The 144,179-nt window shown below is 43.0% G+C and overlaps 2 protein-coding genes across 4 annotated transcripts; both read right to left on the bottom strand.

Moving 5' to 3' along the window:
* Positions 1-19,127: 19,127 nt before the first annotated feature.
* EDEM1 (ER degradation enhancing alpha-mannosidase like protein 1) lies at positions 19,128-51,477 on the bottom strand. Of its 3 annotated transcripts, XM_019023784.4 has the most exons (13): positions 51,354-51,477; positions 50,724-50,857; positions 43,760-43,832; positions 39,373-39,476; positions 37,138-37,309; positions 35,913-36,096; positions 33,820-33,994; positions 31,794-31,914; positions 30,804-30,974; positions 28,850-28,923; positions 27,887-27,983; positions 25,573-25,776; positions 19,128-23,273 (listed from the first exon to the last, which is right to left on the bottom strand). In XM_019023784.4, exons 2-13 carry the CDS (start codon positions 50,843-50,845, stop codon positions 23,184-23,186), a joined length of 1,587 nt encoding a protein of 528 aa, XP_018879329.1. In that variant the 5' UTR covers positions 50,846-50,857; positions 51,354-51,477; the 3' UTR covers positions 19,128-23,183. The 3 variants fall into 3 exon arrangements, with proteins under 3 accessions (XP_018879329.1, XP_004033576.2, XP_063559637.1); XM_004033528.5 differs by lacking the exon at positions 51,354-51,477 and having other exon boundaries at positions 50,724-51,339; XM_063703567.1 differs by lacking the exons at positions 19,128-23,273; positions 51,354-51,477 and having other exon boundaries at positions 25,634-25,776; positions 27,913-27,983; positions 50,724-51,339.
* A 6,668-nt stretch (positions 51,478-58,145) lies between these two features.
* On the bottom strand, positions 58,146-115,969 carry ARL8B (ARF like GTPase 8B). The gene is given in 8 exon segments (XM_004033526.5): positions 58,146-60,411; positions 64,777-64,847; positions 65,106-65,173; positions 66,448-66,541; positions 66,966-67,039; positions 68,610-68,690; positions 115,634-115,810; positions 115,812-115,969. Coding segments are annotated over 8 exon segments (732 nt in total). The 5' UTR covers positions 115,929-115,969; the 3' UTR covers positions 58,146-60,361.
* Between the last annotated feature and the right edge of the window lie 28,210 nt (positions 115,970-144,179).

Genomic DNA, 144,179 nt, shown 5'->3' with positions numbered 1-144,179 from the left:
ATTTTACAGTTTGGTGATTATTGTATGATTATTGTATTTGCAGTACATCTCTCTCTCTCTCTCTCTCTCTGCTACAAACTCCATGAGAGCAGGGACTCTCTGCTTTCTGAGTCACCATTGTATCCCAACACTTAATCCTAGCATGATGTCTGGCAATAAATATTTAACAACTAAATAAATAAACAAACATAAGGAAGGAGCGGACCAGTGAGATTTTCCATAGGATAAGAAAGTTAATTATGAAAAAAAATGCTGGGAGGAGGAAGAGCTGATTATTTAAGGGGTAGAGGGAAGTGGCACAAAACAGAGACCATGCTGCTTGACTATCAAGTGTGTTTCTGGCTACAGAGACTCTCAAAACCCAGAGTTGCTTGGCCTTCTGTCTTCAGCATCCACAGCTGCCTATCTCCATCCCTCGCTCTCTCTTCCTGGTTATCTACACCCCCACAGTATCCCCCTCCCACCTCGCCCCTTCCTGTATCAAAACCTTAGATTGATTACATCCCATCCATCCCCATAAACCAATGTCACGATAGCCTTTCTCCCAGAGGCTTCTTCCTCTGTGGCTTCATTTCCTTTTGGAGAAGCAAAGGATTTTCCCCGAATAAAGGGACCTCAGGCTGCCTCTTTCCCCAGCCTCAAGTAAGCAGAGGATCATTCCATAGACCTGCACTAGACCTCTCCTGTGTGTACAAGTACTCCTTGAGCAAGCCTGAGGCAGAGAACTGGGCTGATGACACTTCTGGCCATCTGCAGAGATCTCTGCTGACAGGCATCCAAGCGGTGAAAGGCCTTACAAGCAATCTTGCAGTCCTTCCCGTGCTAGAGGGTTTGCTTGTTGGTCTCATCACCTGTGCTGGCAGATTATAGTTAGAGTCCCCACGAGTTTATAGAGAGACATCTATGAGTGCATTGATGCCAGTGTGCATATTCGCATCCTCCAGGTCACAGGAATCCTGAATTAGGCCTATTCCCTTTGTAAAAGACAGAAACTCAACTCAAACGAGCTTAAGCAAAAGACAAGAGTCTCGGTGCCCATTTCTAGGAATTCCATGGATGACTAGATCTGGGGCTGAAACTCGTCCAGTGGAGACTGTTTCTCCATTTCCCTGGCTTTGTTAACTTCGTTCTCAGCCATCTCTGGGCTTATTTGATCCTGTCTATTCTCAAGCTCCAAAGGGAAATTTTCTTTATCATTCTGTATCTACCTTAATCCCTCCAAATACACTCTGAATGTCCCTACCCAAGTTATATGCTGACCTGTGCACCACTCACCGGTTTTCTGACCCACCTGAGATCTATTTCCACCACTGTGCAGCAGTGTTTGGGCACCCTTGGTTGGCAGCCCCACCCAGACTACAGAGGGTGAGGAGGAGGCAGTGCTCCAAGAGAATGAAGAAGAAAAGACCAAAGAGTGGCAGATGTCCACTGCTCTGGTGTTTCCACAGTGTGGCCTAAAGACCAGGAGCAATGGCATCCTTAGGGTGCTCATTAGAAATGAAGACTCCCAGTCCCCACCCCAGACCTGCTGATTCTGAATCCCTGGGAATGGAGTCCAGAATCTGCATTTGAACAAGGCTCCCACGTGATTCAGATGCATGCTGAGGTCTGAGTGCGCATTTCTACTCACTGTTCAGAAGTCACAGGCTGAAAAGGAGTAGTTGTCCAATGGGCAGTCGCTCCTGGAAGCACACATAAGAAGTCTTGAAACAAGGCCCATCCAGCATTTCCACAGGCTTTTCCATCATCTAGTAATCACTAAATGGGCACGACTACGTGTCAGGCCCTGAGTTAGAGTCTGCAGATCCAGAGACAGATATGAACCCATCTTAGTGATCTAGAACCAAAGGTTTTCAGTCTAGAACGAGCTGTCTTTTGTTTTTTCTTTTTGAGATGGAGTCTCCCTCTGTCACCCAGGCTGGAGTGCAGTGGTATAATCTCAGCTCACTGCAACATCTGCCTCCTAGGCTCAAGTGAGTCTCCTGCCTCAGCCTCTTAAGTAGCTGGGATTACAGGCATGTGCCACCATGCCCGGCTAATTTTTATATTTTTAGTAGAGACACAGTTTCACCATATTAGCCAGGCTGATCTCAAATGCCTGACCTCAAGCCATCCACCTGTCTCAGCCACCCAAAGTGCTGGAATCACAGGCATGAGCCACCATGCCTGGCCTAGCATGAGCTTCCTTTATTAATTAATTTTTTTTTTTTTGAGACGGAGTCTCCGTCTGTCACCCAGGCTGGAGTGCAGTGGCATGATCACTGCTCACTGCAGCCTCCGCCTCCCGGGTTCACGCCATTCTCCTGCCTCAGCCTCCCAAGTAGCTGGGAATACAGGTGCTCACCACCACACCTGGCTAATTTTTTATATTTTTAGTAGAGACGGGGTTTCACCATGTTAGACAGGATGGTCTCAATCTCCTGACCTCGTGATCTGCCTGCCTCGGCCTCCTAAAGTGCTGGGATTACAGGCGTGAGCCACCGTACCCGGCCTGGATCAGTTTATATACACATCTTGGTAGCATTATTCATCACAGAAAATAAAGACGGCAATCAGGATAGCCAATCATAGGAGAATAGCTAAATAAATTATGATTCATTCATGAAAAATCATATTTATGACTAGTTTTTAATGGCCTGGGAAAATGATTTCCTTATAATAGTAAATTTTATAGAAGCACAATACAGGCTTTGTCTGTTTCCACCTCCCAGAACTCTTTGTGCTAGTTACCCACTGCAGGGCAGCAAATTACCCACGAACTTCGCAGCTTAGAACAGCACCACTGATTATGTCACACTTGCCGTGTGTTAGGAACTCAGGAGCAACTTGTTTGGATCCCCTGGCTGCGGTTCTCTGACAAGCTTGCAATCATCTTAAGAATCAACTAGGCTGAGGTGGATGAATCACTTCAGGTCAGGAGTTTGAGAACAGCCTGGCCAACATGGTGAAATCCCGTTTTTACTAAAAACACAAAAATTAGCCAGCCATGGTGGTGTGCGCCTGTAGTCCCAGCTATTCAGGAGGCTGAGGCAGGAGAATCACTTGAGCCCAGAAAGCAGAGGCTGCAGTGAGCTGAGATCACACCACTGCACTCCAGCTCTGTCTCAAAAAAAAAAAAATCAACTAGGGCAGGATCAGCTTCCAGGCTCATGCTGGTGGTTGATGGCAGGATGCAGGTACTCACCAGAGACCTCCTTCCATTCCTCACCACGTGGACCTCTCCACAGGACAGTTCACATCATGACAGCTTGCATCATCACAGCAAGCAAGCAAGAGGGCAAGCAAGAGTGTCAGCAAGACAGAAGTCACAGTCTTGGATCCTAAACTTGGAAGGGACATGCCATCACTCCTGCCAAATTCTGTTCACTAGAAGCACGTGCTCATAAGGGTTCATCCTGTAAAAGTCCTTGCAGGCAGCATCGCAGTTCCTTCCTGTGCTTCTGGGTTACCCATTGACCTCAGGAGTCACGCTAGCAGTTTTGTACTTAGGGTCCACATGAGCTTACAGAGAGCCCCTGAGATCCAGCCCACACGCCAGAAGAGGGGATTCTACAAGGTCGTGAATACCAGTAAAAGGAATCGCTGGAGCTATTGCAGAAACAGCCTGCTTCACCTTCAACTGCCAGCCAGAGGCCGCCACCAGCAGGAAGCTCTCCTGGTCTTTCCCATGACCTTTGGTAATGCTTAGAGAACAAAGCAAGTTTTAAGCACCTGATGGTCTTCACTGAGCCAGAGGCCTGAGCCCACGGAAGCAGCAGATGCAAACAGTGAGAAAAGAATTAAACATTTAGAAAGCTTGCCTCATGTAAACACAGACTGAAGCTCACCAATATTAGAGAAGCACTGGTTAAGCAGCTAGAGGAAATTCTGGTCCCTAACTTGAGATTAAACGTCCCCAGAACCAGGGGCTCAGCCAGGACCGAAAGTGACTTTTTCACAGATCGCCAAAAAGAAACAAAACAGATACTCAGAAAGGTGATGCTGGGAGGCTCTGAGCCCCACCCAGATCTCCTTTCCTGGTAGGGCACCCACGCTTCCCCATCCCCACACTGCCCACCAGGAGTGTTGCTCACTAATGGTGTACAGTGGCCCCTTGTCCTCAAATGTCAGAAACCCACTCTCCCAGAAAGTTGCATGCACACCCCCACCTGGGGTGACACCCCGCCTGGCAAGGGGATGGTGCTGTAGTTCAAGGTGAAACCACCCACGTCCGCGTCATCGCATAGCTCCCTGCCCTTAACTCTTTCACAGGCTTTTCTCCCCGCCAGAAATCACATACATCCAAGTCCCTGTCTCCAGCTCCGTTTCCAGGAAACTGAACTAAGGTAGTGATAAAAGATAGAAGATGCCAGGCAGTATTAAAAGAGCTGGTCCTCCAGGATGTATGCCAAGAGCTAGGATATTTGATTAATCATAGTTGGTAAAGGCCAATTGTAACAGAGGTCAGTGTCGGGAAGTGCAAAAAGCGGTCCTATAAGGAGTATTTGTTATTGTTAAGTGAACTGGCATTACAAACTCAGGGAGAGAAACAACGGAAGAGAGCTGCTCAAGAATAGTGCTGCTTTTCTTCTTATGAGTCTCAAGGTGGTAGATTGATCCCAGGCCATCCCTGAGGGGTTACAGCTAGTGGCTGCCAAGAGGATCATGTCAACAAGGATTCTGACCCTCATCTTCAGATCAGTTAAAAAAGAAAAAGAACAAGCAGGATCAGGCCAGGCATGGTGGCTCACGCCTGTAATCCCAGCACTTTGGGAGGCTGAGGCGGGTGGATCACCTGAGGTCAGGAGTTTGAGATCAGACTGGCCAACATGGTGAAACCCCATCTCTACTAAAAATACAAAAATTAGCCAGGCATGGTGGTGGGCACCTGTAATCTCATCTACTCAGGAGGCTGAGGCAGGAGAATCGCTTGAACCTGGGAGGCAGAAGTTGCGGTGAGCCAAGATTGCACCATTGCACTCCAGACTGGGCGACAAAGTGAAACTCCGTCTCAAAAACAGGATCAATTAGCAATAGTTAACCTCAATGCAGGAGTGAAGTGCCAAGTCTGCAGGCTTTGAACAAGCCGTCTCTGGACTGTAGATGGGAGAACTAGGCTTTGGAGTCTGGGAGGTCTATGTTAAAATTCTAGAACAACTACTTCCTAGCCCTAGGGCCGCAGGCAAATATTCAACTTCTCTGAGTCTCCTGTATTCGTTTCCTACTCTCCTACGGCTGCTGTAATAAATTACTAGAATTTTATTTTTGAGACAGGGCCTTGCTCTGTTGCCCAGGCTGGAGCACAGTGGCACAATCTTGGCTCACTGCAACCTCCTCTTCCTGGGCTCAAGTGGTCCTCCCACCTCAGCCTCTTGAGTAGCTGAGACTATAGGTGTGCATCACCACACCAAACTAATTTTTGTATTTTTTATAGAGACAGTGTCTTGCCATGTTGCCCAGGCTGTTCTCAAATTGCTGGGCTCAAGCAATCCTCCTGCCTCAGCCTCCCGAAGTGCTGTAACAAATTACCATAAATTTGGTAGCTTAAAACAACACACATGTATTCTCTTACAGTTCTGAAGGCCAGAAGTCCAGAAACAGGTAGATCAGGTTAAAGTCAAGGTGTCGGCAGGGCTGGTTTCTTCAGAAGACTTGGAAAGAATTCTTTGTTTAAGGTGAGGTGCGGCCACACCAGATCGTAGGGTGGGGGTAGCTATACCTGACATTTATGGGGTGGAGGCTGGCCACACCAGAAAGGACCAACCCTGTGATTAGGGTGGGGCGTTTGGCCAAGCTGTATCAATTGACCTGAAGTCTGAGTTCAACTACGCAGGCCAGGAGTCCCCAACCCCTGGACCACAGACCAGTACCAGTTTGTGGCCTGTTAGGAGCTGGGCCACACAGCAGGAGGTGAGCCTTCGGTGAATGAGCATTACCACCTGAGCTCCACCTGCTGTCAGATCAGCAGTGGCATTAGATTCTCACAGGAGATCCAACCCTATTGTGAACTGTGCATGCGAGGGATCTAGGTTGCATGCTCCTTATGAAAACCTAATGCCTGATGACCTGAGGTCATCCCCCATCCCCATCTGTGAAAAAATTGTCTTCCATGAAACTGATTCCTGGTGCCAAAAAGGTTGGGGACTGTTAATGTAGGCAATCATCAATCAATCAATTATGCTTACATAATTATGCCCTGATAAAAACTCTAGTCACCAAAGCTTAGGTGAGGATTCCTTGGTTGGCAATCACACATCAATGCAAGGAGGGCAAAATAGAAGAAAACAATATAATTTTTGCGTTTGCACCTCTTCCAGACTCTGTTCCATGCTTCTCTTCCTTTGCCTAATTAATCTTTATCTGTTTCTGGGTATGAGCTGTAATCATGAGCACACTAGCTTTCAATGAGTTCCATGAGTCCCTCTAGCAAGTTATCAAACCTGAGGGTGATTTGGGGAGAGGATTTCTCCCTCTGACTTTGTAGTTGGCTGAAATTCCTTGTATTTTGTGTCAGAAGTGAGGGAGGTCTTGTGTAGAAACTGTTCCCTCGATCTTTGCATTTTGGTTAACTCCAGGCAACTACTTACTAGCTCTGTCTGTGACTCTGGACAAGTGATTTCTCTGTACGTCAATGCCCCAACGTTGAAATGGGGAAATCTGATGGGTCATGGTGAGTATTAGAGTTGTTATAAGTAAGCACTCAGAGGACTGACTGTTGCGTGCAGAGTAAGCACTAAATCATGTATCCTTAATGGGGTGATATCACCAAAGAGACAAAAATGGTTCTTGGAGACAAAAAAAAAAAAGAAATAATTATTTTTCTGTATTAAACGTGGATATACATACAGTACATAAACAAGTATATAGTATATCTGTTGTATTAAAATTTGCCAGGTGCAGTGGTGCACACAAGTAGTTCCAGCTACTTGAGAGGCTGAGACGAGAGGATCACTTGAGCCTGGGAGTCCAAGGGCAACCTGAGCAGTACAGTGAGACTCAGTCTCTAAGAAAATTATCTTTTAATTTGGTGGGAGATTAGAAGGGATTAGGGGAAAAAACTATAAAAAAGGCTCCCAGAGGGCAGTCAATAAAAAAAAAAAAAGATTAAAAGCACGGTGCAAGATGGATGCTAACAGGGAAGATGGTCCTGACAGATAGAGACCAACTGCTCCAAGTGGCTAAAATGCAGAAATGGGCTATTTCTGTTACTTGGGCAGATTCCCAGTCTAAGGACTGGCCAGTCCTGATTGCTTCTCCAGAGCCCTCACCCCATGGCACCCCCATCTCAGGCTGCCGGAGTTGCAATCTGGGTTGGGCTGTTCTCAGCTGGAGGAAATGCTGCCTGCCTCCTCCATCTGAAGCTCATTTATGCACGGCCAAGCCTGGCAGCTCTGCTCCCTCATCTCCACCCCTGTTTTGCATATTATTAAAAGCAAATCATTTGGATGTCTGCACTGAGAGAATTTTACTTCTGTCATCATATAAATCTGTTCTGAAATTGATGGATGTGGAAAAAAAAAACCACAAGCAATGTAAATTGGCCCCAGAATGACTGACTTTTCTGTAATTCTGAGACGAGAGAAAGTGCTGCCCTAAGAAGGTGTCATCTATCTGCACACAATTTAGTTTAGAAAGAGAAAATCCTTATCAGTACCTTATTATACATCTCTCAAGCCAGCCGCAGAAAACACAGTGATTTGAGACAATGAATATCATCAATGCTGTGAATTCGATGTAATTGTATTTCATTGAGAAAAAGAAAAATGTCTCTACTCGGCACACTTGTGCACTGTACCATCTGGAGTATCAGAATAGAGAGAAAAAATAGACGAGCCACTCATCCTGTCATTGGGAACTCAGTCACGTGTTTCCTAAACACAAAACATGAACACCATGAGGCTAAGGTAACAGAAATCAGCTTGACAGCTTATTATTTTCTGGAATCCAGCCACTGGTTACCGAACACCCACTGCTGGCCACGGGCTGAAAGCCTCACAGGTTCTCTCCCTTTCCCACATCCTCTTAATCAGCCCTTCTTGCAGAGGAGGCAATTGACACCCTGAAAGAGGCAGACACAGGTGTTGAATTGCGTGTTCCCTGGGTTTAGTATTACGACCCTTTGCGTTTCAAAGGACTGAAACATGTTCTGCCGAAAATGTAATGTATGGGCTCGTGAAACTAAAAAGTCCAGTGCTTCAGGTATGCCTGGATCTACAGCAGTCCCCAGCCTTTTTGGCACCAGGGCCAGTTCCGTGGAAGACAATTTTGCCACAGACCCAGGGGTTGGGGGTAGGCGGGTGTGGTTTTGAGATGATTTGAGCACATAACATCTATAGTGCACTTTATTTCTATTATTATTACATTGTAACATATAATGAAATAACTATACAACTTGCCATAATGTAGAATCAGTGGGAGCCCGGAATTTGTCTTCCTGCACTACACAGTCCCATCTGGGGGTGGTGGGAGACAGTGACAGATCATCAGGCATTAGATTCCTATCAGGAGTGCACAATGTAGATCCCTCACATGCAGAATTCACAATAGGGCTCGTGCTTGGATGAGAATCTAATGCTGCCACTGATCTGAGAGGAGGCAGAGCTCAGGTGGGAATGTGAGCAAAGGGGAGGGGCTGTAAATATAGATGAAGCTTCACTTGCTCACCTGCTGCTCACCTCCTGCTGTGCAGCCCAGTTCCTATCAGACTAGGGACCATGACTTACCAGTCTGTGGCCCAGGAGTTGGGGACCCCTGATCTAGTGGGGTCTGTAATGAGGACTCTCTCTTCCTCTCAGCCTCACTTTCTCTAGGTAGGCATTGTTTTTCAGGGAGCTTCTTCCCTCTCCGTAGTCCCCAGAAACCCCAAGCCCCAAGCCTTGCAGCCCAGTGACATCAGCAGTTATGAAGAGAGGTTTTTCATTTCTCTCTTTTCAGTAGTGTCTAGGAACAGCCCCGGGATTGAATCTCCTTTAGGCAACTCGTGCCCAGTGCAGAAGCATTCACTGCTAGAGGCGGAGAGATGAATGCTTTGATTGGCCAGAAATGGGCCATGTGCCTATCCCTACAACTGTAGGGGTAAGGAGGGTGGAAACTTTTGAATTGACGGGGTGGGAAGAAAATCAAGGTGCTCTTCTCAGAGCAAGGACTAAAGGGCAAACAGAGATTCATCCTTCATATCATCCAAGAAAAAGCAAGCGGCCCCCTCTTCTCTTTGCGCATTCCCCTCTCCCACACCGAACATGCTATCCTCTGATTCTGCTTTGCCCTCAAAGCTATTGCCACTCTACCATTATAGCAGGTATTTATGTTTTCATTCATTTCTTCATGTATTTATTCATTCATTTCTGCATGTATTCATTCATTCATTTCTGCATGCATTTATTCATTTATTTATTTCTGCATGTATTTATTTCTGTGAAGGCGTAACTCATCACTATATCCCCGGTACCCAGAACACCTGGCACATAGTACTGTTTAGTATTAGTTGAATAAAAGAACGAATGAATCAGAAACACTGCATTAGGTCGTTCTGGGACTGCTATAAATAAATACCTGAGGCTGAGTAATTTATAAAGAAAAGAAGTTTAATTGGCTCACCGTTCCACAGGCTGCACAGGAAGCAAGGTGGCCTCTGCTCAGCTTGTAGGGAGGCCTCAGGAAACTTACAATCATGGCGGAAGGCGAAGGGGAAGCCAGCACTTCACATGACCTGAGCAGGCGGAAGGGAAAGAGGGGGGAGGTGCCACACACTTTCAAACAACCAGATCTCTTTAGAACTCATTCATTATCACAATGACAGCACCAAGAGGGACGGTGTTAAACCATGAGAAACCACCCCATTATCCTTTCACCAGGCCCCTCCTCCAACACTAGGAATTACAATTCTACATGAGATGTGGGCGGGAACACAGATCCAAACCATATCAAACACCAATCTACCTCTCAACTATAAATACATGGTTTAGTTGACAGGGCAAGATAGATGGGACAATGAGTGATCAGCAGTCAGCACACCTAGTAGGTGCTTAATAAATGTTCACCACCTGCACACTCAGAAGAGTGGAGCAGAACCCCCTCACCCACCCTTACCCCTACCAGCCTAAGGTTGGAAGAGACTAGATTCCAATGTCTGTCAGGGTTAGGAGGGTGTCTGCCACTGGCCCGAGGAATCACCTGGAGTGCTTGTTACAGAGCAGGTTGCTGGGTCCCATCTCAGAGTTTCCCATTCAATGTTGGGTGGGGTTCAAGAGTTGCCACCACTGCTGCTGTAGCTCCAGGAACCACAGTTTGAGAACCGAGCCTTTCTGCTGTGAAAGACAGCATCTCCTAATAGTTATTCCCAAGGTGATACAGCAGCTACTGAATGGCAGAGGGTCCTTAGGAAGGAGCAGCAGGGAGCCACCTAGAGGGGCCAGATTTGCAAATGAAATTAAATTGTGATTAAATCTATCCCCGAAGGTAAGCCTTTGGTGCAGGTTCCCCTAGCAAACTCCCAAGGCTGTGGTTCTCAAACTGTGATCCTTTGACCACTCACTTCAGAACGCCCATCCCTCACCCCTGGGAGACAGTTCAATGTAGATTCTGTCCAAGCCATCCAGCAATTGTTTAGCAATCAGGCCAGCCACTGCCCGCAAGGACCATAGGGTTGTGCCAGAACCCGATAGGTCAGAAACAAGTGTTCTGTGAAGTGCTGTCAGAACTAGGAATAATGACCACAGAGGCAGCTGATCACAGGGCGAAGGAGGAAGAAAGGGAAAAAGGATTTGCTCAGTAGACCCATCCACCACACGCCAGGCCCTTGATACACTTGGTTGCTTGAATCTCCCACAAAACCCTGTGAAATAGCTAGAATTAGCCCCATTTACAGATGAGGAAACTGAGACTCAGAGAGGTTTACTAATTCACCCAGCTAATGAGCACAGTCCAGATTTAAATCTAAAACATTGACTCCAAATCCTGCCTTCTCTCTGCCAAATGGGTTGATGGAAACTGCAGGCAGGGTGGGAACTAGTAGGAGGCTCTAGGAGATGAGGCTCCACCGGACCGGCAGCTGCCAACATCCAGGGTAGAAGCTAGTGATGAGAGGCTGCAGGGAGGAGAGGCTGCAGGAGCTTTCGTCTCGGGAAACTCCCAATTGTGCAACATTCTGTGAGTGCTGAGAGACGTTGGGCATCTTCCCAAGCTTTATCTTCAACCTGATTTCATATCAGCCTGAAAGCAGCTTCATGGGATGAAAATTAAACCACTCAATGCCGAGGAGGGTGCTCTTCCCAAATCATAGGTCTTCATTTCTCCCTCTCCTTACTCATCCTTGGTGCTGAAATATCACGACCCAACTATGCAATTTGTGGCATTTCCCTGAAGCTCAGTTTTATTCTCTGGAAAATGAGCATACTGAGACATCACAGAACTGTGAGTCTTTTTTTGTTTGCTTGTTTTGTTTTGTTTTAGAGACAGGGGCTCCCTCTGTCTCCCAGGCTGGGGTGCAGTGGTATGATCGCAGCTCACTGCAGCCTCAAGCTCCTGGGCTCAGTCCTCCTGCCTCAGCCTCCCAAAATGCTGGGATTACAGGTTTGAGCCACCATGCCTGGCCAATTGTGTTAACTGTGTAATACATATGAAAGAGCTATGATCTTGGGACTAAGCCCCTATAGAGATACACAATGTCATCATTGTGGTCATCACTATTACTCATGTTCCAATTAGCAGCACAAGCCAAGATTTAGAAACAAGATCCTGAGGACCATGAAATTACATTTCTACGCACTGTCTTTAAAACATACAACACGGCTGGGCATGGTGGCTCAAGCCTATAATCCCAGCACTTTGGGAGGTCAAGGTGGGTGGATTACCTGAAGTCAGGAGTTCAAGACCAGCCTGGCCAACATGGTGAAACCCCATCTCTACTAAAAATACAAAAATTAGCTGGGCATGGTGGCAGGCGCCTGTTATCCCAGCTACTCAGGAGGCTGAGGCAGGAGAATCACTTGAACCCGGGAGGCGGAAGTTGCAAGTGAGCTGAGATCGCCGTTGCACTCCAGCCTGGACGACAAGAGTGAAACTCCATCTCAAAACAAAACAAAACATACAACACTATTTTCTTTTTCTGTACCACTGCGTTTTTCAAACTGTTTTTTTTTAAAAGTCATCTTTGGAAAAAGTGAAGCAATAGTGGTCTCTTGTGGAAGTGAGCAGTATTTGCAACCATTTTTTATAAACTAAATGGCAAAGGACTTTTTAAATTGACAATAATTGTACATATTCATGGGGTATATAATGATGTTTTGACGCACATAATGTATAGTAATCAGATCAGGGTAATCGGCATATCCATCATCTCAAACATTTACCATTTCTTTGTGTTGGGAAAGCTCAATAGCTTCCATCCAGCTATGTGATGCTATATATTATTGTTAACTGCAATCATCCCACGGGATATTTTTGATGCCCATTGGTGGAAAACGGCCCATTTTCAGAGTGGATGGCTTATGGAAATGCACGCATAAAATCTTAGCCTATATTTAGGAGCCTTTCCTTGGGAGCAGTAAAAGTTTTATTTTTCCTGTTGGCCGGCAGCTTCCCTGTGCTCTCCAAGCCACCCAGGTGAGCCCGAGCAGGTGTTCAGGACGTAGTCTTTGAGATTCGGGGGTCCAGCAAGTCCCGCTGGCATTGTGTGGCGCACATCATTGTGTTTTCGTTAAACACTACTGTTGGGGCTCTGAAAAGAATACCCCAAAAATGAAGGCCTCAGAAGCAAAAGTTTTTCTCTGACCTTCTCTTGCCCTCCCTTCTCTCAGTTCCACTGCCCTTGCCAAGGCTAGCCATAGAAACTAGAATCCCTCTTTTCCAAGGCAGGCCATAGAAACCAGAACCCTCTTTCCCCAAAGTCAGCCATAAAACTTAAAAATATTACTCTAACTTTCTCTCCACCTTTCTATGTAAAAACTGGCCACAAACAAATTATCTGGGCCAGGCGCAGTGGCTCATGCCTGTAATCCCAGCACTTTGGGAGGCTGAGGCAGGAGGATTGCTTGAGCCTAGGAGTTCAAGACCACCCTGGGCAACATAGTGAGATCCCATCTCTAAATAAACTTTTAAAATATAAATATTTTTAAAAAGAAATAAAAAAAGTGTCTGGCTGGCTGCAGTGGCTAACCCTGTAATCCCAGAGTTTTGGGAGGCCAAGATGGGAGGATTGCCTGAGGCCAAGAGTTTGAGATTAGCCTGGATAACATAGTGAGACCCTGTCTCTACAAAAAAAAAAGTAATAATAATAATAATAATAAATACATTTTAAAAAATTACCTGACCTACCTTCTTTGACTGCAGGTCCTAAGACCCCCATTCCAGAGAGGGTCCTGTCCCACACCCAGAAGGAAAGCAATGATGCATAGAGAAGCCAAGAAGAATCTAGACAGACAGGCCTTGCTGGGCTCCTCCACTCAGTCTATTAGCATTAGATCAGACCTTTTTTCTCTCTGTTTCAACAAAGAAGGCTGATAGGGTTGATTGGCTGGAAAACAAGGACTGGCTTAGCCAATTAAGTTATACGATGGATACATTCTCTAAATTGAATGAGCTAGAGCTACAGCTCTGAGCTTTTGTTGCAAATATAGTTAAAGGAGGTGACAAGATAAAGGCACTTTAAAAAACTATTCTCAGAGATGTGTTGAAGTTAATAGTACAGTAGACCCTTGTACAGCATGGGTTTGAACTGTGTGGGCCCACTTAATACACAGATCTTTTCAATAACTACACTGGAAAATTTGGGGGGGATTTTTGACAAATTGAAAAAGACATCACGTAGGCTAGAAATATTGAAAACATTTAAGAAGAAGATATGTCATAAATGCATAAAATATATGTAGCTACTAGTCTATTTTATCATTTATTACCATAAAACACATGTGAATTTATTATAGTTAAAAGGTATTAAAACTTACAAGAACACACTGTACATTTATGTAATTAAATGTAAAGATGCAGTATTAAACCATAACTGCATAAATTAACTGTAGTACATGCTGAACTACTGTAATAATTTTATAGCCACCTCCTATTGCTAATGTGGTGGGTTCAAGTGTTGCATATATCTGCTTAAAATACTGGTAGGCCAGGCGTGGTGGCTCACACCTGTAATTCCAGCAATTTTGGAGGCCAAGGCAGGAGGCTCACTTAAGCCCAGGAGGCAGAGGTTACCATGAGCCAAGATGGCACACCTGTACTCCAGCCTTGGGGACAGTGGGAGACCCTGGCTAAACACACCCATGCACACACACACACACACACACACACACACACACACACACTGTGTGATCCCTTCCACCTCTGCCACTCCTGAGACAGCAAGGCCAACCCCTCCACTTCCTCCCCCTCCTCAGCCTACTCAACGTGAAGATGAGGATGAAGACCTTTATGATGATCCATTTCCACTTATGAATAGTACATATTCTTTCTCTTCATTATGATTTTTAAAGTAACACTTTCTTTTCTCTAGCTTACTATGTCATATAAATACAACATATAATATACATGACATACAAAATATGTACTAGCTGACTGTTTTATTATTGGTAAGGCTTCCAGTCAACAGTAGGCTATTAGTGATTAAGTTGAGTCAAAAGTTAACACGAATTTTCCACTGAGCAGGGGTTGGCATCCCTAAGTGTTGCTCAAGGGTCAACTGTATTTTTAAATTTCCCAGCACTTTCTGAGTGTTTCAGGTTACCTGAGTCTCTCTAAATAAAACAACAGGTACAATGAATAATCATTTGGTATGTTTTGGAGGGGCTTTCTGGAATATGTTCCAGAAACTGCAAAAATGAATGACTCTAATAGCTGAATAACTACCTTTTTGCAAGTCAGTGTTTTCCAAGTCTGCTTACAACAAAATTGAAAGAGAGCCTAATTTATCAGCACACAATTCTTAAAAATGAGTTCTTCTGATAAAGTATTATGTAAATTTTGACAGTATTCAGACATACAATTAAGACATTTATATCTATGTATAGATATCCATATGTAATATCTATAATAAAAACTCTATTTCCGTGCACTTATTTGTGTGAATACATTACATCCATAAAATAAAAAATAAGGGCCAGGCACAGTGGCTTATGCCTGTAATCCCAGTACTTTGGAAGGCTGAGGCAGGAGGATTGCTTGAGCCCAGGAGTTTGAGACCAGCCTGGGCAACATGGCAAGCCCCTATCCCTACAAAAAAATACAAAAATTAGCCGGGCATGGTGGTGCGCACCTGTAGTCCCAGCTACTTGGGAGGCTGAGGCAGAAGGATTGCTTGAGCCCAGGAGTTCAAGGCTGCAGTGAGCTACGGTTGCTCCACTGCACTCTAGCCTGGGCAACAAAGGAAGACCCTGTCTCAAAAAAAAAAAAGGAATATAATTCATGCTGAAACCCATCTCATTCCAACAGTAAGCAGTATTCATCCACAGCCATACAATTCAATTAAAGAGGTGGAAAAAAAAAACTCTGTCATTTAACAAAGGGAAAGTTTTCTAACAAATTTTTATTTTGTTAATAACTATCAAAATATATGAGTTGTTTTTACAACTAATTGTAATGTTAGCTCAATTCTAAAGACTTTTTTAATACTTAGAAACTTATGAACACAGAAAATTGTTAAGGATTTTATAGAATTGAAATATATTAAATCAGTATAAAATTCTGTGGGGAGGAAGAAATGTAAATACTAACTCAAGCAGAAAAAGAAACAATCTAAAATTCCCAATAAATAAATTGGAATATATTCTTTAACAGATGATGGTGGGTAACAAATTATGATGGTTTATAGATTTCAATGGATATATTTAAAAGGGTTAAAGTTTTATTTTAAAATGTCAGTATTTACCCCCCAAAATCAGTTTAGGGTGGTCCAGATAGGTTTTCTAACAATGGCAACTGGCTCTTGTTCCTTTTTGGTGCCTTATTAAGCAGGCGTTAAGCTTTTCAAATGATCAGGTCATTTTCTTCGAGAATTCGACCAGCCCATCATTGAAGGGCACCCAGCCGTGGAGCAGAGCTTCTTCAAAGCTCCCCACCATGAGAGACTTTACCTTGAAAAGGTGGATGTCTGAGAACCAAGCTCTTTAAAGAGGAGCTCTCTGTGGTGTGGGGCAGTGTAGGTCCCCAAAAGTAGCCTTCTTCCTACCCCCCGACGCAGGCAGAGAGAATATTCTGAATTGTGGAGAAAGGGCATTCACAGTGTGCCTTCTGGGGTCTTCATCCCTTGCAGCTGCAGAGGGCCTGGTGCTGGGCTCCTGGCAAGCCAGAAGCAGGCGCGCAGCCCAGTCCCAGCCTCGCCCCTCCAGCCCTGGGGAGGGGCTACTTGCGTCTCTGACCAAAGGTTGAGCTACTCCCTCTGGGGAGAGACAGTGACATCCCTTCTCTTCATACGGGGGCTAGAACCAAACCATTCACAATGGCTCCATGAAAATAAGTAATTCAAATTTAAGCTGTTGGAACTTTTAAATATTTCAAGCCTTAAGGAAATGTGATTATGGGACCTGAGTTCAGGCATCTGTAACCTTTATTTTTCTGACTATAGATTAGCCTTCTTCCTTACCTACATTGTTTTGTAAGAAGTGACTAAAGGGCACCAGGGAAGACTCCTTCCTTCTTCACTGTTGATCTTCACTATAGATTAACTTCCCTCTTCCCTTTCTCACACAAAGACTTCATGACTATCACACTGTCTCAAGAAGCAATGTTAAATGGACTCTTAAATTGGAAAGGACATGAAAACAAGCTGTACAGAAAAGAAACAAAACTGTAACAAATTAAAACTGCTGTAACTCGTAAACCATCCTCGTACGGAATATGTTTTAATCCTACTAGATATCTTTGTCTTCTACCTATGTAAGCAAGACCTTAACTTCTAACTTGGGAGCACTGACCCCATTTTTCTGGAGTCTGTGTTCCCTGGGTAACCGGTTATTCCCGGCTTTGGGCTCTAATAAACTCTTAATCATATATCTAATATACTTCATCATATTTTCTGAATTTCATCATTTAAGGTTGACAGCATCTAAAAGAGAGCGTCAGGCTGTTGCTTCCAGTGGGTTCCGCTGTGACAGGAAGCAAGATTGTTTACTTTCCAGTGTCCTCTGCTGGAGAAATGGAATCATAGAATTTACTGCTCAGGACTTGGGTGAGGTTTGAATGTAACAGGCTTTTAAACCATACACACATGCACGTGAGTGCACACAAGCACATAAGCAGACACACACACACCACACACAGAGCCAGAGTGGGGAGGGACTGTTCATTCTATAGGCCACTGACTAGCAGACTGTGCCAGACAGTTAAGCACAAAGACCAGGTGTACTGGGGCACAGGTACCACCACACCCAACCACTCTGCGTCTCCTGGTCTGGGTTTCTGAGTTAGGAAGACATTAGCATACTTCCTTGATTAAACTTTAAGAAGGAAAAAAAAACTTTAAGGGACAAAGAGACATAACCTGTAAACATTGTAGCAGCTGCCGCCTCGCACGCTGACAAACGTAGCTTCTAATTCATTTTGCCATCACGGGAACCCTAGGAGTTGATGTGCTATCATCTCTGATTTTAAAAGTGAGGACACTGTGTGAAGGTGAGTGCCTTGACCCAAGCCACACATCCAGGACAAAGCCAGGAGGCCAGCCCAGCCTCCCCATGGCCAGTCCATGTTCTTACTCTTCCTCCAGCATCCCTGTTTAAGCCCGAGGTCTGATCCTGGATGTCAAATCCAACTGGACCATAATTATAGGAAACACGTTAAGTGCCTTACACATATGAATCCACCCAGTCCTCACAACTATCCTATGAGTATGGGCTATTATTATCAACCCATTTACTAGACAGCAAAACTGAGGCCATCAAGTCTGTAACTTGCCCAAGGCACACAGCTAAGTTAGGGGTAGAGTTGGAATTGTACCCAGCACGGTGTGGCCCAGAGTCCCCATACTCCACCCGACACTGACTACAGCGTTCACACAGGACTGCTGGGCTCCACTTGCTCCACAGATGGCAAGGGCCTGGCGCTCCCACTACTGAGGCAGCCTGGAGTGGGAAAGGCAGGAAGGCAAGAACCCTGTGGCTCTTGATTTGGTCCCTTGGCCCACTGGACTTGCTTGGTTTTGTCAAGATCACAAACCCACAAGACTTCACAAACACCCCACCACCCCTCACAATAGTAGAGCTCAATGTGAGCAAGGTGTTTCCAGCCTTGAGTGTCTCTCCTTCGCCCTGTCATGCTTCGTGGCCTTTAAAAAGGCCCATCAGGCGTGGTGGCTCATGCCTGTAACCCCAGCACTTTGGGAGGCCAAGATGGGCGGATCACCTGAGGTGAGGTTTTGACACCAGCCTGGCCAACATGGTGAAACCCGGTCGCTACTAAAAATACAAAAATGAGCCTGGTGTCATGACACGTGCCTGTAGTCCCAGCTACTCAGGAAGGCTGAGACAGGCGAATCAGTTGAACCCAGGAGGCAGAGGTTGCAGTGAGCCGAGATCGTGCCACTGCACTCCAGCCTGGGTGACTGAGTGAGACTCTGTCTCAAAAAAAAAAAAAAAAAAAAAAAACCGCATCAGAATTGTCTGTGACCAAAGCTGGGACACAGATGTCACAAAGCAGGAGCAGGTCCCTTCCTCAGGATCCCACCATGGTCCCCAGTGGCAACACAGGGAGGGAGGCCGGCCCTCCAGAACCCTCTACCCACACGCTTCCCATGGGCCTCTGCACCCACACAGACCGTGAAGTGCCACTGCTCTCGGAGGTGAGGAGAAATGAAGCGCCTTGCTTAGATAACGCAGAGAACTGGTTTTAGATCCCAGATACACTCAGCTAATTGGCAATAAGAATAGACAATGAACTCAGTGGCCAAGAGAAAGGAGGCTGATGCAGAGGGAAAGGCCAGGGCTGGGACAAAAGTCATGAAAAGTAGTTCTGACCTGCATGTGAGGGGCATTTAATGGAAGAGTGTGACATACAAAAATGTAGTGGAATTCCATGGGGGAGGTATTACTTAGGGCTTAGCTATAAAAAGCAAGGTTTTATTCATCTAGATGGGCACTTCCTTTAGAGATTTTTCTCCCATTTGTCTTGCATGTAATGTAATGTACATGAGAATGTAAAAGAGAAACAAGATGACAACTCAAAAAAAGAAATCTTTTAATAAAAATTACTCATAAAAATCCTAATAAATTTTAAAGAGCAAGATATTCCTGATTACATTTATAAAAGAACATTTGGTCCTTTTACAAAAAGATCCCTTTTAATTTAAATACATTTCTTATTTACAGATTAAACATAAAATATCATCTACAGTTGCAAAGCATATTGCACATTACAGAGAGAGAAGCATTTGTGTATTTCCGTAAGTTTTCCCAGAGTTTCCAACTCTGTACTTTTTTTGTAAAAAGATTTACCTTTCTTATGCAAAATAAATAAAAATGCAGCTTGTGTTTTGCTATTTAAAACTAAAACAAAATAACCTTTAAAAATACTATTCCTCTGCCTTGCAGAAAGAAGGAAGAGGGTATAGAACCAGGGAGTTCCACAGGTACTTGACATTTTTACCAGATTCACGTCCAGATTCAAGCGGGAGCATAACCCTGAGCCCTGTGAAACCTGGGACACAGGGCCCAGCCCGTCCCACCTCCTCGATTTCCCAAGGGGTCCCTGCCCTGCAGGGAAGAGGCACTAGAATAGGAGCTGGATGCTGGGAATGGACAGGAAAGCTCAGGATTTTCTTCTAAAGTTCCTGCTCAGCCACCCTGTGACTAAGGTAATCACTCAGCCCTACCTTTTCACCAGCACTAAATTAGAAAAAAGATTTTTGTTTTTGTCAACAGACAAAAAAAATTTATCAAAGAGAAAGGCCCCTGGTGCTCTCCAGAAAGCAGAAAGGAATGTCTCATGTTGAGTCTACACAATCCAAAGAGGAATTACAGGTGGTAATCATTCAGTAAACTGAACTACGAAATCATGAAGAGGGATATTTTCCTTTGGTGGGGAGAAGGGGAAAGGGGAGGAAGAAACAAGGCCCTCAGATTGCACAACTGCGCTGACCAAACCAGGTACTTCTACAGACGCTCTTCAATAGTCATGCACACAGACACCATCCTGGTGCATTTTTCTTTAAATACATAGAAAATTATTTAAGTGTCACGTGCACAGCCCATGATCTAAAACAAGAAAAGCCCTGAGGATTCAGTTACAATGAGTAAGTTCCAGCACAAGCGCAGCAAAAAAAAAAATTTAAAAAAATGAAGGGAAGACTTGAATACAGAAGCTGGTTTTTCACAATGGCCAGTGCAAACGGAGAGCTAGCAAACCCTCCCTTGCCACCTATTCTTCTAGAAGGGATTCCTCGGTCACATCAACTAAAGTAGCTAAGCCTCCCCTGTAATGATTTGAAAGTTTGTTATGAGAGAATTACGCTTTGTCAAGCCAACTATAAGGCAGCTTTCTACAACAGTTCTGCAAAATGTTTCCACATTGAGCAAAGCTGACACTAGACACTAGCTACACGTGGGAATAGGAAGATGGGCCAGGCTCAGAGCCGCCGCCGCAAAGGATGAAGTCCTCTCAGATTTGAGGCAATCCTGGGGCAAAGCACTGAGCAAAGCAACTTCTCTGGTAATCTCCTCCTCAGCCATTCTCTACCCAGTATTTCAGAACACAGAACAGAAGAAACTGCAAAAGCCCTGCAGGATATATCACAGTTGTTAACATTCTGACTTTAAAAAAAAAAAAAAAAAAAAAACAAGTAACCTTTGAAACTGGCTCAAAGAACCTTCTGGCATCCAGCCCCACAAACCACTGACTACATAGCATCAAACTTTGGACTGGGTAGTCTGGAAGCTCAACAACCAGGATTAATATGTACTAACTCACTCACCCTCAGTCTCACCCACTGGTATTAATTCCAGTACCCAGAAGTCAAGTGGGTTTGTGACTTAACATAAAACACATTTCCTGACAGCCTGTGGCCCCTGGGAAGCACCTGCAGCATTGTGTAGTTTGCAAGCATGAGATCCCTATTCCCTATTCCAGGAGCATGAGGAGGAAGGAACACCCAGGCTTGCTCGAGTGACAGGCAAAGCGCCTCATTAAGAGAACACTGGAGTGCTTACCCACCACTGCCACCACAGAAGCCAGAGCGGGAGAGGAGGGGAGCGCCAAGAGAAATCACAGGCAGGAAGAACTCACCTCCTTCTCTGAGATGCTCTATTTTCCCAAATGGGCCACTAACAGTCCCACCTGTCTGCCCAGAGACAAAGGTACAAGTATGCTCATGTGTGTGCATGCATGCGTGTGTGTATTTAACATTTTCAATGAGTCAGTGAAAACATTTAAAATATATATATATATATTATTCTCAAAGTTTTCTATTCAGTAGATGGGACACTGTTAATAAACAGAATAATGCTTCTGAAATGAAAAAAGGTAAAATAGAAGCATTTTATTTTTTCTATTTTAAAACAATTGTTGTAATAAATGTTTAAGAGATAGAGATGGCACGTTTATTACTGAAAATACTCTTTTCAAAAATCTCAAAGAACTGAACTATATAAAACCATAACACTTAAAATTTTCAAGAAGGAATAAGATTTCTCCCTTTTGACTAAAAATGCAACATAAACTTAAGACAGTGCTTATTTCAGCTTTGAAAAGATGTACCTGAAATCCTTCGAGGTGGGAAAACAGTGACAGGTGAGAACCGTGGTATGTGAGGCTGTAAGTTTTAGGGATTTCCTACCCTTTTTACTAGAATGCATTTCCACCCATGACGCTTCATGGAAGCCAGACTAAGAGTCAACCCTGCTGCACTGTGTAAGAGTAGCAGGTGTGTATCAGTGTGAGTTCAAAGAGAGATGTTCTGGCTAAGAAAATAATAACAAAAAAAGAAAGAAGGCATTTTAGCACAACTTCCTCCTTCTACATGCTTACTTTTACAGGATGAGAGGCAAAGACTGGCCAAGCAATTTCCATCCCCCTTTCACCATGGTCTCACCATGTGGCTAAACAGGCCTCCTGAAACCATAGCAGTAGCTGCGACATCCAGTGCCCCAAACCAAAACCAATATAAGGCACTAATCTAAAGCCTGTATTACACAGAGAAATGGCTCAAGGATGCTAAAAGTCATGTGATCATTTCTTTCTCCCTGATTTAGCTAATTGGCACTAGACACAGGAAACAGAAACTAAACAGAACTCTAACCCAAATATGGTCAGAACTGAGAATCCTTGATTAGGAAATATGAGAAAGATGGAAGCTCAGACAATCTTAGGTATTGTTCTCTCCCTAAAAGGCACCTGATTCTGGAACTGTGGGAGTTCCTCAGGTAAGTTCATATTCAAAATGCAAAATACCATCCAAAAGATGTCAGTTAACCTCTTAGACCATAACATAATAACTTAAGAGACTATCTGTTAGGAATTCTGGTTAAGACCATTCTTCTTAAGCAAATAATCTGTAACACTGTAAAGATTACTTGAGGCAAACATGAAAAACTGGATGACTTTTTCTCCCATGTGATCCAAAATCACGGTTGGATATCAGGGGAAGAGCCCAATTATCTAACAGAAAGGATGACATTTTCAATGCAATTAAGTAGGGATACCAAATGAACCATGGGCCCTTTTGCAGAAATTTCATTCTCAATCCTCTAACAAAGAAGTAGCTAGCCAGGTACAGTGGTGCTCACCTGTAATCCCAGCTACTCGGGAGGCTGAGGCAGAAGGATCACTTGAGCCCAGGTAACCCTGTCCCAAAAAAATATCAAGACCCTGTCTCAAAAAAATAAAATATAATAAAAAAAATCTTTTAAAGACATAGCAATACTCCAGTATAGCAGGTGCCAGCAAAGTGAAGAGACTTAGGTTCTGAAGTATAAAGCTGTGAACATCAATCCAAAGATGCCCCATCTATTGTGCTTATAACATCAACATGTCATAAGAGGGCAATTTCCATGTATCTTCTCACTTCAAATTATATCCTTAACAGGGCATTTTATTGAACAGGAGAGAAACACTGAAGTGTGCAAGGATTAACCAGACGTGGTGAGGTGTTGCACAGAAATTCCTACACCATCATGGACAGCAAGACTTCTGTCCCCTTTCATTTCAGACTGGGCTTTGGCATGGTCTGGGTTCGGTCGTTAAGGTCTGGTTCAAGATGAGGCCTCACAGAGAGCAGATCAAATCAAACCAACCATCTGGTCAATCTGTCGCATGTAGATGCTCTTTAAGGGCAGGGAGTACCTCCTCTCATCAGGTACACGATTGCACTAGAAAGACAAAAACGAGGGAAAATTAAAAACTCATATGTTGCTCTCTCAGGAAATGTGACTGGATGACTTAATCCAGGGTTTCTCAGCCGTGAACTACTGACGTTTGGAAGTAAGTAAATGTTGTGGAAGCTGCCTGTACACTTTGGACGGTCAGCAGCACCCCTTGCCTCTCCCACTAGGTGCCAGTGGCAACTCCTACGCCTCAGTTGTGAAAGTCAAAAACGTCTCCAGACGCTGTTCCAATGTTCCCTGAGGAGCAAAATCACTCTCAGGTGAAGACCACTGACATAATTTAACATCCTCACTCACTTTATAAAGAAATGGCAGATCCAGGGAGGCTAAAAGGCATCACAGCAACTGCTTCGTGGCCAGGACTAAAAGCCACATCCCTGGGGTCCCTAGTCCACCCAGAATTTCAGAGAACATTTCTGCTATTTGAAAATACTGTGTTTTTCTGAGCTATGTTTTTCTCATTCACAACTAAACTCTAAATGCTTAAGACTATTTTTTTTAATTAAACCCCCCCACCCCCACCACTTTTGTTCCTCAAAGGAGATGCACATCTTAAGAACTAACCAACTGTGACATCCCTGGAAGCAGTTGTCTGAATACATTCATTATCTGCTTCATCTCCAAAGAAACATTTTCCCCATGCCCTATAGTTGAACTTACTACGCCCTGCTCCTCATCCCTGGCAAGATCAAGACTGGCAGGTCCTTCCATTGGTCCCGACTGCCCCCACCAGCCCACATCTCTGTGCTTTTGCAGGTACTACTGCTTCTGCCTGAACACCCTTTCTGGGATACCTCTTTTCATCCTTCAAGGATCTCCAGCAAGTGACCTCCTCAGGGAATCCTGCCTTGATTTTCTCTGGAGATTACTCCCTACCCTCTGTGTTTCAACAGCACTACAGACAAACGCCTAGGATGGAAGTGGATTCCCCACTAGGCCATGCTCCTATCCAGAACTGGGAGCCCTTCTGAGGGCCTGAATCCCTGGCACCTGGAATCATGGGATCAGATCTATTAGTGAGTATGGCAGGTCAGAGATGTCTCCTTCCTAAAAGAGAAGACACTGCCTGGGTCCAAATCCTGGCTCCACCGTGGGACCTGAACCTCTCTGTGCCTCCCTTTCTTCATCTGTAAAATGGAGATGTTAAAAGTACCCACCCCTCACAGGGCTGTTGTTAGAAGTAAACAGATTAATGTACGTAAGCGTTTAGAATGGTGCAAAGGTTAACCCTGGTATGTGTTTGCAAATGCTGGCTGTTATTAACTCTTCCCCCTCTCACTCTCCTTCCCCTTCCTCCCGATTATGCTTTGTCCACTCAATCAGCGCTCCATGACTGACGGAAATGGGGGCGGGGGTGGTTATCTACACTCTGGCCTATCGATTTACTTCATAGACTGATGGTGAAGACCTTCACTGGGGCATTAACGGAAAAGCACTGAAGCACAGTCGGCGATGAGAGGGCACCCCTAATGCCAAGGCAACCCATCTGTGGGGAGGCTGCCGAACTCCTGACCACCAAGGCCCTGGGGGATAACAAGATTTGAAATTTTGACTGATCTACATTTCCCTATCCTCACTTCCAAATCATCCTATTTGATTCAAATCAACACAACTACCTGATACTTTCACTAGGGATGCAAGGACTTCCATTTCCAAATTTTTCCTGCTGCTTCTCAGGACAATCTAGGCATGCAGAGTAAAGCCCTACTTTAAATGAATGTGGGTGTTTGCTGCACTTCGAAGAGCATCTTCATTGGGACCATCGTGACTATCTCTGCTTTTTTTCCCTTCTGCTGCTGGTAAATGATTTTGCTGAATGTCTTCCATTTGCCCCTCCAGGTCCACTGATGGATCATATCAATAGGCTCCCTCGGCCTCCAGCTTCTGCCCCAGGCAGCCAAGAAGATGCTCCAGCAGGCAACTGGGGGAGCGGGGAGGGGTCACATGTTGACTCTGCCGGCTCCCTCCAGGCAAGGCCTTGAAAGTCAGATCTGAGCCGTGGCTCCTGCTGAGTGCTCGCTCCTCCCACAAGACTCCCCCTTCCAGGATCCTGTAGCCACTCTCCCCACCAGCACCTGCAGCCAGCAGTGATGATGCCACCGCTGCTCCTGCGGTTTCCCTACACCCTGACAACAGCTATGTAAATGGTGTCTTTAGGAGGTGTTTTCAAATCTCCCAATCTGCGTACACCATCAATTTTCTGTCAGGAAGTCTGAACAACTAAGCAATTCATAGTATTTTCTCTTCCTCTATATGCACATCACCCCTGGAAAAAGCAACTCACGTTAGAGCTGGAGTTGATGACTTTTAACTCGTGAGGTTTCGGCCTGTGCACAGACCTTCCCCCTTGGTCCTGCCCTCCCTCTTCAGAGAAGAATTCCTTCCATGGCAATTCCCGAAGATGCTCATCCACAGATACAATGTGTCCCTCTGTTGTGAACATGTATCTGGTTCCAGACTTGTGTACTGGATTGTCTTCATCAAACAGCTAGAGGGAACGAGAAAAAGATACAACCAATAATTGTAGCACACTGGGAACTGAATCATGGGGGCGTGTTCCAGCTACTCAGGGAGTAGAATTTGCTTGGGCCTCATGCTTCTCAGCGACAACTGGGTGAAAAGGAATTGACTGACAACTGTGGTGCCCAACCCAGGCTGCAAGGCAGAATCACCTGCTTCATCTAAACTCAGATGCCCAGACCTGCCTCTCCCCTACACATATCCTGCCCAGACGCAGAGACTCAGAAATTCCAGGACTAAGGCCCAAGCACAGGTAGTCTATAAAAGTTCACTGGATGATTTCCATGTGCTACCTAAGAGTTCTCCTGCTGGAATTCTAGAACTACACCCAACCTCACACACACCTAGACCCTGAACTGTAAATGCTGACAGGGAGGGACCAAGTTTTATCCACCACCATATCCCCAGGGCCTAGCACAGAGCCCAACCCATCTGCCAACATTCACTTCACTTCTTGCACAACAAGGGTTGGGCTCTGAAGACGCAATGGACACAAGGCACAGTCCTTTCCCTCAATGGTGCATGTGACACGGAACGAAAGAGCATCTAGAAAGAACATCTAACCCAATATGGGATGCAACAGTGCAGGAGAAGGCAAGTGTTCTGTGAATGTTGAATGAATGAATACCTAGAAACTCTTTGAAACTTTATTGGTCACCTAAACTATTTCAAGATGAGGAAAAATGAGATTCAGTGCAGCTTGTCAATGTTTACACAGTAACAAGAGAAGACCAGGGTAGACCACAGGTTTTCCTCTCCCCAGACTCTAGGTTCTTTCAGCTAGCACACCCTACAGGGTCACCTTCCTTTTACTCTAAAACTCGCCCTGTTAACGTCCTTCTGACACCATTGGCTGCTGGATGGAAATATGTAGCTAGGCTCTGACCAGCCTGATTTAGCAGAACTGAGCCACCTGCAAGGAGAGCAAGAACCACTGCACACACAGGAATCGACAGCAGGACAGCTGTCTTCCCACTGGACAGACCACATGGGCTGCTGGTGGACATACCTCTGCAGTCATCTGTGAAAAGACCCCAGACAGAGAAGAGTATCGTCTTAATGGATTAGACCAGCAGCTCCAAAACCTGGCTCATGTGAAACCACTGGAGGCACTTGTCAAAATGACAGATTTCTGAGCCCGCTTATTCTGAAGATTCTGACTTAATATGGCTGTCATCTTAGCAAGGGCCCCAGGGTGATTTGGACCCAGCTAGCCCCAGGCCTAGGAACCACGGAACTAGATAAACACAATTTATCATAGCTGCTTCTATCTCTGACCCTCTGCCCAAGTTCTCAGTTGCCATGCTATCTTCTAACCTGGAAATCCTGCCCTCTGTTTCTATGTGGCCATACTGAGGAAAGTGGCAGGGGGCACGAGAGTGGCTGTATGCACAAGGCAGAGTGGTGAGGTGGAAAGAGCACCAGACAGGGAGTCAGGACCACAGTTCACACTTCAGCTCTGCCACAGCCATCGCCATACTTTGAGCAAGTCACCTGACCTCTGTGTAGGCTGTAGTTCTTGTGAGGGAAATGATGAACATATGAACATTAGGTAATACCAAAGGTTTCGTCCAGGTCCAGAAATTCAATCTCTCTCTACACACACACACAGACACACACACACACACACACACACAGACACACACACAATCATGTGCCTGAGGATGTGTGTATGGACAGAGACAAGGCTGAGCTGCAGGTCTTGGCTAAGATCACATACATCAAGAGAAGTGAGAAGCCATTATGAACACAGCTCTCTTCCTGAGAGGCGTCTTCCCCGACCACCTGTAGTTCGATACAGAACTAACACTGGTTCTGTATCAATCGTTACCAGGATTTCCCAGTTTGTAATCCTAAATTCAGTTCTTGGTTTACTTGACAAATGACTTTTCAACAAGGTTGGAAACCATGAAAGAAGACAGTAATATCCTTTGGTTCTGACAGCGTTTGCATCCTGGGAATGCACAACGTCCAGCATTGTAGCTGTAGCCAGTAAGTATCTGTCAGATGGAAGACTATGCGAATGCTTGCTCTAAGCAATACTAAATATTCCTGGGTTCATCTTGCAACACACATACCAGATACAAATATTTACAGGTCTCACTGAGAAAGAAGCTCTCCATCCGGTCTTCTGTGGACTTGTCAATGACGTGATGCAGCGTGGCGTACCCACACCTACAAAACAATCATCCGGTCAGTCCTGCCTCTCTTCCTTCCCACCTGCTGATTCACTTAAGAAGCAGAAACATTCTCTTATCAGAATAATCAACCAGTCATCCAACACCATATGAAACTATGTTTACACTGAAGGGCTCTCCTTTTTTATAGCCTGGGTTGTTTGCAAATTTACTTAGCAAGTGCTTTTGGCTGCTAAATTATCAGGTGAGTTACAGGGTGTGGGCGTGGTGGCGGGGTGCTGGCCAGAAGCATAACGTGGCACCAAGAAAATGACTGGCAACAAATTTAAAAGGACTAATTTAAATTTCTAGTCCTAATACTTGTAGAATTGACTTACTATTGAGAATTGACTTATTATTTGAGTATTGACTTATTATTTAAGATAGTACTTTAAAAAAAAACAGCAGGTAAAAAAAAGCATGTCACAAAATTGAAATATAGAGTATGTTTCTTATATATACATATATACACACATCATATATAAAAATATTTAAAAGATTATAAGTACATACATTTCAATACTGACTACAGTTTTCTCTGTATCTGGAGATTACAGTGATAATATTCTACTGCTTTATATTTTCTGTACTCCCTAAACATTTTAGCGTATATGTTATTATATAACTAGGGGAAAGAAGTTAGAATGAACACCCATAATCTGCTAGAACCTCATGGAAAAGAAAGGGCAGTTCTCACTACAATGGAAAGGTTCTACTACACCAAAAGGTAAGCAATTTCCCTGTAAATGTAACATTAATGACCTGGTTCTATAAATTAAAATGCAAACTAGGATATTTCCCCAAAACAATTTGAAATAAATTAAAAGTGGCTGACAGAAAAAGGTAGGAACTTAGAAAACTGACTTGACTTTTGTGTACTTTTCCAGACTCTGCAGAATATCCATTCCTACATGGAGGTAGAAGGGATTCTTGGTTGCCTAGAGAGAACACGAGAGAATGTGATCCAGCATGGGCTTGGAAGACACGCCATCGACAAACATCATGGTGACTGCAGGGCTTCCCCATGGAGACGAGTCGCCAGCCAAAGGAAGAAACAGGGCCCAGGTCATTTATCTTGCAGGGTCACAATGGTTAGACGACTAAGGTACTCCGTCAGTTCACATCAAAGAGTACCTGTGACTTGTTTAACTTTAGCCAGGGGTAAGACCATCTGTTCCAGGGTAGAACAATAGTCTACTTTGGTTGCCATCATGATTAGAAACAAAACAATGCCCACCCTGACAGCACCATATCTGAGAACAAATCCAATTTCTATCTTGCCTCAGAACTCTCCAGAAACTTAAGACACAGGCACAGGAAAGAGGACCTTGCCACCATTCCAGTTATGGCACCATGAGGAAAGGCTGATGGGAACAAGACTTTCCGAAGTGTGAAAGGAGGCCGCCACCCTTTCCTCTCTAATCACCCTGAGAAATCAGTCCTCAGTTGCCTACTCTTCTCACACATACTCTTAGATGGTTTTACTAGAGAAAAACTTCTCTGGGAAGATAAGCCTTTATCCAACAAACAGTTTAAAAGTTGCGGATCTTTAATTCATGCCTAGTGCCAGATTGCAGCAACAAACAACAAGGCTAGCAGTCTCCAGATTAAAAGTGCACACGGTGTGGCTTCGGAGGGTAAAGCCGTAGAGTGCAAGACATCTCTGTCAACGTGAAGGAGAAACGGAAAACATGAAAGAAGCAGTGACAGAAACAAAGAGGAGTAAGCTCACAGGCCACAGGACTAAGCTTAAGAGGAGAAATCAGCCAGTAACCGGCACGCCATCCTCCGTGTACAGCCTTTCTACTGGGCTCAGAAAGGCCAAACAGGTGGCTATTATCTTTTCCCTTTTTTGAGAGGTTACCTAAAACTCATGAAGTCCCTTTTTAGGCATGAGGACTACTACCAGTTTCACAGGATTTCTTTCCCCTTTTTTCATGTGAAGCAAATGGCAAGGATTTGGTATAAAAAAATTGTTGAATAAATAAATTCAAATCTTAGTGTTAGCTCCACTACCAGAGTTTCTAAAACTCAGGCTCTGCTTGCTAGGGCTGGCCCACGGTGGGCATCTGTTACAGGCCTACTGAATTTCACCAAGGCCAGTTTCTTGGTGAGTTAACCACTCGTGCTGCTGTGCATGTGGATGGAGGAGGACTCTCAGTGTGTATATATGTATGGCATGCACAGAAGTATAAATACCTGGCTTCAACCATCAGGAAGAAGACATTTCACAGTTAAAGTCACATTCCCTCTGCCACTGAAGTAATTTCACAAAGGATGAACACTATTACATATATATGTGTGTGTGTGTATATATATATATACACACACACACACACACACACATTAAACAAAAACAGGCATCCAGATGAATCCCAGATGATTTCCTTTACAACCAAGAAAATGAATTTTCTTTTTGTCTGAATAGTTGTTACACAGACCGGGGCTCCATGGTACACTGATGCAGAACTGCATCCTAAAATCCGGTCTTCTGGTCAAATACATTTGGAAAACACCTTAGTACCAAATCTTCCCCATGAATACTTAAAGATGTGAGATATAAGTCCTACGGTAAAAATATGATTCAGCTTTGTAGAATGTTAGGTTAAAAACATATCTGACTGCAGATGCCTTCTCTGTCCTGTGAAGTTACGAATGACACTGAACACTAAACAAGACTACGGATGGGGGGTAACTCAATCAGAGTCACTATGAAACAACATAACCCTAAATCACTCAGCAAATGTTCATTAAGAATGAACTGCTGGGGTCAGGGGAGGCAGTGAAAGGAAAAAAAAAAAAAACACAACTCTAGTACCTGGTAGAGGAGATATGTGGATTCCACTAACTCTGGTCTCAGTGGGTAGAAGAGAACGTCAGGGGCCTGCAGCTGCCAGTTATATCTCTCAGGGAGGGCACCATATCGTTTCCATATGGCATAGTAGAAAGCATGAAGGCAGATGGCATCTTCCACATCTCCTATCAGCACCTAAGGAGAGGACACAGGTCATCAGGCTGAGATACCATTCCTGGAGTGACAAGACATGGCACAAAGGGCCTGCCTGGGCTCTCCTCTGCCCCCAAGTTCTTACTTGACCTACACATACAGTTAAAGACAAAACCAACCCAAAAGTGACAACCCAGACAAATAAATGCCCTCCCTATCTGGCCACTAATGCCAAATTGATGTGAACTGCACACAGAAAAAGAGATTATGTGTACTAATGAACAAGGAATAAACAACTGAGCAATGGATTATCTGAAAATCACACACAGCCCAGCACAGTGCCTCATGCCAGTAATCCCAGCACTCTGGGAGGCTGAGGCGGGCAGATCACCTAAGGCCTGGAGTTCGAGACCAGCCTGCACAGCACAGTGAAACCCCGTCTGTACTAAAAGTACAAAAAATTAGCCGGGTGTGCTGGCAGGCGCCTGTAATCCCAGCTACCCTGGAGGCTGAGGCAGGAGAATCTCTTGAACCCAGGAGGCGGAGGTTGCAGTGAGCCAAGATTGCGCCACTGCACTCCAGCCTGGGCAACAGAGGAAGACTTCATCTCAAAACAAAAACAAACAAAAACAAAAATCACACACAGTCACTTCTCAAGCATGGTTTTGCACTTGTGTGGAATGGCTCTGTTCAATATTCTGGAGACTAATTTCACAAACAGAGAGATGAAGACATATAGTGTCAGTGACCTCCCAAATCCAAAGGAGACAGAGAATGTTCAGGGTATTAAAAAAGAAAGAAAAGGAGGGAGAAGCCCTTTCTGGTGATTGGTTATTCTTAGGAAATCTGATGGCAAAATACCTGCAGTCCAGGGAAAAAGGCCTGCAGAGAGTCAATCCAGGTGTTCATCAGCTGCCCACTGAACATGTTCACGTTGACATAGAGTGGAGGGTCTCCTTCTCCTTCATTGCAGGCTTCCCGCCTGCAAACCCAAGCAGCACATTCAATGGTGAAAAGAAAGCTCACTGACAGATCTCCACCTCTCCAGCAGCCGCTGGTAGTTTCATTTAAATGGAATTAACATTAATTTTTTCTCCTAACTCATTCCTTAAACCTTTGGAGACAGACTGCCTTTAATTATCTACATTAGACTCTAGCAGAAGATAATATTTACCACAGGATCAAAGTTCCTGATGCAGCCATTGTAATATGTCAGGATTTCACAGTATTCTGCAGAAAGCACTTTGAGCTTTGGGTTTAAGAGCCCTGCCACATAAGAGAATTCAGTATATAGTATGGGCCTATGCTGGATTTCACCTGAGCAGAAAAGCTTGGTTCTTTTGGTACAAAGAGTCTCTTCTCTAGTAATGTCCTACAGCATGGGCCTGGAGAAATGCATCAGAGCAAGACCCTTGGGGATTACTGCTCAATTTAGTTTGTGGCTTTGAAAAGCAAAAATAAATAAATCCCACTCAAAAGGCCCCTTACTTAAACATAGCACATACAAGTGGTTCCTACAACAGCAATGTAGAAATGGACCCAAGAAAATCCAAGCAGGAAGCTCAGTAGCTATAACTTGCACTGAAACTGGACACTTAACATAGAAATACATACAAAGAAAGATCTGGGGGCCAGGTGTGGTGGCTCACGCCTGTAATCCCAGCACTTTGGGAGGCTGAGGCGGGTGGATCACGAGGTCAGGAGTTTGAGACCAGCCTGACCAACATGGTGAAACCCCATCTCTACTAAAAATACAAAAATCAGCCAGGCAAGGTGGCGCACGGCTGTGATCCCAGCTACTCAGGAGGCTGAGGCAGGAGAATCACTTGAACGCAGGAGGCAGAGGTTGCAGTGAGCCAAGATCGTACCACTGCACTCTAGCCTGGGTGACAGAGCAAGACTCTGACTCAAAAAAAAAGAAAGATCTGGGAAAGAGAGTGACACTACGTAGAAGCCACTGTAGCTTCAAATGGCTCTCTCTCTCCTGTCATCCTGGAGGCGCAACAGAAAATGGTGAATAATGTTTTAAACAAACTCAGAGAGAAAAAAAAATGTGGTAACTGTCCTTTCTATTACCAAGTATAAAAACCAATCCAAACAATTCTTTGGAAAGTATGAGAACCAAAACATTGTCCTGCATTGCAGATCTATCTGCAAGTAAAGCCACAGTTAAACACTGGGATGTGTCAGCCCCTGTAGTAGCAGCAAGTCTCTAAGATGGCCCCCGAAAACCTCTATTCCTGCGAGTCACACCCTTGCACAGCCCCCTCCCACGCTGAATGTATCATTTTGATCTGGGTGACTAATGGTCTGGCAGAAGTATTGGTATATCATTCCCAGATGAGTCATGAAAGCACTGTGGTTGCCATTTTGGCCTCTTTCTGTGTCTCTCAGATCACTCACTCTGGGGGAAGCCAGTGGCCATGAGCTACCTACACAGAGGCCCCTTGGCAAAGAACTGAGCCCTCCAGCCAACAGCCAAAGAGGAACTGAAGACTGCCAGCAACCAAAGTGAGCCTGGAAGGGGATCTCCCAGCACCACTGGGCCTTGGCATGGCTGTGGCCCTGGCCACCAGCTTGACAACAACCTCAGGAGAGATCCTGAGCCAGAATGACTGGCTCAGCTGCTCCTGGATTACTGTCCCTAAGAAACTTCATGAGATAATGCTTGTTGTTTTAAGCCACTAGGTTCTGGGGTACTATGCTATGCAGCGACAGAAAGATAACACAGCTCTTTGCCCCCAGATGACTGACAAACTAGGAGAGGGGGTAAGCTGAGGGCAGAGATAAACAGACCCTGTGATTGTGGGTTAAAAAAAATACAAGCGCTTCAGAATGCATTCTATTTGCTTTACAAGGCAACGGAGGAGATGTTAGGGAGACATACCCTCTTCTTAAGTAGTTCTGAATACTCTGATATGCAGCATTAAACATTTCTAGGTCTTCTTTTTCTCCAAAGAGAATGTAAGATTTCAAGAGGTATTCATAGAAGGAGTCCAGCCCGGCACCCAGGCCACTCTGCTTTCCAACCCAATGGCCCGTCTGAATGTTCACGACATTGCCTGCAAAAATAAACAAGGCACTTGAGGTCCCAGCTGTCTCATCGGGGAGGACATGGATGGAGACAGGCCTCCTACTCCAACCACACTGCTCCTCAGCACCTTTATCCTTGGCATACAGGAGAAGGAGTGGTTGCTTGGACCTAACATTTTTATCAGTCTTATCACTAACTTAGCCTAGACATCTTCTAAATATATAGCATTTACTGACACAAACATGGAGATAAACATTTAATGCAAAATAAAAATAGGTTTCTCATTTTGCTTTTCCAGATTGACGATGCATTTCAAAACCCAAGAGTTTTTCACAGACTTTAACCCAGTACTGCCATTCCTGGGAATTTATCCAAAAAAAAGATGATTTTAAAAAGAAAAAGTGGCCAGGCATGATGGCTCACACTTACAATCCCAGCACTTTGGGAAGCCGAGGCAGGTGGATCGCTTGAGCTCAGGAGTTCGAGACCAGCCTGGGCAACATGGTGAAACTCTGTCTCTTACCAAAAATACAAAAAATTTGCTGGGTGCGATGGCAGGTGCCTGTAGTGCCAGCTACTCAGGAGGCTGAGATGGGGGGTTCACTTGATCCCAGGCATCACTTGAGCCTGGGAGGAAGAGGTTGCAGTGAGCAGAGACTGTGCCACTGCCGTCCAGCCTGGGTGACGGAGGGAGACCCTGTCTCAAAAGACAAAAAAAAAAAGAAAAGGGAAAAGATAATTTTTTTTAATAATAAAAACAACAACAAAAGTGGTCATTATGAATGCAAGGCAACAACTTGGAAACAAATGATCTGCCAACTGTCAGGCAGAATCAAAATATATGTTTATATTATAATGAAAAATATATAAAAGTTACACAGGCCAGGCTGAAAGGGTCTATGGAAACCTAAAAAGTTGACAATCGAGAGTGACACTGGTCAACTATTTGGTGATAGGCTGACAATTTGAGTGACTTCTTTATTTCTATTGCTGTTGTTAAATACAACAAATGTATACATAAATTTCAGAACTTAAGACAGTTACATGAGTTAAAATAACACCTAGGCTGGGCACAGTGGCTTACACCTGTAATTCCAGTACTTTGTGAGGCCAAGGTGGGAGAATTGCTTGTGCTCAGGAGTTTGAGACTAGTCAGGCAACATAGTGAGACCCTATCTCTACATAAAATAAACAAAATTAGCTGGACATGGTGGCACACGCCGGTCGTCTCAGCTACTTGGGAGGCTGAGGCGGGAGGATCACTGAACCCGGCAAGTGGAGGCCACAGTGAGCCAAGATCGCACCACTGAACTGCAGCCTGGGTGACACAGTGAGACCCTAACTCAAAATAAATAAACAAATAAAATAACACCTTGAGTTAGCAAAATACTGATAATTAGTGAAGATAAATCATGAGTATATAGGGGTCATTATTCATCATACTTTCTCTCTACTATATTCTGAAATTTTCCATAATAATTTTTAAGTAACATCTTCACCAAACATTCTAAAGGGAAAAACCCCCACCTCATACAGGTTTAATCTGGACTTTCAATCTACTACCACAGGCCCAGATTTTTTAAAAGGAAAAAGCTGCTCCATCAGTAACTCTAAATTCCTATATTTAGAACCTTACATTGAAGCAATAAAATCTGCCTCAGAGGCAGTTCTTTTTACGGCATTTCCATTAACAATAATTTTCAAGTGGAATATGCCAGGGGATCCAAATCAGAAGGGAGCCCTCAAACACAAAAGCTTAATGCTTTTCCATCAGACCATGCAGCCTCTCTGCAAAGGGTCACATAAAGAAATTAGATACAGATGACACAATTCCTGCTGAGTTGTCAATTGAGTTGAAGAGTAAAAAGGGGGCAGAGCCCAGAGAAGATGAAAGGAAAAGGGGACCAAGCAGTGTGCAGTCCCAATGGCGAGGAAAGGTGCCACACCTAGTAATCCTGTATCATTGCTCCGGAGGTTCCAAAGGGCTTTCACTGCTCGTCTGGCCACCCACTCAAATGTGGAGTCCCCCAGGAGTCGACTCAGAATCCCGAATTCCACCAGGAGGGAACCGGCTCCCGCTGTGCATGTCTCATTATTGGTGTCAGGAGGAACTCCTGTCTTTAGATTCACCTGGGGATGGGAACAGACAAAGACTGTGACAAAACTCAAGGAATCCACAGAGCTGAAAAGCCGGGTCTCAGAGACTACACTCAGCTAATAAACCAAGCTTACCACGGTGAGAGTCAGCCCTCTGCCTTCCAAGATACACCTGAGGTGAATACGGGAATTAAACTTAAAAGACACAAACAAGACAATAAGAACAGCAGAGCCTTGCTTTATTAATAAGAGCAAGTCTTCAGGGAATGGCTATAACACTTCACTAAACCTTCTCTTTCCAGCAGGTTTTCTTCGTGGTAACACAGGCACCAGGCTTTAGGGTTAGAGACAAAGGCAAACTATAGAATTTCTTCTAAATTTTAAATGAACCACTATGAACTCACTCCTGCTCAGCACCTAAACAAACCTCAAACTGGGTGAGAAAGGAGGCACTACCAGAATATGACAGCCAGTTTCATCATGAAGGCTCTGTGCTCTGGCAGTTCTCAGTCAGTTACCTAAAAGGCTGACTCAATTTCCAGAGGAGTTCTGGGCTTGGCAAATCAGATGTCACAAATATATAATCTAATTCCAGATCCTGGCATTTAAATCAGCAGCTAACTTGCTGGTCTGTGCAGCCTTTATTTGAAAGATCCACGTGAAGCATTGAAAAGAACACTCACTGAGCTCCTGCAATACCCATGTGAAGATCTCTGGGAAAATAGACCCAAGTCAGAGATGAAGACAAACTCCCCACACTGCTTTGTAGCAGAGAATATAAATCACACATGTAAATGGACTTAAGAATACTGAACTTCACAGAACATCAACTCTTTAAGGGGAAGGAATAAGTCAGATATATCACTGTTTGCCTTTCATACAGTGGATGTTCAGTAAATGCTGAATGAATTTTAAAATATTTACATCATATTTAAGGCCAAATTCTTCTAAGGACACTGCTTTTCTCATCTACCTCCATCCCATTCCTTCTCCCAAATAAATTAGTAAGCAAAGAATTTTAATTCAGGAAGATAGTGAATTGTCAAACACAAAGGGTCAAACCAGTCTACCCACCCGAGGATATGGAATCCCTGTCTTGGTGTTTTCAAAAGCAGGGAGGAGCCGCACCGCCAGGTCATGGGCCATGTATAACAACTCATTATCATAGTCCTTAATTGTCATGTCACCAAAGGGCTGCTTGGAGTCAGTTATTATTCTGTGAGCAGAAAGGAGGCTTCCCAGGACCCTAATGACAGGAAGAACAAAAAGATAATACAATCATGTTGCTTGTAAATGCACATAATCCATTTCAGAAAGATAGAAGTATGTTCATATCCACATAGACTCAGAACTGCCTGACGTCAGAGAGACCTGACTTAATGGCCTCTTGAATTCCTTTCTAGCTCTAATAATACACGATTGATTTTTGTTAACCATATTACTAAAAGAGAGAAAGGGAATCATTTATTCGAGACTACCAAAAACAATGCTATTTAAAATATTAACAATTTTGGTAATCTAAATCTTAGGGAATTAAGAAAAGGGAGTTAGCTGGGTGCGGTGGCTCAGGCCTGTAGTCCCAGCACTCTGCCAAGAGAGATGCATCTCTTGAGGCCAGGAGTTCAAGACTAGCCTGGGCAACAAATAGCCTGTCTCTATTAAAAATTAAAAAAAATTAGCCGGATGTAGTGGCACACACCAGTAGTCCTAGCTACTTGGGAGGCTGAGGCAGGACGATCTCTTGAACCTAGAAATTGAAGGCTGCTACAATCATGCCACTACACTTTAGCCTGGGTAACAGAGCAGGACCCTGTCTCTTAAAAAAAAAAACAAAAAGGGTGTACTAATTGTTCTCAGAATAAATATTACCTATTAGTATTATTAAATTACTCTTGATTTATTTCACTTTGGGAAAACACTCACAAAAAAACAGAAGCTGGGCATGGTGACATTTGCCTGTAGCCCCAGCTATTTGGGAGGCTGAGGTGGGAGGATCGCTTGAGCCCAGGAGTTCAAGGCTGCAGTGAGCCGTGATAGCACTACTGCACTTCAGCCTGGGCAACAGAGCAAGACCCTGCTCTAAAATGAAAAAAAAAAAATTGAATTTAATTCAAACTAAAAAAAAAAAAAACAGAGAAAGGTAAGACAACAAATACTAAGTAATTTTTGTTGTTTTGGCTGCCAAGCAACTTCCCTAACACCGTAACATCTGGTAAAGAGGCAAGGCGAAGAGGAGGAGGAAAAAATGACCTACAAAGAGGCAGCAGGCTACCAGCTTACACCTAAGTCCTTGTAGACCCATAAAGTCCCATTCTAAAGATCTGAAGTAGACTGTGACATATGTCAGAACAAAGGTTTTCACCAATTTAATTTTAAATAAGTATTACATCTGTGAACTGGAATGTTATGCAGTTGATACAATTTTCAAAAGATGTAAACAGGAAAATAACCACAATGTATCAAAGAAAGCAATATACAATATACTAGGTATACAGCATGATCCCAATCCACTAAACAAATAGAGAAAAAGAGAGAGACAGAGAGAGAAATAGAAGTGAGAGATATACCTAACAAAGAAATATACTAAAATGGTAAGCAGTGATTTTCTGTGGGTGGTAAGATGGGAAACTCTCATTTCCTTCAGAAATATGTAGGGGTTGTCCTAGGACACGGTGAAAGAAGGAAATGAAATCAGACTATAAAGGGAAACCATGAAATTCTGTACTAGACAGACACCTATTTTACACCCCCGTTAAAACATAAATGTACCCAGGCATGGTGGCTCATGCCTGTTATCCCAGCACTTTGGGAGGCCAAGGCAGGCAGATCACTTGAGGTCAGGAGTTCGAGACCAGCCTGGCCAACATGGTGAAATCTCATCTCTACTAAAAATACAAAACTTAGGTGTGGTGGTGAGTGCCTGTAATCCCAGCTACTCAGGAGGCTGAGATATGAGAATGCCTTGAACCTGGGAGGTGGAGATTGCAGTGAGCCAAGATTGCACCACTGCCCTCCAGCCGAGGTGGCAGAGACTCCATTTCAAAAAAAAAAAAAAAAAAAAAAAGAGTTTAATCTATAAAAACAAAACAAAATACAAACGTGTCTTTCCCTTCAGTCCGGAATGTGATTACTTTGAAATAATTGTTCCAGTTTTGGCAGATATGAACATGAAAAATGCACACTGCACCCATAAAGCCCATATGGACTCCCTGCCTGGATCTTGTGGCAAAAAGACCCTCAAAGGTATTTTTTTCTTTAAATACATAAAAAGAAGTCTCCAATTCATTTTATGAATATTCATTATTTTACCTTATCGTGGCCTCAAAGACTTGAACGGTGGAATCTTTGTCAAATGAAACTGTGTTGATCACTAACTTGACTGCTTTCTGGAACTCGGATGAATTTCCCATTATCTTTAAAAAGAGGAACACAGGTCATTACAGCAACTTGAAATGAAACTGAGGCTATATCATCACAGCAGCCCAGTCACGTCACCTAAATGTCTGTATGTGGTTTTGCTACCATAGGAGTAGAAACACAAGAGACAGAAAAGCAGTTATTTCTTAGAATATATTCCCAGCACATGGCAGGCCCATTTCCTCCAACTCAAGAGTCCTGTCTCCAAAGGACAAAACTGTGAAAATAATTCCTTGTAAAATCACTGGCACTCCTCATCTTCCCAACTCCACTCTCCAGCAAACTTCACTATGATCTTATTTAACATGCCAGGCACTGTGGTTTCTAAAACTTCTGGCAGGTATACAAATAAATCAGAAAACTTAAGAAACAAAAATATGTCTTTCTCTCTGATCCTCAAATAAATCAGCAGCTTGGGTGCCTGGCTCCCAGGAGACCAAAACATGTGGAAAACTGAATGAACTTGTTGATTGTTATCCAAATGCCTAAACACTTTGAGAAATAGTGGTAATATCTTTTGGAGCACAGGATAAAACCAGTGACTGATTTAAAAGAAACAAAACATATGAATAATCAGCTCTATGTCCTTTTTAAAAAGTGACCTAGAATTATGATTCCTATTTTGGGTATGTAGATATGATGTCACACTAAGCCACTCTCTCCTATGTGAAGCACAGTTGGGCATCAAACTTTATAGATTAATCTGAATCAAAATTATTTCATTCCACTCTAAATATTATGACAACCCTGAGACTATAATGACATCATAAGGACATACTGTGAAAGAAAAATAAATTTCTGGGACCCCAAAATCACTAAGCCAAAGGGAAAAGTCAAGCTGGGAACTGCATCAGGCAAACCTGCCTCCCATTTTATTCCTAAATAAGATAGCTACAAAGATTCAAAAAAAAAAAAAAAAAAAGCTATATATGTCCCTTACAATTTACCTACAAGGAAATTCCTTGTGGGCCTCAAGATCTTCCCCTCAAAACAATTCTGCTGAATTTCACCCAGGCAATGTAAATTGACAGTTTATCTTCACAGGTACAAACAAAGGACAGAACTCAGTCATCCCTCTGCTCACCTAAGAAAAATGCATATCTGATTGCTTCCTCTGCCCTACTGTTTATGTAAAACTGCAGATTCACTAAGCCAGACAAAGGCATAAGTGACTATTCCTCTACCTTTGTCACAGGTAAACTGTATATTCCGTGAAAGGATAATCAGAGTCAACCAGCTGGACACGGTGGCTCAGGTCTGTAAGCCCATACTTAGGGAGGCCAAGGCGAGCGGATCACTTAAGGCCAAGAGTTCAAAACCAGCCTGGCCAACATGGCAAAACCTTGTCTCTACTAAAAATACAAAAAATTAGCCAGGCGTGGTGGCACATGCCTGTAATCCCAGCTACTCGGGAGGCTGACGCACAAGAACTGCTTGAACCCCTGGGAAGGTGGAGGGTGCAGTGAGCCAAGATCTCACCACTGCACTCCAGCCTGGGCAACACAGCAAGACTCTGTCTCAAAAAAAAAGACAAAAGAAATGTAACCATTTGTCTTTTATCTGCCTGTGACTTGGAAGTGCCCCCTCACCCCACCTCCAGCACTTCAAGTTGTCTCACTTTTCTGGACTGAACCAATGTACATCTTACACATACTGATTGATGTCTCATGTCTCCCTAAAATGTATAAAACCAAGCTGTGCCTAACTACATTTTTTCCACCTCATCGTTATTTTGCTGTAACCTACAGAGTAAGTAGAGACATTTCTAGCTTTCAGTTCTTTCTTTTTAGAAGATGATGCAATAATGCTGCAAGTTGCATCCAATGGTCAGGGGACTGCTATCTTTACAGTGTTTCCCTAGCACATCTGTTAAAGCCTGTTTAAATGTTAGCAAAAGAAAAGGAAAACTTCAACAGAAGTAACACCTGAAAAATAAGCCTGAAGCACTAAAGGCCGGATATTCTACAATGAAAACCACAGAGATGGGTCTGTGTCCTTACAGATGTTTACCAGCAACAATATCTGGTGAAGCTGCAGGTGCTGACAGGAGCTCAAATCAAGTGAGGAAGGTGAAGGAAGTCAACGACTCTTACTTATTGTAGTTTATCATTATGGTCAGATAGCTATAGAACCCTGAGTGACTATGTTCTGAAATCACACACTCATGTTTGAAAATGGCTGAATGGGACAGAGGAGCTAAATGGGTTTGTTTGTTTGACTGTAGGACTTCTCAGAGTCTTTAAAATGCTGATGGGCACTGTGGCTCTCTAATAGTGGGACCAGACATACAGAATTTCTCAAGTTCATTTAGAAACAGAACTCTTCTGTCAGGGAGTAAGTATCTTTGGAATCTGTGTTGGGAAATGCTTCATTAGTCAGAATTCATTTTTTGAACAAACATTTGCACTGCTACCGTGCACCAGACACCATTAAGTGTGGGGGAGAGTATGGTGAACAACAGAATAGCAGGCAAGATGGAGGGATAAAAAAACAAAATGGGGCCAAAAAAAAAAAAAAAAAGGCAGCTACTTGGGAGGCTGAGGCAGGCGAATCACTCGAACCCAGGAATTGAAGGTTGAAGTGAGCCAAGATCACGCCACAGCACTCCAGCCTGGCGGCAGAGCGAGACTCTCTCAAAAAAAAAAAGAAGAGGAAAAAGAAGACGAGGACGACAAAGCTCTCAGGGACAAGGAGTAGGCTTTCACGAGCTATACGTGAGCCTCAGGACGCTTCCTTTAAGCAACACTTGTAGGCTGAGTCAGCCTCTGGTATCATCAACAAATTAGCTCTAAGGTCGAACATACTTGCCTGGGCACATTTTGATCAGTGATGGTAAATGACTGAAACAGAGCAGCAATAACTTCAGAAGGAGATATTGGGAAACTAAGTTGCTTTGTAATTTAAATTATACTAAATCAGTACCCCAGATTTCCTATCAGACCAAGGGCCTAGTCCTATTTCTACTACTTATTTATAAAATGAGGACGTAGAATGATCTCTCAAGCTCTTTCCCAGTTCTGGTAATTCTACTACTAGCAAGACACTAGACAATCATAATGCAAACTTGGCTAGCACATTACCCAATTCTTGTGTGTGTGTGTCTCCAGAGACGGAGTCTCACTCTGTTGCCCAGGCTGGAGTGCAGTGGCGCAATCTCAGCTCACTGCAACCTCTGCCTCCTGGGTTCAAGCATTTCTCCTGCCTCAGCCTCTTGAAGAGCTGGGACTACAGGCGCCCGCCACCATGCCCAGCTAATTTTTGTACTTTTAGTAGAGAAGGGGTTTCACCATGTTGGTCAGGCTGGTCTCAAACTCCTGACCTCAGGTGATCCACCCACCTCAAGCGCCCTAAGTGCTGGGATTACAGGCGTGAGCCACTGTGCCCGGCCCCAATTCTAACTCCTAACAGACAGCTTTAAACTCTTCTATGGCATGTTAAAAGAAACAGGAATAAATAAAAGTACAACATTTGGGCTAGACTGCAATAAGATATTTCTCATGGTAAAGACTTGCTGGACAATGAAGGAAAGCAAAGAGGTTGTAAAATCACCTTTACTAAGAAGATTTTAAAACAACACTATGCTGGAATACAGTCCCCTGGAAACTGCTTTAATGGCAAAAGGTGAAGCAGATGAAGCACACAGACATGGCACCATGTACTGAGTGCCACACTGCCTTCAAGGTGCTTCTGCATATCTGCTCAAAGGTCTCTAGTTCTCCAGAGTCAATGAGCAAAACCACAGGACGAGGTGGTAATGCCAGCACCCACGTTGGCAGCTCAGGCATGGAGTGTCCACAAAACAGGAAGTAGCAAATAAAAGAGAAGGGTTTCTAGGGAGCCCCACATAAGGACTGGCGCTAGGGCTCCAACTTGCTCTTGGGGGAGCCAGTGGCTAGATGACATTTCAGGGTACCTGCCAACCCTTAGATCTTCTCTCTTTCACTCCTGGAATAGCAACGACTGTAATTATCGATATTAATGAGCTTCATTATGGGTTCTTTTAGGGAATAAGACAGAAACTGGTTAAAAAAAATAGGTTCCCTAAAATCAATCGTACATTTCTTCTCCTTTCTTTAATGGAATCACATTTCCCCTCATTTAACCTTCAACACTTTTCTTGTTCTCCCCATTAAGGTCATTAAAATAAATAACGGTTATCAAACCTAATGATACATTTTGACTTATCAGGCTCCCTGGAATTCCCACTGCTGGAGGGAACTAGGGATAATCAACTCTAAAACATCTTAATTCATTTTTTTAAAAAACGGTGAACACTTACTGCAAGTGTATCCAATGCATCAACAAGAGTCAATGAGTAGTTCCCTAGTACATCATTGATGTTCAGATTTGAACTGAAAAAGAAAATTAAAATTAAACAAAAAGACTTTATTTCAAAAGAGAAGACAATAAAAGTAAACACCCATCAGAAACTATAATTGCCAGCAACTCTTATTTATTCAGGAACTAATTATGGGTGAATTAACACAGCAAAGGTCTTTCTACCCCAAAGTAACACTTTCTATGGTGTCCATAAGTAGAATCGAGTCACAGAACTGTGGAGACACACTTGTACCAGAGTGGAAAGAATGCTCACAGGAAGTCAGGAGGCAGTGAGTCATCTCCTCTCTGAGATTCAGGTTTATCACCACAGACAATCTCCTTGGTCCTGTCCAACTTTAAAAAGCTCTGATTTCACAATCATTAGGAACTAAAGGAGAGCCCCTGTCATACGACCCACCTGTAATACTTTAATACAGAAATTAGACACCACAGCCTATATTACACACAAAAAGAAGTAAATACATTAATTGACAGTATCAATATTACTCATCTGCCCTATGGTTGGGGGTATAAATTAACTTATTTACACCATTTCTTCATTAATAACTCATCCAAAGGGTCTTCATTATTTCCGTTAATTTTGAGATATCATTTAACATGAACCTAGGCAGGAATTGAGGCCTTTCTCCCTTCTTGACTGGAGCTACATAAACGTTTCTGCCACACACCTCTCACCCCATAATCTACACCAATTTTCCATTCTGAAACAACCTTAAGAAACCAACTTCAGGATGACGAGGGTGAAGCTCCTCAGGCACTGTGGTATGTCTTTGTAACACTTTAAAAAAAAGTCAACAACAAAAAAACTAATACATCTGGGAGAACAGGGATGAAGAACTAGTAAAATAAAGGACAGTTTGAGAAATTCTGGGGACTTCATTTATTTATTTGTCCCATTCCCAAAAATCCAGAAAATAAGTGCAGAAGCTTGGAAAAAATGATAGTAAGAGAAGACATAAGACAACCGTTTAAAGATTTTATTAGCAACCAAAGCAAAAAAGCTCCAGTTTTATTTCCAGCAAGATTCATTGATATCTGCAGTCTTCCATCATATCCCAAAGCACTTCATCTGCTCCTTGGATCACCCTAATGGGTCCTTATCTCACTTTCCAGTCAGAGAAGCTTCTGGTGCACAGCACCTCTCGTGTTGTGATGGCTTGCTGTGGTCTCTGAAAGGCCTGTGCCTCAGCTGGGGGAAATGGGGCTTATGTGAAAGAGGCATAACAGCTCCAATGTCTCATTTTATTTGAACCCTCCAGTTGCCTTGTTTTATGCTGTTACACCATCTAATCTAAAGCAAAGAATTTATAGTAAAATTTTAGGCTGGGCGCGGTGGCTCACGCCTGTAATCCCAGCACTTTGGGAGGCAGAGGTGGGTGGATCATCCAAGGTCAGGAGTTCAAGACCAGCCTGGCCAACATGGCAAGACCCTGTCTCTACCAAAAATACAAAAATTAGCTGGGCGTGGTGGCAGGCGCCTGTAATCCCAGCTACTAGGGAGGCTGAGGCAGAAGAATTACTTGAACTCAGGAGGCGGAGGTTGCGGTGAGCCGAGATCATGCCATTGCACTCCAGCCTGGGCAACAAGAGCGAAACTCCGTCTCAAAAAAAAAAAAAAAATTTAGATACTGTTTTTTTGAAACGAGATATATATGGGGGCTATACTCTAGGAACTAGGGCTATCTCATTTCCTATAAGCTGGGAAGTCAGAAAACTGCTTGGCTGGAAAATTGTACCTGTTTTTTCTATTTGTTGATTTTCTGGAAATAAACTTATACAATAGCAAAAGGTCCCCTCAAAGCAAGAGCTATGGATTCAAATATGCCTCTCAAGCACAAGTGACAGCCAAAAAAGGTACAAAAAGTGCAAGGGTTGCAGGAGGGGCTCAAAGGAGACAGGGAGATCCTTACGCCCAATTCTGCCAACTCAAGAATGTTCTGCTCTGTGTAAATATTTCACTCTGTTGCTCTGCCGCTTAGAAACAGAGTGGGCTTCAACAGCCCACCTCATCAGAAAACAGCTCCCTCATCATGTAGCATCCAAGCTAGATGGTAATCAGGAGAACCACATGTAACTCCCCTCTCCTGAGTCATACCCAGATCTGCAGCATGTGTCATTCTATCCACCTGCACAGGCCCATGGAAGGAAGGTACTCACTGTGAGCACTGAACTCCTTTCCATGTTTTATTGTGCTTTGCCTTGTAATCTGTAACTAAAATAGACCCAGTTTTAAAATAGTTTTTACAATGCCCAGTCACTAAAAATTATGGAGCTGCCACAGTAAAAAAAAAAAAAAAAAATTACTTGCAGTAACTGTGGGGTTTCTTCTCTCCACTCTAGTCAGACAAATCCTCTCCAAGATCTGGGGTATTTACTCATTAGAACACTTTTAATTCTTTCTTACCAAATAATTGCTTTCAAAAGGTGGCAAAATAAGGGGGAAGTGGGAGTGAGGATGAAGGAAAAAAAAAAAAACAACACCATAAAACTCTCCTGGCCTAACAGCATGAAATTATTATGACTCCATTTATGCCAGCCCACTATGCAGCTCAGACTCTGGATTTGTTCTTTGTAGATATTCTTGTCAATCTCCAGCCTAACCTGATACCTTTAAGTTCATCCAGCAAGAGCTCAATACCTTTCCCTGTAACCAGCTGGCTGAACCGCACGACTAAATGCTCCACTTACTTCACCAGGTACAAATGTTCATGGCATTCACCCCACTGTAAATTTTTAAAGTTCACCTCAAAACAGAAAAGATGGAGAAAACCATGGCCTTTGATAGAAAAATTTTGATTATGTAGCTAACAAAATCAAACATATGTGTTTTTAAATTTAAATTCCCATGTATACTTAACCTGTAACAGCTGTTCAGAAATCTACCTGGTGTGGTGTAGGCACAGAGATAACATAAGAAACAGTCCCTGCGTTCAAGGGATTGATAATCTGGAGAGACAAGACAAAGGGAAATGCAGGTGAATACACAACAGTACTCAATTCTCAAATAAGGTTAAAATGTAGAATCGCAGCTCAAAGGAAAGGAATCAAAAGAAGAATTGAGCAAATAAAGGAAAATCATCTTCAAACAGTTAGATGGCGTCACGGAAACAAGACGAGCCTGACTCTGAAAGAGGGCAGGACTTCCCAAAGAAAGAGGAATGCAGAGGAGGCCATCTTGAGCTAGGAGTACCTAAGCATTTGAGGGACCAATATTTGTTTGGCTTAATTTGAGATTTGCTTTGTTGTTTTAATAGCAATACAGTTGAGAAGAAATTGAGAATGGTCACATGCCCAAAAGCCAGAACTACAGTTAACCATTCACAGGATTACAAAAATACAATATCCACATTTACTCAAAGAAACTTTAAATTTGGATCCTCCAACCCAAATTGAGGATGTGAGAACTGACTTTGCATAGTTATCTGTAGACAGATCTGCTCTTTTTAGAGTGTTCAGGTTTTATTCACTTCATGTTAACTCCTTACCTGATACCTCCCCAAGAACAAGACACATGTACTTGAGGCAAGATAAGTTTGGAGCATATATGACTACAGAGAAACGGTAAGAGTGTTTAGCACCGAAATTTTCTATGTGTACTTTTTATATAATACTCTAATGGCAAATTCACTCTTGTTAAGTAAGTCATTAGAATACATTTGATTTTTTAAAATCTGAAAGATTTTTGGCTGGGCTTGGTGGCTCACACCTATAATCTCAGCACTTTGGGAGGCCAAGGCGGGAAGACTGCTTGAGGCCAGGGGTTTGAGACCATCCTGGGCAACAAAGTGAGACCCCACTTCTACAGAAAAATTTAAAAAAAAAAAATTGGCCGAGCATGGTGGGGCACACCTCTAGTCCCAGCTATTCGGGAGGCTGAGGCAGGAGGACTGCTTGAGCCCAGGAATTCAAGGCTGCAGTGAGCAATGATTATGCCACTGCACTCCAGCCTGGGTGACAGAACAAGACCCTGTCAATTAAACAAACAAACAAAAAATATGAAAAATTTTTATTACAGATTATTTAGTTTGGGGATGTGAAGTACCCTCCTGTTTCAAAGCCAGCATGACAATACTCTGGTTTTAAACTTTCCTCAAGGCCTAGTATTCGATAGCATAACAGGAGGACTACAGTCAATAATAATTTAACTGTACATTTTAAAATAACTAAAAGTATAATTGGATTGTTTGTAACACAAAAGAAAAATGCTTGAGGGGTTGGATACCCAATTTTCCATGATGTGATTATTACAAATTGCATGCCTGTGCCAAAATATCTCATGTACCCTATAAATATATACACCTACTGTGTATCCACAAAAATTAAAAATAAATTTTTTTAAAAATATTAAAAAAAAAAAAAGCAAAGCCTGAGAGGAGTTAAAGGAAGGAGAGTACAAAAAAATTAAGTTTTCCACTCTTTGTAAGTGGCAAGTGTGAGGCGTCTATGCAAGGCTTCTTTGGCCTCCTCAAAGACAACAAAGGTTTACCAACCAATGGGCCTACCCAGCTCAGGGCACAACCCTTCCCTAATGCCTTCCCCACCTCCTCAATACTTCTAACACCCTCTTTCCAATAACACATCTGTCTCAAAGCAACCTGACCTTAACTTACGCATAACCAAACCAATGCATAACCAAACCAAAACACTCATCGGCAGGCTTCATCCTGAAATAAAGGCCAACAGCACACATGATACCACGAAGACCAGCAAGTTAAATCAACTACCACCTCACTTTGCCGGGAAGGGATTCTTAAGGTTCTCCAGAAGCGCTTTTAAGGTTCATTAAGAAAAACATTAAAATGTCATCAACTCACTCTCCAAACCATCATATTCTCAAATGAAAGTGTTATCACAATTCCCCGTCAAACTGTTTTCAACTTCAGTCCACCTGATAAAAGGTAATCTGAGAAACAGTCTGTGAGCAGGAATAAAAGCACTTATTGGAAGCGCTCTCTCCCTTCTTGTAATACCAAGAGCACTAGTGGAAAAGCACAAATTAAGATCCAAAATATGTACACATACTATGATTGCAACTATGTAAAACATGCATAGACATATGGGCAGGAACTAGTGGCAAAGATAAATTTAAAATAGCTGGTGGGATTTTATGATATTTTTCAAACTTTAATGATGTTGATTTAAAAAGAAAAAACATCAAAGCATGATGTAGGCTGACAACAAAAAAAAGACCACAATTAAATGAAGTTTATTCCCCCCCCCCAAAAAAAACTAAGAAAGAAAATACATTTATAGGTATAAAGTCCCCTCTAGTTAAGTGAGCCAAATCATTCATTCATTTCTTAAAATCTGGAAAGACCATGGCCGGGAGCGGTGGCTCACGCCTGTAATCCCCGCACTTTGGGAGGCCCAGGCAGGTGGATCACGAGGTCAGGAGATGAGACCATCCTGGCTAATACGGTGAAACCCCGTCTCTACTTAAAATACAAAAAATTAGCCAGGCGTGGTGGCACGAGCCTGTAGTCCCAGCTACTCGGGAGGCTGAGGTAGGAGAATCACTTTAACCCCGGAGGCGGAGATTGCAGTGAGCGGAGATCGCGCCACTGCACTCCAGCCTGGGCGACAAAGCGAGACTCCGTCTCAAAAAACAAACAAAAAATCTGGAAAGGCCAAATACTTTTTTTTCAAAATTTAAAATTTTTTCTCAAAAAAATTGAGATAGAAAATACACTTATACATATAAACGCTATGGTTAAGCAAGAAAAACTCATCGGTTTCCTAGAATTTTGAAAAGGCTCAGTCCTTTGAATTTAGCTTGGGATGTCCCCTTGCTTCGGTAGAAATCATGCTCTCAAACTGCAATTTAAAACATAAATGTGTAAATAACCACACCATTTTAAAAACCCAAGTCCGTTTAGTCTATAGGCTTCCTTATCAGAACCTAAGGACTGGACTCCACTGCTTTCCTCCAGGTGAAGGAAAATGCTTGCCCCAGACGGTGCCAAGACACTGAGCAAACCAACTCCTCCACTCCCATCCAGGGGAGGGGAGTCACCTATTTGGACTAACAGGGTCTATGGCAATGCACATTCCTTCCCTACAGGTAAGAGGTCCTTAGCTGGGTGTACTGCCCTCTTGGACTTTGATGTCAACAGTGGTGACCCTTGGAGCTCAGCCTTTGCAAACAAGGCTGGTGAACAGGGAGGACTGGCTGACCTTCCCCGACAACCACGCCACCAGAGGCGGGGGATTTATAGGACAGACCGTACAGGGCGATGACGCTGACAGTCAATTTGGCATCCTATGAATTTCACCTCAAGTATCTGGACCCCAAAAGTGGGCCACATAGCTTCCCTCCCCACCACCTAACTATCCTCAGCCTAAGAGGCAGCCCCTGTGAAGGAGAGGCTGTAACCCCGTTCTGCCTCAAACTCAATGGACCGCTTTGGAGAAGTCAACTCTAGGCTTTTTACACAGAAAAGACGTGGGTGTGGCAATCTGATAGAGGCGGGGGTGCGAGGTAAAGGCTTGTTCTGAGGCTGCGTTTACACGGGGAGCATGGAGATTTCATTTAGAGTTTATGCTCATCCGGAGGAGGGGCTCGGATGGAAGTGGAAAGCCCTCCAAGCCAGCCCTTGGCACTGCCACTGTCCCTTCTCGTCCTGGACCTCAGTTTCCTCATGTGTAAGACACTGAGCTGGACAGCAGTTCTGAAGTTGGGAGATTCCGGGAGAATCAGGAGAGGAAGGCCACCGGCCCACCCCGCACCCTCAAGCTCGGGGGTCTTCACAGGGACTCAGACGGGACACGGCGCGGGAGCGCTGCCCGGGACCCTAACGGCCCTGGCGCCCTCGGGGGCCCCGGAGGACAGAGGGCTGCACCCCGGCGCGCAGAGCGGAAGGAAGCGCGTGGGCGCGCGGCCTCGGGCGGCGGGGGCTACTCACGGGTCCCCGCGGTCGGGCCCACGGCCGCGGCAGTGGATGGGGTTGAGCTCGTCCTGGGGGAAGGCGTGAGCCATGTAGTTGTCGTAGCCAAAGACGAACATGCCCCGTGCCAGGTCGCGCATCTGGGCACGCAGCTGCGGAGGGAAGGCGCCGCTGTAGCGCTTCTCGTACTCGTCCGGGCCGCGGCCCCGGCCGCCCAGCACGTAGCCCCAGTGGGCTGGGCCGCACACCCCCGGCCCAGGACGCCGCGGAGGCTTGCGCGGGCTCTGCGCTGCCCCGGTCCCCGGCGGCTGCAGCCACGACGGCCCGGATAGCCCCCCAGGCCGGCCCACGGGCCCCGAGGTGGGCGACGCGGGGCCGTCGGGGCTCCTCAGACGCTGGAAGCCGAAGCTGAGCGGAAAGCGCTGGTAGAAGCCCATGCTGGGCCCCAGCCCGAAGACGAGCCACAATACTCCATGGAGGCCAAGCCGGAGGAGCACCAGCCCCAGGACGAGCGCTCGCCATTGCATGGTCGCGCGGGCGCCGCGGGCATTATTTTAAAGCGCGGGGGCCTCCCCGCCGACCACCGCACCCCGCGCTCGCCCCGTAGCCCGGCTCACTTCCCCTTTAAGGAACTCCCCCGTGACGCACCAGGAACTAGCCCATCGTCCCCAACCCCTAGGCTCTCCAGCGGGCCAGCCAGGCCCCACGGTCGCCCGCCCAGTGGCCCGGGATTGGCCCGGCCTGGGCCCGGCCTCGCGGGGCGCGGCCCAGGACTCCCTCCCACGCAGTAGGGCGCCAGGACGTCCGCGAAGCCCCGAGGCCCCGCCCCTCACCCGGGCCCCGCCCCAACTCCCAAGCCCCGCCCCCCTGGGCGGTCCGTAGCCCGATGGGCTGGCGTGGCGAGCAGGAGCCGCGCCGGCCCGCGAGGGAACTTCCAGCCAATGGGAGAGCGGCACGGCAGCGCCCGCCGGACGCTGGACACAGACGTGACCCCAGACCGCCTAGCCTTGGGTAGATCGGGTCTCTGGGCAGCGCGTGTGTCCGGCAGAGCTAGGACCGGAAAAAGCCACTCTAGGTCTAGGTTAGGAGTGATGACAGTTAAAAGATATATAAGGAAAAGAAGGAAAGGATCGTTTCTGTACAAAAGGAGCTATTTTTGCATATCGAGCGCATAAGTTTTATAACTTAGGTGTCTGTTTATGGAGAGGGTGGGATACTACCTTTTAGCTCAAGGAGTGCACAAAACGGTATCATGAATTCTGCTCTTTTGATTTAAACACCCAACTTTGAAGAATCGCTCATGGTGCTTGTAAACACATATCCCCAGATCCCTCCCTAGACCTATCGAACAACTCCAACGGTCTCGGGAATGTGCGTGTAAGTACTCTTGGACAGTTCTTAGAAACTGGAAGTTTCAGGAAATACTAAGTTATGTTATATTGCTTTTGTCTCGGAAATAGGATTTTTTTAAAGGGCGGGGGCGGGTTGGGGGTGGGAATGAAGGCTCCCACCACCACCACATTATTTACCAGATATATCTAAACATGTCTTCTCCTGTCCCTCCCATCCTACCATCTCTCCTGTGCACCCGCAATTAGTGACCTAACCTTTGAGGTGTGGGGTAGATTCCCAGTTAAATCACTTTACCCCTCTGTATCTACTTCCTATAATAATTAAGAAGGTTGCAAATGTTAGCTCTAAAGGGCTATGGCTTTCACATAAAGATTCAATGGTTTAGGCGCTTATTTATTTTGCTTGCTGCATTTGGAGTTGGCTGTAAGGTTTGCTCTCCCTAAGTTTAGACCCTATGCCTGTTTCATCAGGGTTTCTGAAAAGCTTGGGAAGCAAGACCTGACTAGACCCCCAAATCTGATATTGGCTGAATGGCCGACCAAGGGAGTGCATAAGAAGGTAAGTTGTCATGTGGCACTCTCATCACATTTTCAGGGTAGAGAACTTTTTGAAATACAGAGGAGGTGTAAGGGGAACTAAGATAACACTTGATTACAGCTCATGGTAGCTGGCACATAGGAAGGTCCTTACTGTTGGCTGAGCCTTGTTCTTTCCCAACATTGAGACATCGAGAGCAGCCCAAGCAGCAAAAAGATTACGAAGACAGCTTGAGCCAGGGTCTTTAGACTACACAGCTTCTGCTTTTTCCCCTCTGTGAAGGATGCCTAGGGACTGTGCTGGCGGCCCAGCTCCAGCCCTTGATCCTGAACTTCTGCCTTCCTGGAACTTGCAAACTGAATGTGAATATTCAGTTTCATGTTGTATGTTTCCTTCCGGGGCTACTTTATTGCAAATTTTAACTTAAATTTGACCTGGTTAACTGCAGGCCACATTGAGGACAGCTCCTGTCTTGATGTTAGAGAAAAACTCTTATAAAAATAAATCTTTTAATAACCAGAGAAAACCATCCAACTCCTGAAAAATGCTTTTCATAGTAAAACTGATGGTTTTCAAAACACTTTGACGTGTGCTTATTTAATCTTCATAGAAAACTGTAAAGCTTATTCCACAAGCCATAATGGAAGAAATCAGCTTGGGGGCTCAATTCTCAGAGCCTGTTGGCTCTAGGCAGAAAGGGAGTTACTACACTTTAGGGCAATTTGCACTTCAAATAGCTGGCCCTTGAGCAGACAGGTCCCTCTGCTCTTTCCAAGCCACCCAAAAGCAATAGTTTTGACATTAGTGCCCTGCAAGGCATAGCCTAGGCATTAGGGTCTAGGTTCAGAAAGTGTTTCCTTCTGGAATGAAACTGAAATGAGAGAAATGGGTTATTTTGTGCTAGTCCTTTCGATTAGGACTCTCCTTAAGGTAAATGTAACTGATAAGATTGGGACAACACCCATACCCAATCAGAAAACTCCAGTCTTGAAAATCAACTCTTTAAGATAAACAGTTTGATTTGTGACAGGTTTTCCGGTAATCTCACAAGCGCATCAGGGACTGATAAAAAAGGAAAGGAGGCACTTTTTCAATGTAAAAATGGCTTTACTCTGGGGAATGCAAAGAGATGACAACTAAGAACTCACATTCAGAAGTCAGGTGTTCAAATCGTAGCTCTGCCCTAAGAGTGACCTTGGGAAGTTACTTTTCTGGACTTGTTTCCTCATCCATAAAATGGGTGAGTGATGAGGACAATGTTTATCACAGTTGTGATTACATCATATATATATATATATATATAAAATACTTAACAACCGTGCTACATAGTGAGACCTATTAATACTTTTCAACTCTGAAACTTTTAAAACTAGCACCCAGCTGGGCGTGGTGGCTTACACCTGTAATCCCAGAACTTTGGGAGGCCAAGGCAGGCAGATCACTTAAGGTCAGGAGTTCAAGACCAACCTGGCCAAAATGATGAAACCCCATCTCTACTAAAAATACAACAATTACCCGGGCGTGGTGGTGGGCGCCTGTAATCCCAGATGCTCAGGAGGCTGAGGCACGAGAATCACTTGAATCCAGGAGGCAGAGGTTGCAGTGAGCTGATAGCGCCACCACACTCCATTCTGGGCAACAGAGTGAGACTGCGTCTCAAAAAAAAAAAAAAAGTATTTCAAAAGCAGAGGTTTTGCAAAGCTGAAGGCCTAAAAAAAAAAGTATATAATTACAGTTCAAACTTATTTGATGGGCAGAAATCCAAGTTTGTCAACATGCTCTGTTAGCAAGATACAGGATACTCGAGAGGCTGAGGCAGGAAGATCCCGAGCCAGTAGTTTGAAGCTGCGTTTCCTATGATCATGGCTGTAAATAGCCAATGCAATTACCTGGGTAACAGTGAGACTTCATCTCTTTTTTAAAAAGGCATAGGGGACTGGGACTGGTAAAAACAAAAACCAGTACTTCCCGTGTGAAGGGTCATTTGGCAATTCCTAGTGTCAGAAAAAAATTACAACAAATTTACTTACAGATCTAACTGGCGTTTATTCATAACTTATGAATGGGGCAGCCTCCATTCTACAAAACAGAATGAAAGCTCCCAATGAGAAACAGCAGAATAGTGGGTTTTGTAAGATGAGAGAAAGGAAACAAAACAATGAAAAATAACTGATTGGTTAACATTGGGTTACTTTTTTTTTAAGGGTTAAAGAAGAAGGGACTTCCTTATTATTCTGATTCAGACAGACTGGGATTTTCTGTTTTCAGGAAAAACTGGTCTGTAAAGTTTCCATGTAACTGTGTGGCATTTAATATATGTAACTACTTTGGTCTGCTAGGACCTAGTGCAGAAACTCAGTCCACAAAAAATGACCCCCCATACTTTTGGTTTAACATTAGCACAAGTTGCCAGGCATGGTGGCTCACGCCGGTAATCCCAGCACTTTGGGAGGCCGAGGCGGGTGGATCACTTGAGGTCAGAGTTCAAGACTAGCCTGGCCAACATGGTGAAACCCCATCTGTACTAAAAATACAAAAATCAGCTTGGCATAGTGGCACATGCCTGTAGTCCCAGCTACTTGGGAGGCTGAGGTAGGAGAATTGCTTGAACCCAGGAGGCGGAGGTTGCAGTGAGCCGAGATTGCGCCACTGAACTCCAGCCTGATGACAGAGCAAGACTATCTCAAAAAGGAAGAAAAGATAGTGAGATTCCCTTCTAGCAGTTCTAATACCAAACCACTGAAACAAATATATGAACTATACATCAAAAATATTCATCATGCACATGCCCATACCATGCTCTAGCCTTTAGGTTACTGATGCTTCCAGAGAATATAGGAATTCTATAAATCCTTAACCCTTCTTTGAATGAGGGCTAGCGCTTATAAATTAGCTAATAGTATGACAAATAAGAGCAATTTGAATTTTTCTTACAGAATAAAATATACAAATGGAAGAGTTATCTAATTCACGTATTGGGTAGTAGATAGAAATGGTGAATTCTCTTAAGCCACAGAAATAAGCTAGCACATTGTGTGATACACATTGTACAACACTGAGGGTAGGTCACAATTGTAGATAAGAATTGGTTAAGGGAGATGCTATAATTAGCAAGTGGTTAATGTTCTACTTCCCATGTCCAAAAGGGGATACAATGGTTTTGTTGGTCCTCCAGCCCCTTTACTTTTAAGAGTAGTATTTTCTAACCATTCCAGGTTTCTCCAAAGCTCTAGATAAATTCTAGCAGAACCTAGCTGGCCAGGCATGGTGGCTCATACCTGTAATCCCAGCACTCTGGGAAGCTGAGGTGGGTGGATCACAAGGTCAGGAGATCGAGACCATCCTGGGTAACATGGTGAAACCCCGTCCCTACTAAAAATATAAAAAACTCAGCCAGGCGTGGTGGCGGGCGCTTACAGTCCCAGCTACTCGGGAGGCTGAGGCAGGAGAATGGCGTGAACCCGAGGCGGAGGTTGCAGTGAGCTGAGATGGCGCCACTGCACTCCAGCCTGGGCAACAGAGTGAGACTCCATCTCAAAACAAACAAACAAAAAAACCCCCAAAACCTAGCAACACAGCAGTTATAAAGGATTAAACCTTAGCTCTAAACCACCTACCCTCAAATTGGTAGTAGCTATATACTTTTCCAGAGTGCATACCAAACATTTTCTGCAGTCTGGGGAAAATGTTCTAAAATTTGTAAATGCCTTTCAAAATATAAGCCTGTATATTTACAGAATTTCCTTCAAACAAAATAAATTTACTGTATCATTCTGTAAAATGTCTGCAATCTCCAGCTTTTGTGCTAAAATTTAAAGTTGTAACATGTAAATATTTCTGTATTTTTGTATTACCTTCTATTGAAGGAACATGTAATATTAACATATTCACTAGGACAAATCGGTGTTTTTGTATCTCTTTTTAACCACCAAGCAAATTTCTAGGCTGCTAGAATCAGCCTGTCAGTGGCAGAAGTTATGGTTAGAAATCCTCTTCTCTTCATTTTATAGATGGGAAAACTTAAGGAGCCATGAGGGGGTTCTGCAACTCACCAGTCACACAGTCAGTTAATGGCCAAGGAAAGAACCCATTCTCCCAAATGCCAACCCAGTACTCTCCACAGAATTAAGCTATATTTAATTATAACATCGTAAGCTAACAACTCTTTTCCTACATCCCTACTGTAAGCCCCAGTAAAATGAAGCTAAAGTATCTTTTCCCCCTCCTGATTATTGGGAAATCTGCATTACCTAAATGCCAGATGCCTTGGGATTTCAGAATAGAATTATCTTAACTGAAGAGAGGGCTGGTTAATAGAATGGAATAATAAATGACTACTACTGTGGCTTAGATTTTTAAGAGTCCTATTGCAGTCTGTCTACCATGACAATGACCTGCTTTGGTTTCCCTAAGAACACCCAAGAGGAGCAATGACAAAAGTACACATTTTTATTAATAGCTGAATTTTAAACAGCCAATGTGTGGAGGTTATTTACTAACCAACAGGAAACACCTGCAGCAGGCTGCATACTTATAGAGCAGCAAACTTGAGGGAAGTCTGTAAGGCTTTACTGTCTTCCTTTTCAAGTCTCTTCACTGCTATGCACAGTTGAGGGCATAACCTTAAAAGTTTGTAACATAACAAAAACATTTTAAACATCAAACATTGTGCTTTCCCCACTGTGGCACATTTTTAGAGTAAAGCATTTGGCCAGCTGGATGTTACAGCATGATGCCCACTACATTATGTTTAAGCTTCCATTCCAGTTCTGAACCCACCAGACCCTTGGAGCGGCTGGAATTACCAAATCAACAGAGTATCCGTGTAACTCAATCCTACATGGAGCAAATAGACAAAGCAGTTAGTTCCTCAAACACCCAATTTACTTGACAGAATCAAAGACCAACGTTATAAGTTTAGAAGTTTTTAAAAGCAGATACACATTTAGAATTAAGCTAAATGTATATCCTCCGTGTTCCCCCATCCTCACCCTCAACTCCCACACACTCACCCCTGTGGTAGGAGAATGGTGAGAAGTGGATGAAACTTGATGCTTGACTACATGGCTCCAGTAATGCAGTGAAAACAAAAACACATGAACGTGACGTTCCAGGGAAATAAACGCGAAATCATGCATCCAACTGGCCACTAAGGGTTGGCTGTACAGAACTGTAGTATGCGTATGGAGAAAACGCTAACTGAACTTTTCTAAACAAATAAAAATATACACAATTATTTTTCCAATAGCTCAAGTATTGACTTATTTTATGGGCAGATGATACCAAACTAGCAAAAAGGTTTATGCTAAAAATGTGCCTTTGTGGGAAAACCAGCATGTTCGGTACTTAAAATATTTTCATTCGGAACTGAAGTCAGTAAACAGGCATGTCTTGCAACTTCATTTGCTTAGCAGGGTCTTGGTTTGATTTGTAAAAACTGGATCATAAAATGTTTTACTAGCACTTGCCACTTAAAGTCCTAAATTTGGTGTATTGTGACCGCTGACAAGTAGTAGCATTTCCCCCGCCCCCAAAAAATCACAATATCAATTCTGTGGATATTTTAAAAGTTTATTTCTATTTTAACTAGCCCACAGACCCCATTCTTTGAGGGCTGATCTGATTTCTGACAAATGGTCTATAGACCCTCCTCTCGGAAACTTACTATCCCCCTCCAAAAAAGTCTGCACCTTCCATCATGATGCACATTTTAAGTTAAAATTGCCAATACAACCCTTAAAATGCAAGTTTATTGAATAAAGCTGAGAAGAGCAGTAAACAGACAAAAAATGCATCCACCTAAATAAAAAAATTCACATATTTACATAGTTCAGTAACTGTTAAAAGTTTTCACATGCAGAGGTTAATGCACAGGAAAATGTTGGTAATAGCGTCTGGATGTCTTGAAATGCTGAAAGCAATGTATAGACACACAAACACATTAAGGTTTAGCTATAGGTCAATTAACAAACCTATGCAGTCCCCACAGAGTCACACATTCTAGTTCCAATTCCTCCTTTTAGGCACAAGCAAGTTGCCACATTCTTTGTAATGGTTCACACTGACCATTAATGGTGTTGAACAACAGTAGCAAGTTTAAATATCCCTTCATTTACAGAACCATCCATCCCACCAGGGAAGTATGCAACATGCTTCAAAGAATAAGAAGAGAAATTTAAAAGCCCAGATTCTACTCATAAAAATATGAATGGAGAAAAGCAAGTAGTGTCTGTGCAACACAGTGCAGTATATTGTACAGAATATTTTTAAGGCCATGGCAGTCTATAAATTAAAACTGATATTCATTAAAAGAACTTACTGTTGACTACACTCTGAGTGCTCAACACATTTGGAAATGCAGTCTACGTAAGTGCTGCTTAACAAAAGAAACAAAATCACACACAGTGTGAGGCAACACATAAGCAGGTGTACCATAGAGTTTTATCTACTACAGTGGTCTATATGAATAATAATTTACAAATGAACCAGTATTAATATGTCCCTTTATGTATACGGAAGTCGCTAAACTACAAAACATGTCCATTTGAAGTTTTTAGACATCTCTGGATCATAGAAGCAAACAAACAGCATCAGTTCCTCAGTTCTCTGTGTGACTGATTATTAAACAACCTGTAGACATTGAGCATGATTACATTAGATAAAGCAGGCAGGTCTAGAGTTGTCACAATAATCAAGATGTCTAATGGCACCAGTCAAAAGAGTGCCAAACCTTACGTCAATAAGAGAGAAAAATAAAAATTTTTTATTTGTTTGTAAGTATCTTTTGTGCTGAAAGTCAACTTTATGACTGGATATAAAAAGTCAGGAGTTAAGAGTGTCATGCAGCAGCACTGATTTAATGACTGGAGATAGAACAAACAGATGTTTGAACAAAGACTGACATTCTTAACAGGTTTTATTATATTGGGTGGAATGCTCTAAATTCATGAACGCTTTTGGAAGATCTTCAATTCTCAACCCCTTAAAAAAGTATCCTGAACCAGGAAGAAAAAACAAGAGACAGAAATAATGATCTGGACAGATACAAAACAGGATGCTTTAGTTCCTCCCATATCCCAACTGCCATCTGGTGATAAAGAGTTCTCAGAAAGCAGAATATCTTCAATATTCATCAGGTAGAATCTCACCAGTGTAAAGAACCAACATTGATCTGGTGCCTCTGCTCACTCTCTGCAGACCATTTTGGATTCCTAAGATGTAATTATACATTTCACATGCATTTGTGAGATAAAATAAACATTATGTTTACATATATCCCACATGAGTCATTCACGCTTAAAGGTTTTCTAAATACTGTGTGTGGCACTAGAAACTTCATGCTGTATCAAGTCAGTGTCAGTATTAAGCTACTGGACTCTATAATGAAATATTATAGATAGACATTTACTGAAAACCAATATAAAAATCTGGCCCAGAAAGACCAGAATGGAAATATGCAATTTTCTTGATTTAAGATGGTCATAAGTATATGGGTTTTTTTTTCTTTTTTTAAAGCTCTACACATGGTTTAAGACAGGTATGTGTAAGAAGCCTTTTTGTGTGTGCTGACTTTATCATGACAACTCTAGCTGATTCTTTATGAAGGATTAGGGATATTCATCTTCAGCAGTGCACATGAGAAATAAACTCTGAAAAAGGCAATTTCTTGGGTTTAGGAAGGACCGTATTCTGGGAATTACTTCAGAGGAACGGACAATAATTCTAGGATTATAGCCAAGAAGGACTGGAAGACTTCAGGAGATGCTTCAGCTTCTTCTAGATTTTGAATGCTGAATAAGCCACTGAAGTGTGATATCTAAAGATAGAGGGGAAAAGTGAAGACATTAAAGTTAAAAAACTAAACATCAAACAGAGACAATATTTAAAAGGCAGCTAATTCAAGGCACATACTATGCCTGACCTCTGCTGCTTTTCTGCATCTGCATTACCATACTCCATTACCTGAACTTCAAGAGAATATGAGGAATTATCAGAGACTGAAGCGTTTTCTGATTTAAAAATTAAGTTGTGTACAGGACGGCTGGTGCCATCTTTTATGTGTTGCCCACACAATCAATCAGGTGTTGCATGCAAATTGCCAGGAAGGCAAAAAAAAAAAAAAAAAAAGGAATAACTCCTGTTTGCCCTCAAGGCGCTTTTAAGTATAATACACAGAAAAGATGCAGTAATTCCTGGGGCTTGGGGGCCACCCCACAAAACTCCAGGTTAAAAAAAAAACAGCAAAAGAATGTTAAAAGGCATGAAACATTGTGGAGCTGTGGATGGATTGTGAGTGATACAATGTGACTAAAGCACAGGGATGGGAGAGGAGGCTGTCACTGCCAAGGCTGGTGCAGGGTTCACACCATGCCCTTTTGACATCTGGGGCTGGGTAATTCTTGTCCTCACTTCTTCAGAAGGGTACATGAGAGTCTATTTGAAGCACCACTCTATTCTCCAAGCCTGAAAGATGAGGGTAAATTCACTACCAGTTTCCCAGCTAACATGCATTAACGAAACACCACAGGGCTGAGCTATAACAAACATGACCTGTTCACCATTGTGGAAGCAATGATTTAACCCAACTACTGAAGAAGCACCTCTGCACCTTAAAATGGGGACAATAGTGCACAATAAGAGCAAAGCCACACTCATTTGAACTGAATGGGAGAAAGGTAAATCTGAAGTGAAATAACCAAATTTAAATATTTAAGAAATTCATGGCCGGGCACGGTGGCTCACGCCTGTAATCCCACACTTTGGGAGGCCGAGGCAGGTGATCACCTGAGGTCAGCAGTTTGAGACCAGCCTGGCCAACATGGTGAAACCCCATCTCTACTAAAAATACAAAAATTAGCCGAGCACGGCAGCGGGCACCTGTAATCCCAGCTACTCGGGAGGCTGAGGCAGGAGATCACTTGAACCCAGCAGGCAGAGGTTGCAGTGAGCCAAAATTGCACCACTGCACTCCAGCTGGGCCACAAGAGTGAAACTCCATCTCAAAAAAAAAAAAGAAATTCACTAAAAAATTACACAAAGCCTCTGTGGATACTGATAGAAGTTCATATCCTAAAGACAAATGGATCTTTATGAATAGGCAAAAAGACAATAGAAATAAGATACTCAGATGAACTGATTTACAAAATACTTATTTCGAATTTTATTAGACTGGATCTTAGTAGACTGGATCAGATTCCTTGGGCTTGATAACATTTTAAGTGAGCCAGGAGTTCTAAAATTACTACTGAGCTATTTAGCAAACTATAAAGATCAGCCTCAAATAGCGAAAGAAGTCCTCACAGCTCTACTGCACTTCCATACATGAGCCCAAGAGATTTTTTTTTTTTTTCAGGAAAGTATCCAACTAGTTTGTAACAATGGAAAAACAGAAAACATATAGGGAGTAATGGATTTACAAAATAGCACAATGGACTAAAAATTACGGTTAGTGTAGAACAGGATTTCTCAACCTTGCCACAACTGACATTTTATGCTGGATAATTCTTTGCTGTGGAGGTTATAGTATGTTTAGCTACATTTCTGGTATCTACCCACTAAATGCCAGCATCACCCTCCTAGTTATGACAACCAAAAATGTCTCCAGACATTGTCAAGTCTCCTGGGAGAAAAGCTCCCCATTGAGAACCACTGATGTAGAAATAAATGCTCTCATGGGGCATATCTTAAATTTTAAAAAGAGTTTTCCCCGCCACACAGAGAAAAAACTTTTAAATAAAGTCTAAGTAACCACAAGTGCTTGAGGAGTCTGTTCTCAAATAAATGCTCCCAATGTAACAAGTGAATTATTCTATCCATTTATAAAGGAAAATTTGTGTCTATCAGCTGTTACTAAGGCTGAGACTGCCCTGGATGGTCTTTAAAGGAAGCCCAAAATTAGCCAGAACAACTATCCACACTTTAAACTGAATAAAGCATGTTTGTGGCTGGGCGTGGTGGCTCATGGCTGTCAATCTAAGCACTTTGGGAGGCTGAGGCAGGTGCATCACCTGAGGTCAGGAGTTCAAGACCAGCATGGCCAACATGATGAAACCCTGTCTCTACTAAAAATACAAAAATTAGCCAGGCGTGGTAGTGGGCAACTGTAATCCCAGCTACTCAGGAGGCTGAGGCACAAGAATCACTTGAACCCGGGAAGTGGAGGTTGCTGTGAGCTAAGATCTTGCCACTGCATTCCAGCCACGGCGACAGAGTGAGACTCCATCTTAAAAAAATAAAAATAAATAAAGCCGTGTTTGCAGGTGGGGTGGAAGGTGAGTTAGGGAAGGATAGACTGGAATACAAAAGCTAAAGAAAAAATATCAGCGTAAACTTTATAAATATACTATTCTGGTACTATTTATTACATTTTGTTCCAATACATTCATTTATCAAATCATCTCAAACCAAATTAGTTAAGAAACTAAAGTTGAGCCATACATACTTCTTCTGTAACGATACTATGCTAGAATGTTTAATGTCCCCCTAAAAAGTCATGTCCATCCAGAACCTCGGAATGTGACTTTTACTGGAAATAGGGTCTCTGCAAGTTATTAGTTAAGATAAGGTCATACTGGATTAGGTGGTCCTAATCCAGTGACTTGCGTCCTTAGGAAAAGATAATACACTGACACAGTGACAACTACAGGGGAGAAGCATGAATGTGAGGCAGAGGCTTGAGTGGTATATCTACAAGTGAAGGAATGCCAAGGATTGCTGGCAACCACCACAAGCTAGAGAGAGGCAAGGAGGGATCTTCTACAGCCTTCAGAGCGAACACGACCCTGCTGACAACTTGATTTTGGACTTTTAGCCTCTAGAATTTTGAATGACTTAAGTTTCTGCTGTTCTAAGCCACCTTGTTTGTGGTACTTTGTTATGGCAGTTCTAAGAAGTTAATATGGGCATTGAGTAAATGAAGGGTATTTTGGGCTTATAATTCGAATAGAGTGCTAGCATATTGTAGTAATATACTGGTTCAATAACTGAAAAATTGTTGTAGAGCCTGTAGACTAATTTTTGTAAAGTCTTATTTCAAAAATGCCATTTTGTTATAAAGCACAGTGGGATACTAGCTCTGCAAAAATTAACACAATAAATTGGTATCACATAATCTTAACCTCACGACTTTATTGCATTTTCTTCTTTAAATAGCACAAAGAAGATTCAGGATGTTATACATTAAGTCCTCACTTAACATCATTGATAGGTTCTTGGAAACTGCCACTTTAAGTGAAATGGTGTATAACAAAACTATTTTTTTCTCATTAACATTGTAATGCTAAACGAAATGAGGGCCTACTGTATGTCATTTCACTTAGAAGTGTGATTTCCTCTTTTTAAAAAATTTTTTGCTGTTCAAGAGTTTGATAACATATAGGCCGGGCTCACACCTGTAATCCCAACACTTTGGGGGGCCGAGGCAGTTGGATCATTTGAGGTCAGGAGTTCAAGATCAGCTTGGGCAACATGGAAACCCTGTCGCTACTGAAAATACAAAAATTAGCCGGGCGTGGTGGTGCACGTCAGTAGTCCCAGCTACTCAGGAGGCTGAGGCACAAGAATCGCTTTAACCCAGGAGGCAGAGGTTGCAGTAAGTCGAGATCACGCCACTGCTCTCAAGCCTGGGTGAAGGAGTGACACTGTCTCAAAAAATACATATACATATAATATTATTTATATATATATTTATGTTATATATAATATATATTTATATATATTATATTACATATATTACATATAATATATAATACTATTACATATATATTACATATAATATATAATACATATTACATACATTACATATAATATATAATACATATTACATATATTACATATAATATATAATACATATTACATATATATTACATATAATATATAATACATATTACATATATATTACATATAATATATAATACATATTACATATATTATATTATATATATATTTGCATGAGAGAGAGAGAGAGATAACACTGCAATTTCAAAGAAGCCGTCAATGATGTTAAGTGAAGATTCACTATATTTGTTGTCAAAAGGTATGTCTATTCTTTTTTCTCAGGCAAAAGCAACAGTATTCTGAAAAGGAAGTCACTTAATGAGAAATCGAGACAATAAGATGTAAGAAGCATAGACATTCCTTCCAATGATACCCATTTCTTCCAAAATTACCAGTCATTTCTTACCTATATTATCCTTTTCTTTGCAAGAAATTGAATAGCAGCAAATTTCTCTATCCTGAATAGCAGACAGATTCCTATGAGAAGAATTAAAAGGATAAGTTTGTGCTTAGAACAGCTGTCATACTTATCACTTTGTTCAATTTTACTCATTAGTTTTATTACTATACTGAAGAAATCATTGTAGCAATTCTAAAATGTTAGGATTCACTTCTCTGATAGGCCAACTTTATCTACCTAAAAAAAATGGCTATGATCATTAGGAATAACATAACAAGTGGGCAAAATATGGTAATTTAGAAGCAAATTATTAAAATAGCATATTCAAGACATACATTTTTTCAATTAGCTGTTTCTCATCCAAGGCATTAGGAAGATCTCTCTTGTTTCCAAGCACTAGCACCTTTAAAAAGAAAAGATATTAAGAGCACACGTTTATGTAAGAAAAAGTCACAGAAGTTTATCATCTTGATATGTGAAGACACAAAGTTAAGATGTTAACACATTCCACAATATTAAGGCCTATTTGTGTAACTGGTGGCCTGTCTCATTCATTTCATTGCTCACCCTGGTATTCACTCAACTCCCACGATGCAGGTGCTCTTAATTCAGTATGTGGCTGCCAACTGCTATGTAAAATAGTCTGAGTCTATGCTATGCATTCTGCTTTTTTTTGTTTGTTTGTTTTTGTTTGAGACAGAGTCTTGCTCTGTCGCCCAGGCTGGAGTGCAGCAGCCACTGGGCTCACTGCAAGCTCTGTCTCCCGGGTTCACGCCATTCTCCTGCCGTAGCTGGGACTACAGGCACCCGCCACCATGCCCAGCTGATTTTTTGTAGTAGAGACGGGGTTTCACCATGTTAGCCAGGATGGTCTCGATCTCCTGACCTGGTGATCCACCCATCTCGGCCTCCCAAAGTGCTGGGATTACAGGCATGAGCCACCGCGCCCGGCGGCATTCTGCTATTCTTAATACAGGTTTACTATCCCTTATCCAAAATACCTGGGACCAGAAGTGTTTCGAATTTTGGAAATTTTTTGGATTTGCATTATATACTTACTGGTTGAGCATTCCTAATCCAAATGCAAATTCCTAAATGTATTCTAGAGACTGGCCTCTTCTCAGTTTCCCACTTCCTCCCACCCAAAGGCCTTTGCCTGGAACTCTCTTCCCCTCCAACTGTCATATACCTCACATTCGTATGTATCCCTTGGATCTCAGCTCAAGCATTACTTCCTCGTGAATCCCTCCTTCTTCCCTCAAACTAGATCACATCTCCCCTCTAAATTACAACTCTCATATCCCCTCTTGCACCTTTCTTCCTAGCACTTAAAGCTGCATTATTCAAGTGTTTTCAGAGTATCTACCTTTCCCACTAAACCATAAGGTCCATGATGGCAAGGAGTATGTTTCTACCGATTTCCGTTCATCACTATATCCCTGGGCCGACGCGCTGCTCCTGCTGCATAGCAGTTTAGTAGATACCCGGTTATGAGATTCACATTTAGCACAACGCCCAGTATATGGCAGATAGGCAGATACATGGTAAGCAAGCTTTCCAGATTTTAAAAATGAAGACATGTTACTGATTTCAAACATAATTAATATCACTGCATAATTACCATAATTAATATCATTATATAATTACAATGTAAAATAACAAGTATTCCATACTTACTGGAATTCCTTGTAACTGTGGTTTATCTAGAAGATTATGTAGCTCATTTCGGGAAGCTTCTATCTTTTCACGATCTGCAGCATCTATCATGTAACTTAAAAAAATGAAGTGATCTCAACATACCTTCTCTGTATGCCTTGATGATGACAACTAGTATTACTGATTTTTAATTTTCGTAAGATTTACATTATTGAAATTATTAACCAAAATAAACTATGTCATAAGAAAAGGCTCAGCACCCTTTAATACTTTTTAACTAGACTGTTTTTAGAGACTAACACATGATAGTAAAACATGTACACCCCTTAGCTCTTAGCTCCATAAACAAAAAACATAAAGATCTTATTCTACGATTAATTTTTTTTAAATCCCATGTTGGGAATTACACTAGTATATTAGCTAAGAAAGATTTTCACTGCCTGAGATAAAAATTGAGCCTCTGGAAATACTAAAATAAACTTTCTTCTTTGATGCCTACATTGATTTAAAAGCAAACAAACAAAAAAAAAACCACTTACACAATAGCATTGACTCCTCTGCAATACCGCTCCCACATGCTTCGAAATCGGGGTTGTCCTCCTATGTCCCAGATCTTTAAATCAAAACAAGGCAATTCTTAATAAAGATATTTTAATTAAATGATTGCAAGAGGAAGTAACAGAAAAAAAGAAAGATCAGGAAGATATATTTATTTTCTACAATGTTAGAGGCAAAGCGCTCCTGAAAGACTTGACCTCAAACAAGCTCTTAATACGGGAATTCTTGGGGCCACTTCTAAACTTGAAGTCCGTATTTAATACATTTACAATACATCTAAAATTTTGCTTAAGCAAAGATTTGGTTTATGTGCAATAGTTTGCCTGTTAACTAATATACTTCTATTATTGAAAACATATGTCTTTATGATAACAATTTAAAAGCTACAGGACCATGCACCATCCAGATTTGAATGCCAAGACAGAAAACAACAATTCAGAATCTATTAAGTCTTAATTGTCTGATTTGTTCTACATTAATGCCTAACCTTTTAAAATTATCCTGTAAATAAGTAGCCAGCATTTCCACATAGGTGTTTTTCTTGTATAAAATTATTTTGGTCGGGCATGGTGGCTCACACCTATAATCCCAGCACTTCGGGAGGCCGAGGCGGGTAGATCACTTTGGGTCAGGAGTTCGAGACCAGCCTGGCCAACATAGTGAAACCTCATCTCTACTAAAAAATACAAAAAATTAGCCAGGTGTGGTGGCAGGTGCCTGTAATATACTCGGGAGGCTGAGGCAGGAGAACCACTTGAACCTGGGAGTCGGAGGTTGCAGTGAGCCAAGATCACACCATTGCACTCCAAGCCTGGGCAACAAGAGTGAAACTCCATCTCAAAAAAATAAAATAAAATAAAATTATTTTATGCACATGAAAGCCACATCCATAATCATTTTATTATTGAGTCCACTCCGTAGGGCATCACACTAGACACTGGGCTACATTAAAGTCTCAAGTCACAGTATCAATCTTCAAGAGGCTTCCAGTTTAACTAAAGCACTGGTAACAAGCATAAAGTAACATGCACTTGACTAAATCTGGAACTTCATTAGATGAGCCACAGAGAAAGTGAACAGCTTCTGTAAACCACAATAATTGGGCAAAATGGACATTAAGGCTCAGGCCATAGATTTGATTTTTGAAAAACAAAGTAGATTAAAAATCTATTCTTGGCCAGCCGTGGTGGCTCACGCCTGGAATCCCAGCACTTTGGGGAGGCCGTAGCAGGCAGATCATTTGAGGTTAGGAGTTGAGACGAGCCTAACCAACATGGTGAAACCCTGTCTCTACTAAAAGTACAAAAAATTAGCTGGGTGTGGTGGCACAAGCCTGTAATCTTAGCTATTTTGGAGGCTGAGGCAGGAGAATCACTTGAACCGGGAGGGAGAGGTTGCAGTGAGTGGAGATTGCGCCACTGCACTCCAGCCTGGGTGAAAGAGCAAAACTCTGTTTCCAAAAAATAACAAAAAAACAACAACAAAAAAAACCCCTATTCTTTTGAAACATGCACATTCATTACTGAAAAACTGCAAATTTTCAGTAAAAACACAGAAATTAAACAGAAAAATTTCTAGGGGTCTGTGCTAACAATTTAAATTGCGTATGGCAAGAAATAACGTACCTTTATTGTGACGTTACCTTTAGTTACCTTCCTCATGTTGAAGCCCACTGTGGGTATCATATCTTCACTGAATTGACCTGACTGAACAAAATAAAACATTTGAAGTTAGGCTACTCATTTATAATGACACTGCATAAACTTCTAATATCAACATTGCATTTGTAACCATTTTAGTAAATATTTTTTTACCATTGGTAACAATCTACTTTAAGAACATGTTCCTTATGGCCATAATTCTTGAAGAGATGCATTATTTTGTCCCAACAAAGATACATTCTTCCATCTAAAAAAGATATTTTTGAAACTAATGTAATTGTTTACACATTTCCTTATGCTAAAAGAATTTTATATGACAAATACATACAAAAATTTTTAAATGTGTTCACCTAGATGTACATTTCCACAAAATAGATGAGATCAGAAATAAAACTTTCAGCATTTAAATTATTCTGACAGTAACTATTAAAATTCACTGCTAAACAGCATTTCCAAGTCTGTCTTTTAATAAGGCTTACAAAATATTTTGTCATACAGAAGTTTTTCCTTTTACGTAATCAATTTTGTTCTCTTTTTTGTTTCTTATGTCAACGTCATGAGTATTGTCTGCTATGGCCTTATGCTAGCCACATACACATGTATTCCAAAATTGTCTTAAATCTTGAGCACAACGAATTCCAACTGTACAAATAACTTCCTCTACAGAATTCGAATTGTGCCTCTTTTAACTGTTCAGTGGAGTTTTATTAACTTCAGAAAAAATGTTAACACAGCCATAGTCACTACTTTCACTTATATAAGACATAATAATTCTCAGGACTTTCACATATGTGATTATATGTGAAAATCTAGTCATTCTATCAAAACTAGTTATATCAAAACTAAGCCATGATAAAAGATAAATGGCCAATAAACTCATGAAAAGACGTTCGACTCACTAATCATTAGGGAAATGCAAATCAAACCCACAAAGAGATACCACCTAACATCCAGTAGGATGGCTACTATTAAGAGAAAAAAAAAAAACAGAAAGCACTGGAAAGAATGCAGAGAAATAGGAACTCTTGTATACTGCTGGCAGGAAGGCAAAATGGTATAGCTGCTATGAAAAATGGTATAGCAGTTCCTGAAAAACCTAAAAATAGAATTATCGTATGATCCAGCAATTCAACTTCTGAATATACACTCAAAAGAAATGAAGACATTTTGCCAAATGAAATGAGCCAGAAGTCTCTCTCACAAACACATATACACAAACACTGTATTTCACTTCATGAGGTACCTAAAATAGTCAAATTCATAAAGACAGAAGATATTAATTTGCTTAATGGGTATGGAGTTTCAGTTTGAAAAGATAACAAATTTCTAGAAGTGGACAGTGGTGATGGTTACACAATGTGAATGTACTTAACACTACTGAATTGCACACTTAAAAATGATTAAGATGATACTTTGTGTTTTATGTATTTTACCAAAATTTTTAAAAAACTAGTCATCATACAGGGAGGGACAATTATCATTACCATTTCACAGAACAGGTAGTAGAGTCCCAAGGTCACATGGCTAAATCGTGATTATATTTTTCTTAAATATTTTCATTGTAATTATATTTATTGTGATAGGCTTTAATCTCTGAGGAGAGATCTGTGTGAGATAATGCTCATTTATTTCATATCATTAAGTGTTTTACATAATGAAGAGGCAGGAAAAATAGTAGCTAAAATTTTTAGGTACCAAACTTTACAACTAGCTTGCATGGAAAGCTTTCTAAAAGGCAATACACACTTGGCTAACTTCCCACAAACAACCTATAGAACATGATTTAATGTGTTCTCAATGTTTCTGGGTCATTTTATCTATTGCAAAACAAGAAAACTAAATTAGATAACACTCAAGGGCCCTCCCTATTGGAGGTAAAGTTTTATGATTATGAACATCAACTACAGCACTTCATAATAAAATAATGCAGGGGGCTGCAGTATACTGGGGTACCCCCGAGCTTTCTCAGGGGTTCATTTATCTCTTTCTTTACCTTGGCCGACACTAACAACTTTCCTGTAACTCAGTTGCTACTGCTAACATGCAAAAACCGAAAATTAGCTAATCAAGTCCTTGAGTTTTTACTCCAAAATTCTTGAGTACAGCAAGATATTCAATAAATATTTGTTGAACAAACTAAGAGTTATTAGGGTCAGGCATAGTGGCTCAAGCTTGTAATTCCAGCACTTTGGGAGGCTGAGACAGGCAGGTTGCTGCGGCCCAGGAGTTCAAGACTAGCCTGGGTGACACGGCAAAACCTTCTCTCTACAAATACAAAAATTAGCCAGGCATGGTTATATGCACCTGTAGTCCCAGCTACTAGGGAGGCTGAGGTGGGAGGATTGCTTGAGCCTGGGAGGTGGAGGTTGAGATCTTAAGAACAATATGACTTTAAGACAAGATTGTGCCACTGTACTCCAGCCTAGACAATAGAGTGAGAGCATGTCTCAAAAAAAACATAGGCCATGAAGGAGGAAAATGCTGGAACTCTTCTGCCAATAAAGTGCTTAACTTTGATGCATGAATTTTGTGCAATAATTACTTTATGGACCTGGAAGTATTTTCTACTTCTTTCCTAGTGTCCAATCTTAATCATCACTTTTCGAAGCTTGTGTTGAACAACTATAACCACTCAGTTGGCAACTGGGCACTAGATACCTGAGAATTTATGTCTGAGCTGTCAAGAAGCTGCTTAATTAAGACTACAGGTTTGGGAAACAGATGTTTAGAAAATACTACTTAGTAGTATATCATTCTACTTATTTTAACAAATTTAACAAACACGTAATACTAAGCACTTAACATTCATCAGCATAGTTTAATCCTTATAATAACCCAATGAAATGAGTAACATTATCTTCATTTCTCAGATGAGAAAAACAAGGCAAAGTCAGCTTAAGTCACTTGCCTAAAGTCACATTGTTCTTAAGATCTGGATAATTATGAGTTAATCTGACTTGGTAGGGAAGAGTAGAAAAATAAAAGTAAGTAGTCCCTCCTTATCCTTGGGGGATACGTTCCAAGAACCCCAGTGGATGCCTGACATCACAGATAGAACCTAACCCTATGTACACTATGTTTTTCCCAATACATACATACCTATGATAAAGCTTAATTTATAAATTAGGCACAGTACTCTTCTGCTTTAGAGTCATTATTATTTCAGAGGTTGATCATAGGTAACTGAAACTGGAAAGCAAAACCATGGATAAGAGGGACTACTGTATGCTTTCATGCCTGCCTTCTTAAATGCCATGATCACACGTGGCACTCGCTGTGATTCTGTGATGGCAGATGGAGCTGTCACTGTCACAATGCTTATCCTCCTATAAGCCAAAGTTGCAAGGCAGTGTACCTGGAACTTGGTTGAACAAAATAAATCTGAAGCAAAATAAGATGGTGAAAAGAAGACTATTCTCAAAGTCGGGGAATCTTAATAACAATTATGCTACTTACTAACTAGATGCAAGTCATGTGACCTTGGGATTCAGCTTCCTTATCTAGAAAAAGGAAATTGGAAGAGTATCTCCAGTCACTTCCAGCCCTAACATTTATGGTTTTATGTTCTATTCATAGGCCGTTCATTTAAAATACAGGTAAGCAAGGAGATGAATGCTACAACAGCAGAAAAATGTGGCTTTTCCCAAATTCATTAGCATACCAAAGGCTAAAGCAGACCTTGTCCCAGAAAGTTCTATCAGTGCCAACACTCCACTTTGCAGCACTTACCTACATTTTCTACTAGAGATCTCAGAAATGAGACAAATGGAAAATGGTGAAGAACGTACAGACAGCAACCAAAGTTAACAGCAGGAGGACTGAAGACATGAGGCGGTGAACCTCCAGTAATGAAAGGACACTTTACTAAAGATATCTTAAGACAGCCGGGCACGGTGGCTCACACCTGTAATCCCAGCACTTTGGGAGGCCAAGGCAGGTGGATTGCCTGAGCTCAGGAGTTCAAGACCAGTCTGGGCAACATGGTGAAACCCTGCCTCTACGAAAATATAAAAAATTAGCCAGGCATGGTGGGGCGTGCCTGTAGTCCCAGCTACTCTGGAAGCTGATGCAATCGCTTGAACCCAGGAGGCGGAGGTTGCAGTGAGCTGAGATGGCACCACTGCACTCCAGCCTGGGCCACAGAGCATTACCAAAAAAAAAAAAACAAAAACGAAAGATACCAGCCAGGCGCGGTGGCTCACACCTGTACTCCCAGCACTTTGGGAGGCCGAGGTGGGCGGATCACGAGGTCAAGAGATCGAGACCACCTGGGCCAACATAGTGAAACCTCGTCTGTCCTAAAAATACAAAAACTAGCTGGGCGTGGTGGCGCGCACCTGTAATCCCAGCTACTTCGGAAGCTGAGGCAGGAGAATTGCTTGAACCCGGGAAGCGGAGGTTGCAGCGAGCCGAGATCACACCACTGCACTCCAGTCTGGTGATAAAGCAAGACTCCGTCTCAAAAAAAAAAAAAAAAAAAAGATATCTTAAGACAATAGAAACGGGTGAGGGGGCGGGTGCAACTATTCTTTGTAAACAGGTTAATATACCAGAGATGTACTGTGCACTGACTACTTGTAAACAGTGATATCTGACACTGGAAAGAACACAGTGAAATCCTCTTCATATGTTCTAGTGCTTTCAAAGTAGAGTAGTACTAAATGGATTAGGTTAGATTTCACAATTGTTCTTTTAAATGAAGACATGCAGAAAGCAAGCTATTAACAACAACATGGGAAATGAAGTTTCTCTTTGCTTGACCTGTCCATCTATAGCAGCAGTCCAATACAATACAATAAACTTGAAAAGACAAATAGAAAAATACCTACTTTAACAAATGTCTCATTTTTTTTTTTCTCTAAGAATCATTTTTTAAGGGTGTGGTTATCAAGCCACTTTGTGAAGACAGAATGAAATATGGAGCATGACAAAGCCTCATACTAGATTTTTTCTTTTGGTACAGTACAGAAGAAGCTACTTTTCACATGCTAAGCAGAGTGGTCTTTTCTTTCTTTTTAAAACAAAACACACTAGGACTCAGTTGTTTAATTCCAAAATTCACACACTGGGCAAGCGAGAGGATATGACCAACTAAATACCCAAATTAGTCATTTTTCCTTCTAAGAACTTTTAATTCATATATGAAGTCACTATAATTACCAATACTCATTTTTCAAATTAGTATTATGCTTTCTATATTTCTGTAGTAAGTAGAATTTTTTATTTCAATTTACATTAGTAAGAAAAAGAATTACAATTTTTTTTTTGCTAGCAAAGTACCTAAAAGGAAGGTAATAAAATACTCGTCTAGTGGGAAATTTTGATGAAGAGCAAGAAGTTTCACAGTCTGAAAGTGTATCCCCACAAACTGATCATTAGCTCCAAGATGGGGAAAACTAGTATTATACAATGGAGAAATCAGGCAACACTTTGTGTGATTAAAATTAATATCTCAATGATGCTCAGATTAACATCATGTGCCTACAGACACCATACCATTAGAAGGACACAATATCCCCTATGTAGTATTCCAGCTGAGAATATATAACAGAATCTAATCATCAGACAAACCCAAAATGAGGAACACTCTATTTAAAAGAAGGGTTATGTGTGAATTTTTCAAAAATGTCAATGCCAGAAAAAGAAAAGCTGTAGAAATGTTTCAGACTAACAGAGTCTAAAGAGACATGACAATTAAAAGCAGTACATGATCCTAGACTGCATCCAAAAGGTACCTGATCCTAGTTGGATCCTGTACTGAAGGACAAAAATGGCAACAAATGATATTATTGGGTCAATTGACAAAAATGGAATAGGTAAAATCTATGATGTATCAACTTTTAAATGTACTAAAGTTGGTAACTTAACTATACTCATGTAAAAGAACATCCCTAATCTTAGAAACTACATACTTAGAAAACAAGGGCCTCACCCTCCGATGTTTCAGAAAATTGAATGCTGTAAGGTGATACAAATACACATCAGAAAGCAAATGAGGTAAAATGTTAACCACAGTTTGATCCTAGAAAGGGGTATGAGTGCTGTTTGCAATGCATTTATTTCTGCAACTTTTCTATAAATTTTAAATAATTTCCAAATAAAACAAATTTTAAACGGAAATAATCAGATACTACCTCATTCTTTATTATATCAAGTGCATCTCAAAACAGAAGACAAATTAGTCATGCCACTACCACCTATTACCTACTACAATAATAATAATAGTAAAATTCATGAATAGAATCAATCATAAAGAATTCTGACAATTAGTTCAGGAAAAAGTAGAAGAGTTATAACTAAAGTTAACCCTTGAACTACACAGGTTTGAAGTGCATATGGGTCCACTTACACATGGATTCTTTCCAAACAAATGCAGATCAAAAATACAGTATTCATGGAATTCAAACACCTAATATATAGGTGATGGGGAACAACTTTTCATATGTGCAGGGCCGACTGCGGGACTTGAATACGTACAGATTTTGATATACAGAGGGGGTCCTGGAACCAATCCCCCGCATATACCAAGGGACAAAGTATAATAATATTCTATTCTTTATCTTCCTCTTCTTTACAATATTTATTGCAAACACATACATGATATTCAAATACGATATTCCCTTTACAGCACTCTCTCTTTTTTTCCTCCCAAGACGGAGTTTTGCTCCTGTCACCCAGGCTGAAGTGCAATGGCACGATCTCGGCTCACTGCAACCTCTGCCTCCCAGGTTCAAGCAATTCTCCTGCCTCAGCCTCCCGAGTAGCTGGGATTACACGCGCGTGCCACCATGCAGAGCTAATTTTTGTATTTTTAGTAGAGACAGGGTTTCGCCATGTTGGCCAGGCTGGTCTTGAACTCCTGACCTCAGGTGATCCACCCACCTCGGCCTCCCCAAAGAGCTGGGGTTACAGGCATGAGCCATGGCACCCAGCAGCACTCTTTTTAAAGTGCTAGAAAATATGTTCATAATCATTCACTACAGTAACATTTCAAGAATCATATATACAATGTTCATTTTCTCCCAATTTCAGAACACTATGGACAATCCTTAAATAATTTTGCAAAGATCAATAATTTGATCTGTTTTATATGCAAATTTGGATTTATTTCCAACCACAGACATAATTCCTTCCCAAAGGATTTTAGTTAAAAAGTACATGTTAAAAGATTCAGCGATATTAATACAGAAGCAGAAAACCAAAAACTGCATATTCTTACTTATAAGTGGGAGCTGGTCAGGTGTGGTGGCTCACACCTGTAATCACAGCACTTTTCGAGGCTGAGGTGGGAGGATCACCTGAGGTCAGGAGTTCGAGACCAGCCTGGCCAACATAGCGAAACCTTGTCTCTACTAAAAATAAAAAATTAGCTGGGTGTGGTGGCACACACCTGTAGTCACAGCTACTTCAGAGGCGGAGGTAGGAGAATCACTTCAACCAGGGAAGCGGAGGTTGCAGTGAGCTGAAATCACGCCACTGCACTCCAGCCTGGGTGACACAGCAAGACTCCGTCTCAAAAAAAAAAAAAAAAAAAAAAAAAAGTGGGAGCTAAACACTGAGTACACACAGACATAAAGATAGGCCCAACAAACATGGGAGACTCCAACAAGTGGGGAGAGAGTAAGGACTGAAAAACTATCTATTGGGTACTGTGCTCACTATTTGGGTGACAAGATCAGTAGAAGCCCAAACCTCAGCATCACAAAATATACCCATGGAACAGACCCGCCCATGTTCCTCTGAATCCATAGTAAAAATAAGATTCATTTGGGCAGTTAAGTCTTATTACTAAAGAATAAAGTTTCTCAAAACTTCAATGGATTTATTTTTGTTTCTAAAGAAAGTGCTCTTCTGTAATTATCACAGTGAATTAAGTAGCGTGCAAAAATTTTAAACTAATACTTCAAAATTCCTTAGGGATATAATTAATTAAGGCTTCTTTTATCTGATGGCCCAGATAAACAAAAAACTCAAATTATTTTTCTGAAGCAAATCAAATAAAACCTTCTACAAAGTCATAACATTCCAAGATTATCATTTCAAAACTGACACAATGTACAACAATACAGACTCAAACAAATCTAACTCTTCCAAAAACACTAGCCAGAAAGATAAAGGCAACCTTAGATTCCTCTAAGAACAGGCACCCTGCGTAGACTGTGGCCTGCATGCCAACATTTCATCTAGCTTACTAATCCAAATGGACTGACTGTGGCTCCAACCTGAGTTCAATGAGTGTCATTCTCTTTCATCTGTGGCATCTGCATAGATGAAGAAGTGGCTATAGCTCTCATACTATGCATTTATGAACTCTGGCTCTAGTTATTCTAAGGCAGACAGGCCAATTGTAAAAGACTGCTACACAAATGATCCAGTCCAGTGATTAGCAGCTGATTTACACAGCTGCATTTTGTGTACCTTGACAGCATACACAGATAACGAATCTATGGCAAACTGATTTACAAACACCTATTGCTGTTCACTTTTTCCTGTGGTCTTATAAACTCTTAAAGCTACTTGTCTCTGCCTCTATGTACTCACTTAGCCATCAGTCAGTAATTCAACAATAAAAAGAAGAGAAACTAGGAAACAAACATACAAATATCACCCAATACATATATGCTATGCAAAACAGAGGAGACTGTATGAGGTGATTGAGTATCCAAGAAGGCCTTTCTTGAAGTAGTGACATTTAAGCCCCTAAGGACTAACTTAAATCAACACGTAACAATAGGAATGTTTCTGTAGAGTGCCTACTCACTGTGCTACTTGAAAATGAGTCAAGAAATCTAAATTTCAGTCCTAGCTATGTCACTTTTGATTATATTAGATACAGAGAACTCTAAACCCTCTTACTCAATCAGAATGCAGAGGTGTTGTCTCCTTTCTCCTTACTGCCACTTCTCCTAAGTGCCTATACTAGATCAAACCTCAAGTGTTTACTGCCGGCTTTGCTTCTTTTCTTCTTTCCTGCTCCCGAACAGCTGGCCTTTAGATGAGGCAAACAAACAGACCCACTCAAACCCTTAAGATGAAATATTTAGCTCTTAACTGCTGTGTTGTTTTTTGCAAACCACTCAAACATTGCCTCTCTGATGTCAGTGGGGCTCTTGATACACTTCAGACTGAGGACCACACCTTAAGGCAAGACTGCAAGTTTCAGTGTTAATATTGCTGGGTTTTTGTTTTGTCTTTTTTTGATGTTGCTGAGTTCATGGTAATCTGGCAAGCAATCAGATTTGCCTTAGGGGACAGGGGCTGAATCATTTATTTTTTCAAGATAACTAGTGGTAAAGGCCGGTACAGTGCCTCACACCTGTAATCCCAGGCCGTGGGAGGCCAAAGTGGGTGGATTGCTTGAAACCAGCCTGGACAACAAAGCAAGACCCCGTCTCTACAAAAAATACAAACATTTGCCAGGTGTGGTGGGGCATGCCTGCGGTCCCAAGCTACTTGGAAGGCTGAGGTGGGAAGATGGCTTGAGCCTGGAAGGCAGAGGTTAGAGTGAGCTGAGATGGTGCCACTGCACTCTACCCTGGAGGACAGACACCTGGGGGACAAAGCCAGACCCTGTCTCAAAAAAACACTAGTGGCCAAGTTTTATTTATCCTGTCAGGATCTATAACATCCCAAATAGTAGCAACATGGATTTTTAAATAGTTCTTTTTGAATGGGAACAACGAAACTCAGTGAAAAACTCATTACATTTTCTTCAGCATTATGCTATGAAAATTGAATATAGCAGATAAAAATTCTCTAGAAAATTTTTAATTGTTTTTATTACAGGGGATCAACTGGTCATACCACATCTAGATAACTTTCTATAAAGCATAATGGCATAGGAACTCTCCAACTACTAATTACATGCTGTCGTTCCAATTCTAAAATTCTAACTCACTTGAAACAACTAACTCTACTGCCTGTTAATACAAAGGGAGCTACTCTGCAGCAACTTCCTTTACAAAGACAACTCTAGAGGATTAAAATGTTCTCCAAACCACAATTTCAATTAGGAGCCTGAAAACTCCTTCTTGCTTACCTCTATTCCTGAAAAATAGTCATTTTAAAAGGTCTCTAAAGATTATTTCATATGATCACTATACCTTTCATTAACAGCATTCTAATAACGGTGCTACTAAATCCATATCCAAAAAACTGCTGAATAAAAATTCAACTTGCTTGTCTGTGATTAGTTTGCTAGTGAGTATCCCTTGTCAACCACCCAGCAGTTTCACTCAAATATTCAGAAACATTGATGAGCCAACAGCAACATAAAAAGGGACACTAAAAGAAATCTTAGTGCTAGAGAGCTCAAGCAAATAACACTTTTTGTCAACTTGTGAAGTCACTAAAGTTATCTGGATATATTTCCCATGAAAATCAAAGGTCGGCCATAATCCTTAATAAACACCTGCATTTTTATATAAAAAGATGATTACCGTTCACATGCAGGCTGCGTGGGGTTCTAAAGTAGGGAGCATGAGTGTTGAGGTTATTAGTATAGCAGTCACATTTTCAGGCCTTGATACTATTGTCCTGGTTGGTCTCTAAACATCTGTACTACTTTTTGAATGTTTGCGTTTCTAACACGAAAACTTTTTTAAATTAAGAAAATAACTTTATTTAGAAGTTTATTTTCTTCTTTCTTGGGAAAACTGGGTATTTTGGGAACTAAAATAAGAAAAAGACTTGTCATTTTGTGCCCTTCTATGAGTACAAATGCTGCTTGTTCATAAAAAAAACTGTAAAAAAGTTTCTTTCTAAATCTATTTCTAGGTTTCTATTACTGAACTTAAAAAGGGGGATTTCTAGAGCTACCCAAATGATCTTAGTAAGATATGTATGTAACAAAAATCCTTCAGTCTTTTTTCTTTTCCTCTCTTTTTTTTTTTTTTTTTTTTTGAGACAGAGTTTCACTCTTGTTGCCCAGGCTAGAGTGCAATGGCGCGATCTCGGCTCACCCCAAACTCCACCTCCCAGGTTCAAGGGATTCTCCTGCCTCAGCCTCCCAAGTAGCTGGAATTACAGGCATGCACCACCACACCCAGCTAATTTTGTATTTTCAGTAGAGACAGGGTTTCTCCATATTGGTCAGGCTGGTCTTGAACTCCCAACCTCAGGTGATGCACCCACCTTGGCCTCCCAAAGTGCTGGGATTACAGGCATGAGCCACCCCACCTGGCATTTTTTTTTTTTTTCTTTTTTGAGACAGAGTCACTCTGTCACCCAAGCTGGAGTACACTGATTTGATCGTGGCTCACCGCAGCCTCAACCTCCTGGGCTCGGGTGATCCTCCCTCCTCAGCCTCCCAAGTAACTGGGACTACAGGCACACACTACCACGTTTGGCTCACTTTTGTACTTTGTACCAAAAATACAAAATTTGAGCCAGGCGTGGTGGTGCATGCCCGCATGGTTTTGCCATGTTGCCCTGGCTGCTCTCGAACTCCTGCGCTCAAGTGATCCTCCAGCCTTGGCCTCCCAAAGTGCTGGGGTTACAGGCATGAGCCACCATGCATTGCTGTCCTTCAGTTTTAGAAAAACACATAAATCCCTTATGGAGGAAGACTTCAGCATATACTACAAATTTGTAAGCCATAAACAACAGAATGAATTTCATATTCATTAAAATTTAAAAAGCCTAATCTTTATCAAGACCTATTAAAGTAAGACAGAATCAAGGGACTAATAAAATAAAATTTCAAATGTCATTTATAAAGCCTACTAAAACAGTAGTCACATAACTGATAAACAACCATTTCAGTATAACCTAAAGAGTTTCAGTGGCTCTAGAATTACTGTAAGAGACCCTGTTCATTTTTTCAGGTAATAAATGTTAAAACAATGATATACAGGCCGTGTTATTCTGGTGGTTATAACAGACCCTGGAGACAGTCACACTAGGTAACAACTCTGACGTTACCTCTTGCCTATCAGTGTGCCCTTCTTACACATTCCTTAACTTTGTAATGCCTTACTTTGCCCAAATATAAAATGGAGATAACCACAGTCTCTACCTCACAGAGCTGTTTAAAAGTAAAATGAATTAAAACACATACAGCATTTTGAACAATGCTTGGTACAGGGAAAGCATTCAATGTTTGCTACCATCACCCAGAGTCCATGAAACGTGACATTACCTGTTCCTTCCACTGAATACAACTAAAACCCTGGACAGAATGCATGCCCCAGGCTGGGCGCGTGGCTCACACCTGTAATCCCAGTACTTTGGGAGGCCAAGGTGGGAAGATTACTTGAGGTCATAATTTCAAGACCAGCCTGGCCAACATAGTGAAACCCCACCTCTACTAAAAATACAGAAATGAGCCGGGAGTGGTGGCAAACTGGTGAGCACCTGTGATCCTAGCTACTTTGGAGGCTGAGGCAGGACAATCATTTGAACCCAGGAGGCGGAGGTTGCAGTGAGCTGAGATCGCTCCATTGCACTCCAGCCTGGGCAACAGAGCAAGATTCCATCTCAAAATACATTAAAAAAAAAAAAAGCTATCTGAGGACTCTGAAAAGTAAATGGTAGCAGATAGATTTGAGAAGGGAACTAGAACTTGAAGCACAATCAATCTGGTGCTCTTTCTTACTTTTGCTTGTTTTCTCCCAATCTTCCAGTCTGGATGCAAAGGCAGCCCAATTTCTAGAAATGTATACCAGCCATGAAGAGATAAAGCTCCAAGAGGAGATTTCTCTTTCTGGTATAAGGTATGTCTGTGTATATGGGGGGCGATAAGGTTCGGAGTGTGAGGAATACAGAGTGGGAGAAATCCATTATTTCCACCCTCTCTCTTGCCATTGCACCCAGACAAAACCAAGCCTGGAAGCTGTGCACACTTAAGGCAGCTATGGACCAGCTGTACTTACGGAGAAGAAAATCCTCTCTGACCAGAAAACTGTGGTCTAACTTAAGCGCTTTGGGGACGGGAGGGAGTAGAGTGGTATGGAGAAAGAACTTGTGTTGCTTTGGGGGTTTTTTTGTTTTGTTTGTTTTTTTGCGATTCCTTCTCCTACCTTGTGGCCCCTGAGACAGATTCAACTGAGGGAAAGGCAGGAGCCTCAAGCTTTCCAGGCTCAGGACCAGGAAGTGGGAGATGGGAGACTAAGACAGTATCAAGGAAACTCAGAAGGGAACGAACTGGAGTAATACATCTGATAAAGTTGTGTATGAACTCCTGGGCTCACCCCCAAGCTGTGACATATGGATCTGATCCCAAACAGCACAAAGGCTTTGAGAACTAAACTATAAGGGAGAACACCACCCAAGTGCTTGGTTGACCCCTGTGTGGCACATAGCCAGAAATGACCCAAATAGCACCAGCAAGGCTTTGAAAACTAACATATTAGAACCAAAGCCCATAGAAGGTGGGTTGGATCTTGTGGCCTAAACTGAGTTAACTGTCTGCTGTAAAAAAACAAAATAACAAATCAATATTCTCCACAGGATTTAAACAAAACCTAGAATGTCGCAGTACTCAAAGTATCCAAAACAACTGAAAAATGAAGAAGAATAAAAGAAGAATCCAAAAGTATCCAAAATAACTGAACATATGAAGAATCATGGCTGGGCAGAGTGACTGGCTCATGTCCGTAATCCTAGCATTTTGGGAGGCTGGGGGCGGGGAGGCGGGGACAGGGATCACTTGAGGTCAGGATTTCAAGACCAGCCTGGCCAACATGGTGAAATCCCATCTCTACTAAAAACACAAAAATTAGCTGGGTGTGGTGGCGCATGCCTGAAATCCCATTTGAGGCTGGGCATGGTGGCTCAGGCCTATAATACCAGCACTTTGGGAGGCCAAGGCGGGTGGATCACTTGAGGTCAGGAGTTGGAGACCAGCATGGCCAACATGGCAAAACCCCATCTCTACTGAAAATACAAAAATTCACTGGGCATGGTGGTGTGTGCCTGTAATCCCAGCTACTTGGAGGCTGAGGCAAGAGAATCGCTTGAACTTGGGAGGCAGAGGTTGCAGTGAGACAGGATCGTGCCACTGCACTCCAACCTGGGGTGACAGTGTGAGACTCCGTCTCAAAAAACAAAACCAAACAAACAAACGAACAACTGAAAAAAAAAAAGGCAGTAAACTCTGGGGAAGGGTGAGAGTCTGATTTCCAGGGTTACAACATTATTAGATTCAAATTTCCAGTTTTCAACAAAAAAAAATCACAAAGCATAAAAGAGACAGGGAAGTATGGTCCATTCAAAGGAAAAAAAATTAACCAACAGAAACTGACCCTGAGGAAGACCAGTAAACAATTATCTTAGGCCAAGTGCGGGGGCTGACGCCTATAATCCCAGCACTTTGGGAGGCTGAGGCAGGCAGATCACTTGAGGTCAGCAGTTTGAGACCAGCCTGGCTAACATAGTGTAACGCCATCTCTAACAAAAATACAAAAATTAGATGGGCATGGTGGTTCGCACCTGTAGTCTCGGCTACTAGGGGTGCTGAGGCTCAAGAATCGCTTGAACCTAGGAGGCGGAGGTTGCAGTGAGCTGAGATCGCGCCACTGCACTCCAGCCTAGGTGACAGAGCAAGACCCTGTCTCAAAAACAAAAACAACACACACACACACACACACACAAAAATTATCTTAAAGGTACTCAAAGAACAACAACAACAACAAAAAACAGAGAAAAATGCAAGAAAACTATGTACGAACAAAATAGACATACCAATAAAGAGGTAGAAAACTGAAAAAGATGCCAAAAAGAAAGTGTTCAGAGTTGAAAAGTACAATAAAGCAAATGAAAAATTTACTAGAGGAACACAAAGGCTGATTTGACCAGGCAGGGGTGGGGGGCATGGGGAATCAACAAACCTGAGGATAGGACAAATGGAATTAATTATTCAGTCTGAGTCAGAGAAAGAAAAAAAAAATGAAGAAAAGTGAACAGAGCCCAAGGGACCTATGGGACACCATCAAGAAAGCCAACATGCACATTGTGGAAGTCCTAAAAGAAGACAGATAATAGGAGGCAGAGACATAATTTGAAGAAATAATGACCCAAAACTCCCCAAATTTGGTGAAAGACATGAACATAAACAAGGAGCTCATCAAACTCCAAGTAGGATGAACTTAAAGAGATCCATACCAAGACAAATTATAAACAAGCTATTAAAAGACAAAGACAGATATAATCTTGAAAGCAGCAAGAGGCAACTCATCAAATACAAATAATCAATAGTAGCAGCAGATTTATCAGAAACTTCAGAATTCAGAAGGCAATGGGCTAATATATTCAAAGTGCTAAATGAAAAAACAAAAACTGTTAACCGAGAATCCTATTTTCAGCTAAAATGTCCTTCAAAAGTTGGAGAAAAATTAAAACATTCCCAGATAAACAAAAGCTGAGGAAATTACTACTAGACCTGACCTGTAAGATAAAATAAAGAGAATTCTGCAGGTTGAAATGAAAGGATAGTAACTTGGGCCAAGCCCAGTAGCTCATGCCTGTAATCCCAGCACTTTGGGAGGCTGAAGTGGGAGGATCACTTGAGGTCAGGAGTTCGAGACCAGCCTGGCCAACATGGTGAAAACACAAGTCTACTTTAAAAACAAACAAACAAACAAACAAACAAACAAAAACAACCACAAAAATCCACCGGGCAATGGTGGCATGCCCCTGTAATCCCAGCTACTCAGAAAGCTGAGACAGGAGAATCACGTGAACCCCGGAGGCAGAGGTTGCAGTGAGCCAAGATCGTGCCACTGCACTCCAGCCCGGGCAACAGACCAAGACTAATCATAGACAGAATGTAGAATAGTGGTTGCTAGGGTGGTGCTGGGGTGAGTGAGGAGTTACTGTTTAACGGGTACAGAGTTTCAGTTCTACAAGATAAAAAGAGTTCCTGGAGATGGACAGCAGTAATGGTTGCATTCAATATGAAGGTACTTAACATCACTGAACACTTAAAAATGTTGAAGACACAACCTGGCCAACACAGTGAAGCCCCATCTCTACCAAAAAACAAAAATTAGCTGGGCATGGTAGTGGATGCCTATAGTCCCAGCAACTCGGGAGGCTGAGGCATGAGAATCACTTGAACCTGGAAGGCAGAGGTTGCACTGAGCCAAGATCGTACCAGTGCACTCCAGCCTGGGCAACACAGTAAGACCCTGTCTCAAAAAAAAAAAAGTTATTTTACCACAATAAATTTTTTTTTAAAAAAATGAACAAAACTGTGAAATGAACAGGATCTGTGGGACAATATAAAAAGGACTAACAGTCATGTCAAAGTCCTGGAATAAGAGAGAGAGTAATTCAGGAAAAAATACTTGAAAAAAATGACTGAAAATTTCCAAAATTTCCAAAGACAAAATTACAGTCAAGAAGTACAACAAACACTAAGCAGAGTAAGCAGAAAGAAGTCCACATCCAGATATATCACAATTAAACTGCTATAACCAAAGACAAGAAAATATCTTAAAAGCAGCCAAAGAGAAATGATGCATGACATTAGAGAATAACAATTGAAATGACTACAAATTTCCCATCAGAAACAATCAAAGCCTCTTCTGAAGTGCTGGAGGGGAAAAAAAAAAAAAAGACTATCAGTCTGAAATTCTATATTCAGCAAAAATATCTTTTAGGAATTAAGGTCATAAAGACATTCTCAGATGCAGGAAAACTAAACTAAACTAAAATCTGTAGCCAGCAGACGTGCTCTAAAAGAAATGTTAAAGGAAGTTCTCCAGGCATAAGAGAAACTACCAGAGGGAAAGCTGGGACTTCAAAAATGAAGAGAAATCAAAAGAAATGATAAATACCTGGGTAAATATAATAAACTCTTCTCCCCTTAAATACTTTAAAATGTTTGATGGCTGAAAGGAAAAAATTTTTTTTTCAAAGAATAGGTAAAATTCGACATTGGTGTGGTTTTCCATTTAGGTAGGTGTACGTATTAGTCCATTTTCACACTGCTGATAAACACATATCCAAGAGTGGGCAATTTACAAAAGAAAGAGGTTTAATGGATTTAACAGTTTCATGTGGCTGGGGAAGCCTCACAATCACGGTGGAAGGCAAGCAGGAGCAAGTCACTCTTACATGGATGGCAGCAGGCAAAGAGAGAGCTTGTGTAGAGAAACTCCCTTTTTTAAAACCATCAGATCTCATAAGATTAATTCACTATCAGGAAAACAGCATGGGAAAGATCTGCCCCATAATTTAATCACCTCCCACCAGGTTCCTTCCATGACACATGGGAATTGTGGGACTTCAAAGACGAGATTTGGGTGGGGACACAGCCAAGTCCTATCAGTGTAATACCGATAATGACTACAATATAAAGGGGGGAAGGTAAAGGGGCCTCTACGTTGCTAAGGTTTCTACATTCTACATTAAGTGATATACATTAATTCTAAGTGGACTGGGAAATGCATACTTGTAAACTCTAGAAGAACCACTGCAAGGAACAGTCAAAACCCCAATAGAGAAATTAAAATTAATATAAAAACACTCCGCTGAAATCAGCAAAGGTAAAATAAGAACAAAACCAAAGGCACTGAACAGAAAACAAATAATTAAATGATTATTTGAACTAAATACTATGTTTAAGTCTTAAATATCAACAATTACATTAAAAGGCAATGGTCTAAACACATCAATGAAAAGACAGAAACTGTCAAAATGTATTTTTTTAAAAAGACCCAACCATATGTTGTCTTCAATAAACCCAGATTTTGTCCAGGCACAGTGGCTCATGCCTGTAATTCCAGCACTTTCAGAGGCCTAGGAAGGAGGATCACTTGAGGCTAGCAGTTCGAGACCAGCCTGAGCAACCTAGCAAGACTCTATCTCTACAAAAAATTTAAAAATTAGCTAGGTGTGGTGGCACGTGCCCTTAGTCCCAAGCTACTCAAAAGGCTGAGGTGGGAGGATTGTTTAAGTCCAGGAGTTGGAGGTGGCAGTGAGCCTTGATCACATCACTGAATTCCAGCCTGGCAACAGAGCAAGAAGAAAGAAGAAAGAAAAGAGGAAAGAAGAGAAACCCACTTTAATATAATTTAGGGAGAGGTAAGTTAGAAGTAAAAAGATAGAAAGACAAACACCATGCAACCACTTATCACTGAAAGCTGAACTAATTATTTTAATATCAGAAGAAAAAGCCGACTTCAAAGCAAGAAAATATACCAAGGATAAAGAGGGACATTACATAATAAAAGGATGAATTCACCAAGAAGAAGGTATAACTTCCTAAATGAGTATGCACCTAACAAAACTTCAAAACACATAAAGCAAAAATTGATAGAATTGAAATAAACCCACAATTATAATTAGAGATTTCAACATTCCTCTCATGTTAATTGATAGGGAGAAAACCAGCAAGGATGTAGAACTTACCACAACAACCAACTGGACCTACTTCACAGTTACAGAACATTTCATTAAAAAAGAAAACACATTCTTTTCAAATGCACATGGGAACATTCACTCAACCATATTCTGAGCCACAAATCAAAGCTTTGCCTGGGCACAATGGCTCATGCCTACAGTCTCGATACTTTGGGAGGCCAAGGTGGGAGGACGACCTAAGCCTAGGATTCAAGACTGGCCTAAGTTACATGGCAAGACTCGGTCTCTACAAAAAAATTATAAAAATTAGCCAGACGTGGTCGTGCGAGCCTGTGGTCCCAGGTACTCAGGAGGCTGAGGCTGACGTGGGTGGACTGCTTGAGCCTGGGAGGTTGAGGGTGCAGCCAGCCGTGATCACACACCACTGCGGCCCAGCCTGGAGGAAGACAACAAGATCCTATCTCCAAGCGGGGGGGTGGGGGGAGAAAAGCTTCACAAATGTAAAAGGATTCAAGTCATACAAAAATCATACAAAGTATGTTCTTTCACCATAATGGAATTAAACTAGAAATAATTAATATAAAGCTATCTGGAAATAACCAAATACTTGGCTATATAATCTATTGGTCAAAGAAGGAAGCCTCAAGGGAAAATAAAAACATGTTGAACTAAATGAGAAACATGTCAGAATTTGTATAATGCAGCTAATCAGTGCTCAGAAGAAAATTTATAGACTCAAATGCTTATATATTTTAGAGACAGGGTCTTGCTCTGTCGCCCAGGCTGGAGGGCAGTGACATAATCATAGCTCACTGCAGCCTCAGACTGCTGAGTTCAAGCAATTCTTCTACCTCATCCTCCCAAGTAGCTGGGACTACAGGCACACTTCACTATGCCCAGCTTCAAATGCTTATATTAGAAAAGAAGAAATGTCTCAAATTAACAATCTAAGCCCCCTATTTAAGAAATTAGAAAAAGAGCAAAATAAATCCAAAACAAGCGGAGGGAAATGGTAAGAGCAGTAAATAATACTGAACACAGAAAAACTTTGAAGCAAATCAATGAAACCAAAAGCTGATTCTCTAAAAAGATAATTAAAATTGATAAACAAAGGAAAATAAATAAAAATCACCAATATCAGTAAGGACATCACTACAGACTCCAACGACATTAAAAAAGATAAATAAGAGAATACTATAAACACGCTATGCTCATAAATTCAACAACTTTGATGAAATGAACCTATTTCTTGAAAATCACAAACTACCAAACACACTGGAAGAAAAAACGGCCCTCTCTCTACTGAAGAAATTGAATCACTAACTTAAAAGCTTCTTAAAAAGAAATCCCGGGACTAGGATTATTTTCCTGCTGAATTCTACCAACTATTTTATTTTATTTTGAGACAGAGTCTCGCTCTATCACCCACGGTGGAGTGCAGTGGAGCAATCCTGGCTCACTGCAAGCTTCGCCTCCCGGGTTCAAGTGATTCTCCTGCCTCAGCCTCCTGGGTAGCTGGGATTACAGGCATGTGCCACCACGCCCAGCTAAGTTTTGTATTTTTAGTAGAGACAGGGTTTCACCATGTTGGCCAGGCTGGTCTTGAACTCCTGACCTCAAGTGATCTGCCCACCTTGGCCTACCAAAGTGCTGGGATTACAGATGTGAGCCACCATGCCTGGCTCCAAACTTTATTTATTTATTTATTTATTTATTTATTTATTTATTTATTTTGACATGGAGTCTCGCTCTGTCACCAAGGCTGGAGTGCAGTGGCAAGATCTCGGCTCACTGCAACCTCTGCCTCCTGGGTTCAAGCAATTCTCCTACCTCAGCCTCCCGAGTAGCTGGGATTACAGGCGTGTGCCACCACACCTGGCTAATTTTTGTATTTTTAGTAGAGATGGGGTTTCACCATGTTAGTCAGGCTGGTCTTGAACTCTCAACCTCAGGTGATCCCCCTGCCTCAGCTTCCCGAAGTGCTGGGATTACAAGCGTAAGCCACCATGCCCAGCCCTAATTCTACCAAACATTAAAGAATAACACAAATTCTACATAATCTCCAAAAACAGAAGAGGCACGAACACTTCCAAACTCATTTTATGAGCGCTGCATTACCCTCATACCAAAAAGTAGCTCACAATATTCAAAAGGACTGACACTGTCCCAAAACAAGTACAATGATATAAGATACTTAACAGCAAGCAAGAGGGATATATCACTGCAGCTAGAATATTCATGCCAATCCACAGCAAAGTTCTACAAACTAAAGGATTTGTGCAATTGGTGTCAAGACCTTGACTAAAACATCCATCATGTGCTGAATGGTCTAAATTGTCAAGTTTGTCCAACCAAATGTGGTAGGGATTAGGGGTGTGAGAAAACATTTTAAATGGTCCATTTTCAAGTCATAATAAACCTAAGGACTGGCAGCCAGCCTGCGGATGTAACAAACTGCACAGCTCATGCACCTAGAAGGTCATGATAAGTGAACAGACTGTAGAAGAGGAGTCAGCCTATAAAAGGAAAGAAAGTTTCGTTATTGGGAAATCGAAACTTAAGTGGGGAAGGGGACCAGGATATAACCTTCTAAGGGTGATAATAAAACTTACACAACGTCTGGGAAGATTGTAACTCCACAGTACTCAACCAATGAAGAACTGGGGGAGGGACTTGTGTGCTAGGAGATAAATTGCCTGTCGTAACTGCCCCAGGTGTGCCTGCCTACCACACACGGGATGGTGTCTCCGAGTCCATTTTTTGGGTTTGCATGGGTGAATGTGTGTTTCTCACAAACCTGGGGGCCCAACCAGGATCTCTGTGCCTGCATGGAGTGGAACTCCGTTCAAGGGGGAGACACATCCCATCAATTTAGGTGGCCTGCTCTGTCTGGGTATTCCAGCACCCGGCAGAGGCCATAGACAAACCCAAGACTGTTATTCCAGAGGCAGCAGAGACAACACAGGGAGAAAAGCACGCACTGCAGCAACCAGGCAACCTTGTGCACGAGCCCAGGTAGGAAAATTAGACTGTAAGTAAGTACTGCCTTAGTGGTTGGGCATTTTCAGAGGTCAAGTGTGTGCAACTGAGATGTATCTTAGATATGAAGCAAGTGCGGAGTCCCAATCCACGGTTCCGTTCTCCTGCGAGGCAAACAGCCAGAGATGGACAAACTGATTCTCAGGGTGTGCAAGAAACCTCTAGTAGCATGGGTCGAGTACACAGGGAAAAAAGCTCAGACATAGAGGCTGATCAAAAATGGGAAACAGAAATTCTAGACCTAGGGTACAAAGCAAAGAGGGAGCCAAAGAGACTCCCTCTGACATTCCCCCAGATAGTCCTTTGGGGAGAATGCTGAAGGTTTGAAGGGACAACCCTTGAACCAGGGAAAAGGAAAAGCAAAAGATAAGGCATCGCTGTTTTATCTGGCCCAAAGACCCTATTCATAAGCCTTCGATCTTTTTTGGCCTAAGTTTGGCTCAGATGAGGATTGGGTGTGCCAAGCTTTAATTCTCTATGTGAATGATAAAACTCCATCCTCACAAGAAGAGGTAGGTTACACTCTGCTGGATCAAAAAATTAGCCCCCATGTTCCCCCTCAAAGAAGAAGAAAAAGAACCCAATAAAAAGCCCTCACCCAGTGAAAGGCCCTGGAACCACCTATCATGCATGCCCCCTCCATACATCTCACAAAATAGTGGACAGGAAAATCAAGGGGCAGCAGGAGGGTTAGAGGAAGATAGACCTGGAGACCACAGGAGAGCCAAACCAACTGCTCCTTTAAATCCTTATCCAAATTTAAGAAAAGAATTAGAACAGTGTAAGAGGGATACTGAGAACTTCCCTATCCCTTCCACACAGCAGGCATCTAGCAATGTTCCCTCTTAGGGAAGCTCCCATGGGACACGGAGATATTGGCTTTGTAAATGCTCCTCTTACAAGTACTGAAGTTAAGAATTTCAAGAAGGAAATGAAATCACTCCTAGAAGATGCCCTCAGTTTAGCAGTCCAGCTGGACCAAGTCGTAGGACCCAGCTTTTACACCTGGGCTGAAATGACATCTATCATGAATAGCCTATTCACAGGAGAAGAAAGGGGAATGATTAGGAGAGCAGCCATGACCATCTGGGAGAGGCAACACCCTCCTGGGCAAGAAGTCTTGCCAGCTGAACAAAAATCTCCAAATGTTGATCCCAAATGGGATAATAATAATCCCAGGGACCAAGCCCAAATGCAGGACCTCAGAGAATAATAAAAGGGATCAAAGAGTCCACTCCTAGGACACAAAATATCTCAAAGGCATTCGAGATTCAACAAGAAAAAGAGAAAACTCCCTCCGCATTCCTGTAGAGGCTCAAAAATCACATGAGAAAATTAGATCCGGAGGACCCAGTAGGGCAAGGCCTTTTGAAGGCTAACTTTGTAACATAGAGCTGGCCTGACATTACAAAAAAATTAGACAAGATTGATGGATAGAATAAAAAACTGATTAAGGAATTATTCAGGGAAGTTCAGAAGGTCTTTGTAAGGACAGAGGAAGAGAAGCAAAAACAAAAAGCAAAAATCATGGTTTCCACTGTGGAAGAGGTAGTCAGAAAAACGTTAAATCAAAATCCCCCTCAAAGGAGAGAAGGGAATGATAGATTCTGACATAGAGAAAGAAGGGAAATGCAGGAAAAAACTCCTAAGACTAAGAGTGGATGTTACGAGTGTGGAAAGCCAGGGCATTTTAAGAGAATGTCCTGAACAGAAAAAAGAAGACCCCAATAGCAAAGACTTGGCACCAACCCAAATCTCCAACAATGATAGACTGGATTAAGAAAATGTGGCATATATACACCATGGAATACTATGCAGCCATAAAAAAGGATGAGTTCATGTCCTTTGCAGGGACATGGATGAAACTGGAAACCATCATTCTGAGCAAACTATCGCCAAGGACAGAAAACTAAACACTGCATGTTCTCACTCATAGGTGGGAAATGAACAATGAGAACACCTGGACACAGGGTGGGGAACATCACATACCAGGGCCTGTCGTGGGGTAGGGGGAGGGGGGGGATAGCATTAGGAGATATACCTAATGTAAATGACGAGTTAGTGGGTGCAGCACACCAACATGGCACATGTATACATATGTAACAAACCTGCATGTTGTGCACATGTACCCTAGAACTTAAAGTATAAATCAAAAAAAAAAAAGAGGAAGAAAAGGTAATCCCCCTCATGACCATTAATGAAGACTATTGGGGTCAGAGGTTCCTTTTGAGTAGGTCCCACTAGGAACCCTTGATAAATTTGAAGGTGGGACCTGAGGAAAAAGAAGGGACATTTTTGGTTGATACTGGGGCGGCTTGCTCCTCCCTAATTCACCAAGGGGTACCGAACCAAGGAAAAATTGACAGTATCAGGGATTAAAAGGGAGAGATTTCAGGTTCCAATATTCAAGAAAATGTTAATTAGATTGGGACCAGAACAAATTGAGAGGTCACTCTTATATGTTCCCAAAGCAGAAACTAACCTCCTGGGTGGAAACCTGATTGTGAGATTGGGTTTAGAATTAGGAATACAGGCAGAACAATTAAAAGTAATAATGGGCCTCCTAACAAAGGAGAAAGAAGGACAAAATAATCCCCATGTGTCGATTAGAAAAAGGCAACAGGGGAGGGTTAAAAATCACACCCTTACAGATTGAACTAAAACAACCAGGAGAAGAAGTTTGCAGAAAACAATATCCCATTTCTACTGAAGGGAGAAAAAGGCTCCAACCAGTAATAAAGGGATTAATTAAAGATGGACTATTAGAACCCTGCATGTCACCATACAATACTCCAATTCTCCCAATCAAAAAGCCTGATGGGTTGTATAGATTGGTGCAAAATCTAAGGACTATAAATCAAATTGTCCAGACCTGCCACCCTGTGGTGCCCAACCCCTACACCCTCCTTAGTAAGATACCCTATGAACATAAGTGGTTCAGTGTGGTAGATCTAAAAGATGCATTCTGGGCATGTCCCCTAGACCTTAGGAGTAGGGACCTCTTTGCCTTTGAATGGGAAAATCCTATAACTGGGAGAAAACAACAATACCACTGTACTGTGCTGCAAGAAGGCTTCACGGAAGCCCCAAACTTATTTGGTCAAGTCTTAGAAAAAGTCCTGGAGGAATTCCAACCTTCCAGGGGAACCCAGTTGTTACAATATGTAAATGATCTTTTAATTTCTGGGGAGAGGAGAGCCAAGGTATCAGAAACCACTGTAATAATTTCCTAGGAGAGAGGGGATTGCAAGTCTCTAAAAACGAACTGCAGTCTGTAGAAAAAGAAGTTAAATATTTAGGACACCTGATTAGTGAAGGAAAGAGAATAAACCCAGAGAGAATATCAGGAATAGAGGGTCTACCTTTTCCTAAGACCAAGAGAGAACTCTGAAAATTTTTAGGTTTAACTGGCTATTGTAGGTTATAGATTAACTCATATGCTCAAAAGACAAAGATTTTGTATCTGAAACTACTAGAGGAGGAACCTGATTCCTTGCAATGGTCCCCAGAAGAAATTCAGGCAGTGAAAGAACTAAAGCAGGCCCTCATTACAGCCCCAGCCCTAGTCCTCCCATCTTTAGAGAAACCATTCCATCTGTTTGTAACAGTAGACCAGGGCATGCCCCTTGCGGTGGTCACTCAAACCTGGGGAGGGAAGAGGCAACATATTGCTTTTGTCTCCAAGCTTCTTGATCCTGTCTCTCTCGGGTGGCCCGAATGTGTGCAAGCAGTAGCTGCCACAGCCCTGCTGGTAGAGGAGAGTCGAAAGCTATCCTTTGGTGGGGCCCTAATAGTAAGCACCCCACACCAGGTCAGGAATATATTAAATCAAAAAGCCGGGAGATAGTTACTGGATTCTCAGATTCTAAAATATGAAGCCATATTACTAGAAAAAAAAGATTTGGTCATAACAACAAATACTTGCCTGAATCCAGCCAGTTTCCTATACAAAGGAGAGAACAAAGAGCCATTAGACCATAACTGCTTAGATATCACTGAATACAAAATCAAAGCTAAACCTGACCTTAGGGAAGCTCCACAACATGATGGGATAAGGCTGTTTGTGGATGGGTTGTCCCAAGTGATAGATGGCAAGAGACATAACGGTTATGCTATCATTGATGGAAATAAACATTCCTTATGTGAGAAAGGTAGATTACCTAATGGTTGGTTGGCCCAAACCTGTGAATTATATGCTTTTAACCAGGCGCTAAAGCTCCTTGAAGGCCAAGAAGGCACTATATTCACTAATTCTAAATATGCCTATGGGGTGGCACACACTTTTGGAAAAATCTGGACAGTGCAGGGCCTAATAAATAGCAGGGGAAAATAATTGGTACATGGGGAACTGGTCAAACAGGTTTTAGAAAGCCTCCAGCTTCCAGCAGAGGTTGCCATAGTTCGCATAAACGGTCATCAGAAAGGTAACACTATAGAAGCTGTAGGAAACAAGCTTGCAGATAAAGCTGCTATGCAAGCCTCCCTGGAGGAAGAAATTAGACTATTTAGCCTGATCCCAGACATCCCTAAGGTAGTATTAAGGCCCCAGTTTACCAGAAAGGAGAAGGAAGAATTAGGATAGGGGTCACACAAACTGAAAACGGGAAATGGGTACTTCCTGATGGGAGAGAAATAAGTAAACCCCTGATGAGAGAACTAACGTCTGTATTACACAAAAGGAGTCAATGAGGACCCCAGGCTCTGTGTAATACAATACATAGGAATGATGAGTGTATAGGGAGTTACACTTTCTCTAAACAAGTACGTGGAAGCTGTGTAACTTGTCAAAGGATAAACAAAAAGGTGATTAGAAAACAGGCCACAGGAGGAAGACCTCCCAGACTAAGACCATTTCAAAGCATTCAAATAAATTTCACAGAAATGCCCAAAGTAGGAAAACTGAAGTATTTACTGGTGATCAGAGATCACCTTTCTGGCTAGGTGGAAGTCTTTCCACTCCCAACAGCCACTGCTGGGAATGTGGTCAAAATAAAATTAGAACAGAATGTACCTAGATTTGGCCTGGTGGAAAATATTAATCCAGACAATGGGAGCCACTTTACCTCAAGGGTATTAAGGGGAATTATGGAAGGTTTACAAATTAGATGGGATTATCACACTCCTTGGTATCCCCCTTCCTCTAGAAAGGTAGAAAGAATGAATCAAACTCTCAAAAAGCATATCACCAAACTAATCTTAGAAACTAAAATGCCTTGAATGAAATGTCTCCCAATAGCACTCCTCAGAATTAGGACAGCCCCAAGAAAAGACTTGGGATTGTCCCCCTACGAGTTATTATATGGGCTCCCATATTTGGGCAGAGCTACAGATCTTCCTACTTTGGAAACCAAGGATCAATTCTTAAGAAATTATATACTGGCCATATCCTCTACCCTGTCATCCCTTAGGTTAAAAGGACTTCTGACTCAAACTCTGCCTCTTGAGTTCACAGTTCACCATTTCCACCCTGGTGACTTGGTGCTGATTAAGACTTGTTAAGAAGACAAGCTCCACCCAACCTGAGAAGGTCCCTATGAAGTGCTCCTGACCACTAAGATGGCCGTGCAAACGGCTGAACAGGGGTGGACTCACTGTACTCAAGTCAAGGGACTGGTAAAAGAGACCTCGGAAGGGAAGGAACAAGACCAGTGGAAAGTGCATGGGTCACCTGTGCTACGGGAGGACCTCAGGCACAGGTGGTTCCATTTCCCCTAGGATGGGATACTGATCCTGAAGAAATGGATTGCATGTTGGCTCTATACCAGGACAAGGATGCATGGGGAAACAAGACTTGTAAGAGTCTGTCACTGCTATTTCCCACATTGCAGAGGTCAGATCCCAAAGCAATCCCCTCATTCTCTCTAGGGAATATGAACCACTCCTCTTGCCTCTCTAGATAGGGGGCAGAGTTCAATAAGCCCGTGGGAAAACTCTCAACTTGTACCCACATCCTAAACATCACTGGTAAGTCAGGCGATGGCAATCACTCGGCTCTCCATATACCCCAGGCTAACGTCTGGTGGTACTGTGGGAAAAGGAACCTCCCCAACTTGTTACCATCCAACTGGACCGGGACTTGTGCTTTAGTCTAATTGGCCATTCCCTTCACCCTGGCATTCCATAAGATACCTGAAAACACACACGGCCACTGAAAGCAGAGAGATTTGACAAACTGTTTTAATGTCAATATATATGTTGACTCAATAGGAGTCCCTAGGGGAGTGCCGAATAAATTTAAGGCCCAAAACCAAATAGCTGCTGGGTTTGAGTCAGCACTCTTCTGTGGTCAACTATTAATAAGAATGTGAACTAGATTAACTACATCTATTATAATCAACAAAGATTCATCAATTATACTCAGGACACCCTCAAAGGGATGGCTAGCCAGTTAGATGCCACCAGCCCAATGGCCTGGAAAAACAGGCTTGCACTAGACGTAATACCAGAAAAAGGGGGTGTAAGTGTTATGCTGGGTGGGAAACGTTATACTTTCATTCCCAACAATACTGCCCCAGATGGGACCATCACAAAAGCTTTACAAGGACTGACAACTCTAGCCAACGAACAGGCAGAAAATGCTGGAATTAACAACCCATTTACGGGCTGGCTAAACGGTTGGTTTGGAAAATGGAAAGGCATGGTGGCTTCAATCCTTACATCTCTCATAATTGTAGCAGGAGTCTTAGCAGTAGGATGTAGTATTACTTGTGTGTGAGGGGACTAGCACAGAGATTAATTAAAACAGCTATTAATAAACAATGCCAATAAGTTACCAGCAAAATAACCTGCTACTATTAGAAACCAAAATAAACTCACTCTCCTATAAGGGAAGAAAGTAAACGACTTCTAAAGCAATTTGAGGACCAAAAGGGTTTAGATGAAAATGAGACCAAAGGAAGTAAATAGAAAAGGAAGGAAATTTGTGAGAAAACATTTTAAGTGGTCCATTTTCAAGGCATAATAAATCTAAGTACTGGAAGCCAGCCTGTGGATGTAACAAACCACGCAGCTCACGCACCCAGAAGGTCATAATAAGTCAACAGAATGTAGAGGAGAGGTCAGCCCCTAAAAGGGGAGAAAGTTTCATTATTGGGAAATCGAAACTGAAGTGGGGAAAGGGACCAGGGTATAACCTTATAAGGGGGATAATAAAACTTAGGCAATGTCCAGGAAGATTGTAACCCCACAGTACTCAACCAATGAGGAGCTGGGGGAGGGACTTGCGTGCTAGGAGATAAATTACCTGTTGTAACTGTCCCTGGTGTGACTGCCTACCAGACACCAGATCTTGCAAGACCGCCAATAAAAGTCTTGCTTCCGCTGTTCTTCATGTCTCCGAGTCCATTCTTTGGGTTTGGATGGGTAAATGCGTGTTTCTCACAGGCGTGAACCAACATCCCACCAGAATGTTATTGGTAGTAACCCGTCATGGTTTCTTTGAGCCCCAGGAACAATTATTATAGCCTAGAATTTTCAGATTACAACAAATCACAGCTCCATACATATGACTGCACACATACAGCCCCTCAGGGCATATTTTCCTTATGGACTGTACCCCTAGTTCAGTTTTAAGCAATCTGGAAACTGCTCCAACATTCACTAGAGAGTTAAAGACTAACGTGTTGAAATTTTGCCAAAAAAAAAAAAAAAAAACAAGAAGGTGTATTAGACTGTTCTCATGCTGCTAATAAAGACATACCCGAGGCTGGTAATTTATAAAGGAAAGAGGTTTAATTGACTCACAGTTCCACATGGCTAGGGAGGCCTCACAATCACGGCACAAGATGAAGAAAGAGTAAAGGGGGCTTCTTACATGGTGGTGGGCTAGAGAGAAGTGACAGCCAAGCAAAAGGGGTTTCCCCTTACCACAAAACCATCAGATCTTGTGAGACTTATTCACTACCTCAAAAAACAGTATGGGGAAAATCGTCCCCATGATTCAGTTATCTCCCACCGGGTCCCTCCCACAACATGTGGGAATTATGGGAGCTACAATTCAAGATGAGATTTGGGTGAGGACCCAGCAAAACCATATCAGAAGACTTTGTTCCCTAAGAACCAACAGGAGAGCATTATTTTTAAACACTGCCACACATGCTCCCCAAAGTGAGGAACAAAAACTAATCACATCTTGGAGGCAGAGCTTACAGTGAGCGGAGATGGTGCCACTGCACTCCAGCCTGGGCAACACAGCAAGACTCTGTCTCAAAAAAAAAAAAAACAAAACTAATCACATCTTGTGTAGTGAGAAGCTATCCTGACCATTGCTACCCCTGAAAAAATATAACAGAAAGACCTAGGAGCCCTGCAAGCCTTGCACTGCATACTGCCCTAATTTCTTTCAGACAGGATATCCTGCAGGAATTGAACTGACTCATTCAGAATTCCCAGGTCCAACATCATCCAGTAACTACTTCTGCTTCCCGTTCAGTTTCATTTCTCTAAGGGAAATTACATAGGAGTTTTTCTGGGCCATGAAGAAATACAGCTGATGACAAGCACTCTACAATATTCTGGGTCTGCCTCATTCTACTTCCAGGGAAATAAACTTCACTGCTTACTGAAACTGCAGTATCCATCAGTGGCCATTTAGGTCTGCAACTAAACAAATGTCAAAGATGTTACTGAGAAGTTACCCAGAAACACTTGTCTGCAAGGCTCCTAATGACACTCAGATCCTTTGTATTAGAATAAAAAAACTTATAAATGTGACCAAGGATTATAGCATATAATGCCAGGTGACAACATCTCCATAACCCCTTATCAGCTCTTTTCTACCTGGAAGATAAATGAAGCCCCTAAAATTCTGTTCCACAGGTATATCATAAGATAAATAGGCAATCCTCCCATTAAAGACTATCTTTAAAGACTGCTAGCCTAGGCATAGTAGACGCAAGAAAATGTTTACAAATACTATTTTGCCTGTTAGACTCTGGAGGAAGCAAACCATGGCACCTGTCATTGGATACATTAAAGCCAAGATTGTAACTTCTTAGTCCTTTAGTGCCTACTTTTAACATTTTTCTGCCTCACAGTTTTGCAACTTCATCTCCCAAACTAATAGTATCATATGGATTGTCTCATGTTCCCTTCTACTGTAAAAAAATTCAGTAACAATTTTTAAAAATATTATTAATAATTCCCTAAAATCATTTTAAACTACAGTGTATGGAATCTTTTAGCTGTCTGCTTATATATCAGTAGAGACATCTGTTTCTCAAGTGATCCTGGCAGTACAGTGGTGTGGCTGCAGAGAATGCCATGGGCTGAATACATTCTTTCACCAGCTCCTCCACACTGCAGCTCTCTCTGGGTATTACTGAAGAAACAGTAAGCACTGTCAAGCCACTCCATTAGCCCAGTCAGTGCTTTCGACATTGTTTCACAGTGAAACTCAACTCTTAAAATGATGGACAGTCATAAAATACTAAGTCACTGTACACTTCTCAGGTTCCAAACTGCAGTGCCTTCTAGATAGTAAAATCATTATTTATTCAGTAGCTGCCTAAAATTCCACTTACTATCATCAGGGTGGGGAGTGTGGCAGGTGCAGCGAGCGCAGTAAGAAGTTGGAGTGACAGGAATGTTTTTCAATCACATGTGATGACTGCATCAACAACACATCCTTATTAGCTAAGCCACATGTAATTGGCTTATACTATTTAAAAATAATAATGATAATAGCTCAGCATTACTCATTTTACTCTAGCCTCGTATTACAGAAAAGAAAACTTGAGGTCAAGGTCACAAGGTCACATACACACAGCTAAATAGTGGCAAAACTGGAATTTGAACCTAAGTTTAAACTTAAAAGCCCTAAAAGTGATTTTCCACTTTAGTGTAATGCCTCAGGCATTTGACAGTTATTTGTTGGCAAATGAACGAGAGTCATTATTTGTACAAAAGCTTGAAGTCAATGTTAGACTGCTGAACAACAAAATACAAACTCCATGATAAACTGAGAGGTTGTAAATAGATGCTCTGCTAGTCTTCTACTCTGGTAAAAAAAAAAAAAAAAAAAAAAAACCAACTTAGAGCAATCACCATCTCTTCCACCAAGCCAAAACTATTAACTACAACCAAATTTATCAGCAGAAGAAAAACCCAAATAAACCAGTACTAATTTTTCACCAAGTTGCCCCTAACATCCTAGCACATCTAGGATGGGTTATGGAACCGAAAAAAAAAAAAAATCCCCAACAACAACAAAAACCTGTCATTTTAGTTTCTCTCTCAGAATGACAGAAAACCTTCAAGAATCAGAAACCATTAAACTATAATAATAGTGAGCAAAGAAAGATTTAAAAAGAAGAATCAGAATCAGAAACCAGGCTAGGCACAGTGGCTCGTGCCTGTAATCCTAGCACTTTGGGAGGCTGAGGTGGGAGATTACTTGAGGCCAGGAGTTTGAACCAGCCTGGGCAACACAGTGAGATCCTGTCGCCACAAAAAATAAAGTTTTTAAAAATTAAAAAAAGGGCTGGGCATGGTGGCTCATGCCTGTAATCCCAACACTTTGGGAGGCCAAGGCGGGTGGATCATTTGAGATCAGGAGTTGAGACCAGCCTGATCAACATGGTGAAACCCTGTCTCTACTAAAAATACAAAAATTACCCAGGCATGGTGGTGCATGCCTGTAGTCCCAGCTACTTGGGAGGCTGAGGCAGGAGAATTGCTTGAACCCAGGAAGCAGAGGTTGCAGTGAGCCAAGATCAAACTACTGAACTCCAGCCTGGGTGATAGAGTGAGACTCCATCTCAAAAAAAAAAAAAAAAAAAAAAAGAGAAAATTAAAAACTGGTCCCTTGTGCCCAGTACACTTCTACTCTGAAACTCAGGAACTTTCATTACCTTCTGAAATTGAATTCCCACTCAGTGCTCACGTGAAAGGTGAGCGGGTTCCACTTCATCTAGCATCTAGTAGAGCACATGATCCTGCCCTAACCCCCGAATATCACATCAACCTACCACCTAAGGAGTACTCATTCTATGCCAGTCACTGTGCCAACTGTCTTACCTCACCATGAGCTCATGGGGCAAGTATTCTCATGCCCAAATCCCCAATGAGGAAACTGAAGCTTTGAGGAGGTCACAGAATTCTGGCATATCCAGAATTTAAATTTAGGCCTGCCTGATCCCACATACTTAAACATTACCCTATACTGTTTTACTCTATTTAAGTCAACAATTACAGAGCAGTAGGCACACTGCTTCATTTAAAGGCCATAAATATTGAAAGGGAGGTTGTTGTCTGAAGGTAGAGACCAATGAACAGATAATTTGCACAGGTAAATATAATTTTGATCAAGTGATGTGAAGAGAAGAGTTAGGGCAAAGTTTTACAGACCTGGGACCTGAACGATGAGTAAGACAGTGCCATCTAGGGGGAAAGGAGTACCAGCGGACAAAAACAAGCATCGCAGGCAAAGAAAATCAACTGGTATCTTGGGCGTCTCATTCTCCATCATTACCACAATCTAACATTTACTTCAAAGGCCTACTTCCTCTATCCTTCTGCCCACAGCCATTCTGCTGTAATTTCACTAGCTAATTTAAATCCCCTTTCCAAATCCTGCCAGAATAAATACTAAAATTTGTAAGTGTTCCTAGGAAAGATAACATAGGGTAGTACTAGCAGCTAGTAGAGTAGACTTAAAACACTTGGCACAAAGAGCCAAAGAAAGCAAAAAATGCACATGGAACACTATAAGGTCATGCCCAGTTTCCAAACTAATTTCAGTGACAGGAGGCGGAAGAATTAGATTTATCAGGAGTCAAAGCAAGACCCTGAAGGATTTGTAAAAATGGAACCCAGATTCCTCATAACTCATCTATTTTATGGAACAGTACACTTCAGACTGAATTGGAATTGAATTTCAGACCCAAATGACAATTAACTGTGTCACTTAATCTTTATCTTATATAAATCAGTAAATGTCTACTTAAAGCAAGGGGGCCAAAAGAATAATATAATGCCTTATGTGAAAACATTTTATAAAATAATCAAGTTCACTTGAACCCAGGAGGCAGAGGCTGCAGTGAGCCAAGATCACGCCACTACACTCCAGCCTGTGCAACAGAACAAGACCCCATCTCAAAAATATACATAATAATAAAAATAATAATAATAATAGGCCAGGCGTGATGGCTCACGCCTATAATCCCAGCACTTTGGGAGGCCGAGGCGGGTGGACTGCCTGAGCTCAGGAGTTCGACATCAGCCTGGGCAACATGGTGAAACTCCGTCTCTACTAAAATACAAAAAAATTAGCCACACGGGGCAGCATGTGCCTGTAATCCCAGCTACTCGAGAGGCTGAGACAGGAGAATCGCGTGAACCTGGGAGGCGGAGGTTGCAGTGAGCCAACATCGCGCCACTGCACTCCAGCCTGGGCAACAGAGTGAGACCCTGTCTCAAAATAATAATAATAATAATAATAATAATAATAATAATAATAATAATAATAGTAATAGGCCGGGTGCGGTGGCTCATGCCTGTAATCCTAGCACTTTAGGAGGCCAAGGCAGGCAGATCACAACATCAGGAGTTGGATACCAGCCTGGACAATACGGTGAAACTCCGTCTCTACCAAAAATACAAAAAGTAGCTGAGCATGGTGGCGTGCACCTGTAATCTCAGCTACTTGGGAGGCTGAGGCAGAAGAATCGTTTGAACCTGGGAGGTGGAGGTTGCAGTGAGCCGAGATGGCACCACTGCACTCCAGCCTGGGCGACAGAGCGAGAATCCATCTCAAAAAAATAATAATAATAGTAATAATTAAGTGAGCCAGGAACAATGGCTCACACCTGCAATCTCAGTACTTAGGGAGGCTGAGGCAGAGAATTATTTGAACCCAGAAGGCAGAGGTCGCAGTGAGCCAAGACTGCACCACTGCACTCCAGTCTGGGCAACAGAATGAGATTGTCTCAAAGAAAAAAAAAAAAAAGATCAGATGTGTTTCATTAATTAAATGAAATAATTTTTACTGAATGTTCTTTGCATTGGAAATGGGAGGAAAGGATGATTACATAAAATAGGATGTCTAGGAACTATATGTTAACTAGCCTAAAGAATAACATAGTAGGCCAGGCGCAGTGGCTCATGGCTGTAATCCCAACACTTTGGGAGGCTGAGGTGGGCAGATCAGCTGAGGTCAAGAGTTTGAAACCAGCCTGGCCAACATGGCGAAACCCTGTGTCTACCAAAAACACAAAGATTAGCCAAGCGTGGTGGTGTGTGCCGGCACTCCCAGCTACTCTGGGAGGTGAAGGCACAAGAATCGCATGAACCTGGGAGGCGGAGGTTGCAGTGAGCTGAGATCATGCCACTGTACTCCAGCCTGGGAGACAGAGCGAGACTCCATCTCAAAAAAAAAGAATGACATAGTGAAGGTGGAACAGCCATTTCCTAACTTGTTTTATGGTAATGTCCACGTGTTCCAAAATGAACTGCTATCTGTGAGCACTATAAATCCATTATTAGACTGCTCTAAATGAGTCTCTAAGCAGATATCAAAGAACCTAACTGGGCTATGAGGACCAAGGATCACACTTTGTCTTTTCAACCACAAAGTAAAATGATCAGTAATGTAATCTGAGTAGAAGAAAAATGATACTCTAACACTATCTACGTGTTTACCTGGCACCAAAGAAAAATCCCAACTTAAATGTCAAGAAATCAAATATCCTTTAGATTTAAAGCACACAAATCACACCTAGAAAATTTTCTCTTCAGTAGAAAGTCACTATACAAACCTAAGCCAGGCACTTTCCAGAAACAGAAAAATTACTCTTCGAATTCGACAGCAAAGGCTTCCCAGCCTGCAAACGAATCTGACCCACTCTGAATATACAGCCTTCATCCCAGCTATTAAAGACCTCTTCTGGGCAGACTGCATTCTGGCCACAGATTCATGTACATAAATACCACAAATAAATCAAGATAGCCCAACAGCAATCCTGAGGAGTGGAGAACATTCTGCCTAGTCCTTGTGTCCAAAACATTGGCAAAACGAGTCATCAGCAGGGTACGGTAAGTGACAGCAATCAGTAGAAATAAAAGATCCTACAACCCACTCTTTTGAAGAGAAACTAGGAATGGATCTCAACTACTTCCTGTATCTCTTACTACTCCTGAAGACAAAATTAGGAATTGGATGAAATGTTAATTCTCAGTTTTTGTGCCACTGAACTTAAATATAGCATTCATAGCCTGTCATTTCCAACCAGCCTTCCCTTTATATCATTAATTATGTAATACTTTTTTTTCCAGGGGTGTGGGGAGTGCTATGCAGTGCAGGGGAGACCTGGTCTCACTCTGTTGCCCAGGCTGGAATGCAGTGGCACCATCATGGCTCACTGCAGCCTCCTGGACTCAAGCCATCCCCTTACCACCTATGCCTCCCCAGTAGCTAGGACCACAGACACGCAGCAGCACATCCAGCTAATTTTTTTGTTTTTTGTTTTTTGTAGAGACCAGAGTTTCACTATGTTGCCCAAGCTGGCCTTGAACTCCTGAGCTCAAAGGATCCACACCCTTCTCAGCCTCCCAAAGTGCTGGGGTCACTGGCATGAGCCACCACGCCCCAGCCTGTAATACAATTTATACTCAAATCTTCCCTTTTTCTTCTAAACCCATTCTTTCTTCCCCACCCTGTAACTGCTGTTTGCTGATGGTACAACCATATTCCCCACCATTCAATCAAATCTTTAAAAGGGTCTTTGCAAATTCCCCTTTGTCCTGTACCTCTTACTTAATTGCTAAATTGTACTCATCCTATTTCAATAATAATGTGTACCTTTCCCCTCCTCCCCAACTGTCTCCCTCAATATCTCTCAACCAGACCTCTGTAATAACCTTGTAACCAATTTCCTTGCGGATGGTCTCTATATTGCTGCTAAATTAATCCTTCGGAAACACAGGTCTTATCTTATTCCTCTGAATTAAAACCTTCAGTGGCTCTCCATGCCTAATGTCGTACTCAGTCAAGGCCCTGTGGGAGCTGACTGAATCTACTTTTCCAGCCTTTGTTTCTTTTTCCTTCACTAAGGTTATGCCTAAACCAGCAAAAAAATTTCTTTCCCTCAGCTGTGCCTTTGCTTTTCCCACTGTTTCTGCTTGAATATCTTTTTTTCCCCACATGATACCGGCAGTTCCACAAGGGCAAGAACATTGTCTGCTTTGCTCCCCATTATATTTATGCTGCCTAAAACACTGCTTGACATATTTGTTGAATAAATGAAATTCCTCTACTCTTATAACCCAGCTCAAAAGCCATTCCTGTCATTGTCCAACCAAAACTCAGCAAACAGCCTTACTAAAAAAAACTCCTCCAATGTCTTAATGGGGTGGGTCAGGGGAGAATTCCAATAGCATTTTGTATCTTAAGGCACTTAATATTCCTCTCCTATACAAGGCACATACCCGACCATAAATGACCTTGTCTGGTACATTTATAAGTTATCTATCACAATGCCTTGCACACAGTTTAAGCATGCACAGAGTAGGTATACTTTGCTGTTATTATTCATTCATTCATTCATTTATTCAGTATTTAAAGAGCTTGTCACGTGGCAGGGACTGTTCTTAGCACTGGGGTACAGCATTGTAAAATATGATAAAGTCTTGGCTCTGTGAAAAGGGACAAAGACTATTAGAAACAAGAGAACAAGATAATTTCTGACGGTTAAAAATAATGAGAGGGGCCGGGCGCAGTGGCTCACGCCTGTAATCCCAGCACTTTGGGAGGCCGAAGCGGGTGGATCACCTAAGGTGAGGAGTTCAAGGCCAGCCTGGCCAACATAGTGAAACCCTATCTCTACTAAAAATACAAAAAAAATTAGCCGGGCATGGTGGGGAGAGCCTGAGGCTCAGGCAGGAGAATCACTTGAACCAGGGAGGAGGAGGCTGCAGTGAGCCGAGATCGCGCCACTGCACTCCAGCCTGGGAGACAGAGTGAGACTCTGTCTCAAAAATAATAATAATAATAATGATCATAGGGAATATGATCAATCCTAACTTAGGGCAATATCTACTACAGAAAGGATGGTAGGACTTAGGCACAGTGGCTCATGCCTGTACTCCCAACACTGGGAGGCCAAGGAAGGAGGACAGCTTGAGCCCAGGAGTTCAAGATCAGCCTGAGCAACACAGCAAGATTCCACCTCTACAAAAAAACAAATTTTTTTAATTAGCTGGGCATGATGGCACATGCCTGTAGTCCCAGCTACTCAGGAAGCTGAGGCAGAGGACTGCTTGAACCCAAGAGGTTGAGGCAGCAGTGAGCCATGATTATGCCACTTTACTCCAGTTTGGGTGACAGGGTGAGACCCTGTCTCAAAAAAAGGAAAGAATGACAGAAAAATTCAAAGGATAAAACTAGTCAAATCATTTCATTTCTGAAATTACCGGAACTCTGAAAAAAATTACAAAAACCAAAGTTAAACATTTCAGTCACTTAAGAATAGAAAATAATGGCAGTAACCAAAATATTCATATAAGGGTTAATGAAAACCTTTAACGTCAATTGAATATTTTTAAGAAACAGGTAGGCTGGGTGCAGTGGCTCACAACTGTAATCCCAGCACTTTGGGAGGCCGAGGTGGGTGGATCACCAGAGGTCAGGAGTTCAAGACCAGTGTGGCCAACATCGTGAAACCCTGTCTCTACTAAAAATACAAAAATTATCTGGGCATGATGGCGTGCGCCTGTAACCCCTGCTACTCAGGAGGCTGAGGCAGGAGAATCGCTTGAACTCGGGAGGCGGAGGTCGCAGTGAGCCGAGATCGCGCCACTGCACTCCAGCCTGGGTGACAGAGTGAGATTCTGTCTCAAAAAAAAAAAAAAAAAAAAAAAAATTTAATTTTTCTATTGAAATAAGAAAGCCAAAAGCTAGAAACGAAATAGCTAAATTATGAAGGAGAGAAATGTAGGTTTCCTTTCTTTTCCTAGATTTTCCTATGATAAGAACTATTTACAAATGATGAAGTCCATATATTGGCATTAAAACATTCTCCGGACAAAATGAGCTTTCAAGAAAATGGTGGCCGGGCACGGTGGCTCACACCTGTAATCCCAGTACTTTGGGAGGCTAAGGCGGACAGATCACAGGAGTTTGAGACCAGCCTGGCCCACATGGTGAAACCTCGTCTCTACCAAAAATACAAAAATTAGCTGGGCGTGGTGGCGGGTGCCTGTAGTCCTAGCTATTCGGGAGGCTGAGGCAGGAGAATCACTTGAATCCCCGTGCCACTGCACTCCCAGCGTGGATGACAGAGTGAGACTCCATCTCAAAAAAAAAAAAAAGAAAAAGAAAAAAAAGAAAAGAGCAAAGAAAAGGCAAGCCTAACTATGTGTGTAACCTAGATTTTAAGCAACCTCATTCTTAACATTATGCTACATTTTGCATACTGAAGTAAGAATATAGGTTCATAGGCTGGGCGTGGTGGCTCATGCCTGGGCCGAGGCGGGCGGATCACTTGACGTCAGAAGTTCAAGACCCGCCTGGCCAACACAGCGAAACCCCATCTCTACTAAAAATACAAAAAATAGCCAGTCGTAGTGGCCCAAGCCTGTAATCCCAGCTACTGGGGAGAGGCTGAGGCAGGAGAATCATCTGAACCCAGGAGGCAGAGGTTACAGTCAACCGAGATCACGCCACTGCCCTTCAGCCTGGACAACAAAGCAAGATTCCATCCCCCTGCCAAAAAAAAAAAACACACACACACACACAAGCAAGCAGCATCCCACTATAATAGGTCCAAGATTAGGTAAGGATTATACTGAAATATATCAGGGTTATGGAATATGCAATCTACCAATACTTCTAAAACAAAATAGCAGCATGATAAGTAAAGGGGATGAGCTGTATTTATATTTACATGGCTTGCCTGGGAAGCTCAACAAAAAAGAACTATGTTCTCAGGGGCAGGCGTGGTGGCTCCTGCCTGTAATCTCAGCACTTTGGGAGGCTGAGGCAGGAGAATCTCTTGAGCCCAGGAGTTCCGGGACCAGCCTGAGCAACATGGTGAGATCAAGTCTCTACAAAAAAAAAAAAAAAAAAATCTTTTTTTAAGACAATATGGCCTTGGTCAGGTGCAGTGGCTCACGCCTGTAATCCCAGTACTTTGGGAGGCCAAGGCAGGCAGATCACCTGAGGTCAGGAGTTCGAGGTCAGCCTTGCCAACATGGTGAAACCCTGTCTCTACCAAAAATACAAAAACTAGCTGGGTGTGGTGGCACGTGCCTGTAGTCCCAGCTACTTGGGAGGCTGAGGCAGGAGAATCACTTGAACCCAGGAGGCAGAGGTTGCAGTGAGCCAAGATCATGCCACTATACTACAGCCTGGGTGACAGAGCAAGACTCTGTCTGAAGAAAAAAAAAAGAGAGAGAGAGAGAATGTGGAGAATGTGGCCTCACTATGTTGCCCAGGCTGGTCTTCAACTCCTGGCTTCAAGTAATCCTCCTGTCTCTGCCTCCCTAAATGCTGAGATTACAAGCGTGAGCCACCACACCCAGCAGCAAAAATCTTGTTTAAAAAAATTAGCCAGGCGTAGTGACATACGCCTGTGGTCCCTACTACTTGGGAGGCTATGGTGGGGGGATCTCTTGAGCCAGGGCCCAGGAGGTGGAGGCTGCAATAAGCCATGATCATGCCACTACACTCCAGCATGGGCAACAGAGCAAGAACTTGTCTCAGAAAGAATTATGTTCTCTATAGTTATCAGTCTTGGCAGTTGCTGAAATATAAAAATGAACTTCTTAAAATATATTAAACACAAACAGAGCAGTATCTAATAGGATAATTTTAAAATACCGTTCTACTTCATCAACAAAACTATGTTTGTCCTAAAAAATACCAGAGGACAAAGTGCTTAACCAAAGTCCAACTTTATATATGAAATCTGCTCAGTATTAGCTGGGTGAGGTGGCAAACACCTGTAATCCCAGCTACTTGGGAAGCTGAGGCAGGAGAATTGCTTGAACCCGAGACGTGGAGGTTGTAGTGTGCCAAGATCACACCACTGCACTCCAGCCTGGGCAACAAGAGCGAGACTCTATCTGGAAAAAAAACAAAAAACAAAAAACAAAAAACAAAAACTGTTCAGACCTTCTCAGTGGGAGTGTACACTTTCTGGAAAGCAATTTGGCCATATGACATAAAATGCGTTTTTGACCCAGAAATACCAACTCTGGAACACATCCTCAGGAAGTGCAGATCAAATTGAGTACAATAGGAAAACATAGGAAATCCCTCAAATGTCCAATAAGGGAATTACCAAATATGTTATGGTATATCCACAAGACATACCACAATGGAATAAACTATGAAGACATGAAAAATGTTTTAGATAGAAAAATGCATACACTGTAACAATTAAACCAGAATATAAAGCATTATAAGTAATATTATCTCAGGACTTTTTAAAAGACATCTGGATATACACATTAAGAAGACAAAAACGAAATGCTTTTAATGTTGACAGTAGTTAATCTTGGATGGTAGAAATAAGTGGCTTCTTCTACCTTATACTATTCTTTTCACATCTCCGCTAATGAGCCTGTATTGTTTTGATAACACAAAAAAAATTTCAGAAAAAAAATTTTTTAATAACATTTGAGTAACTTTTTTATAGGTTCAATGTATTTTCTATCCATGTTCAGTAACCATCCACTTACTATATCTTTGAAAAACTTAAAAAATCCATTAACTTGTGAAATATCTTCTAAGACAGTCATTTAGAATGCATTATTGCACTCTAACAGCTTCTTAATGAGAACATTTGGCTTTCAAGATTCTTGGTCTGCAAGGAAAAACAAATAATTGGAGCGGGGATGAAGGGGAGAAAACTTTATGGAAGGTAGAGATGTTCCTTTGTAAGATGCCTCATTTTCCACAACTCGGAATCTATACTTGAAGACCACCTTATTGGAAGACTAGCTTCTCCAGTCAAGTTTCAGATGCGTAAAACATCTAGACTTGAACCACAGCCCATTTTCTTTAAAAATGGTTTTTGCCATTCTTACCTCCAAAGAAATTAAATAATAAGCAATACAATCAAATACAAAATTATTTCTGCTTTTTTTTTTTTTTTTTTTGAGACGGATTTTCACTCTGTTGCCCAGGCTGGAGTGCAGTCACCCAATTTCGGCTCAACGCAACCTCTGCCTCCCAGGTTCAAGCAATTCTCCTGCCTCAGCCTCCTGAGTAACACCAGGCTAATTTTTGTATTTTTAGTACAGATGGGGTTTCATCATGTTGGTCAGGCTGGTCTCAAACTCCTGACCTCATGATCTGGCCGCCTTGGCCTCCCAAAGTGCTGGGATTACAGGCGTGAGCCATTGCGCCTGGCCCTCCGCTTTTTTTTTTTTTTTTGAGACAGAGTCTCGCTCTGTTGCCCAGGCTGGAGTGCAGTGGTGCAATCTCGGCTCACTGCAAGCTCTGCCTCCAGGGTTCACGCCATTCTCCTACCTCAGCCTCCCGAGTAGCTGGGACTACGGGTGCCCGCCACCACACCCAGCTAATTTTTTGTATTTTTAGTAGAGACGGGGTTTCACCGCATTAGCCAGGATGGTCTTGATCTCCCTCTGCTTTTTAAAGATACTAAAGGTAGTTCAACAACTCAGTAATGCCTGTTAGCCAGTTATTTAAATATCCAAACATACTATTCCACTCTTACTTTCCATAGATTATCATTCCTTCTCCTAATTCATGTTCATAGATAAATAAATAGTCCTCAAATGTTAGTCAGTATGCTTAAGATGCCTGGATTTAAAATGCTCTCTCTAGAGTGACACATAGTACTCATTACGTCTGTATTTCTGATTCTATAAAGCAAACATTTCATATACGATACAGAAACTGCAGCTGATTTTTTAAATTAAATTAAATACAAAAAAGATGTTTAATGGATTAAGATCTCCCAATCCACAGTTCTATGGTTCTAACCTCAGCTGGATCTAAAGAGGTGGGAAAAGTAGAAAGTACACTGGCCCCAGATTCTAATTCTATCTCTGCTACTAATTAGCTTTGTTGCCTTGGAATTCCACTTAACCTCACTGGATCTGCTAGCCACATCTAAAAAATGAGGGTAAAATTAGACTACTTAATTAAGGTTTCTACAAACTCTTTAAAAAATGATTCTAGGTTCATATTTCTACAGTCTTCCCAAATATCTTCTTTTCCTAATTCTCAGCAGTAATAAACTTTTCCTTGGATTAACCTTTCAGGTATCAACAATGTGCAAAAGTGTAGACAAATTTTTATACTTCCATTTAAAAAATACATAATGTCCATAAGATTTATCCTATATTATTGTGATAAATCCTATTACATATTTTTTAATAACTATAACATATCTAAGAGCCCCAGTTAAAAATAAAGATTACTCAATATACATTACACATATAGGCACATGACTTATTGTGCAATAACTGCCAGAACAGTTAGCAATGGAAAATACTTCATTCCCTGACACTAATCAGAAAAGACAAGACTAGGGTGTTTCTTTTTTATAATGTTCAAAACAAAAGAGAACACTACATATATCAAGTGTCTCTACATAAAATTGGATTAAATTAGGTATCATTTCAGTTTTAAAATCCTAAGGAAAGGCATTTTAAGTCTGAGCATTCTGTAACTAAGCTGCATTATCTTTTAGACTCAAACCAAACCCTACATATAATAGTAATTCAGTCTCATGAATCTTTTGAGTAAGTTAAATGACATCTATTAAATCTTCCTTAATGTTTAAGGCACATGTAGTGACATTTTAATTTGTTTACAAAATGCTGATTTTTACAAAAAGAAAATTGGCTTCAGCTGAAGCTTTTCATACCTGAGAAGTTGCTTCTTAAATTTGAATAAGTAAATGGTCAACTTTCTAGAGTGACACATAGTACTCAATACATCTGTATTTCTGATTCTATAAAGCAAACATTTTATATACAACACAAAAAGTGCAGCTGATTTTTTAAAAGGCTAAACTTACTATTTTGGACACACTGTTTCTACCTAAAAATCTGTAAAATCATCTTTAATCACTAACTTGGATTTTAATCACTACATCCTCAACATATTCTATAAGAATCAGGGGTTAGGTTAGAGCCTTGAGGTTAAAAAAAAAAAAAAGTATGAAATTTACTGAAGTCCCTTTCAGCATCTTAAAAGCCACAGCCAATGACAGCCCAGATGTCTTTTTTCTTTTTTAAATTAGTATTACTTTTAATTGACAAATCATAATTGTATACATTTATGGAGTACAATGAGATGTTCTGATACATGTTTACAGTGTGGAATGACTAAATCAAGCTAATTACACAGCCATCACCTTATCTTTGTGACTTTTTTTTTTCTTAACTGAAGCTACCCACACCATTACAATTTTAAAAAGAATAGTCTAATGATAACCGTGGGCTGGGCACAGTGTGGCTCACGCCTGTAATCCCAGTATTTTGGGAGACCAAGGCAGGCACATTACTTGAGACCAGGAGTTCGAGAACAGCCTGCCCAACATGGTGAAACCCCATCTCTACTAAAAATACAAAAATTAGCTGGGCATGGTGGCAGTCACCTGTAGTACCAGCTACTCCGGAGGCTGAGGCACGAGAATAGCTTGAACCCAGGAGGCAGAGGTTGCAGTGAGCCAAGATCACGCCACTGCACTCCAGCCTGGGCAACAGAGCGGGACTCCGTCTCAAAAAAAAAAAAAAGATAATGGTGGAGCCACTGGTTCACTTTGACTTCAACAGCTTTGCAGAAGTTTTCTTGTTGTTAAATATAATAATCTAATGGTGGGGGGGGGGGCAGGGGGGAACACATGATGCGATTACTTTCCCCAATCCATAAATCCACTACTGCAGCCCACATCTGGATAGATACAGTGATTCAAAGTAGAAAATGACACCAGTTGAGTCCCTTCTCAGTATTTTTCAAGCCATTGTTCCTGCATTAAACGGGTACGCCCAATTACAAATAACGACAGTTACCATTTACCTATCCCCTTCTGTGGGCCAATATGAGTGCTAGCCACTTAACATCTTTCATGTCATTTAATCCCTAGAGCAACTCTGTAAGAAGCATATCATTACCTCCATTTAATAGATGGGAAAGTAAGGACTCAAAGAGGATATAAGGCTGCTAAGCGGCAGAGCCAGATTTCAAATCCAGGGTTGTCTGACTTCAAAGGTCATGCTCATTAAGCTACACTGTCTACTGAAAACAGAAGCATAAAAATCACCAAGAAGTTTCTCAAAGATTTGCTCAACTTTTTAGAGTTCCCATGCATAACAACTTAACTGCAACAAATACAACTGGCTGTATTAATCCACCTATCTACATGATACATTAATTCCATGTTGTCAAAGAACAAGTTTTACAAGATGACTCCAATTCTCATCTCAAGGGGATATGAGAAAATTTACAGTTAACTGAGCTCAACTTCACTCAAGCTTATGCCTCATCTTTTCCATATTATATAAAAGCTCTAGCGGGCTTATAATCCCAGTATGCTGGGAGGCCAAGGCAGGAAGACTGCTTGAGGCCAGGAGCTCAAGACCAGCCCTGGCAACAAAGCAAGAGCCCATCTTTATAAAAAATTAAAATTAAAAATAAATAGCGAGCCATGGTGGTGGCACATGCCTGTAGTCCCAGCTACTTGGGAGGCTGAGACAGGGAAGATCACATAAGCTCAGGAGTTGGAGGCTGCAGTGAGCTACGACTGCACCACTGCACTCCAGTCTGGGTGAAAGCGCAAGACCCTGTCTCCAAAAAAGAAAAGAAAAAAATTCTAATATAAATATGTAACCCGAAGTTCATCTTTCCTCATTAATTTTAGTGGTATTAGGCCAGGAACGGTGGCTCATGCCTGTAATGCCAGCACTTTGGGAGGCCGAGGCAGGAGACTCGCTTGAGCCCAGGAGTTCAAGGCTGGCCTGGCAACTATAGGAAGATCTTGTCTCTACCAGAAAAAAAAAAAAAAAATAGTGGTATTTGATACACATTCCACTCTTCTATTCCTGCGGAAAGATAGTCATTCCAAGCGCAAAAAATCATCATATTACAATAGGAGGCCAGGCGCGGTGGCTCACGCCTGCAATCCCAGCATTTTAAGAGGCCGAGTCGGGCGGATCACATGAGGTCAGAAGTTTTGAGACTAGCCTGAGCAACAAAGCAAAACCCATCTCTACTAAAAGTAATTAGCCGGGCGTGGTGGAGGACGTCTGTAATCCCAGCTACGCAGGAGGTGGAGGCAGGAAAATCGCTTGAACCTGGGAGGTGGAGGTTGCAGTGAGCTGAGATCTCGCCACTGCACTCCAGCCTGGGGGACAAAGCGAGACTCCGTCTCAAGAAAAAAAATTAATAATAATAATATTAGAAAAGGAGCCGAACAACAAGCAGGTAAATCTTCCTTATACACATCATTCTTCAAAGGACTTTGGAGTTTCTGCTAATCTCCTTTTCTCCAAGACTTACTCATTCCTGTTGCTTTATTACTGCAAGGACTAAGAATCACAAGTTACCTATTTTCTCAAACATGAAAGCTGTGTTTGAATCATCTTGTGTAACCTAACCAGTCGGACAGCTAATCTTCAGGATTTCAACAGTCATCGAAAAGGTGGAAGAACTGCTGCCATCTCTCTTCAGAACAGTTCTAAAACTCCCCTGGCGTGTACAAGCCACTACCAGCTAAAACTGAGTCACAACAACTCTTGGGCTCTAAATAAACATCGAGGCGAAATCTTTCACTCCATTTATTTCCCAACCAACCAAACAAGCAAAACGAAATAATCACCTTTCTACTCAATCATTGCTGAACAAACACCACATTCTATGTTAAGCCCTCAGTGCAATTTTCCATCCACCCATTCCCTGGGCCTGCTATGTTCCTGCCCAGTACCTTCTTTTCTCTTGAAGTGAAAAACACCATTTAAAGACCAACTCCTCTTTCGCAGGGTAGTTAACTTTATGCTAACTGCAGACCCATCTTATCTACTCGCTTAAGACAATTAACTCTTAGCTTAATAAATACTATGTATTGTGGGCTAGCTGGAGCTCAGCAATCAGCTTGGTCTCCGCGCCTGGGGGACGGGTGAAAACAAGTAACTGAATTAGATGGGACCAGCGGCCCACAGAATCCAGGACAGCGCCCACACTGGTCTCCCGCTTTCACAATGGGTCTGTTGGTCCACAGTGGCAACTTAAGAGAGGCTCTTAATGCTTACGCTTTCTCATACGGCTGACGGATTTGCCAAATCCCACCCTTTGGGAAAGTGACAGACTGGACCTTAACTCTTTGGCTGCCCCTACTGGGCAAACCCAAGGGAAACCCCAATCCCCAAGCGCTTTAAAAATGTGACGAGTTCAATTTAACTCTTTGCGAGCCCCCGCGGCGTTGAGGACACAGCCCTTGGAAAATGTCTACACTGACTTAACCCTTCCGCTGCCGATCTCAGTGCTACTCCCCGCGCCGCCAACACGCGGGAAATTCCAAATCCTGGCCCTCGGGAGATGACAGGCCCAGCTTCGCACGCCCCCCGCCATCAGTCCCATCGCGCCGAGGGGAGCCCCAACTCAGGCCTTGGAGAGGCGCCGGGCCGGACTCCTGGCTGCGGAGCCCCGGGCGAGTGAGTGGGCGGGCGCTCACCGCGATGACATTGACGAAGGTGGTCTTGCCCGAGTACTGCAGCCCCACGAGCGTCAGCTCCATCTCTTCCTTCCAGAAGAGCGAACGGAACCAGTCCAGCAGGCGGGAGATGAGCGCCAGCATGATGGCGGCCGGGAGCGAGAACGGACGGGAGGACGGACGAGCGGCGGCGTCGACGACTTCCACACGAGCGGGCCTCCGCCCGGACCCTCCAACGGCTCCTTGGTGCCCCGGCGCGACACGGGCGGACACCGGCGGGCGGCAGCAGCCAGACCCAGGAAGCCGAGCGGATCATATGACTCGCCCTACCCCCCACGCCCGTCCCGGCGCCGCCGTCGGCACCCTCGGCAAGAGCGGCGCGACCAGTCCGGCCAGACCCGCCCGCCGCTGGCATCGCCACCTGGTGGGCATGCTCCGCAGCACAGCGTACCCGCGGGCCCCCTTGAGGCTTTCTCTACATTCATTCATTGTTGGTTCATTCGTCATTCATCCACTTATACATTCGTTAATTCATTCATTCATTTTTTTCTATAATTGTTCATTAACAATCTGCAGGAAGACTTCAAGACTCTGGAAGAGTTGGCGTGGAATAAAAATTCCTGTCCTACATTTTTGGTAGTAGCGAAAGATAGTGTTAACTTAAAAATGACACCGTTTATAAATTTAGAAAGGAGAGCTTTATTTCTTAAGAAGGGGATTATAAGCTGTAGGCAGGACGTGCAGCCTCAGGCCAAAAAAAACAAAAGTAAGCACTTTGAGAGAGGGAAGGGTGCAACAAGAATTTATATTGAGGAGTTGGCCAAGTAAACATATTTAACTTATGGAAGGAGCTATTAATATGTATGAAGGTGGTCTTACACACATAGTGAACAAATCTGTATGTTTCATATGACCTGTGTTCATTTGGGGTTGGCGACTTAACATTTAAATGTATTATAATCAGGCAGGGTGCGGTGGCTCATGCCTGTAATCCCAGCACTTTGGGAGGCCAAGGTGGGCAGATCACCTGAGGTCAGGAGTTTGAGACCAGCCTGACCAACATGGTGAAGCCCCATCTCTACTAAAAATACAAAATTAGCCGAACGTGGTGGCATGCACCTGTAGCCTCAGCTGCTTGGGAAGCCGAGGTGGGAGAATTGTGTGAACCCAGGAGGCGAAGGTTGCAGTGAGCTGAGATCATGCCACTGCACTTCAGCCTGGGTGATAGAGTGAGACCCCCGTCTCAAAAAACAACAATTAAAAAATAAATAGAGTTAAAGTATTATAATCAGGCCCTCCACATCAGAAAGTGAATCAGGGACGGGAAAGGTATTGAAGTGCTTGGCCTCTGTAAAACCAGCCAGAACTGGGCTGGGCACGGTGGCTCACAGCCTGTAATCCCAACACTTTGAGAGGCTGAGGCGGGTGGATCAGGAGGTCAGGAATTTGAGACCAGCCTGGCCAACAGGGTGAAACCCCGTCTCTACTAAAGATACAAAAAATTAGCCCAGGCCGGGTGCAGTGCCTCACGCCTGTAATCCCAGCACTTTGGGAGGTCAAGCCGGGCAGATCACCTCAGGTTGGGAGTTCAAGACCAGCTCGACCAACATGGTGAAACCCCGTCTCTACTAAAAATACAAAAATTAGCCGGACATGGTGGCACGCGCTTGTAATCCCAGCTATGCCGGAGGCTGAGACAGGAGAATCGCTTGACTCCGGGAGGCAGAGGTTGCAGTGACCGAGATCATGCCACTGCACGCCAGCCTGGGTGACAGAGCGAGACTTCATCTCAAAAAAAAAGAAAAGAAAAGAAAAAGCCAGCCAGAACCAATGCATGGATGCATGGTTAGTTGTCTCTTAACAGGAGAAAGTTACAGAAATCAGTCTCTTGTCTAATCAAAGCCATAGTTAGGCTTGTGGAACAGGTCAGTTAGCCTGCATCTGGCAGAGAGTTGTAACTGTTTTAATTGTGTTTATCTCCAGGCCAGTGCTGGTTTAGCTGGTAGAGAAAAAGAAAAACCTTGCACTTAGTCATTTAACCCTTGCCTAGTATGGCCTTAGGTCCTGTTTATAATTTGGTATCTAATTGTCACAAAGAGTCTGTTCTGTCAGTCTTGTGATCTCTATTTTAACGTTAATGTTGGTCGTTTGTTGTTTCTTTTTTTTTTTTTTTTTGAGACGGAGTCTCGCTCTGTTGCCCAGACTGGGGTGCAGTGATGCGATCTCGGCTCACTGCAAGCTCCGCCTTCGGGGTTCACGCCATTCTCCTGCCTCAGCCTCCCGAGTAGCTGGGACTACAGGTGCCCGACACCGCACCCGGCTAATTTTTTGTATTTTTAGTACAGACGGGGTTTCCACCGTGTTAGCCAAGATGGTCTCGATCTCCTGACCTTGTGATCCGCTTGCCTCGGCCTCCCAAAGTGCTGGGATTACAGGCGTGAGCCACCGCGCCCGGCCGGTCGTTTGTTGTTTCTAAACGACTTAAGGGAGGAGGTATAACCAGGTGTGACTGACTTCCCATCTTGTGGAGGGAAGGAACTCAGTTTTTAAGACTTTCCCGGGATAGGCCGGGCGCGGTGGCTCACGCCTGTAATCCCAGCACTTTGGGAGGCCGAGGCGGGTGGATCACGAGGTCAGGAGATCGAGACCATTCTGGCTAACACGGTGAAACCCTGTCTCTACTAAAAATACAAAAAATTAGCCAGGCACGGTGGCGGGCGCCTGTAGTCCCAGCTACCCGGGAGGCTGAGGCAGGAGAATGGCGTGAACCCGGGAGGCGGAGCTTGCAGTGAGCCGAGATCGCGCCACTGCACTCCAGCCTGGGCGACAGGGCGAGACTCCGTCTCAAGAAAAAAAAAAAAAAGATTTTCCTAGGATCTCTTTGTCCAGGAAGGATCTGTTTAGTCAGTTGAGGTGGCTTAGTTTGTTTGTTTATTTGATTTTGAGACAGAGTCGAGCACAGTTGCCCAGGCTGGAGTGCAATGGCAGATCATAGCTCATTGCAGCCTTGAATTCTTGGGCTCAAGTGATCCTCCTGCTTCAGTCTCTCAAAGTATTGGGATTACAGGCGTGAGCCACCATGCCCACACCCAGCCCAGGAATTTTTTTTTTTTTTTTTTTTTTTTTTGAGACAAGTCTCCCTCTGTTGCCAGGCTGGAGCGCAGTGGCGCAATCTCGGCTCACTGCAACCTCTGCCTCCCGGGTTCAAGCAATTCTCCTCCCTCAGCCTCCCGAGTAGTTGGGGCTACAGGCGAGCCACCAAGGCCAGCTAATTTTTGTATTTTTAGTAGAGATGGGGTTTCACCATGTTGGCCAGGATGGTCTCGACCTCTTGACCTCATTATCCGCCCGCCTTAGCTTCCCAAAGTACTGGGATTACAGGCGTGACCCACCGGGTCCAGCCCAGGATTTTATTTTTAGTTTACAATGGGAAGCAATTAGTGTCTATCAATAGGGAACTGATTAACCAGGCTGTGTCCCCAAAAAGGAATACTATGCAGCTGTAAAAAAAAAATACAAGAAGAAGAAAGTTATCTGTAAACTGATAAGGAATGATGATCAGGAAATATTTTCAAGAAACAAAAAAATCAAGGTTCATGGCTGTGCATGGTGGCTCATACCTGTAGTCCCAGGACTTTTTGGGGGCAGATCACTTGAGGCCGGGAGTTCGAGACCAGCCTGACCAACATGGCAAGACCCCGTCTCTACTAAAATTACAAAAATTAGCCAAGCGTGATGGTGCATGCCTGTAATCCCAGCTACTCATGAGGCTGAGGCAGGAGAATCCCTTGAACCCAAGAAGCAGAGGTTGCAATGAGCTGAGATTGCACCACTGCATTCCAGCCTGCGTGACAGATGAAGACTGTCTCAAGGCCGGGCGCGGTGGCTCATGCCTGTAATCCCAGCACTTTGGGAGGCTGAGGCAGGTGGATCACGAGGACAGGAGATCCAGACCATCCTGGCTAACATGGTGAAAACCCATCTCTACTAAAAATACAAAAAATTAGCCGTGCGTGGTGGCGGACGCCTGTAGTCCCAGCTACTCGGGAGGCTGAGGCAGGAGAATGGCGTGAACCCGAGAGGCAGAGCTTGCAGTGAGCTGAGATCATGCCACTGCACCCCAGCCTGGGCAACAGGGTGAGACTCCCTCTCCCAGAAAAAAAAGACTGTCTCAAAAAAACAAAAAAAATCAGGGTTCAGACTGTGTACATAATGATATTTGGAATGTAAGGTGAGAAAATAATAACACATATTCTTATACATATATATACATATATAAGCATATGTGTATGGTATCTGCATAAAGAAATACCGGGAAACTAATAAAAATGGTTTCCTATGGGGGTAGGAAAAACTGGATGTCTGGTGGCAGAAATGGAAATGAGACTTGTCTAGATAACTTCTGGACCACTTTGACTTTTCTCTTTTTCTTTTATTTATTTATTTATCCCATTTTATTTTACTGTTATTTTTTTTTTTGGAGACAGAGTCTCATTCTGTTGCCCAGACTGGAGTGCAGTGGTACAATCTCAGCTCACTGCAACATCCACCTCCCAGGTTCAAGTGATTCTCTTGCCTCAGCCTCCCAAGTAGCTGGGATTACAGGCATGTGCCACCACATCTGGCTAATTTTTTTGTATTTTAGTAGAGACGAGGTTTCACCATGTTGGCCAGTCTGGTCTCCAACTCCTGACCTCAAGTGATCCACCCACCTGGGCCTCCCAAAGTGCTGGGAATACAGGCGTGAGCCACTGTGCCCAGTCTATTTTAGTTATTCTACAACATACCCCTAGAGGCAAACTTTGACTTTTCAAACATGTAAATGGGTTGTCTGTTCAAAATACAATTTACTTTTTGTTTTTTTGAGATAGAATCTTGCTCTGTCACCCAGGCGGGAGTGCAGTGGTGCAATCTCAGCTCACGGCAACCTCTGCCTCCCAGGTTCAAGTGATTCTCCTGCCTCAGCCCACTGAGTAGCTGGAAGTATAGGCACATGCCACCACACCCAGCTAATTTTTGTATTTTTAGTAGAGATGGGGTTTCACCATGTTGGCCAGGCTGGTCTCGAACTCCTGGCCTCGAGTGATCTGCCTGCCTCGGCCTCCCAAAGTGCTGGGATTACAGGCATGAGCCACCATGCCTGGCCACAATATAATTTACTTTTAACAGTAATTAAAAATATCTTCAAGGCTTTAAAATTTAAAAAAAAATTCCTTCCCTCATGGAGCCTACAATCCAGTGGGGGAGACATATGCTATAATAAACAAATTAAGAAATGAGGCCTGGTGGCTCACTCCTATAATCCCAGCCCTTTGGGAGGCTGAGGCAGGGAGATCACCTGAGCCCAGGAGTTCAAGACCAGCCTGGACAAGATAATGAGACCCTGTCTCTACAAAAAAATTTAAAAACTTAGCCAGGTGTGGTGCGCATGCCTGTAGTCCCAGCTTCTTGGGAAGCTGAGACAGGAGGATCACCTGAGCCAAGGGATCAGAGGCTTCAGTGAGCCATGATTGTGCTCCAGCCTGGGTAACAAAGTGAGGCCCTGTCTCAAAAAAATAAAATAAACAAATAAATCTGAGACATAAGAGCATGTAGTACTGAACATTATAAAGAAAGCTGAACAAGAGAAGGAACAGGAGAGGACTCTGTTCTACTTCAGGTCAGGTGGCCCTGGGTGAGAAGACTTAGAGGAAGTGAGAAAGAGCTCCAGGCAGACATCTGGTGGAAGCACATTCCAGGCAGAAGGAACAGCAAACACCCAGTTTGGGAGAAGGAGTTCAGAATGCTCTGGGCAGAGAAAGACAGTCGGCGTGGCTGGCACAGATTAGTGAAGCAGGGAGTTGGAACAGATGTGGATGGAGAAGGAGGAAGGGAGCAGATTGAAAGTTGGCATGGTGGGCCTACCTTGGATTTTACTCTCAGCATGATGGGAAGCCAGGAGAGTGATCCAACTGATATTTTTAGTTCGTTTTTCTGTGTCTATTGATTATTTAAAAAGAAAAAAGAAGCAGCAGCAGCTCACTATGGCACAACTGTGGCAAATTGACTGTAAGGGGGTTTTAGGGGTTGAATTGTGCCCCCTCCCTCCTTAAAAAAAAGACATATTGAAGGCCTGATGTGGTAGCTCATGCCTGTAATCCTTGCAGGATTTGGGAGACCGAGGTGGGAGATTGCTTGCACTCAAGAGTTCAAGACCAGTCAGGGCAACAAAGTGAGACCCTGTCTCTAATTAAAAAATAGAAAGGGAAGGGAAGGGGAAGGGGAAGGGGAAGAGGAAGGCGAGGGAGAGGAGGAGGGGGAGGGGGAGGGAGAGCGGAAAGACGGGTGTGTGGTGGCTCATGTCTATAATCCCAGAACTTTGGGAGGCCAAGGCAAGTGGATCACCAGAGGTCAGGAGAGAGAGGGAAAGGGAGAGGGAAAGGGAGAGAAAGAGAGAGGGAAGCAGGGAGGGAGGGAGGAAGAAAGGAAGGAAGGAAGGAAAGAAGGAAGGAAAGAAGGAAGGAAAAGAAAGAGAGAAAGGCAGAAGGGGAGGGGAGAGAAGGGGAGATATTGAAGTCGTAACTCCCAGTACTTCAGCATGTGACCTTGTTTGAAACAGGGTCACTACAGATGTAATTGGTTAAGATGAGATCATACTGGAATAGGGTGTGTCCTCCATCCACTATGATTGGCATCCTTTTAAGAAGAGGAGAAGAAATACCGACACACGAGAGAGAATACCGTGGATGACCGAGGCAGAGATGGAGTTGTTACAGCTGCAAGTCAGAGAACAATGAGGATTGCCAGCAAACCACCAGAAGCCGGAAGAGGAGAGGAAGGATTTTCCCCAGGAACTTCAGAAAGAGCATGGCTCTGGGGCACTGTGATTTTAGACTTCTAACCCTCAGAACTGAGAGACAATAAGTTTCTGTGCTTTTAAAGCACCCAAATACTTCATTACAGCAGCCCTAGCAAACAAATAGAAAGGGGTAAAGAGTTTTTTGGTTCTTTTTTTTTTTTGGTTTTGTTTTGTTTTTGTGACAGGGTCTTGCTCTGTCACCCCATGCTGGAGTGCAGTGGCATCATCACAGCTCACTGCAGCCTTGACCTCCTGGGCCCATGTCATCCTCCCCTCTCAGCCTCCTGAGTAGCCGGGACCACAGGTGTGCACCACCACACCCAGCTAATTTCTTAATTTTGTGTAGGGAGAGCTTCTTGGTATGTTGCCCAGGCTTCTATTTCTTTATGATTTTTTTTTTTTTTTTTTTTTTTTGAGACAAAGTCTCACTCTGTCGCCCAGGCTGGAGTGCAGTGGTAGGATCTCAGCTCACTGCAACTCCTGCCTCCAGGGTTCAGGCAATTCTTGTGCCTCAGCCTCCTGAGTACCTGGGATTACAGGCACTCGCCACCACGCCCAGCTAATTTTTGTATTTTTAGTAGAGACGGGGTTTCACCACGTTGTCCAGGCTGGTCTTGAACTCCTGACCTCATGATCTGCCTGCATTGGCCTCCCAAAGTACTGGGATTATAGGCATGAGCCACTGCGCCTGGCCCTTATTTCTTTATGATTTTGTTTAAAGACTGGGTCTATATTAGGCTATATTGCCTAAACTGCACTAAAACTCCTGGACTTAAGGGATTCTCCTACCTAAGTCTCCCAGGTTACTGGGACCTACCACCGTGCCCAGGGAGAGTTTCTCTTATTTACAAAAATGAGAACATGTAAGCATTACTCAATAGCTCCCTTTATTCACTTAACGTACAGTTAAATACATTTTATTAAAAATAAAGGCAGGTCAGGCATGGTGGCTCACACCTGTATTCCCAGCACTTTGGAAGGTGGAGGCGGGCGGATCACCCGAGGTCAGGAGTTCGAGATTAGCCTGGACAACATGGCGAAATCCCATCTCTACTAAAAGTACAAAAATTAGCTGGGCATAGGGGCCGGCGCATGTAATTCCAGCTGCTCAGGAGGCTGAGGCAGGAGAATCGCTTGAACCCAGGAGGCAGAGGTTGCAGTGAGCCAAGACCACTGCCATTGCACTCCAGTTTGGGTGACAAGAGCAAAGCTCTGTCTCAAAAAATAATAATAATAAAAAATAAAAATAGGCTGGGCGCGGTGGCTCACGCTTTTAATCCCAGCACTTTGGGAGGCCGAGGTGAGCAGATCACCTAAGGTCGGGAGTTGGAGACCAGCCCGGCCAACATGGTAAAACCCCGTCTCTACTAAAAATACAAAAATTAGCGGGGTGTGGTGGTGGGTGCCTGCAAACCCAGCTACTCAGGAGGCTGAGGCAGGAGAATTGCTTGACCCCAGGAGGCGGAGGTTGCAGTGAGCCGAGATCATGCCACTGCATTCCAACCTGAGTGACAGAGCAAGACTCTGTCTCAAAAAATAAATAAATAGATAAATAAAAATAAAATAAAAAATAAAAATAAAGGCAGCCAGGAGCAGTGGCTCACGCCTGTAATCCCAGCACTTTGGGAGGCCAAGTTGGGAGGATTGCTTGAGCCAGGAGTTCAAGACCAGCCTGGGCAACATAGGGAGACCAGTCTCTAAAATAAATAAGTATATACAGGCAACAAATACTAAAAACTCATCATTTCCTAGTTATTTTGCTGTAGCTTGCTATTATCTATGTTCCTGTAGCTATTTATGGGTAGTGCATCTGTATAATGGAAATGTCATGTAATGGAGAGCTACTGAACATCTCAACTCTGTGTTCACTGATGTCACATTGGTAGCTTGAAACTGGCCACAGTGGAAATATTTACACCACAGAAATTGGCAAACACTACAAATCAGTATTTCCTGTCCCCTAGAGAGTTGATTGTTAGATATTTACCACCCCACTACTGATAATACCTAACATACTGTTAGAATGAGGAGTAAATAAAATAAAATTATAATTCCAGCCATGCCAGCAGTTTTTTAAAAATTACATTAAATAAAGCAATAAAAAGCAGGATGATAAAGTTATCCTGAATATGGTCTACATAGTTAAAATGACTGATTTTCATACCAGCTTTTCTTTTCTTTCTTCTTATTCTTCTTCTTCTTTTTTTTTTTTTCTTTTTTGAGACAGAGTCTTGCTCCTCTTTCCTGGCTGGAGTTCAGTGGCATGATCTCAGCTCACTACAACCTCTGCCTCCCTGGTTCAAGCAATTCTCGTGCCTCAGTGTCCAAAGTATCTGGGACTACAGAGGCACGTGCCACCATGTCTGGCTAATTTTTTGTATTTTTAGTAGAGACCGGGTTTTGCTATGTTGGCCAGGATGGTCTTGAACTCCTGGCCTCGAGTAATCCACCTGCCTCAGCAACCCAAAGTGCTGGGATTACAGTCATGAGCCACCGCGCCCGGCCTTATACCAGCTTTTCTACCTGGCAGCTGTATGAACTGTGCAAGTTGCTTAACCTTTCTGTGCCTCCATTTACTATAAAGGGAGAAAACGTTATCTGCCTCATAGGATTATTGTGAAGAGTAAATGAATGAGTTCACATCAAGCTCTTAGAACATAGCCTAGCACAGTCTGGGCTCGGTGGCTCATGCCTGTAATCTCAGCACTTTCGGAGGCCCAGGTGGGTGGATCACTTGTGGTCAGTAGTTTAAGACCACCCTGGCCAACATGGTGAAACCTCATCTCTACTAAAAACACAAAAATTAGTAGCTGGGCATGGTGGCACATACCTGTAGTCCTAGCTACCTCGGGAGACTAAGGCAGGAGAATCGCTTGAACCTGGGAGGTTGAGGTTGCAGTGAGCCAACATTGCACCACTGCACTCCAGCCTGGGCTACAGTGAGACTCCATCTTTTTTTTTTTTTTGAGGGTGAGTCTCACTCTATTGTCCAGGCTGGAGTGCAGTTGTGCAATGTTGGCTCACTGCAACCTCAACCTCCCAGGTTCAAGCAATTCTCCTGCCTCAGCCTCCCGAGTAGCTGGGGTTACTGGTGCCCACCCCCATGTCTGGCTAATTTTTGTATTTTTAGTAGAGACAGGGTTTCATCATGTTGGCCAGGCTGGTCTCGAACTCCTGACCTCAAGTAATCCACCCGCCTCAGCCTCCCAAAGTGCTGGGATTACAGGCGTGAGCCACTGTTCCCGGCCAAGACTCTATCTGAACAAACAAACATCAACAACAACAAAAAAAAACAGCCTAGCACAGCATTAACATTCTCTAAATCCTAGTCATTATTTCTGGAACATAGTGACTTAGGACATATGATCAACAATTCAGGGGCTTAGTTTCTCATCTGTAAAATATGGGTAAGGTTACCACCCTTATCTGATGTTTTAGCTGAGGAAGTATTTTCTGCTGAAGTCGCTGGAATAGTGTACAGAGTCATGTGGGTGGCTATTCCCTTTGAACTTTGCCTAGATTTAAGTTACAGGAATGGGAACTGAGGATCACGTGCTGAGACACATGGACCCACTGATGCATCCTTTATAGGGTCAGGAATCCCAGAGCCCTGGGAATGTAGATGGGGAAGGACAAGGGTGAGAGATAAGATTGACTCATGTATTTGCTTTGTGTCTGTTATGTAAGAAAGGTAGAATTCTGTGGCATCACAGCTGAATGACTCCAAGACCATTCTAGTTTTACTTATTGAAAAGCTGAGGCAGAGAGAAGGGATATGTTACAGTTAGAGATGTGAGTTTAAGTCATAATCTTTATTTATTTATTTATTTATTTAGTGACAGAGTCTCACTCTGTCACCCAGGCTGGACTGCAGTGGCACGATCTCGGCTCACTGCAACCTCCACCTCCCAGATTCAAGCGATTCTCCTGCCTCAGCCTCCCAAGTAGCTGGGATTACAGGCGTGTGCCACCACACCCAGCTAATTTTTTGTGTTTTTAGTAGAGATAGGGTTTCACCGTGTTAGCCAGGATGGTCTCAATCTCCTGACCTCGTGATCCACCCACCTCGGCCTCCCAAAGTGCTGGGATTACAGGTGTGAGCCACCACACCCAGCTAAGTCATAATCTTCTTAAGGACAGTAACCATTTCTACTTAAATTACTAAAATCATTTTAAATGAGTGAGCCAGCCTGGGGAACCTGAAATCTCAACTCTCAGGCATTTGTTTTATTATTACCTTTGCATTTGTCTAAGGTGATCATTGTTTTGGCTCCAAAGAATGAAATGAGTGTGACACATTGCATAGGTTCCCACTGGCCTGATTACCAACCTAGTAGCATCTGAAAGTGACAGCACCTGAGCCTTATCTACAGGACATTTCTGCATTGGGCCAAGTCAATTAGAGAGCCAGAGTTTTTCATTAGCTATGGATGTCACTACAGGTGCTCCCCAAAATCTGCAAGGAGCAGAATGTCAGTTCCATCTTTTAAAGGAAGAGTTTTGGCCTTCAGGAAAAGGGAAGCAAGACTCAATTAGGACATTCTCTTTAGAAGGAACATTCATCATTCTTTCTTTCTTTCTTTTTTATTTTGAGACAGAGTCTCACTCACCCAGGCTGGAGTGCAGTGGTGCGATCTCAGCTCACTGCAACCTCCACCTCCCGGGTTCAAGTGATTCGCATGCCTCAGCCTCCCAAGTAGCTAGGATTATGAGACACACCCCACCAGTCCCAGATAATTTTTGTATTTTTAGTAGAGACATGTTAGTCAGGCTCGTCTTGAACTCCTGGCCTCAAGTGATCTGCCCACCTTGGCCTCCCAAAGTGCTGGGATTACAGGCATGAGAAACTGTGCCCGGCCCATTATTTTATTTTTATTTATTTTATTTTGCTTTTTAGAAACAGGATCTTGCTCTGTTGACCAGGCTTGAGTGCAGTGGTACAATCACAGCTTACTGCAACCTCAAACCCCTGGGCTCAAGTGATCCCAGGCATGAGCCACGAGGCCCCGCCTCTTCATTATTTAAAAATTGAGCTAGTCACCCCCATTTTAAGAACAACCAATCATATGAGAATTCCATAGGTGGAAAACAGATACTCAGTGCAAAGTAGAGTGGTGTGAAGAGTCCTGTGCAGGAAATAAAAAGACCACACTGCTGGAAGAAAAGCCGTGTCTTGAATTAAAGAGTTCTTAGGTTGGGTGCAATGATTCACGCCTGTAATCCCAGCACTTTTGGAGGCTGAGGTGGGTGGATCACCTGAGGTCAGGGGGTCAGGAGTTTGAGACCAGCCTGGCCAACATGGTGAAACCCCGTCTCTCCAAAAAAACAAAACTTAGCCAGGCATGGTGGCATGCACCTGTAATCCCAGCTACTCAAGAGGCTGAGGCAGGAGAATCGCTTGCGCTCAGGACGCAGAGTTTGCAGTGAGCCAGGATCGCACCACTGCACTCCAGCCTGGGTGACAGGGCAAGACTTTGTCTCAAAAAAAATTCTTGGCTTTGAAAACTAAATGGCTGTGTGACTTTCAGCAAGTCACTTCCTTTCTCTGGGCTTCAGTTTATTTATGAACTGAAGAGTTTGCATAAGATAAAATTAAAGAACCTTTTATCTCTAAAACCTTCCCATTTCATAGCAACCTGACTGAAATGAGATAAGAGGAAGGGATTCCTGCATGGTAGAGATGAGAATTCTCTCTTTATAATAGCCATTATAGACTGGGCATGGTGGCTCATGCCTGTAATTCTAGTACTTTGGGGGCTGAGGCGGATGGATTACCTGAGGTCAGGAGTTCAAGATCAGCCTGGCCAACATGTCAAAACTCCATTTCTACCAAAAATACAAAAATTAGCTTGGTGTTGTGGCATGTGCGTATAATCCCAGCTATTCAAGAGGCTAAAAAAAAAAAAAAAAAAAAAACAAAACAGGAGAATCTCTTGAACCCAGAAGGAGGCTGCAGTGAGCCGAGATTGTGCCACTGCACTTCAGCCTGGGTGACAGAGAAAGACCCTGTCTCAAAAAATAAAAATAAAAAATAAATACCCTTTGTAAGTCGGGCATGGTGGTTCACGCCTGTAATACCAGAACTTTGGGAGGCTGAGGTGTGCAGATCACCTGAGGTCAGGAGTTCAAGATCAGCTTGGGCAACATGGTGAAACCCTGTCTCTACTAAAAACATAAAAATTAGCCAGGCATGGTGGCGCATGCCTATAATCCCAGCCACTCGGGAGGCTGAGGCAGGAGAATTGCTTGAACCCGGGAGTCGGAGGTTGCAGCGAGCCAAGATCGTGCCACCGCACTCCAGCCTGGGTGAGAGAGTGAGACTCTGTCTCAAAAAAAAAAAAAAAAAAAAAAAAAAAAAAATTAGCTGGGCGTGTGTTGATGAATGCCTGTAATCCCAGCTACTCAGGAGGCTGAGGCAGGAGAATCGCTTGAAGCCAGGAGGCAGAGGTTACTAGGAGCCAAGATTGTGTCACTGCACTCCAGCCTGGGCAACAGAGTGAGACTCCATCTCAAAAATAAAATAAAATAAAATAAAATAGGCTTTATATTTTTTAGAGAAGTTTCAGGTTTACAGAAAATTGAGCAGATAGTACTGATGGTTCCAATGTACTCTTCCTCTATCCCCATAGATTCCCAAATTACCTTTGTTTTAACTGAGGAACCAATATTGCTACCTTATTATTAACTAAAGTCTATAGTTTACAATGGGGTTTAGCCTCAGCATTATATATTCGATGGGTTTGGATGAATGTATAATGTTATGTATCAACAATTACAGTGTCATAAAGAATTGTTTCATCTAAAAATTCCCTGTATTCCACCTACTCATCTCTGTTATTTTTAATTTAATTTAATTGTTTTATTGATGACGTGGGTGGATCACTTGAGGACAGAAGTTCAAAATCAGACAGGGTCTTGCTGTGTCACCCAGGCTGCAGTGCAGTGACATGACCACAGCTCACTGCAGCCTTGGCTTCCCAGGCTCAAGCAATCCTCCCACCTCAGCTTCCTAAGTAGCTGGGACTGCAGGCGTGTGCCATGACACCCAGCTCCTTTTTTGACTTTTTTGTAGAGATAAGGTCTCATTATGTTGCCCAGGCTGGTCTTAAACTCCTGGGCTCAAATGATCCTCCCACCTCAGTTTCTCAAAGTGCTGGGATTATAGGGTGAACCACTGTGCCTGGCTGCACCCACACATCTCTGAGATAATTCTCTTTCCATTTTGATAGTCTATGGTTTTGAATATTTATAGGAAACAAAGGAACATCAAGTGGCATAAACACTAAGACAAGGGTCATCATTGTAACTAGAAACACCTACGCGACCATTTAGCAGAGGAGAAAGTTTTCTGGTGTTATTTTGGTGGAGCACCCTGACTGATCTGGACCTGAAGCTGTTCGGAATTTTTCATTTAAATGACTCCACTGGCTGGGCGCAGTGGCTCACGCCTATAATCCCAGCACTTTGGGAGGCCGAGGTGGGTGATCGCTTGAGGACAGGAGTTCAAAATCAGCCTGGCCAACACGGTGAAACCCCGTCTCCATGCAAAATACAAAAATCAGTCGGGCATGTTGGCACATGCCTGTAATCCCAGCTACTCAGGAGGCAAGAGGCAGGAGAATCCCTTGAACCCTGCGGGGGGGTGGAGGTTGCAGTGAGCCAAGATTGCGCCACTGCACTCCAGTCTGGATGACAGAGGGATACTCCATCTCAAAAAAAAAAAAAAAATGATACCATCAATCTCTCTCTCTAGTTAGTTGGATCTGGGTTCCTGTCAAGTGCACTGGTAAGGATCTTATCTAAAATAGATCTAAGTAATCAAAACACAAACAAGTCTATCTATGAAAGAAACAAAGTTAGGAAAGTGAAAGAAAATGCAACAAAGTACAGAGAACAATAGAAAAAAGGAACATAGAAGTACAGGATAGAAACTCTTTTTTCAAGTGGGCAGGTTCGTCAAGGTCATGGTTGCTTCTTGCTGGATCTGATTACTGGTCAGTTGTGTAGGGTTTTTTTGTTTATTTGTTTTGTTTTTGTTTGTTTGTTTTTTTGTTTTGAGACAGGGTCTCACTCTGTCACCCAAGCTGGAGTGCAGTGGTGTGATCTTGGCTCTCTGCAGCCTCCACCTCCCAGGCTCAAGAGATGTCCCACCTCAGCCTCCCAAGTAGCTGGGACTACAGGTGAGAGCCACCATACCTACTAATACATACATACTACAATTAGTACATACAAAATTAGTACACACATACTAATATGTTTATTTTTTGTAGAGTCGGGGGATCTCACTATGTTGCCCAGGCTTGTCTTGAACTCCTGGGCTCAAGCAATCCTCCCACCTCACCCTCGTAGACTACTGGGATTACAGGTATGAGCGGCTGCACCCAGCCATCAGTGGTGTAGTTTGATGGGTAAAAGCAAGCAAGCGTGCATTTTTGACATCAAGCAGGTGAGCATTTGCATCTCAATTCTCCCACTTCTGACCTTTGATATATTGCTTCACCTCCCTGAGCCTAAAATGGGAATACCAATAGGTACCTCTCAGGGTTATCAGGAGAGTCGAATGCAGCAACGAACAATATCTCCCAGCACAGTGCTCTGCCCACAGACAGGGCTGGGTAAATGATACTGTTCTTTCCCCTCGCAGCTGAGATTCCAATGCCTAATGCATAAGCTTCCTTTCTGTGTTCCCTTGACAGGCGTGCTACCCAGAAAATGACCTACATAATCCCCTCCTTCTGAGAGTTTACAGTCTACAACAACAGGCCCTGGGAATCCACCCTAGGCCTTTCTCACCCAAAGTTAAGGAGTGCTTCCTGTGCATCCTGTGATTAAAATGTCAAGATCAGGTTTTCTGGACCTGGCACTATTGGCATTTGCGGCCGGACAATTATGCGTGGCTGGGAGCCATCCTATGCGCTGCAGGATGCTGAGCAACATCCCTGGCTTGTATCCATTAGGTGCTGGTAGCACCTCATCCCACTTCTAGTTGGGACAAATAAAAATATATCCAGACATTGCTAGATACCCCCAGGAGGGGGAGAGGGGATGGTAGGGTGGGGCAAAATAACCACCAGTTGAAAACCGCTAGATTAGATAATAGTTTTTTCATCTTTTTCTATTTTCCACTGCCATGTCCTTTAAACCCTCTCTGGGGCAATGGTATACCAAAGAGGTAGGGAGTGGTGGGAGCAGCACCCCAGGCAAAGAGGAATGTGTTATCACTGACAGTGTTCAATATTGCCAGCATAGTGGTGATAAAAAGCAGATCTGGAGGCTGGGCACAGTGGCTCACGCCAGTAATCCCAGAACATTGGGAGGCTGAGGCGGGAGGATAGCTTGAGGTCAGGAGTTTAAGACAAGCCTGGCCAACATGGTGAAACCCCATCTCTACTAAAAATACAAAAATTAGGGCTGTGGGGCTCACACCTGTAATCCTAGCACTTTGGGAGGCCGAGGTGGGTGGATCACAAGGTCAGGAGTTCGAGACCAGCCTGGCCAACATAGTGAAACCCCGTCTCTACTAAAAATACAAAAATTAGCTGGGCATGGTGGCGCGTGCCTGAAATCCCAGCTAGTCGAGAGGCTGAGGCAGGAGAATCGCTTGAACCCGGGAGGTGGAGGTTGGAGTGAGCCAAGGTCGCGCCATTGCATTCCAGCCTGGACAACAGGGAGAGACTCTGTCTCAAAAAAAAATAAAAAAGAAAAAAAGAAAAAAATACAAAATTTAACCAGGCATGGTGGCTCGTGCCTGTAATATCAGCTACTAGGGAGGTTGAAGCAGGAGAATTGTTTGAACCCAGGAGGCAGAGGTTGCAGTGAGTCGAGATCACACCACTTCACTCCAGCCTGGGCCATAGGGCTAGACTCTGTCTCAAAAAAAAAAAAAAAAAGTAGACCTGGCTGGGTGCAGCAGCTCATGCCTGTAATCCTAGCACTTTAGGAGGCTGAGGTGGGAGGATCGCTTGAGGCCAGGAGTTCAAAACCAGCCTGGTCAACATAGTGAGACCCCCATCGAAGGAGGAAGAGGAGTGGGGGAGGAGGGGGGAGGAGGAGGTTGGGGGAAGAGGAAGAGAGGAAGTCGGTGGGGAGGAAGAAGGAAGAGGATGGGGGGAGGAAGAAGGAAGAGGAGGCAGAAGGAGGGGGAAGGAGGGGGGAGGCAGAAGGAGGGGGGAGGAGAGGGGAGGCAGAAGGAGGGGGGAGGAGGGGGGAGGAGGGAGGAGGAGGAGGAGAAAGAGAAGAGAACCCAAGGTTGGAGGATGGAGGAAAAAATGCAGACTAACTTGTATTGGTTTATTGCTGTGTTTAGCTTCTCTACAGACAATACATTTATTTATTGCTGCACCCAGATTCCACTGCTCTCTGTGCACTGGTTCTTTCCTTCCTGCTGTCACTTTTTTTTTCCTCTTTCAGTCATTTATTTGTTTTTATTTACAATTTGTGTTTAATGCAAATCAATTTGATGATATGCAAAGTTACTTTGAATCAAAGCATAAACATACAAACTGGCTGGGTAAGGTGGTTCATGCCTATAATCCCAGCATTTTGGGAGGCTGAGGCAGATGTATCATTGCGACCAGGAATTCAAGACCAGCCTGGGCAACATGGCAAGACCCCATCTCTAAAAAATAGAAAAAGAAAAACCACGATCTACAACCCAAAATAGATGGATGACATTGTGAAAGTGGTCAGAATCAAAATGGTGTCAGCCAGGTGCAGTGGCTCATACCTGTAATTACAGCACTTTGGGAGGCTGAGGTGGGCAGATCATCTGAGGTCAGGAGTTTGAGACTAGCCTGGCCAACATGGTGAAACCCCATCCCTACTAAAAATACAAAAATTAGCCAGGTTTGGTGGCAGGTGCCTGTAGTCTCAGCTACTCAGGAGGCTGAAGCAGGAGAATCAGCTGAACCAGGGAGGTGGAGGTTGCAGTGAGCCGAGATTGCACCACTTCACTCCAGCCTGGGTGATACAGCAATGTTAAGAAAACACTGACAAATAGAGCCAGTAAAGACCATGAACAGAGGGTTCTTATTCTTTTATGCCTTATAATAAAAGAGACTCTACAAAAACTACAATCTCACACAAAGGCCTTGTCAACCTGACACAAAAAATACTCCTGCAAGGACATCTGCCCAGTAACTGCCTGTCCAACCTCAGACTGGCATCACCCTTGCTATTGATCTTTGTAGCCAAGGATGGTTCTTTCAAAACAATTATGTAATCCTCTTCATTTCTTTCCTTTAAAAACCTTTTTCTTCCTTTACTTCTCTAAATACACACACAGTTTACTATGGTATGCATATTTCCATCCCAGTGCTCTATTCCCAAATATCTTTTTTCCTTTAGAGAGCCTCTCTCTGTTAGTTAGGTTGACAGCATTCAGGTATGAAGCAAAAGGAGTATTCATTCACATACGCAGTAGCTTCAGATCTGTTCGATCTCGTCTCCATGTAGGTTCTGGAGATGGGAAAAAATGACATTGGTTATCAATACTACTGTGGCCATATTTGTTACTGCAACATCTAAGCTTCTGTGCATGACCATGCACTCAAGACTTCAGAAATGTCTGTTTTTTAAGAGATTTCTGTGTGTAGAGGCAATTGTAAAATATTTACTGCAGAAACAAGCTCACTTTTAGGCTTGGGACCAGGTTCTTTGTAAAAATATTGCCTGATAACCAAACAATATGTTTTCAATGTGGCTGTTCTGATCCATTTTTAAAAGATATTTACAGCGTGAATATTAATTTCTTTCTGAATTTAATGCAAGACAGCTTCCAGTTTTCACCTCCCAAATACTTGATTTACAGTTTTGGCTCCTTCACATTTTTTATTTTTGCCCTTTCTTTCTCTTTCCTTTCTTTCTTTCTTTTTCTTTCTTTCTTAGACAGAGTCTTGCTCTGTCACCCAGGCTGGAGTGCAGTGGCACCATCTCAGCTCACTGCAAACTCCACCTCCCAGGCTCAAGTGAGTCTCCTCCCTCAGCCTCCTGAGTAGCTGGGATTGCAGGCACCCGCCACCATGCCTAGCTAATTTTTGTATTTTTAGTAGATACAGGGTTTTGCTGTGTTGGCCAGGCTGGTCTCGAACTCTTAACCTCAAGTGATCCACCTGCCTCGGCCTCCCAAAGTGCTGACATTACAGGCGTGACCCACTGTGCCTGGCCTTCATTTTTGTCTCTTTAATGTCAAGATTGGTTATTTTATCTCCAAAACAGATGCTTTTTTTTTTTTGAGATTGAGTTTTGTTCTTGTCACCCAGGCTGGAGTGCGATGGTGCTATCTCAGCTCACCAAAACCTCGGCCTCCCCAGTTCAAGCGATTCTTCTGCCTCAGCCTCCCGAATAGTTGGGATTACAGGTGCAGGTCACCACGCCTGGCTTTTTTTTTTTTTTTTTTTTTGTATTTTTAGTAGAGATGGGATTTCGACACGTTGGCCAGGCTGGTCTCAAACTCCTGACCTCAGGTGATCCACCTGCCTCGGCCTCTGAAGTGCTGGAGTTACAGGCATGAGCCACCACGCCTGGCCAAAGCAGATGATTTTTTAAATTATAAAATGTATTCAACATATGCAGAAATACAAAGCAGCATTTTGAAATTATTTGAGGTCAACAAAATTCTACTCTTTGGACGCAGCTTAGCTAAATAAATTGGGTGCTCTTGTTGAATGAAAATAGATGATGGGAAATGCCTACCATTTGACTTCATGAGGATAAGCAAGAGTTACTCATGATGCTTCAAGTTGGGGGTAAATTCTATTAATAATCCATGACTGCCCTGGCACATGTCAATTACTACATAAAAGGTCACATGCAATGTCAAATCCAAAGATTTGGAGAAAAAAAAGTGTTTAGTTCCCAAGAGAACAGTGATAGCTTAACAACGTAAAACATCTAGGTATAAAAGTATTAAATTAGTACTGTGAAAACAATACATTGAGGACTTACAGTAATACCTGGAAGTTCCTTCTGTTGTACATATAAACAGAATCACAGAAGAAGCTTTTCATTTTACCTGTTTTATGGCCTTATAGATTTCATGAACCAAATGGAAATTGAATCTCTATTCCACATCCCATCTTTTATCTCTAGATAAGACAAAATCAATACCTGCTTTTTTTTTTTTTTTTTTGAGACTCTCATTCTGTCACCCAGGCTGGAGTGGAGTGGCGTGAGCTCAGCTCACTGCAACCTCCGCCTCCCAGGTTCAAACAATTCTCCTTCCTCAGCCTCCTGAGTAGCTGGGATTACAGACATTCACCACCACACCCAGCTAATTTTTGTATTTTTAGTAGAGGGGGATTTCACCGTGTTGGTCAGGCTGGTCTCCAACTCCTGGCCTCAAGTGATCTGCCCACCTCGGCCTCCCAAAGTGCTGGGATTACAGGCGTGAGCCACCATGCCTGGCCTCAGTTCTTTTTTTCTTTCTTTTTTTTTCTTTTTGAGACAGAGTTTCTCTCTTGTTGCCCAGGCTGGAGTGCAATGGAGTGATCCCAGCTCACTGCAACCTCCACCTCCTGACTTCCAGTGATTCTCCTACCTCAGCCTCCTGAGTAGCTGAGATTACAGATGCATGCCACCACGCCCACCTAATTTTGTATTTTTTTAGTGAGGATGGGGTTTCACGATGTTGGTCAGGCTGTTCTTGAACTCCTGACCTCAAGTGATCCACCTGCCTCAGCCTCCCAAGATGCTGGGATTACAGGCATGAGCCACTGCACCCTGCCTCAATTCTCATTTTTAAGGCAGAGTTTTAGCATCCACATTTGTTAAGCCACATACAAGGAAATCATGTCTCAACGAATTTTGGACGTTGCCTGTCTTCATCTTGTACATGAAACTCCAGCAGATACACTATTGGCATTCATCATCTTGTCAAACCCTTCACACATTCTTCAACCAATCAAATTTAGGGCTTTTTGTTATTGTTGTTACTGTTGTTTTGAGACAGAGTCTCACTCTGTTGCCCAGGCTGGAGTGCAGTGACACCATCTCGACTCACTGCAACCTCCGCCTCCTGGGTTTGAGTGATTCTCCTGCCTCAACCTCCCGAGTAGCTGGAATTACAGGCATGTGCCACCATGCCCGGCTAATTTTTGTATTTTAAGTAGAGACAGGGTTTCATCATGTTGGCCAGGCTAGTCTTGAACTCCTGACCTCAGGTGATCTGCCCGCCTCTGCCTCCCAAAGTGTTAGGATTACAGGTGTGAGCCACCACTCCTGGCCTCTCAACAGTTTTTATGTCAATAAAAGAAGGTGTGGGATTAGTAGATTTGACGACGATTTGTTTTTTCCTTGTCACATTGGACTTCTAGATGCCATTTAAAATGGGTTTAGAAGATGGGGACATATAGATGTTTCTTGGCCTGAGTCTCCTAACATTAGAGGTGGGCAAGAGAAAGCAAGACTAGGAGGAGACTGGCTGTTGACTCCAAGGCACAGCCAATCACCTTGGTAGTGGCATTAGTAGGATTTGTGGCTGCTGAAGTATTCTGGGAGGAGTTATTTGAAAAATGTTATGATTTGAAAAATTGTATGATTTGAATGAATCTATGTGTGTAGGAGCAGTGCCAGAAGCGGTAGCCCCAGCCTGCGCCTGTCCATCATTGCTCTGCTGATGTCCCCTCCTTCAGTGTGGTGGCTTGTCTCACCAGATGCTGGGTGTGTGGAGAACTACTGGCTCCTAACAGATGTCCCCTGGTCACTCTTAGGTAACAAAACATCCTGCTGTCACTTTAAATCACTACACACATTTCAGGTTCAGTAACAAATAGTCTAGTCTTCTGAAATTAAAATGCAGACTGGGCACAGTGGGTCACACCTGTAATCCCAGCACTTTGGGAGGCTGAGGTGGGCAGATCACCTGAGGTCAGGAGTTCCAGACCAGCCTGGCCAACATGGTGAAAACTGGTCTCTACTAAAAATACAAAAATCCAGGTGTGCCGGCAGGTGCCTATAGTCCCAGCTACTTGGGAGGCTGAGGCAGAAGCATCACTTGAACCCAGGAGGTAGAGGTTGCAGTGAGCCAAGATTGTGCCACTGTACTCCAGCCTGGATGACAAATGCGAAACTTCATCTAAAAAAAAAAAATTACAATGCAGCCATAAAAAAGGACACAATCATATCCTTTGCAGCAACATGGATGCAGCTGGAGGCCATTATACTAACCAAATTAATACAGGAACAGAAAACCAAACACCATGTGTTCTCAGTTATAAGTGGGAGCTAAACTGGGTACTCATGGACATAAAGATGGGAACAATAGACACTAGGGACTACCAGTCGGGGAGGGAGGAAGGCAAGAGTTGAAAAACTAACTATTGAGTGCTATGCTCACCACTTGTGTGATGGAATGAATCATAACCCAAATCTCAGCATCACACACGTACACATGTAACAAACCTGCACATGTACCCCCTTGAATCTAAAATAAAAGTTGAAATCATTTAAAAAAAGACATTTAAGAAATCAAAAATCGCATTTCAGGTAAAATGTTTCCCTTAGCCCTCAGTTGGAGCCAGCTGCAGATTGGACATTTGGGAAGGGACAAAGGGCAAGCTCGGCTGCTTCTGTTTCCTGATGTATTCATTTGCTAGGGCTGCTGTCACAATGCACCACAATCTGGGTGGCTTAAGCAACAGAAATGTATTGTCTCACCATTCTAGAGGCTTGAAGTCCAAGATCAAGAGGGCAGCACACTTGTGTTCTTCTGAGGGCTGTGAGGAAGCATTGGTTTCATGCCTCTTCCTTAGCTTGTGGAGTTTGCTGGCAATCTTTGGCATTCCTTGGCTTGTACACGCATCACCCCAATCTCTGTCTTCACCTGACATTCTCCCCGTGTGCATGTCTCTGTGTCCAAATTTCTCCTTTTTGACATCATATTGGGTTAGGGTGCACCCTAATGACTTCCTTGTCATTTGCTTAGACTCTATAAAGACCCTATAAAGACCTTATTTCAAATAAGGTTGCAATCTGAGGTACTAGATATTAGGATTTCAACATATCATTTTGTGGGGATACGATTCAACTCATTATACCTGCCTAACCAGCTACTCCTAGCCTTCCATGTGGAGGATGAACATGTAATTTATCATCCAGAATGGGACTCTCTTGAGATTGAAAGAGGGTGCTATTAATAATTACCTCAGGACTGCAGACGTAAATCAGAAGTGTCCTGGGCAGGTCGGGTATGGTGGCTTACGCCTGTAATCCCAGCACTTTGGGAGGCCGAGGCAGGTGGATCACTTGAGGTCAGGAGTTCAAGACCACTCTGGCCAACATGGTGAAACCCTGTCTTTACAAAAATACAAAAAAAAATTAGCTGGCTGTGGTGGTGCATGCCTGTAGTCCCAGCTACTTGGGAGGCTGAGGCAGGAGAATCTCTTGGACCCAGGAAGTGGAGGTTGCAGTGAGCCAAGATCACGCCACTGCACTCCAACCTGGGTGACAGAGCGAGACTCCGTCTCAAAAAAAAAAAAGTGTCCTGGGCAAACTGGGGCATATGGTCACCCTGCCCATGAAGCATCAGATCTAGTGGAGGTAGAGAGTGGGGTGTAGGCTAGAGAGTAGTTAGGGGGGCCAGGAAAGTGTTGAGTTGACCAACATTGCCATGACAGATGCTGGCACTTGCTGGGCTTGGCAGCTGTTTATGGCTGGCTCTTTCTTTCATGGGGCATTGGAAAGGTCTCACCTGTAATTCACTGAATTCAGGCAAATGTCTCTCTATTCCAGCTGGTGGCTTAAGAATTTCCTTTAGAACCCAGAGTATCTAGTTTATCTTATTTCTGCTGACTTCTCCTCACCCCACCAGAAGGTCTCCATGGAAAAGATCTAAGGCAGCTCTACCTCAGTTCTCTTTGGCAGGCCATCCACATATGGCCCCCTGGGACAAGGAATACTTCCCCCACAAACCGTGGGGACAGGATGACCCCAATATGGCAATGTCTCTTTGTTCGTTAGTTGGAACAGTTAGCCAGCCCTGGTACCACACATTTTATTTTGTCTTTTTATTTTTTTAGAGACAGTTTAACTCTTTCAGTGGCTCGACTGTAGCTCACTGTACAGCTACAGTGACTGAGCCCTTGGGCTTAAGCCGTCCTCCTGCCTCAGCCTCTAGAGTAGCTAGGACTACAGGCGCGTGCCACCACGCCTGGCTAATTTTATTTTTTAAAATTCTTTTGTAGAGACAAGGCGTCACTGTGTTGTGCAGGCTGGTCTCCAACTCCTGGCCTCAAGCAATTCTCCAGCCTCAGTCTCTCAAAATGCTGGGATTGCAGCGACTGTGTTCGGCCTGTAACTTTTAGATTGCTCAGACAGGAGTCTACTGTGTCCCCAGCCCCTGTGAGTGATTCCTTTATAGCCCCTTTTTCTAGGTTTGAGATGACAGGCTGGCACCCCCCTCCCCGCCCCCCACCCTTCTCACTGTTGGGGGGAAGGTGGGGAAAGGATCAACTCGTCATCAACTCCTTCCAAATACTGTCTTTTCCTGTAATGTTCCTCTTTTGACCCTTTTCATACCCTCAGTGGGGGTGAAGGGCTCAGCATGTCAAAGCCAACGCTTTTGCAAGCCCTGCTGAGGATCTCACACATCTCGCTGACATGTGACATCTGTCTCTGTGCTTCAGCCAAAAGCAGAACAAAATGCTTCCATTCCAACCCTCCCTTACTGTATCATTATTAACTCCAAGGAGGCCCTGTGAAGGTAGGGATTGTCTTACTCAACGCGGCATCCCCAGTGTCCCAGGACTGACCCCTGGCAGGGGGCCTGTAAATGTCTCCCAGTGAATGGAAGAATGGCTGGTTTCCAGTCGGAGACATGTGGACTCCTCTCCTTTGACAACGCTTCAGTTTGATTTTATGAACCCCCTAAAGCAATCTTTGATAATGGAATAAAGAGACAGGCCTAGAAAAGCGAGCTGTAAATGAACTCCAGCCCAGCTTCGGAAGGGACGCCTGCGACTCCCCGCACCACCCCCCACCCCCGCCCCCCGCTGCCTAGGGAAGGTGGCAGGTCAGGCGCAGCTGACACGCGCCCCAGCCTGGGCTCCCCGTGGGCTCCGCGCCTGCGCGCCGCCTTTCGGTTCCAGCTGGTGGCCGCGGGGCGCACTGCAGGGGCTTCTGCTGGCAGGAGGACGCGGGAGCAGCGCTCTGACGCGCAGCGGGGGTTGTCTGGGGATGCTCGCCGAGGTTTTCATCCGTTGCCAAGTCAAGTTCAAAGCCAGGCTGGAAGCTTTCAGGATAGACACATCCGTCCAAAATACGCTTGGCGTTGACAAGGCCGAGGCAGGCGGTCTGCTCTGCCGATGTGCTAGGGGAAAACGGATTCAGAGCGTCCAAATAAAACGCTGTTGATAACATCGGGTTCTTCACGCTGCTCTGGGGCCAAAAATAAGCTATGGAATACAAGCACTGGAATAGATCTTTCAGATTTTTTTTTAGGAGTTCATTATTATTTTAATGGTTGCTTGTAGGAGAAAATAAAGGCATTTGGGGAAATAAATTTTGATACGAGAGGGTGTTTTGCTTTGTTTTGTTTTTTTGAGATGGAGTTTCCCTCTCGCTCTTGTTGCCCAGGCTGGAGTGCAGTGACACCGTCTTGGCTCACTGCAACCTCCGCCTCCTGGGTTCATGCGATTCTCCTGCCTCAGCCTCCCAAGTAGCTGGGATTACAGTTATGCACCATCACGCTCAGCTAATTTTGAGTTTTTAGTAGAGACGGGGTTTCACTATGTTTGTCAGGCGGGTGTCGAACTCCTGACCTCCCATGAAAGGGTTTTTATTTTTACTTTTTAAATTTTTAGTAGAGACAGGGTGAGCTATGTTGCCCAGGCTGGTCATGAACTCCTGAGCTCAAGCAATCCTCCTGCCTCAGCCTCCCAAAGTACTGGAATTACATGCATGAGCCACCATGCCCAGCCTCAAAAGATATTTTTATTTTTATTTTTAAATACAGACAGGATCTTGCTATGTTCCCCAGGCTGGTCTTGAACTCCTGGGCTCAAGCAATCTTCCTGCCTCAGCCTCCCAAAGTGCTGGGATTACAGGTGTGAATCACCACCCCGGCCTCAAGAGGTATTTTTAAATAAAACGCCTTTTATAACATGTAATAGAAGCGGTGTCTGATTGTTGTAAATGCATGGAAGAGCCCAGATGTGTATAATGCAGATGATACAAATTGTCATCCCCTCCCTTACCCTCTAGCATCACTCCCTAGAGGTAATCACTGTTGACAATTTAATGAATTTCTCTTCATAAAAATAATGACAATAATAGCAAAAAATGGATCAAGTACTCATTTTTGTGTCAGGAACTGTGCTTTTATCCTTTCTTTGTGGTAGATACGTTTTCTTCCCCCCAAGACGGAGCTTCACTCTGTCGCCCAGGCTGGAGTGCAGTGGCGCGATCTTGGATTATTGCAACCTCCACCTCCTGAGTTCAAGCGATTCTCCTGCCTCAGCCTCCTGAGTAGCTGGGACTATAGGCGCACACCACCGCACCCGGCTAATTTTTGCATTTTTTAAGTAAAGACGGGGTTTCACCACGTTGGACAGGCTGGTCTCAAACTCCTGACCTCGTGACCTGCCCACCTCGACCTCCCAAAGTGCTGGGATTACAGGCGTGAGCTACCGCTCCCAGCCTGTGGTGGATACTTTTAAATACTCCTGCTCTGCAGATGTAAAACCCAAGGCTTAGAGCAAGTGGGTAAATTCCTGAGGTGGTATTGCCTTTCACACAATTTCCTCATATACAAAAATATATTATGTGAGTACATCTATATGTGTTTATATATACTTCAAATTAATGAGATTTTCTAAAATGAAGTTAACTATAATGTACTGTTGTGAAACTTGCCATTTTGCACTGAGTATAATGTAGGCACCTTTATGTAACAATTTATGATAGTGTTTCATTCCACTGAGCAAGATGATCTCTATAAACTTCAGTCTCCCTGCAGTTTCCCTGTTATTATCAGCGTGAAAGTTAATCTGTGTATGTGAAGTACCAGGCTGGCACATAGTAGGTTCTCAAGAAATTGCAACTATTAACATTACAATTAGCATTTACTAGTTAATGTGTAGGTGAATCACCACTGAAAGATATGCTTTTTGTTTGTTTTAATTTAATGTGATTGTCCTAATGCAGCTGAAATCCACTGGTTTCAAACCACCTGCCAGCTCTCTCTGGATGTGTTACTTTGAGAGTTTGGTTACTGTGGGCTCAAAGAGAAAAGAGAAAAACTAGACAGCTGGGAATGAATGTTTAAGGAACTGTCTAATGAGGCTTAGAAAAGCAAACAGAAAATGCAAAAACAAGTGAAATCCTGAGAAGAAATCTGACAACAGGAGATCAAGTCTGAAGGGCTTCGCCCCATCTATATCCCTTGAGATCATTTCCTGGTTCTAGATGAGGTGTACTCAGAACCCATCATCTTAGTGAGCCTTTAATGAGAGGCTCTCTCACAGAGCTCAGTTGCCAACCTGGAATAATAACAGACGTGCTAATTTTTTGTTAAATCTCTAGAGTACTACTGCCTAATAAATTAGTAAATTGCAGTTTGTTCCAATAGCAGAGGTTGCAAATTGAAACCACTAATTTTTTTTTTTTTTTTTTTTTTTTTTTTTGTTGAGACAGAGTTTCACTCTTTTTGCCCCGGCTGGAGTGCAATAGCATGATCTCGGCTCACTGTAACCTCCACCTCCTGGGTTCAAGTGATTCTCCTGCCTCAGCCTCCAGAGTAGTTGGGATTACAGGCATGCTTCAGCACGCCCGGCTAATTGAAACCACTAATTTTTAAGCTCCAACAGAGGTTTCCATCGTTACAAGAGGCAGGGATTCTGGATGCTTCTAAGTAGAAAATAAATTTGACTTTTTTTTTTTTTTTTTTTTTTTTTTTTGAGACAAGGTCTTGCTCTGTTGCCCATGCTGGAGTACAGTGGTGCCATCTCGCTTCACTGCAATTTCTGCCCCCCGGGCTCAAGCGATCCTCCTGCGGCTGGGACTATAGGCGTGTGCTACCACACCCAGGTAATTTTTTTTTTTGGTAGAGAAGGGGTTTTGCCATGTTCCCCAGGCTGGTCTCGAACTCCTGAACTCAAGCAATCCACCCACCTCAGCCTCCCAAAGTGTTGGGATTACAGGTCTGAGCCACCACACCTGGCCAAATTCAATATATCCTGCTAATTTCTTCTAGCTTCTGCTAAAATTAAACAACAAACTTGGAATCCTTTGAAATTGTAGTTTTGTTTAACTAACATTTATTGAGCACCTACTATGTGCCAGGTAGTGTTCTAGAGGCTTGTGATATCAGAGAACAAAACGGAAACAAAACAAAACAAAACAAAAAAGCCTTAGAGTTTCTACCCTAGTGGTCTGAGGTTCAAATGGCCAGGAAAACAACAGTTCCTGATGACCTGTTTTCAGCAACACAACCTTTCTGTGGCATACATAGTAATTTAATAAAAATAATAATTCCTTATGCTGATTTAACCAGTATGAATTGCCTCATGATCCCTGGGCTAGTAGAAATTTTATGTCTTTGTTTTTGAAATTGAATTAGAACCAGCTCACAGCCCCACATATTAGGATTAGAAGGGAGTCTGTTATTTGTCTCTCAGGACGTTCTCCCTACCTAGGTACGTCAGGAATCCTGAGGGGACCTCAGAATCCAGGAAGGATGTCTGCTAGGCTTCCCCCAGGAAGGGTGCTGGTCCCCCAGTCCAGGGTTTACTAGGG

Source organism: Gorilla gorilla, chromosome 2 (genome assembly GCF_029281585.2).
Source record: "Gorilla gorilla gorilla isolate KB3781 chromosome 2, NHGRI_mGorGor1-v2.1_pri, whole genome shotgun sequence".
Lineage (NCBI taxonomy): Eukaryota > Metazoa > Chordata > Mammalia > Primates > Hominidae > Gorilla > Gorilla gorilla.
Note: the sequence above shows the minus strand (reverse complement) of the source record. Positions and strands in the feature narration are given on the sequence as shown.

Excerpts from the sequence above, each read along its gene's own strand:
- EDEM1 (XM_004033528.5), bottom strand. The coding sequence starts at position 51,232 with ATGCAATGGCGAGCGCTCGTCCTGGGGCTGGTGCTCCTCCGGCTTGGC. Across the intron at positions 37,310-39,372 it reads GTCTTTGAGGCCACGATAAG|GGTCCTGGGAAGCCTCCTTT; the intron begins GTAAAATAATGA and ends TCCTGTCATTAG. Across the intron at positions 23,274-25,572 it reads TCATCAACTCCAGCTCTAAC|TGCAATCGTGTACCTGATGA; the intron begins GTGAGTTGCTTT and ends TTGTCTTTCTAG.